This window comes from Anomaloglossus baeobatrachus, chromosome 8 (assembly GCF_048569485.1).
Source record: "Anomaloglossus baeobatrachus isolate aAnoBae1 chromosome 8, aAnoBae1.hap1, whole genome shotgun sequence".
NCBI lineage: Eukaryota > Metazoa > Chordata > Amphibia > Anura > Aromobatidae > Anomaloglossus > Anomaloglossus baeobatrachus.
The window spans coordinates 95,615,815-95,759,993 of NC_134360.1; the positions used below are offsets into that span (position 1 = coordinate 95,615,815).

The window sequence follows — 144,179 nt, forward strand, 5'->3', positions numbered from 1 at the left end:
GAGAGAGGCAAAGAAAGAGATAGATAGACAGACAGAAACAGACAGGGAAAGAGACAGACAGAGAGAGAGAGAGAGAGAGACAGACAGAGAGAGACAGAGAGTGACAGAGAGGGAGACAGAAAGAGACTGGGAGGGAGACAGAAAGAGACTGGGAGAGAGACAGTTACTATCTCGGGCAACATTGGGTACTACAGCTAGCTTATTATAAAAAGCAAAACCGCTGTTTACCCACTGTCCCCTGGTCCAGTGCAGAGTCTCTGGAGCTGCTCCTGTTGTGCGGCATCAGCTGCGGAGCTAACGTCACGTGTACAGATGAGCAAACCCAAGGTTCGGTGTTTGTACAAAACAGACTTTACACAAAACAGTTCGGAGTTCAGGTACTTTTTTGTATGCAAACCACTCATGCGAGCATAGGGACATGCTAACATGCTATTCAATGCAGTGTGTCGCCCTGGGCAAGCCAGGGGACACAGGTCACACACCACTACACCCCACACTCCAGGTAGCCACATCACAGCTAACCACAAATCCTTGTTGCCTTCCTCCAGAGGTTGATGATGCACACCAGGGGGTGGGCCAGGCGGTTGGCTCCGCCCACCAAGGAGCTCACAACACTGGAGGCAGGAAGAGACCAGGCAGTCTAGTCAGGGAGGAGGAAGTGGAAGGAGTGGAGGAGTAGTCTAGACAGGGCAAAAGTAAACAACTAAGTGAAAGTGAAGGAAGGAAAGTAGTAAAGGAGGAAAAGCAAGCAAAGTAACAGAAGAGAAAGAAAGCCTGAGAGCCCAGCTTTGTGTAGGGCCAGAACAGCAAGGTCAGCGACGGTGGTGACTGTTTGGAGGGGGACCGTTTGGAAGTTCCTGGAAGGACCCCGTTGGCTGTGTGCCCGGTGGTCTGGAGCAGTGTTCCGAAGGACAGTCAGCACCAGGGCAGGGGCCTCTCGGACCCCGGCAAGGCTAGGAGTCGCCAAATTTGCCAAATCCGTCAGTGACGGGGACGCAGATCCCCCAGCAACCAAGTCCCGATTGACGGCAACAGCCCGACCATTACCGGGGAGACACCGCCACCGCCAGGGCACCAGTTTCCCCAGGGCCAGCGCCTGCGGGCAAAGTGTAGAGCTCCTCCGGCCCAGATTGCAGTCGGGGAGCGGGTAACCGGAGGGAATCCACCGCTACCATCAGACAACATAGGTGCAAGGAAGAGAAACGTCACCGTCACCTACCGGGAGTGCAGGTGCAGCCGTCTGTGGGACCGTCCTACCAGCCGTTGGTTTACCGTACAAACTGTGTCCGTGTGTCAGACTGAGTGAGTACCATAGTGCCGCAAGGCACAGCGCTGCCCCCGCGTCCCTGCGCCCTCCAGGCCCTACACTTCACATCTCATCACCGGGCCCCGGGATCACCAACCCCTACCCACGGAGGGGCAACACAACACCTGGCTGCTCCGCATCACCATCCCCGGGACCCCCACACTGAGCAGCGGTGGTGCAATCACCACAACCGTGGGTGGCGTCACGAACTATAACAATCCCCACACCCAACAAACACCCCCTTTCACTCACGGGCGAGGAGTGTCGCTCGAGACACCCCGGGATCCGGCCCACGGCTCGAGCCACCAGGAGCAGCTGCCGGACCCGAGCAGAAGGGGTGAGCGCGGTGTGCTGACACCCTCCTCCCCGCCCGCGACAACTTGGCGTCACGAACAGGATCTTACCGCTCTGCCGTCAGGTAGAGGTGCGCCTTGTTATCGCCGGAGGCATCCGGCAGAAAAATTTCAGAAGCCGCCATCTTTGGCGCGAAAAGTTCCCGCTCGAGCGTCTTCTCGAGCAGTAGAGGCGCGAAGGCCAAAACCCCGCCCCGAGAGAGGAGGGGCCGGAAAGAGCTAAGGGGGACGCGATGGCGGCCGGCCGCATGTAGCTGCGGCTATAGAAGCAGGGACGCCAGGACTCTGCAAACATCCCGTTCCTGGAAGCAAACGAACCAGCCGTCATGTGGATGCCGTCCCGCGACACCGTACCCCCCGCGCCTGGAACCGTGGCGTGGGTGGAGATCCGGACCGCGCAGCTCTACCAACGGCTGCAGGTGAAGATGCAGCTCCTCATGGAGGAGTGGGAGGCCGACATGGCGGACGTTGTAGCCACCGTGCGGAGACGCGAGGAGGAAGCGGAGAAAGGGAGGGTGAGTGACCCACGTCCCGATGCCCTTGAGGGGCCGGTCATCGCGGCTGTGGGGCCCGGTCCAAGCCCTCTCCCTTCGCTGCCTCCCTCGCCACCTGTCCCGGAGGCCGTGACCTCGCCACTAGGCCTGCTACCACCGCAACCGGTAGCAGTACCCAGCGTCCCCGCCCAAGCGGGCCAACCTGTAGCCGGAGCCCGCAGCCAGTCAGCGGTGTTGCCGTGGAAGACTCCGAAGACCGAACCGGAGGCATCCCCTGAGAAACTCCCCGAGCCGGAGCCGAAGACCCGTTCCGAGCCGAAGGCCCGGCAGCGGAAAGCCCCTATGCCCATCCCCTACACCTCGGCTGAGGTAGCGCCGGGTTGCTGCTGCAAGGCAGCGCCCAAGGCCATGACACCGCGGGATACGCTGCCCACCTTCCTGACAGTGGGTAACGTGCTGGATGTCCCGCGGGGCTCAACCCGTGCGCCGGCGCTGGCAGCAGCGCCGTACTGGGATAGGGAGCCGGTACCGCTGGGCCTGGAGATCGCCGAAAGGGAAAGGAAGAAGGCCGAGCTGGTGGCCAGAGCGATCCGGGAGAAGGAGAATCTCCGGCAAGCGACATTCCGTGACCGGGGACCGCTGCACGAGGGACAGGTGAGGCGGTTTGATGTCCGCCGGGGCTACGGGTTCATCTACGAGCCAGGCCTGGAGGCTGAGGTGTTTGTAGCCCGGCGGGATGTGCATGCTCACCTGCCCGAAGAACATCCCGGCCGTAACCTGATACCGGGAGATATTGTGCACTATACCCGGCACTTTGGGGAGCGAGGGTGGTTTGCGCTGGACGTTAACCTCAGGAGGGGCCCGGAGGCCCGAGCGAGCGCAGACCTCTACCCCTTGCCAGCAGCCCCAGCGCTTGAAAGACCGGAGTAGGGCAATGGATGCCCGCAGCACCGTCCCCATTGGGACCACCACTGAAGTTGTTGTGTGTCTGTTTGAAAAGTTTAAAAAGTTTTGAAAAATGATGAAAATGAAAATGCCTGAAGTTTTACCTGATTTGTTTGTTGATTGGCCTTGTGATTGAACCGGCTGGAGCCGGCACCGTTGTCCCCGTGGGGACCGTTTAAAATGCATGGGAACTATCCATGGACAAGCCCGTGAACTTTGCAGGGCAACCACAAACGTTAGTGGCTTGTAAATATGTTGGGTACCGTTACCGTTTCCGCAATGCCGCCTCCGGAGAGGCAGGTTGGAGGGAGGGCCCTGAGCAGAGCAGGCCAGGGCCCAGCCACCAAAGGAACCGGTGGCCACCCTCTGGAGGGGAAGGACAGATCCCGCTCGGGTAACTTGTGCTGGACTGTGGGTCAAGGGGTGCTGCCTGGGTTTTAGGGGCAGCATCAGGGCCAGGTTGCTTGGGTGGGAGAGAGCGGAAACCGTGACCGTAAACCGTTGCAACGTTTAAGTAAATGTGCCTCCCGTCTTGGGAAGAGTTTTTGATTAAAAATGTGTTTATGTTTGCTTAACCCTGTTATCCCCTTTTTACAGAAAAATAAAACCGATGTAGGACGGCAGCCCGCGGACGGTCTGCATTTTGCTAAGGGGGAATGTGTCGCCCTGGGCAAGCCAGGGGACACAGGTCACACACCACTACACCCCACACTCCAGGTAGGCACATCACAGCTAACCACAAATCCTTGTTGCCTTCCTCCAGAGGTTGATGATGCACACCAGGGGGTGGGCCAGGCGGTTGGCTCCGCCCACCAAGGAGCTCACAACACTGGAGGCAGGAAGAGACCAGGCAGTCTAGTCAGGGAGGAGGAAGTGGAAGGAGTGGAGGAGTAGTCTAGACAGGGCAAAAGTAAACAACTAAGTGAAAGTGAAGGAAGGAAAGTAGTAAAGGAGGAAAAGCAAGCAAAGTAACAGAAGAGAAAGAAAGCCTGAGAGCCCAGCTTTGTGTAGGGCCAGAACAGCAAGGTCAGCGACGGCGGTGACTGTTTGGAGGGGGACCGTTTGGAAGTTCCTGGAAGGACCCCGTTGGCTGTGTGCCCGGTGGTCTGGAGCAGTGTTCCGAAGGACAGTCAGCACCAGGGCAGGGGCCTCTCGGACCCCGGCAAGGCTAGGAGTCGCCAAATTTGCCAAATCCGTCAGTGACGGGGACGCAGATCCCCCAGCAACCAAGTCCCGATTGACGGCAACAGCCCGACCATTACCGGGGAGACACCGCCACCGCCAGGGCACCAGTTTCCCCAGGGCCAGCGCCTGCGGGCAAAGTGTAGAGCTCCTCCGGCCCAGATTGCAGTCGGGGAGCGGGTAACCGGAGGGAATCCACCGCTACCATCAGACAACATAGGTGCAAGGAAGAGAAACGTCACCGTCACCTACCGGGAGTGCAGGTGCAGCCGTCTGTGGGACCGTCCTACCAGCCGTTGGTTTACCGTACAAACTGTGTCCGTGTGTCAGGCTGAGTGAGTACCATAGTGCCGCAAGGCACAGCGCTGCCCCCGCGTCCCTGCGCCCTCCAGGCCCTACACTTCACATCTCATCACCGGGCCCCGGGATCACCAACCCCTACCCACGGAGGGGCAACACAACACCTGGCTGCTCCGCATCACCATCCCCGGGACCCCCCACTGAGCAGCGGTGGTGCAATCACCACAACCGTGGGTGGCGTCACGAACTATAGCAATCCCCACACCCAACAAACACCCCCTTTCACTCACGGGCGAGGAGTGTCGCTCGAGACACCCCGGGATCCGGCCCACGGCTCGAGCCACCAGGAGCAGCTGCCGGACCCAAGCAGAAGGGGTGAGCGCGGTGTGCTGACACCCTCCTCCCCGCCCGCGACAGCAGCATCATCAGCAATGAGGTACGTACCTGTGTCCGCTGTCACCGTTGATCAAAAGTCCCCAACACTTCCGGTTATGCGCAGTCCTGGCTTCAAAGAGGTCTAGTGTATCAGGACTTCTGATCAGCGATAACAGCAGAGACAAGTACCCGCCTCACCACTGATGATGCTAAATTGAATAGCATGGTAGCACATCCCTGTGTGTGTCATAACATGCTAAGAGAGCAGAATGAGCACAGGAACTAACGCCCTTGGGACTAGTCCTTACACTCATTAGCAGATCATAAAAGAATTTTAGAAATATTTTATCTAAAGATCTCTTTATCTATGCTACTAGATACGGAGGCAGTTTAGGCTGCTTTCACACATCAGTTTTTTATTATCAGGCACAATCCGGCGCTTTTCAGAAAAATCGCATCCATTTTTTTTTTCCGCTGGGTGCGGTTTTTCCTCATAGACTTTTATTAGCGCCGGATTGTGCCGCATGTACTCACATTTGATCCGGTTTTTGCCAGTTGTGGCAAAAATCGTCTCTCCGGCGGCCGCACAAGACGCAGAGAGGAACGTTTTTGCCAGCGGCAAAAAACTGCATAGCGCCGCATGCGGAGCTGTGCGGCATGGTGCATAATGAAAGTCTATGCGTGCCGAATCCGGTGGCATGCATCAAACGCCGGAAGCATGTACCGGATTCGGTTTTTACTTCTGAGCATGCTCAGAAGTGATATAAATTCATTGCTTGTCAGAAAATCAATCACTCTCTCTCTTTCTCACTCACTCTCTTTCACTCTCTCTCTCACTCTCACTCACTCACCGATCACCGATGCGGCGCTGCACGGCTGTCACACTGCTGGCGGCTTCTCCTGATTTGAAAATGCCGGCCGCCCATTATTCAATCTTGAATTCACTGCTTCCCCCGCCCACCGGCGCCTATGATTGGTTGCAGGCAGACACGCCCCCATGCTGAGTGACAGCTGTCTCACTGCAACCAATCACAGCCACCGGTGGGCGGGTCTATTTCTTGCAGTAAAATAAATAAATAATTTAAAAAAACGGTGTGCAGTTCCCCCCAATTTTGATACCAGCCAAGATAAAGCCCCACGGCTGAAGGCTGGTATTCTCAGATTGGGGAGCCCCGCGTTATGGGGAGCCCCCCAGCCTAAAAATATCAGCCAGCAGCCGCCCGGAAATGCCGCATCCATTAGATGTGACAGTCCCGGGACTCTACCCGGCTCATCCCGAATTGCCCTGGTGTGGTGGCAATTGGGGTAATAAGGGGTTAATCATGGCAGGCGTCTATGAGACCCCCCAATGATTAACCTGTAAGTGAAAGTAAATAAACCCATACACCCAAAAAAATACTTTATTTGGAATAAAAGACAAAAAAACACCACTTTCACCGTTTTATTAAAATCCTCAAATACCCCTCGAGGTCCGACGTAATCCACAGAGGTCCCACGACGCTTTCAGCTCTGCTACATGAAGCTGACAGGAGCTGCAGTAGAACACCGCCGCTCTCTATCAGCTCCACGCAGCAACTGAAGGGAGTCGCGCTGTCAGCGGTGACATCTCTGAGGTAGTGCCGGGGTGTGTGCGGTGATGATGCGTGCGTTAGTGCCTGCGTGTGCGGTGATGATGAGTGCGGTAGTGCCTGGGTGTGTGGTGATGATGAGTGCGGTAGTGCAGGGGTGTGCGGTGATGATGCGTGCGATAGTGCCTGCGTGTGCGGTGATGATGTGTGCGGTAGTGCCTGCGTGTGCGGTGATGATGCGTGCGGTAGTGCCTGCGTGTGCGGTGATGATGCATGCGGTAGTGAAGGGTTGTGCGGAGATGATGCGTGCGGTAGTGCCTGCATGTGCGGTGATGATAGAGGCAATAGTGCCAGTGTTTGTGCGGGGATGATGGGGGCGATAGTGCCGGTGTTTGCGCGGAGATGATGGGGGCGATAGTGCCGGTGTTTGTGCGGGGATGATGGGAGCGATAGTGCCAGTGTTTGTGCGGAGATGATGGGGGCGATAGTGCCGGTGTTTGTGCGGAGATGATGGGGGCGATAGTGCCGATGTTTGGGCGGAGATGATGGGGTCTCTCTCTCTCAGCATTAAAAAAAAAAAAAAAAAAAAACAGATCCGTTTTTTTACCGGATCCGTCGCATCAGTTTTTACACAATTGGAGACGGATCCGTTGCATCAGGCACAAACCGGATTGTGCCTGATTGCCAAAAACTGATGTGTGAAAGCAGCCATAGGCAGAGATCCAGAACTGCTTGTGGTTCTGGGTGCATATTGCACCTGACAGGTTTCTGAAACGCCCACGCCGGGGCTTGTAGGGCTCACACGGTCACCGGGCCGGTGGTATTCGGGGTCAGGCTGTGAGTGGCCCGACCCGGCTTCCGTGCCCCCCGGCGGGTTTCAATAAAAAGGAAAGTCTGACCGTCAGTCCAATGTTACAAGGGGGACGGAAGGAGGGTAACGGGGTCCCTGGGGGGGGGGGCTTTCCATCGCTCTCCCCCAGGAAACGGGGGGCCACCCGTGGTTTGCGGCCAGGTGTTCAGCCGCCGCTGCGCGGTCTCTCTCCGGGGCAGGTGTTACGGGCAGCCGGATGGAATCGCTCCCCACGGGTGGAGCGGGGGAGCCCCGGGAGGTTAATGAGACCCAAGGCAACAGTCCTTAGGGACACCGGGGGCACAGGGCGGCGGCATTACTCACAGCAGTCACGGTGTGCGGTTCCAGTTGTTCTTTATTTAAAGTCCGTTTCACATCGCACCTGGGTGCTGGTCCTCGCCGCCGGTAGCCTTTGGTCGGTCCCGGGCAGGTAGGAGGAAGGGGTGTCCGGTGAGGTGTTCTGGGGGTCTCTCCCTTTCGGTGTGTTAGTGCCGTCCCCGTGGCATAGAGCATCTTGGGAACTCGCCGCCTCTCTGTCTCTCTCTCATCCCCGGTAGCGGACCTACACAACCGCCACCGGGTACAACTTTCCCCAGGGAACCCCAGTCCTCAACTCCATTCCCCTCCTCTAGGTGTTATCAGCCCTGGTCTCGTGGCATCTCCTCAACAGGAGCTGTTCTCTGGACGTCTGCACTCCCTTGCAGCCCCTGACGTTCTGCTTAAAACTTCTTTGTGCTCTGCACTAAACTGACTCCTTCAGGCCCCCCTCCCCTTGGTTGTCATAGGGACCTGCCTGTGTCCAGCCACCTGCTCATTAACGAGACAGGATGAGTCATGGACTCAGTACAAACTTCATGCTGCAAATGCTGTTAACTCCTTCCTGCCAGTGTGATGTTAGTGTGTGTTGTGGGGACCCTTCTTCCTCCTGCCCGGGAAAAATGGGGTAACATTTAATACCCTGTAACGACCCGTTTACAGGGGCGTTACACTTCCTTTAAAGCCTCATTCAGACATCCGTGTTTCATCTTTATGTGCTGTTTTATTTTTTTACAAGTAGAACATATCCCCTTTATAGTCTATGCTGCTGTTCATATGTATGTTTGCTTTTCTTTGCAGTCTGTTTTTACTTTGCAAACAGTCTTGCAAAAAAATCCATGTACAACATGTCTGTTTATGATCCAAGTCATGGAATGAAAATTCCCCATAGAAGTCTATGCCATCCTTGTGCAATCTGTGTCCTTGTGCAAACTGTTTGCTTTTAACATTGTAATATGTAGAAGAAGATTTACAATTTTTGTTTTTGCATACAAGAAAATTATGATTTGGTAAAATCTGTTGAAAACAATGGATGTCTGAATGAGGTAAAGGAGATGGATGATGTTTATCTCTAGTAGTCATTTATCAGTATTCCTGAATCATGTACATAGTGTGGCAGGTGCCTATATGGGCTGTTGCAAGACACATAAAACGTTATGAGAGGCACAAAATTTCATCCCCACTGCTGCTCCCTCTTGGAGCAATGCACGGGTACAGTGAGTGCTCAGCCCATGACTAGTGAACTAGATAATTAAAGCAGTCAGGGGCTGTTTTGAAGTCAAGGTCAGCTATGCAGAGCACAGTTGAGATGAGTTTGTAACTGTGACTGCTCTGCTCTGCATAAGCAGCGACTGAGAAAACAAAGCTCTCAGTATAATGAAATGAGCTTTGTCATATAGATTATGCAGAATGCAGCAGCCGATAACAAATTGATCTTGACTGCTGAGCTCTGCAAAGATAACTGAACTACCCAAGCTCTGAAGTGAGCTTTGTCATCTTAGTGACTGTCAATGAAGAGAGCAGCAACTGATAAGCTTTTTTGACTGCTCACTCTACATATGAAGCGCCCCTGAACCCATCAGGGTACTACCAGGTACTGCATCCCACCAAAGATGCAGGGCCTACCCCCAGGAACCTGGAAGACCAGGGCCGGTAACAGCAAAACACACTAAAATCCCAGTTTTTCCACATCCACAGACTGGTGACAGACTAGAGTGGACCTAATGGATTTCCACCCAGGGGTGGAGCCGATCCAGTCCACTAGATGACAACCAGGTGGGAGGGGACGGACAGTAAGACAGTTAGTAAGTGGAAGTGAGAGGAGATGGACATAACTGCTCTAACAGGAGAGTGTAACAGAGACCTGAGGGCCCAGGTGTGTGGCTTCCAGTGGAGTACGGTGAAGTACTCCCGGAACCATAGCACCGACGGGGTACAGAGCCCTAGGTCAGGCAAACAGTCCAGACAGACCTGATAAAATCTGCACAGTGAGGGGACTATCCAGGACCTCACTGACCCTAGAAGTCTGGGGGCACCAGCAGTAACGGGAGAACCAGGGACCGGAACAGAACACCGACCCTTCAGGGTTCACACTGCCCGCCGTACGGACCAGAGATGGAGAGACAATCAAGACGGGGCCCTCAGATGCTCCAAGCCACGGGGACCCACCAACTTGAGAAAGGTGCAGGGGAAAATAGCTACCAGGTTACCAACCGGCACTGGGACTAAGGGAATCAGAGGTGAACACCAGCCTTCCTCCGGGTACCAGTTACCAGCCACTGTGAGTAAAGAGAATCAGTTACACTGCATCCCCCCTGTGTGGCCTACCTTATTTCCGTGCCTAACTCCATCACCTACCCCCTAGGGCTCCAACCCTACTTGCGGAGGGCCCAAAATCCAGGCTGCCGTCAACATCAGCTCCAGCGGAGAGACTGTGCAGTGGTGGTTCTATCTCCATAACCGCAACCCGCAAGTGGCGTCATGACATAAACTTTATTAAATATTCCCCTGTACATAACCCCTTTTAAAGCGACCCCCAGGGTCACAGAACCGGGCAACGACCACCCAATGACACATCCCAGTAGTACACCGCCCGGGACTGAGTACCCCATAGCCCTGGGGCGAGTCACATACACTACAGTTCAAAAGTTTAGGGTCACTTAGATATTTCCTTATTTTTGAAAGGAAAGCACTTTTTTTTAATGAAGCTAACATTAAATTAAACAGAAATACACTCTATACATTGTTAATGTGGTCAATGACTATTCTAGCTGCAAATGTCTGAGTTTGAATGCAATATATACATAGCGGTATAGAGGCCTATTTCCAACAACCTCCACTCCAGTGTTCTAATGGTACATTGTGTTTGCTAACTGTGTTAGAAGGCTAATGGATGTTTAGAAATCCCTTGAAAACCCCTTGAAAACCCTTGTGCAAGTATGTTAGCACAGATGAAAACAGTTTTTCTGAAGATTTCCTACAACGGTGTGTACTAATCCCTTCAGAGGAGAGCGCAAACAAGCTCTAACCAGAGTAGAAAAAGAAGTGGGAGGCCCCGCTGCACAACTGAGCAACAAGACAAGTACATTAAAGTCTCTAGTTTGGGAAATCGATGCGTCACACACAGGTCCTCAACTGGCAGCTTCAGTAAATAGTACACGCAAAATGCCAGTGTCAACGTCTACAGTGAAGAGGCGACTCAGGGATGCTGGCCTTCAGGGCAGAGTGGCAAAGAAAAAGCCATATCTGAGACTGGCTAATAAAAGGAAAAGATTAATATGGGCAAAAGAACATAGACATTGGACAGAAGAAAATTGGAAAAAAGTGTTATGGACAGACGAATCGAAGTTTGAGGTGTTTGGATCACACAGAAGAACATTTGTGAGACGCAGAACTACTGAAAAGATGCTGGAAGAGTGTCTGACGCCATCTGTCAAGCATGGTGGAGGTAACGTGACGGTCTGGGGTTGCTTTGGTGTTGGTAAAGTGGGAGATTTGCACAAGGTAAAAGGGATTTTGAATAAGGAAGGCTATCACTCCATTTTGCAACGCCATGCCATTCCCTGTGGATAGCGCTTGATTGGAGCCAATTTCATCCCACAACAGGACAATGACCCAAAGCACACCTCCAAATTATGCATTAACTATTTAGGGAAGCAGGTAGCTGGTATTCTATCTGTAATGGAGTGGCCAGCCCAGTCACCAGATCTCAAACCTATTGAGCTGTTGTGGGAGCAGCTTGACCGTATGGTACGCAAAAACTGCCCATCAAACCAATCCAACTTGTGGGAGGGGCTTCTGGAAGCATGGGGTGAAATATCTCCAGATTACCTCAGCAAATTATCAGCTAGAATGCCAAAGGGCTGCAAAGCTGCAAAGAGCATTCTGTGACGAAAGTAAAGTTTGAAGGAGAACATTATTTCAAGTAAAAATCATTATTTCTAATCTAGTCAATGTATGGACTATATTTTCTATTCATTATGTAACTCATTTGATAAATAAAAGTATGATTTTTCATGGAAAAGGCAATTGTCTGGGTGACCCCAAACTTTTGAACTGTAGTGTAGACTGTAAAGCCTCGATGTGGATAAGGCTGCACTGTGCTCTCCACCTCTCCTCTTATTTGTAATTGTAGGTCAGGTAAAGAGAAAACCGGTTTAAATGCCGTGCTAAAAACCACTGATGTTGTAGATGAAAAAGATTTCCTTTATTTCATAATTCTACGCGTTTCAGAGACATCTCCGTCTCCTTCCTCAGGAAAATAAATCATATTACAAAAAAGGGGCAACAGAGCCTATATAAAGGAAGACCAGTAGCCACATATGCATTTGAAAAGTGAACAGCCCATATGACTCAGAGCCGATGACTCAGCGCCGCATGGAGAAGAGAAAAAAAAAAAAAGGGGAAAGCACACATTAAATCAGCACAAATGAACCGAAGGAATTACCGTGAAATAACATGAACATCTCAAGGAGAAAATTAGTGGATCAGTGAAGGATCAATAAAAAACATAAAAATAATAATTATTGCGTGTTATTTAATAAAAGAGTATAAAAAGAAAAAAGTGGGGACGAGGGTAAAAGAAAAGCAGATGGTGTGCGAACCCAGAAAGTGTAGGTGATAGCACGGGGGCCAAACCTCTACACTAAACAGGAATATGGTTACTGTGGATTTGTACTTGGGGAAAGTGAACATAAATAATATGTGGAACAGGCACAAGGTGGTGGAATTAAAATACATAGAAAGTGCATATTTGCTAAAATAAATCTCTCTTATGTGTCTTTTGAATATATAAAAACGGCATATTTACATGTGAGAGGGACAGGAAGAGAAAAAAAAAAAAAAAAAAAACTTTTTTATTATTAAACTTGAGTTGCAAGAAAAAATTATATACATATATATACATATATACACACTTATATATATATATACATACATACACACAAAAAAATAGTGGTGTATAGGGAATCGCTAGATTAAAAGTAATTGATATTTAAGGGCAAAGAATCCACTCCACTATGGAGCGGTTCTATAGAAAGGGAAAATTGTTAAAGCGTATGCGTGGGGAAGGTGACAAGAGTTTAATAGACTGAAAGGTAATGAAAAATCATAACCGTGGGAAAAAAAGCTCAATACACCTGTGCTCAGCAGGTAGAGAAGAGGAGCGGTTCCCTGTGAAAGAGAGAGGACTGCTAGAGCGTGTGCATGATGGGGTGATGTGAGTTCGAAACAGTAAGAAGTGCAGGAGTTCATACCCGTGAAAAATAAACTTACTGCACCTACGTTAAACAATCGAAGAAAAATAATTGCTTCCTTATAGTGCACGAAAGCACACAAAGGAGTATGAAAAAAGGGAAAAAAAACAAACCACAAAACATGGAATACTATAGAGTAAAATCTACAGTGATTCAAATGAAGGTGTTGGGGATGTGTAGACAATAAGCTGGAGGAAAGAGAAAGGAATAGATAAAAACGCAATAGAAGCATATGATAAAAACATGAATAAATACAGGGCTGTCATGATATTAAAATTATATATAATATTATAGGTTGATATAAAATGGTATAAAAGACAATGAGTGTTAATGAAACAACACATAAATGAAGAGGGGGGTATTAAAAAGGGAAAAATATATACATATGTATATATATATATATATATATATATATATATATATATGAATAAATAAACATATGTATACATAAAAACATTCATGAAGATGCATACATATATACGTATAAAAACATTTTTGCAGTGGTCGAAACACCATTATAGGAACCTAAAAACAAGAAAGGGCAGCAGGAGAAGAAACCAGTTCAATAAAACAAATCAGTGACCTCATTTAGGCCCAGGGGTTTCAAAGTGTTTAATTTATGGATCCAGAAAGTTTCCTTTCTGCTTAAGGTTTCCATTCTATTGAGAGCATCGGGGGCTACCTGTTCTATCGGTGTAATATTAAAAGCCATCTCTTTATTTTGCTTCAAGGCACAATGTTTTGAAAGACCGTGTAGCATATAGCCCTTCTTCACATTGTGCCTGTGCGAGTTCAGCCTGTTATGAAGAGATTGGATAGTCCTCCCTACATATTGTTTGCCACACACACAGTCCACTAAATAGATCACAAAATCTGACTGGCATGTAAGTCGGCTTTTAATGGGGAAGTTCTCTGAACCCCCTTGAGAGCAAAAAGTGGTCCTTTTATGACAAATACTCTTACAGCACAAACAGTTCCTTGATCCACATTTGTAAGAGCCAATTGCATCACCCATGTAATTTTTCTTAACAAGGGGTGCCCTCAATCTGCTGGGCGCTACAATATTTTTAATGGTCGGTGCCCTCCTGAAGGTAACCCTAGGGCCACTAGGTAACATACCTTTGAGAATGGGGTCACTTAATAATATCCCCCAATGCCTAGAGAGGATGTTCCTGATGGTATTGTTATCACTACTATATGTGGTGATGAAGTTAATAGAGAAATCTTTTTTTACAACAGCAATATCAGTCCCTTCAGTGTCTAAAAGGGGTGAAGCTATTTTGGGTTTTAACAAATCTGTCTGCTTCAATTTAACCGTTTCCTGAAATGCTTTCTTAATCAGTGATTTAGGATAATCCTTCTCTACAAAACGATCCCTCAATAATCCAACCTGTTCTCTGAAATCAGCATCCAGGGAGCAGTTTCTCCGGATGCGCTTATACTGATTTATGGGGATATTGTTTAGCCACTTAACGTAATGCTCACTCTGGTTGTGGATATAACTGTTGGCGTCAACCCTCTTAAAATACGTTTTTGTTAGGATTTTCTGATCTTGGTGAAAAATAGTGAGATCTAGAAAGTGTATCTCATTCTTATGAATAGTGGGTGCAAATTTTAGACCCCAATCATTGTTATTCAGATTGTCAAGGAAGGATTCTAAATCAGCATGATCACTGTCCCAAATGAGGAACAGGTCATCTATAAACCTTTTATAAATTATGATTCCACTACCGAAGATCCCATACTGGGGATGGGATCTTCGGTAGTGGAATCATAATTTATAAAAGGTTTATAGATGACCTGTTCCTCATTTGGGACAGTGATCATGCTGATTTAGAATCCTTCCTTGACAATCTGAATAACAATGATTGGGGTCTAAAATTTGCACCCACTATTCATAAGAATGAGATACACTTTCTAGATCTCACTATTTTTCACCAAGATCAGAAAATCCTAACAAAAACGTATTTTAAGAGGGTTGACGCCAACAGTTATATCCACAACCAGAGTGAGCATTACGTTAAGTGGCTAAACAATATCCCCATAAATCAGTATAAGCGCATCCGGAGAAACTGCTCCCTGGATGCTGATTTCAGAGAACAGGTTGGATTATTGAGGGATCGTTTTGTAGAGAAGGATTATCCTAAATCACTGATTAAGAAAGCATTTCAGGAAACGGTTAAATTGAAGCAGACAGATTTGTTAAAACCCAAAATAGCTTCACCCCTTTTAGACACTGAAGGGACTGATATTGCTGTTGTAAAAAAAGATTTCTCTATTAACTTCATCACCAAATATAGTAGTGATAACAATACCATCAGGAACATCCTCTCTAGGCATTGGGGGATATTATTAAGTGACCCCATTCTCAAAGGTATGTTACCTAGTGGCCCTAGGGTTACCTTCAGGAGGGCACCGACCATTAAAAATATTGTAGCGCCCAGCAGATTGAGGGCACCCCTTGTTAAGAAAAATTACATGGGTGATGCAATTGGCTCTTACAAATGTGGATCAAGGAACTGTTTGTGCTGTAAGAGTATTTGTCATAAAAGGACCACTTTTTGCTCTTTGTTCAGAGAACTTCCCCATTAAAAGCCGACTTACATGCCAGTCAGATTTTGTGATCTATTTAGTGGACTGTGTGTGTGGCAAACAATATGTAGGGAGGACTATCCAATCTCTTCATAACAGGCTGAACTCGCACAGGCACAATGTGAAGAAGGGCTATATGCTACACGGTCTTTCAAAACATTGTGCCTTGAAGCACAATAAAGAGATGGCTTTTAATATTACACCGATAGAACAGGTAGCCCCCGATGCTCTCAATAGAATGGAAACCTTAAGCAGAAAGGAAACTTTCTGGATCCATAAATTAAACACTTTGAAACCCCTGGGCCTAAATGAGGTCACTGATTTGTTTTATTGAACTGGTTTCTTCTCCTGCTGCCCTTTCTTGTTTTTAGGTCCCTATAATGGTGTTTCGACCACTGCAAAAATGTTTTTATACGTATATATGTATGCATCTTCATGAATGTTTTTATGTATACATATGTTTATTTATTCATATATATATATATATATATATATATATATATATACATATGTATATATTTTTCCCTTTTTAATACCCCCCTCTTCATTTATGTGTTGTTTCATTAACACTCATTGTCTTTTATACCATTTTATATCAACCTATAATATTATATATAATTTTAATATCATGACAGCCCTGTATTTATTCATGTTTTTATCATATGCTTCTATTGCGTTTTTATCTATTCCTTTCTCTTTCCTCCAGCTTATTGTCTACACATCCCCAACACCTTCATTTGAATCACTGTAGATTTTACTCTATAGTATTCCATGTTTTGTGTTTTTTTTTTTTTCCCTTTTTTCATACTCATTTGTGTGCTTTCGTGCACTATAAGGAAGCAATTATTTTTCTTCGATTGTTTAACGTAGGTGCAGTAAGTTTATTTTTCACGGGTATGAACTCCTGCACTTCTTACTGTTTCGAACTCACATCACCCCATCATGCACACGCTCTAGCAGTCCTCTCTCTTTCACAGGGAACCGCTCCTCTTCTCTACCTGCTGAGCACAGGTGTATTGAGCTTTTTTTCCCACGGTTATGATTTTTCATTACCTTTCAGTCTATTAAACTCTTGTCACCTTCCCCACGCATACGCTTTAACAATTTTCCCTTTCTATAGAACCGCTCCATAGTGGAGTGGATTCTTTGCCCTTAAATATCAATTACTTTTAATCTAGCGATTCCCTATACACCACTAATATTTTTTTGTGTGTATGTATGTATGTATGTATGTATATATATATATATATATATATATATATATATAAAAGTGTGTATATATGTATATATATGTATATAATTTTTTCTTGCAACTCAAGTTTAATAATAAAAAAGTGTTTTTTTTTTTTCTCTTCCTGTCCCTCTCACATGTAAATATGCCGTTTTTATATATTCAAAAGACACATAAGAGAGATTTATTTTAGCAAATATGCACTTTCTATGTATTTTAATTCCACCACCTTGTGCCTGTTCCACATATTATTTATGTTCACTTTCCCCAAGTACAAATCCACAGTAACCATATTCCTGTTTAGTGTAGAGGTTTGGCCCCCGTGCTATCACCTACACTTTCTGGGTTCGCACACCATCTGCTTTTCTTTTACCCTCGTCCCCACTTTTTTCTTTTTATACTCTTTTATTAAATAACACGCAATAATTATTATTTTTATGTTTTTTATTGATCCTTCACTGATCCACTAATTTTCTCCTTGAGATGTTCATGTTATTTCACGGTAATTCCTTCGGTTCATTTGTGCTGATTTAATGTGTGCTTTCCCCTTTTTTTTTTTTTTTTTTTTCTCTCTTCTCCATGCGGCGCTGAGTCATCGGCTCTGAGTCATATGGGCTGTTCACTTTTCAAATGCATATGTGGCTACTGGTCTTCCTTTATATAGGCTCTGTTGCCCCTTTTTTGTAATATGATTTATTTTCCTGAGGAAGGAGACGGAGATGTCTCTGAAACGCGTAGAATTATGAAATAAAGGAAATCTTTTTCATCTACAACATCAGTGGTTTTTAGCGCGGCATTTAAACCGGTTTTCTCTTTACCTGACCTATATTTTATATACTGCATTCCGGGGCCGCTGCTAAACCACAAAAAGGCACTCACATGCGATCATAAGGAGTTGTGACTTGCACAACCCTACCAGGTGAGTGTACCTCTTTCTGTCTCTCTACCCTCATACCGGGTAAGACCCTATTGCGCTTTTTCCCCCTACAGCTCTACAAGTTCTTATTTGTAATTGTGTGAGAGGATAGATAGAGATCTGCTGGTGGAGTTGTGTCAAATTCTGAAAAGTTTTCCCTAAAAAAAAAAGACAACAAAAAATAATATTTTACTAAATTGAGTTTTTATATATTTTCCTAACTCAAACTAAGATAACAGTTAGCACAGGGTTAATATTCACACTAGGGTTATGGTTAGGATTTGAGTTAGGAGTAGGGTCAGGGATAGTGCTTGTAGTAAGGGTAAGGTTAGGTATAAGGCTAGATAAATAAAATAGTTGCATAAAAAAATTCTAATGAAAATATATAGCAATGTATAACTGTATTTTTAACATTTTATGTCTAAATTGTATGTGCCCACCATGAGGAATAGCAGCGTTTTGGACACAGCATGTTTTCACTACACTACCAGAATGTAGCGCACTTCACTTGTTCACTACTTCCAAAACACTGGGTTGTACATTAGAAGCACAGTGGATGGGATTTATAGAATTCTCATGCCCACTGCGTTTCTTTTCTCCCCATTGTAACCTGACATGACTTTTTGAGCTGCAGAATGTCAATTTATGCTTTCAGAGATGCAAGTGACTCGCCCACCCCAGGGCTATGGGACACTCGGTGCCGGGCCGGACTAGTCCGGTGGTAGTCAGTGGTGGCTGGGCCCGGCTCCGTGGCCCTGGTGGGTGTCAGTAGAATAAGTGGCTTAAGTTAAAGTTTGTGTTCGTGACGCCACCTGTGGTATGCGGCTATTAAGCCGCCGCTGCTGTGTGAGGCCACCGGGATGATGTTATGGCAGCAGTGTTGGTACTGCTCCCCACAGGTGGAGCAATGCCCGGGGCACAGTTGGTGCTTGTAGGTGTCTATGTAGGTGGAATAACAGAGACGAGTCCAAGGTGCAGTTCCAGTTCTTTTACTCACTGTTTCTGTCACACTTGCAAGGACCCTCAGACTGCTGGGACCACTGTCATGGACCTCCGCCTTCTGGGTGATTCCGAGCGTGAAATCCGGTTCCCTCTCTTTAGTGTCCCTTTTTCTGCTGACTTCACTAGCCTTGCCTTAGGTAGATGGACTTGGCCTCCATTACAGCCTCCAGGCTGGGGGGTCACCTGTCGGCTGATTTCCCCTTTTCTGAAGATCTGCTCTGGGTTCTGGCCCTGGGAGCTTGCAATTCCCTGGGCCTCGGTTTTTACTGTCTGGAGACTGTCTTTTCACTCCTTCAGTGTCTAGGGACCGTCCCCCTGTCGCAGCTAGTCGCTCCACCGATGGCACTGTGGAACGGGCCACCGCAGCCTGCAGCTACCCGTAGCGCCTCTGAGCCCTCGGCAGCGGTACCCAACAAGGACTGCTCGTGGCACCTTACAGGACTACCCGTGGCCCTGCGACTCCTTCTTCTCTTCTCGTCCTACATGCTCACTCCTCACTCTCCCACTCCCTGAGCGAACTGAAACTAACTTCACTTTCCTTTCTCTATCTGCTCTCAGTGGCTCCTCCCACCTCCCCAGTTGCTAAGCTACCACCCTATGGGAGCAGGGATAGGTCTTACAGCCCCTCTCAGCATGCAGCATGGGAGGGTTGCCTGCCACTTTCCCTGGTCCTGTGTGTCCCTAGCAATGGGTGCAGTGTGGATTTACCAGGGGACCGGAGTTCACTCTCTTCCTCTCCCAGAATGGGGCATCACACCGCTGGTGGGGTGCAATGACCTGTGGCGACGGAAGCCTCAGGGGCGCCACACTCCCCCACAGCAAATCCCAGCACGTCCTCGGGCTGAAAAACAACAAAAACATGTGGAGACACTGCAAAAACATTTTTGTATGCAATAACATAAAACAGTAAAACATTTCTTCCCTTTATGGGAGGCACATGAAAGTAACGTTGCAAACTTCTTATAAAGAAAAATTCTAAGTGTGCACTTCCAGTCCATTGCACGGTTCAGGCACATCCCCCATAATTCTGGTAGGGGGCACAACGGGTGCAACTAATTACATTTTTGGCTACTACAAGTCCAGTAGCCCGTCAGTTCGTTTCAAACAAACAAAGTAACATCTTCGACCAGCCATTAAGTCCAATGGCCTGGTTGCATCAGACAGATCAACAACATACCAGCCATTAAGTCCAATGGCCTGGTAGGACATAAAACACATACACCACACACCAGCCACTAAGTCCAGTGGCCTGGTATGACATGACACCTAAACATTCACCGGGGCCCACATTCCAGTTCAGTGGCCCGGTAGCACATAACATGGGGGGTGACGTCTTCAAAAAGAATCAGGGGCAGTACAGCAGGAAAGGGTGTCGTCTTCGAAAAGAATAAGGGGCAAAACACAGCAGGAAAGGGTGTCGTCTTCGAAAAGAATGAGGGGCAGACAGGGGCTATCTACAGTTCAGCATCTCTTCATCTTTACTTGTAGGGATTCTTCTCCGGCTCCCCACCTGGCATAGCTGCGGCCCGGATCGGCGTCGCCGTGTCGGGCGTCTCTCCAGGGACCGCGGGCATGGCAGCGGGGGTTGGGGCTCTCGCGCCGGCAGGGTCATTAAATGACTCACCCCTCAGTTGCATCTCCGGTGTTCTGGTGGTCGCTGTCTTGCTGCAGGGTGCTGGGATCGGAGCTGCGGTCGTGGCACGCGCGCCTGCAGGAGGACCGGGCAGGAACCCCACCGGGCAATCCGGGCTCCGCCGGCTGGGGGTGTCACTCTCTTTACCCGGCTCTGCAGCGGCGGCTGGATCTTCTCCGCTCTCCAGGACGCAGGACACAACCCGGTTCTGAGGTGCGTGTCCCGGCTCGGCCACTCCTCCTCTGGCCGCTCGTTGCTCGGCGTCCATCCTTTTAGCTTCTTCACGTGCCATCTTTTCTTCCTCCGCCTTCTATGGCGGGCACCGCTTCGCGCGCTTTTCTTGGACAAGGGGGCGGGGCTTCTCTTCGCGCCCTTTCTTCTTGCACGCCCCCCTTCTTCCCGCTCTCAGCAGCGCTAATGGCGGTGGTTTCTCAGTAAAGTACACAGTCTGTCACACGGTTCTTCAGGCGCACAGTACCCGGTTAGACCGGGCACGAAATCCTGTTCGTGACGCCAAAAGTTGACTCGCCCACCCCAGGGCTATGGGACACTCGGTGCCGGGCCGGACTAGTCCGGTGGTAGTCAGTGGTGGCTGGGCCCGGCTCCGTGGCCCTGGTGGGTGTCAGTAGAATAAGTGGCTTAAGTTAAAGTTTGTGTTCGTGACGCCACCTGTGGTATGCGGCTATTAAGCCGCCGCTGCTGTGTGAGGCCACCGGGATGATGTTATGGCAGCAGTGTTGGTACTGCTCCCCACAGGTGGAGCAATGCCCGGGGCACAGTTGGTGCTTGTAGGTGTCTATGTAGGTGGAATAACAGAGACGAGTCCAAGGTGCAGTTCCAGTTCTTTTACTCACTGTTTCTGTCACACTTGCAAGGACCCTCAGACTGCTGGGACCACTGTCATGGACCTCCGCCTTCTGGGTGATTCCGAGCGTGAAATCCGGTTCCCTCTCTTTAGTGTCCCTTTTTCTGCTGACTTCACTAGCCTTGCCTTAGGTAGATGGACTTGGCCTCCATTACAGCCTCCAGGCTGGGGGGTCACCTGTCGGCTGATTTCCCCTTTTCTGAAGATCTGCTCTGGGTTCTGGCCCTGGGAGCTTGCAATTCCCTGGGCCTCGGTTTTTACTGTCTGGAGACTGTCTTTTCACTCCTTCAGTGTCTAGGGACCGTCCCCCTGTCGCAGCTAGTCGCTCCACCGATGGCACTGTGGAACGGGCCACCGCAGCCTGCAGCTACCCGTAGCGCCTCTGAGCCCTCGGCAGCGGTACCCAACAAGGACTGCTCGTGGCACCTTACAGGACTACCCGTGGCCCTGCGACTCCTTCTTCTCTTCTCGTCCTACATGCTCACTCCTCACTCTCCCACTCCCTGAGCGAACTGAAACTAACTTCACTTTCCTTTCTCTATCTGCTCTCAGTGGCTCCTCCCACCTCCCCAGTTGCTAAGCTACCACCCTATGGGAGCAGGGATAGGTCTTACAGCCCCTCTCAGCATGCAGCATGGGAGGGTTGCCTGCCACTTTCCCTGGTCCTGTGTGTCCCTAGCAATGGGTGCAGTGTGGATTTACCAGGGGACCGGAGTTCACTCTCTTCCTCTCCCAGAATGGGGCATCACACCGCTGGTGGGGTGCAATGACCTGTGGCGACGGAAGCCTCAGGGGCGCCACACTAGTGTTCTCGAGAAGCAGAACACAGCAAAAATATGCTGCACCTAGTACTCTGATCGTAGGCATGGACAGCTGTGGTCTCCTGCGGACAACACTTGCGTCTCCAGAAGACAAGACGCTGCATCTACAACACTGCATGCCCGCCGGATCATGGGAACATATGCTAATGGATTACAGGGGGCAAAGTACTTGCCTTACCTCAGGCGGTAGTAACCCACACTTTGCCTCTGTGTGCTCTACAAGCTGTAATGCTCTTCTACAGTTTTAGCTAATATACAGTATAGTTTACAGTCAGAAACAAAATATACATGTCAATTATGCGGAGTAGCTTAAGTGGCGTTGCTGTAAATATGCAGCCGAGCAAAGTACTTTGACAACCAGGTAGGTATAATCAGTAACCTCAGCTTTTCCACTCTGCTCCATCAGCTTATTGTCTCACGCAAGTTTTAGTAAACCCATATAGTTGGTGGCGTGGATACTAATGAATGACAACACTTATCCATGTGAGCATACATTGGAAAGTGAGCTAAAGGTCCAGTCACACTAAGCAACTTACCAGCGATCCCAACAACGATAGGGATCGCTGGTAAGTTGCTAGGAGGTTGCTGGTGAGATGTCACACTGCGACGCTCCAGCGATCCCACCAGCAACCTGACCTGGCAGGGATCGCTGGAGCGTCGCTACACAAGTTGCTGGTGAGCTCACCAGCAACCAGTGACAAGCCCCCAGCGCCGCATGGAAGATGCTGTGCTTGGTAACTAAGGTAAATATCGGGTAACCAACCCGATATTTACCTTGGTTACCACCGCACGGAGCTACACGTGCAGAGAGCAGGGAGCAGCGCACACTGAGCGCTGGCTCCTTGCTCTCCTAGTTACAGCACACATCGGGTTAATTACCCGATGTGTGCTGCAGCTAAATGTGCACAGAGCAGGGAGCAGCGCACACCGCTTAGCGCTGGCTCCCTGCTCTCCTAGCTACAGCACACATCGGGTTAATTACCCGATGTGTGCTGCAGCTAAATGTGCACAGAGCAGGGAGCAGCGCACAATGCTTAGCGCTGGCTCCCTGCTCTCCTAGTTACAGCACACATCGGGTTAATTACCCGATGTGTGCTGCAGCTAAATGTGCACAGAGCAGGGAGCAGCGCACAATGCTTAGCGCTGGCTCCCTGCTCTCCTAGTTACAGCACACATCGGGTTAATTAACCCGATGTGTGCTGCAGCTAAATGTGCACAGAGCAGGGAGCAGCGCACAATGCTTAGCGCTGGCTCCTTGCTCTCCTAGTTACAGCACACATCGGGTTAATTAACCCGATGTGTGCTGCAGCTACATGTGCATAGAGCAGGAGCCGGCACTGACAGTGAGAGCGGAGGAGGCTGGTAACAAAGGTAAATATCGGGTAACCAAGGACAGGGCTTCTTGGTTACCCGATGTTTACATTGGTTACCAGCCTCCGCAGAAGCCGGCTCCTGCTGCCTGCACATTTAGTTGTTGCTGTCTCGCTGTCACACACAGCGATCTGTGCTTCACAGCGGGACAGCAACAACTAAAAAATGGCCCAGGACATTCAGCAACAACCAACGACCTCACAGCAGGGGCCAGGTTGTTGCTGGATGTCACACACAGCAACATCGCTAGCAACGTCACAAAAGTTGTTCGTTAGCAGCGATGTTGCTAGCGATGTTGCTTGGTGTGACGGGGCCTTAAGCCAGTGCAGCAAGCAGTAAAGTGACAGCCATTTATCTCACAACCTCTACTGGAATGATATGAAAACATTGAGCAATAGCAATTGTTCACATGACTGTAAATCACCAGTTCTACTCTCCATAGAGAGAGTTTTCAGATAAAACCTGGAGTGGTTTAAAGCAAAGTACTGAAATATAAAGGCAGGAAGACATTAGGTCCCAAAAAGTAAAGTATTCACTAGAAAAATTGGACTTATTGCCCACAACAGCAAATCACAGTGTAGCTTGTATTGTCCCCGAGGAGTTTTTGGAAATAGAAGTTCACTGTTGGTGTCTTGCCAAACATCTCATTATCAAATGCTATCTTGTGATCTGTACTCCCCAGAATACAGAATAGGGTGCTAGTAATTTATTTGCTCTGTACACCCTCGACAATACTGAAGGCATACAAGTAGCTATACTGTTCCACAGAGGAGCATGGAGAATCAGAGGTCACCTTTGGCAACTTACCTTGTTGCTGATGACTGAATTAATGTTGGTGAAAAAAAGAGCTTGTAAAAGGTCTTCTTTAGGAAGTCTGAAAAATGGGAAAATGTGTGAATTATTATGCAAAACAATCACTGATCTTGGGGATACCAGCCAGAGAAAACACTGCGAAGGTGCTCAACACAGTGAACGGTGCATTGCCCCCTGGGAAGTATGCAAATCAAAAAGGTCCATGGAGCCTCTGTTAGGAGTCTCGACGTGGAAAATAATCAGATATCTCTCCGGGAAGGACCTAGCCAAAGGGTGGCTCTTTTTAGGAGACCACCATAACCACCATATTAAGTGGCCCTTTTATTTCCCTTGTCATATCTTTAAACTCATCAAGAACTGGATATTGACTAAAAGGGCCACTTAATATGGTGGTTATAGTGATCTCCTAAAAAGAGCCACTCCTTAGCTAGGTCATTCACGGAGGGATATCTGGCTATTTTCTGTGACAAGACTCCTAACAGACCACGGACCTTTTTGATTTGAATTATTTGTATAATTAGCATCAAGTATCAATATTTGAATCCAAGTTTATAGTATTTGTGTTAATGAAAAGAAATATGGTATTAAATTGTTTCATGATTTACACCTAAATGTTTCTTATCTTAGATATAATACAGGAAACAAAGGATTGGTCAGTTCATCCACATATTTTTTTTATGCAACATTGAAGCAATGTGATGAAACTCTTGGATAAATTGTTGTAGCTTATTGTGCACAGTTTTATTTCTTTATACCACTCAAGATTCAGTAATACCTTGACTTACAAGTTTAAGTCATTCTGTGACCGAGCTCTTAACTCAGTTTGCTCTTATTTCAAATTAAAATTCCCCATTAAAATTAATTGAAATGCTATTAATCCATTCCAGACTCCAATTATGATCCCCCACTCTGGTATATGGCCCCCATGTCACACTAGATACTGTCAGGGCCGGGAAGGCTGGTAGGCCCAGGAGGTGGATCCACTGGACCTTGCACCCCACCGGAGGGCAGGGTACATGGCAGCCGGAGCACTGGCGTGGCAGGGACAAGTATAAGCAGGTCACCAGAGTCACAGAGTTCTTTAGGACAGTAAAGTAAACAGGCACAGGTACCAGGGAGCAAGGACAATAAGTCAGCAGGACACGGCACCAGGGGACCTGAGCACCTAGCTCATAAGACTATGCTACAAGACACGTTGATCAGGCCCCGCCCACATGGAAAGGCAAGCCTTATATACCCAGCACAGCCCTATGTCATTTCCTGCTTCAGGTGTGCTGGGCCTATAAGACCAGGAGAGTGGGCACGGCCTGGTCCTATACAGAACCATGTGGCTAAGACTCAGAGTCTGACTCCTGAGACCAGGAACAGGACTCAGGGGAGCAAGAGCGGGAGCGGCAGCCATGACTGGTGGACACATGGACTGGATCAGTGGGTAAGGAGTGGTGCTGGGACACGGGGAGCGTGACAGTACCCCCCCCCCCCCTCTATGCCCCCCCCTCCGTGCACAGTACCCCAGGGGCACCCCGGATCGAGTCACCGGACCAGGACCCAACGCAAAGGCGGGGAAGGACCGCTGACCCCGTACCGCCTTCTTGGCCGCACGACGCTTAGCCGATCTACCAGCAGTGGCAACGGGGGCAACGGGAAGCGCGGGGAAGACAGAAGCAGGACTGGGGTCGTGGACGACCGGACCTGGCGTCTCGGACCGGGTACAGGACAGTGTCTCATCCTCGGTAGCCGGTGGCATCAAAGTCTCAATTGTCAGGGACGGTGGAACGACGCTGGAGTGCGTCGTCTCCTCTGGTTCCGGTGGCACCACAGGCACAAGTGACAGCAGTTGTGGTACGGCACTGGACTGCGTCGTCACCTCTTCAGGGGTCGGTGGTTCCAACGGTTCAGGTGACAGGGACTGAGGAACAGGCTGTAGGCAGTGGTCATGACACAAGGGTCCCCAGCGGGAAATAGTGCCAGAGCGCCAACTAATGGCAGGGTCATGGAGTTGAAGCCAGGGCAGACCCAGCAGGAGCTCAGGAGCCATTCTTGGGATAACATAGAAGGCTATAGTCTCGGTATGCGAAACGCCAACCTGGAGGTTCACGGGTTCGGTGGTAAACCGGACAGGTTTGTAGAGCGGTTTTCCGTCCACTGAGGCGAACCAGAGAGGCTTCTTCAGCGGGGTGACAGGGACCTGGTATTTGTCTACCGTGGCCTGGTGAATAAAGTTGCCTGCTGCCCCGGAATCGATGTGGGCCTCAGCTGAAAACCGGGTCCCCTCTGTCGTCACCCGGACAGTCTGTTTAACTGGAACCAAAGGGATGTCGGTGGCAAGGGTGGCAGTTCCCACCATCCCTTGGACCTGGGGTCTACCTGGTTTCTGAGGGCAAGAACGGATCATATGTGAACCGTCTCCGCAATAGAAGCACAGGCCCCGGGCGAGCCGTTCTGCACGGCGTTGCTTGGCTTGGGTCAGACGGTCTACTTGCATGGGTTCTGGCGATAAGTCACGGAAAGGCAGGGACCCTGCCGGTAGGTCGGACCCTGCCGGAGCGGTAGGTCTCTGCGGGGGCAAGGCATGGCAAGGTGGTCGCTTCTCCCGGACTCTCTCTTTGGTACGCTCCTGAAAGCGGAGGTCAATCCGAGTGGTCAGGGAAATCAAAGCGTCCAAGGTTCGTGGAACGTCACGGCCAGCTAGTTCGTCTTTGATGCGGCCAGATAGACCCTCCCAAAAGGCCGCCGTTAAGGCCTCATTGTTCCAGCCCAGCTCCGAAGCGAGCGTGCGGAACTGTATGGCATACTGGCCGACTGTTTGTGTCCCTTGGCGTAGCCGGAGGAGCGTAGAGGTCACTGCGGTAGTTCGTCCGGGTTCGTCGAAGGTGCCCCTGAAGGCTTGCAGGAACTCATGGATGTCGGTGATCATCGGGTCCTCGTTCTCCCACAGGGGGTTAATCCAAGCCAGGGCTTCACCTTCCAGGTGTGACATCAGGAACGTCACCTTGGCCTGGTCTGAGGCAAACAAGTGCGGGAGCAACTGGAAGTTCAGGGAGCACTGGTTCAGGAAACCGCGGCAGGACTTGGGATCCCCTGCATAGCGAGGCGGAGCAGCGAGGCGGAGCAGCGAGGCGAAGTTGCGAGGCCGTGGAGGAAACTGGTTTAGACCTGGAGACTGGTTGCTGCGTGGACTCAGACGAGGCGGCGGTCTGCAGCGTATATAACCGGTGGTCCACGGACGCCAGGAATTTCAGCATCCGCTTCAGGGTTTCACGCTGTTGTGCCAGCTCCTGGCGCAGCTCAGCCAGCTCGGATGTTTGCGCTCCAGCGGGATCCATGGCCTGATCAAACTGTCAGGGCCGGGAAGGCTGGTAGGCCCAGGAGGTGGATCCACTGGACCTTGCACCCCACCGGAGGGCAGGGTACACGGCAGCCGGAGCACTGGCGTGGCAGGGACAAGTATAAGCAGGTCACCAGAGTCACAGAGTTCTTTAGGACAGTAAAGTAAACAGGCACAGGTACCAGGGAGCAAGGACAATAAGTCAGCAGGACACGGCACCAGGGGACCTGAGCACCTAGCTCATAAGACTATGCTACAAGACACGTTGATCAGGCCCCGCCCACATGGAAAGGCAAGTCTTATATACCCAGCACAGCCCTATGTCATTTCCTGCTTCAGGTGTGCTGGGCCTATAAGACCAGGAGAGTGGGCGCGGCCTGGTCCTATACAGAACCATGTGGCTAAGACTCAGAGTCAGACTCCTGAGACCAGGAACAGGACTCAGGGGAGCAAGAGCGGGAGCGGCAGCCATGACTGGTGGACACATGGACTGGATCAGTGGGTAAGGAGTGGTGCTGGGACACGGGGAGCGTGACAGATACGGGGAAGTACCAAGCAAATGGAGAAAGGGAAGGGAAACCCTGTGTTACGGTTGCTCTGGCACTGGAGTCTATGTCTAGATTTCTTGCTATTGCACATGTGCAAGCGCTGGAGACTAAGTCCTATCTTGGAGCCATTGCACATGTGCGGGTGCCATCATCGCTGACACGAGGTCACATGTCTCTGACACCTTCTATGCCGATTGGCCGCTGGTCATGTGCTTGTGACACGTGGTCACATGTCTCTGACACCTTCTATGCCGATTGGTCGCTGGTCATGTGCTTGTGACGCTTTGCTCGGTGATAGGCCAGCGTGACATCATTCCTGTCATTCTGGCAGCGGATTGGCTCTGGTGTCCTCCATCTTGGATGAGGCACAGAGTCTATATAAGACCCTGACGCACGCCGCATGGCGCTCAGTCCTCTTGGTTCATGCATGAGAGTAGACGCTCTGTGCACGTTCCTCTAGGCATCTCTGTCTATGCTAGGTGAGCGCTACCGGTAGGGTAGCGTTCTTATACCTTACAGCTTCGGCTGCAGTCCTTATCCTTACCTCTTAGGGGAGCGGACATAGGCAGGTGCCTGAGGCACATGGTCCGGCTGGGCCTTGTGATTCTACTCGTAGGTGGACGTTGCCGCTAGAGTAACGTTCCTTATACTGCGTCTGGCAGTTGTTCGTATCCTCGCACACTAGGGGAGCGAACAGAGGTAGGAGCTTTGTGCGGCTTATGCTGCTGTCCGTCTCTTTTGCACCACTAGAAGAGCGGACCTAGGCAGGTGCCATATCTAGTGGTTTGTGTCCTCGCACACTAGTGGAGCGAACGCAGGTAGGAGCTTTGTGCGGCTTACGCTGCTGTCCGTCTCCTGGCACCACTAGAGGAACGGACCTAGGTAGGTGCCATTTCACACTCACTGCCTTTGTCTCTGTGATTATTAACAGAGACCATTCCACACACCCTCCAAGTAAGGGAGGAATTGCCTTATTTACTAATTATATTCCTCTGTGAGTTTAACAGAGGTATTGCACTCTGCCATAGTCTGCAGCAGAGTCTTTGCACGGTGGACCCTGACTGTCTGATACTCCTTTAGGTTTTATTATCAGACAGCCCCCTGTAACATTAGGACTGAGCCAAGGGTCTGGTAGTTATGGCAGAATATCAGCAGTTACACCATTACATACAAGTACTTGAGTCACGGCTCAAGAGTATAGAGGATAAACCTCAGACCATGGTGACATCTGCACATGATCCTCGACTTGCTCTGCCAAACAGATATTCTGCGATGCCAGATCATGTTGTGGTTTCATTAGTCAGTGTCAGATACACCTAGAGGTCAACTCTTCTCGCTTCTCTACGGAGAGGTCCAGAGTAGGCTTTATTATCTCCTTACTTCAGGACAAAGACTTAGAATGGGCGACTCCCCTATGGGAGCGCTCTGATGTGGTTACTCTGAGACATCAAGACTTTCTTGATGCTCTTAAGGCGGTATTCATGGGTCCGCAGGTTACCCATGATGTGGCCCTGAGACTGTTAGATCTATCTCAGGGTTCGTTATCCACTAGTTCTTATGCCATTGCTTTTAGAACTCTGGTGGCAGAACTAGATTGGCCAGAGAAGGTGTTGATTCCTATCTTCTGGAGAGGGTTGGCAGGCTATGTCAAGGATGCTCTTGCTACTCGTGAGGTCCCTGCTTCTCTGGAAGACTTGATCACAGTAGCAACGAGGATCGACGTACGCCATAGGGAACGTAGACTCGAGGTCTCTTCCTCACGCCCTAAGCATCGGGCTATTCCAGTTGTTGAGGGTCCACTACCATCTTCCTCAGCATCTGAAACATCTCCCACTCCTATGGAGTTAGGTCATACGTCCTACAGACTACGCAAGTCTGGTCCTCCTATATGTTACGTATGTCGTCAAGCTGGGCACTATGCCAACAAGTGTCCTAGTCGTCAGGGGAACTCCCAGGCCTAGTAACCATTAGAGGGGGGGTTACTAGAGATGTCTTCTGCACCCTCTAAGTGTAGTATCCCAGGTCAGCTCTCATTCTCTGAGAATACATGGCCTATTAGGGCTTTTGTGGATTCCGGAGCTGACGGGACTTTTGTGTCCTCAGGATTTGTAAAGAGACACAATATTCCCTCTATCATGTTAGAGGCGCCTATTCCTGTCCGTGTTGTTAATGGAACTATGTTGTCTGACTCCATTACATTGAGGACAGTTCCCTTGCGCCTTTCCCTGTCTCAGGGTCACATAGAGGAGATTTTTTTTCTTGTTTTGCCTGAAGGTATAGACGACGTCCTTCTGGGTCTCCCATGGCTTCGGACTCATGCTCCTCACATTGACTGGGAGTCCGACAGCATTATTAGTTGGGGTTCAAAATGTCAGTCCCGATGTCTTCCCTTACCACCTAAGGTCGTTGCGGTTGCATCAACTAATCTCTCTCCCATACCTACACCCTATTTGGATTTCGCTGACGTGTTCTCTAAACAGGGTGCTGAGGTTCTTCCACCCCATAGGCCGTATGACTGTGCCATAGACCTTATCCCAGGTTCGATTCCACCTAAGGGCAGGGTTTACCCCTTGTCGATACCTGAGTCGGAGGCCATGTCGACCTATATAAGAGAGAGTTTAGAGAAGGGGCTCATTCGTAAGTCTGTCTCTCCCGCGGGAGCTGGGTTTTTCTTTGTTCGGAAGAAAGAGGGTGATTTGTGTCCCTGCATAGATTACAGGGGTCTCAACGCAATCACAATAAAGAACAAATACCCGTTACCTTTAATTTCGGAGCTCTTTGACAGACTGAGGGGAGCTCAAGTTTTTACGAAGTTGGATCTGCGGGGTGCATATAACTTGGTACGAATTCGAGAGGGTGACAAATGGAAGACCGCTTTTAACACCCGAGACGGTCACTATGAATACCTCGTCATGCCTTTTGGTTTATGTAATGCACCCGCAGTATTTCAGGAATTCGTAAACGATGTGTTCAGGGATTTACTGTTATCCTCTGTAGTGGTGTATCTGGACGACATCCTGATTTTTTCTCCTGATCTGGAGACTCATCGTCAGGATGTCATTCGTGTCCTTTCCCGTTTAAGTGAGCACTCATTGTTTGCTAAACTCAAAAAATGTGTATTCGAGCAGTCCTCCTTGCCTTTTTTGGGCTACATTATCTCACAAGAGGGTCTGGCTATGGATCCTGCGAAGCTCTCTGCTGTCCTGGAATGGTCCGAACCTCATTCCTTGAAGGCGGTGCAACGCTTCTTAGGATTCATAAATTATTACAGGCAGTTCATACCCCATTTTTCTACTTTGGTGGCCTTGACTAAGAAAGGTGCTAATCCCAAAGTCTGGTCTACTGAGACATCTCAGGCTTTTGAGGCAGTAAAAAGACACTTTTCAACTGCTCCCGTTCTTCAAAGACCCGATGAGAATAAGCCCTTCCTCTTGGAGGTTGATGCCTCTTCAGTGGGTGCTGGTGCGGTCTTGTATCAAAAGAACGGTGCAGGTAGAAAAAGGCCGTGTTTCTTCTTTGCTAAAACCTTTTCACCGGCAGAGAGAAACTATACCATTGGGGATAGGGAACTGCTCGCCCTGAGATTAGCCTTGGAGGAGTGGCGTCACTTGCTGGAAGGAGCGAAACATCCTTTCCAGGTCTATACAGACCATAAGAATCTGACGTACTTACAAACCGCTCAGCGTCTGAATCCTCGCCAAGCCCGCTGGTCCTTGTTTTTCTCCCGCTTTCACTTCTCCATCAACTATCTGTCTGGGAGTAAGAATAACAAGGCAGATGCCCTGTCTCGCTCTATGGTTTCTACCCAGGAAGAGATTGACGAACCTCGTCTTATCCTTCCCTCCAGGGTTTTTCATACGCTCTCCCCTGTGAACTTAGACCAAATCCCACCGGGCAAGACCTTTGTTCCGCCTGATCGACAGAATGATATACTGTCGTGGGCCCACACCTCAAAGGTGGGTGGGCATTTTGGTATTAGGCGGACACGAGAGTTACTGGAGAGGTGGTATTGGTGGCCACACTTAGCCAGCCACGTCAAGAGATATGAAGAAAAAACAAAAAGCCAGCAGCAAATGTGCACTGCGGCACTAAACATTCCAAACTGTACTTATTTTAAAAATTTTGAGATTTTTGGCAAAAAATTGCAATTTCTTGAGCTGCTTCGCCACGTCACGGCAAATCTCATTTGAAGCAGTCCTACACTAAAATATTTTTATAAAATGTGCCATACGGCCTCACATATGAATAGTAGAACTGCTCTTAGCAGCACTCACCTGGTCTATTTCAATCCCGTACCCATGACTGAGTCATGGCTGTGGGCGGGACAGGTCCAAGCAAATGCTGCATGAAGTGAATAGCCTGTGGACAAAGCCTGATGACTTAATGTGAACAGTCACCAACCGCCAAAATCCAGACAGATGGAATACATCTCAAATTGGGGTGCATAGCAAGGTGGAGGTCAACCACCGACCAATTCAATGAAGAAAAAACAAAAAGCCAGCACCAAATGTGCACTGCGGCACTAAACATTCCAAACTGTACTTATTTTAAAAATTTTGAGATTTTTGGCAAAAAATTGCAATTTCTTGAGCTGCTTCGCCACGTCACGGCAAATCTCATTTGAAGCAGTCCTACACTAAAATATTTTTATAAAATGTGCCATACGGCCTCACATATGAATAGTAGAACTGCTCTTAGCAGCACTCACCTGGTCTATTTCAATCCCGTACCCATGACTGAGTCATGGCTGTGGGCGGGACAGGTCCAAGCAAATGCTGCATGAAGTGAATAGCCTGTGGACAAAGCCTGATGACTTAATGTGAACAGTCACCAACCGCCAAAATCCAGACAGATGGAATACATCCCAAATTGGGGTGCATAGCAAGGTGGAGGTCAACCACCGACCAATTCAATGAAGAAAAAACAAAAAGCCAGCACCAAATGTGCACTGCGGCACTAAACATTCCAAACTGTACTTATTTTAAAAATTTTGAGATTTTTGGCAAAAAATTGCAATTTCTTGAGCTGCTTCGCCACGTCACGGCAAATCTCATTTGAAGCAGTCCTACACTAAAATATTTTTATAAAATGTGCCATACGGCCTCACATATGAATAGTAGAACTGCTCTTAGCAGCACTCACCTGGTCTATTTCAATCCCGTACCCATGACTGAGTCATGGCTGTGGGCGGGACAGGTCCAAGCAAATGCTGCATGAAGTGAATAGCCTGTGGACAAAGCCTGATGACTTAATGTGAACAGTCACCAACCGCCAAAATCCAGACAGATGGAATACATCCCAAATTGGGGTGCATAGCAAGGTGGAGGTCAACCACCGACCAATTCAATGAAGAAAAAACAAAAAGCCAGCACCAAATGTGCACTGCGGCACTAAACATTCCAAACTGTACTTATTTTAAAAAATTTTTTGAGATTTTTGGCAAAAAATTGCAATTTCTTGAGCTGCTTCGCCACGTCACGGCAAATCTCATTTGAAGCAGTCCTACACTAAAATATTTTTATAAAATGTGCCATACGGCCTCACATATGAATAGTAGAACTGCTCTTAGCAGCACTCACCTGGTCTATTTCAATCCCGTACCCATGACTGAGTCATGGCTGTGGGCGGGACAGGTCCAAGCAAATGCTGCATGAAGTGAATAGCCTGTGGACAAAGCCTGATGACTTAATGTGAACAGTCACCAACCGCCAAAATCCAGACAGATGGAATACATCCCAAATTGGGGTGCATAGCAAGGTGGAGGTCAACCACCGACCAATTCAATGAAGAAAAAACAAAAAGCCAGCACCAAATGTGCACTGCGGCACTAAACATTCCAAACTGTACTTATTTTAAAAATTTTGAGATTTTTGGCAAAAAATTGCAATTTCTTGAGCTGCTTCGCCACGTCACGGCAAATCTCATTTGAAGCAGTCCTACACTAAAATATTTTTATAAAATGTGCCATACGGCCTCACATATGAATAGTAGAACTGCTCTTAGCAGCACTCACCTGGTCTATTTCAATCCCGTACCCATGACTGAGTCATGGCTGTGGGCGGGACAGGTCCAAGCAAATGCTGCATGAAGTGAATAGCCTGTGGACAAAGCCTGATGACTTAATGTGAACAGTCACCAACCGCCAAAATCCAGACAGATGGAATACATCCCAAATTGGGGTGCATAGCAAGGTGGAGGTCAACCACCGACCAATTCAATGAAGAAAAAACAAAAAGCCAGCACCAAATGTGCACTGCGGCACTAAACATTCCAAACTGTACTTATTTTAAAAATTTTGAGATTTTTGGCAAAAAATTGCAATTTCTTGAGCTGCTTCGCCACGTCACGGCAAATCTCATTTGAAGCAGTCCTACACTAAAATATTTTTATAAAATGTGCCATACGGCCTCACATATGAATAGTAGAACTGCTCTTAGCAGCACTCACCTGGTCTATTTCAATCCCGTACCCATGACTGAGTCATGGCTGTGGGCGGGACAGGTCCAAGCAAATGCTGCATGAAGTGTGAGGCCGTATGGCACATTTTATAAAAATATTTTAGTGTAGGACTGCCTCTAATGAGATTTGCCGTGACGTGGCGAGGCAGCTCAAGAAATTGCAATTTTTTGCCAAAAATCTCAAAATTTTTATAATAAGTACAGTTTGGAATGTTTTAGTGCTGAAGTGCACATTTGGTGCTGGCTTTTTGTTTTTTCTTCATTGAATTGGTCGGTGGTTGACCTCCACCTTGCCATGCACCCCAATTTGGGATGTATTCCATCTGTCTAGATTTTGGCGGTTGGTGACTGTTCACATTGAGTCATCAGGCTTTGTCCACAGGCTATTTACTTCATGCAGCATTTGCTTGGACCTGTCCCGCCCACAGCCATGACTCAGTCATGGGTACGGGATTGAAATAGACCAGGTGAGTGCTGCTGAGAGCAGTTCTACTATTCATATGTGAGGCCATATGGCACATTTTATAAAAATATTTTAGTGTAGGACTGCCTCTAATGAGATTTGCCGTGACGTGGCGAGGCAGCTCAAGAAATTGCAATTTTTTGCCAAAAATCTCAAAATTTTTATAATAAGTACAGTTTGGAATGTTTTAGTGCTGAAGTGCACATTTGGTGCTGGCTTTTTGTTTTTTCTTCATTGAATTGGTCGGTGGTTGACCTCCACCTTGCTATGCACCCCAATTTGGGATGTATTCCATCTGTCTAGATTTTGGCGGTTGGTGACTGTTCACATTGAGTCATCAGGCTTTGTCCACAGGCTATTTACTTCATGCAGCATTTGCTTGGACCTGTCCCGCCCACAGCCATGACTCAGTCATGGGTACGGGATTGAAATAGACCAGGTGAGTGCTGCTGAGAGCAGTTCTACTATTCATATGTGAGGCCGTATGGCACATTTTATAAAAATATTTTAGTGTAGGACTGCCTCTAATGAGATTTGCCGTGACGTGGCGAGGCAGCTCAAGAAATTGCAATTTTTTGCCAAAAATCTCAAAATTTTTATAATAAGTACAGTTTGGAATGTTTTAGTGCTGAAGTGCACATTTGGTGCTGGCTTTTTGTTTTTTCTTCATTGAATTGGTCGGTGGTTGACCTCCACCTTGCTATGCACCCCAATTTGGGATGTATTCCATCTGTCTAGATTTTGGCGGTTGGTGACTGTTCACATTGAGTCATCAGGCTTTGTCCACAGGCTATTTACTTCATGCAGCATTTGCTTGGACCTGTCCCGCCCACAGCCATGACTCAGTCATGGGTACGGGATTGAAATAGACCAGGTGAGTGCTGCTGAGAGCAGTTCTACTATTCATATGTGAGGCCGTATGGCACATTTTATAAAAATATTTTAGTGTAGGACTGCCTCTAATGAGATTTGCCGTGACGTGGCGAGGCAGCTCAAGAAATTGCAATTTTTTGCCAAAAATCTCAAAATTTTTATAATAAGTACAGTTTGGAATGTTTTAGTGCTGAAGTGCACATTTGGTGCTGGCTTTTTGTTTTTTCTTCATTGAATTGGTCGGTGGTTGACCTCCACCTTGCTATGCACCCCAATTTGGGATGTATTCCATCTGTCTAGATTTTGGCGGTTGGTGACTGTTCACATTGAGTCATCAGGCTTTGTCCACAGGCTATTTACTTCATGCAGCATTTGCTTGGACCTGTCCCGCCCACAGCCATGACTCAGTCATGGGTACGGGATTGAAATAGACCAGGTGAGTGCTGCTGAGAGCAGTTCTACTATTCATATGTGAGGCCGTATGGCACATTTTATAAAAATATTTTAGTGTAGGACTGCCTCTAATGAGATTTGCCGTGACGTGGCGAGGCAGCTCAAGAAATTGCAATTTTTTGCCAAAAATCTCAAAATTTTTATAATAAGTACAGTTTGGAATGTTTTAGTGCTGAAGTGCACATTTGGTGCTGGCTTTTTGTTTTTTCTTCATTGAATTGGTCGGTGGTTGACCTCCACCTTGCTATGCACCCCAATTTGGGATGTATTCCATCTGTCTAGATTTTGGCGGTTGGTGACTGTTCACATTGAGTCATCAGGCTTTGTCCACAGGCTATTTACTTCATGCAGCATTTGCTTGGACCTGTCCCGCCCACAGCCATGACTCAGTCATGGGTACGGGATTGAAATAGACCAGGTGAGTGCTGCTGAGAGCAGTTCTACTATTCATATGTGAGGCTGTATGGCACATTTTATAAAAATATTTTAGTGTAGGACTGCCTCTAATGAGATTTGCCGTGACGTGGCGAGGCAGCTCAAGAAATTGCAATTTTTTGCCAAAAATCTCAAAATTTTTATAATAAGTACAGTTTGGAATGTTTTAGTGCTGAAGTGCACATTTGGTGCTGGCTTTTTGTTTTTTCTTCATTGAATTGGTCAGTGGTTGACCTCCACCTTGCTATGCACCCCAATTTGGGATGTATTCCATCTGTCTAGATTTTGGCGGTTGGTGACTGTTCACATTGAGTCATCAGGCTTTGTCCACAGGCTATTTACTTCATGCAGCATTTGCTTGGACCTGTCCCGCCCACAGCCATGACTCAGTCATGGGTACGGGATTGAAATAGACCAGGTGAGTGCTGCTGAGAGCAGTTCTACTATTCATATGTGAGGCCGTATGGCACATTTTATAAAAATATTTTAGTGTAGGACTGCCTCTAATGAGATTTGCCGTGACGTGGCGAGGCAGCTCAAGAAATTGCAATTTTTTGCCAAAAATCTCAATTTTTATAATAAGTACAGTTTGGAATGTTTTAGTGCTGAAGTGCACATTTGGTGCTGGCTTTTTGTTTTTTCTTCATTTTACGTCAAGAGATATGTCTGTTCCTGCTACTCGTGTTCTCGCAACCGTCCATTACGGCAGAGACCGGCTGGGCTCTTGCATCCTTTACCAGTGCCAGATAGACCATGGGAGGTGGTAGGCATGGACTTTGTGGGTGATCTTCCGTGTTCACAGGGACATAAATTTGTGTGGGTCATTACGGACCATTTCTCCCGGATGGTTCATCTCGTACCGTTATCGAGAATCCCATCTTCCAGGGTACTAGCCAAACTATTCCTCAAGCATGTCTTTAGGCTTCACGGGATGCCAGATCGTATCATTTGTGATAGAGGCCCGCAATTTGCTTCCCGTTTCTGGCGAGATCTTTGTAGCCTTCTGCAAATTGAGTTGAATCTCTCTTCGGCATACCATCCGGAGACCAATGGTTTGGTTGAGCGTACCAATCAATCCATGATTATATACCTTCGACACTTTGTTGCTGAGAACCACGATAACTGGTCCTCCCTCCTACCCTGGGCAGAATTTGCCCTTAACAATTCGCTGGCTGAGGCCACTGGGCAGACACCATTCGTACTCAATAATGGGCAACACCCTAGGGTACCGGTGCCGTTTCCCGCTGCTGCACCTCCTCCTCTTGTGGCCGACTGGGCAACTAATGCCAGAGAGGTTTGGGATCGGACTCAAGAGTCGATCCAAGCAGCTAAGGACCGTATGAAGACGGTGTCCAATCGGTTTCGTCGCCCGGCTCCTGTTTTTTCTCCGGGGGACTTTGTGTGGCTCTCTGCAAAACACATGAGACTTAGAGTGAGCTCTATCAAATTTGATCCTCGCTTCCTGGGTCCTTATGAGGTTCTTCGACAGGTAAATTCTGTAGTCTACCAATTGAAGTTACCCGTCCATCTTAGGATCCATGACAAATTCCATGTCTCACTGCTAAAGCCGGCTATTTTACCTCACGCTCGTGAAGTGCACTCTCCTGCCTCTGATTCCTCTCGCTCTAGCTATGAGATACGAGCCATAGTTGGTTCTAAGATGGTTAGAGGGCGCAGGTTCTTCTTGATAGATTGGGAGGGCTACGGCCCGGAACATCGCTCTTGGGAGCCTGAGGAGGCTGTCCATGCTCCCGACTTAGTTGCCGATTACCTGCGTCACCGGGAGGGGGGCCCTTGAGGGGGAGGTATTGTTACGGTTGCTGTCGCACTGGAGTCTATGTCCAGATTTCTTGCTACTGCACATGTGCAAGCGCTGGAGACTAAGTCCTATCTTGGAGCCATTGCACATGTGCGGGTGACATCATCGCTGACACGAGGTCACATGTCTCTGACACCTTCTATGCCGATTGGCCACTGGTCATGTGCTTGTGACACGTGGTCACATGTCTCTGACACCTTCTATGCCGATTGGTCGCTGGTCATGTGCTTGTGACGCTTTGCTCGGTGATAGGCCAGCGTGACGTCATTCCTGTCGTTCTGGCAGCGGATTGGCTCTGGTGTCCTCCATCTTGGATGAGGCACAGAGTCTATATAAGACCCTGACGCACGCCGCATGGCGCTCAGTCCTCTTTGTTCATGCATGAGAGTAGACGCTCTGTGCACGTTCCTCTAGGCATCTCTCTGTCTATGCTAGGTGAGCGCTACCGGCAGGGTAGCGTTCTTATACCTTACAGCTTCGGCTGCAGTCCGTATCCTTAACTCTTAGGGGAGCGGACATAGGCAGGTGCCTGAGGCACATGGTCCGGCTGGGCCTTGTGATTCTACTCATAGGTGGACGTTGCCGCTAGGGTAACGTTTTTTTACTGCGTCTGGCAGTTGTTCGTATCCTCGCACACTAGGGGAGCGAACAGAGGTAGGAGCTTTGTGCGGCTTATGCTGCTGTCCGTCTCTTTTGCACCACTAGAAGAGCGGACCTAGGCAGGTGCCATATCTAGTGGTTCGTGTCCTCGCACACTAGTGGAGCGAACGCAGGTAGGAGCTTTGTGCGGCTTACGCTGCTGTCCGTCTCCTGGCACCACTAGAGGAACAGACCTAGGTAGGTGCCATTTCACACTCACTGCCTTTGTCTCTGTGATTATTAACAGAGACCATTCCACACACCCTCCAAGTAAGGGAGGAATTGCCTTATTTACTAATTATATTCCTCTGTGAGTTTAACAGAGGTATTGCACTCTGCCATAGTCTGCAGCAGAGTCTTTGCACGGTGGACCCTGACTGTCTGATACTGCTTTAGGTTTTATTATCAGACAGCCCCCTGTAACACCCTGTGTCTAGGGAAGGGGGAGATTGTGAACCCTGAGCAAACCTACCGCTGGCCCCTGACTTCCCTCACCACCCTAAATAGGTTTCGCACCTATGCGCCAAGCCGCATACCTGACCCTGACTGACCCTGAAATAGGTGGGGAAGAGATGGGATGAGCTCTTAGTCAACCCCAATAAGCTATAAAGGACACACAGGGAGCATAAACAGGGGAGAAGTAAACAAATAACATCTCCAGATGACTCAGGGAGAGGAACTGCAACAACAACAAAGTTTCTCCAGATGAATACCAGAAGTCAACTTCTTGCACTGAAGACTTGTTAAGTGTATTAGACCTATTATCAGCACAGAGTAAGGGGGGGATGATTGTATTTAGAGACACAAAAGGACATGCTGAAGATTAACAACTGAAAAGGTGAGTAAATCTACAGTCCTAAAGAGAAAGGGATAAACCCCAAGCAGGCAAAAAGGGAAAGTCAGAGAGCAGCTTGTATACCGAAATGCTGCGTTCTTCTACATCCGAAAACTATAGGACTCTCTGTCAAGCGTCACATCCATCACAGTACCTCCCCTTCTACGAGTGGTCCATGGGCACTCAGTACCAGGTTTACCTGGATGGGAAGCATTAAATGAATGAACCAACCTTGTGGCGTTCATATCCAATCCTGGAACCCACATAATTTCTTCTGGACCATAACCCCACTGGTGAACCAAATAATGAAGGGAACGACGTAAAAAACAAGAATCAACAATCTTAGCTATTTGAAACTCTAAATTACCAGCAACCATGATTGGGGCTAGCGACAAGGGGGATAGGTGCAAAGGTACCACATACTTTTTGAGCAAAGACCTGTGGAACATATTGTGGATCCTAAGAGCCTGAGGTAACTCCAGATGAAATGCTACTGGATTAATGACAGTGGTTACTTTATATGGACCAATAAACCTAGGTCCCAGTTTCAAGGAATAAAAAAAGTTTGTTTAAAAGAACTAAGGGTCCTCAGTAGTTGATACCTTTTAATGGCTAACTGAAAAGATAGTAATAATAGCAAGCTTTCGAGACTACTCAGGTCTCTTTATCAGGCATGGTATAACACAAAATCTGAAGAGTCACATATTTATACACAACAGGACATAGAATAGTGCAGTTAAAAAAAACAAGTTATGTGAAGCAGAACTATCACTATGGCAAGGGGGAAAACTTCAAGGAAGGAATCTTCAACCTAGTATTCCTGGTAGACAATCACACAGAGGCATTCACACTTAGGACCTAAGAAGCTTTTTTTGTCAGTCATACCTTTTTATCAGCCTCAAATTACTCTGAACCCCTTGCCATACAAAAGAAAGTGAGGAGGCAAAACTCTCCTCCTCAGGGACTCCCGGGGCCCCCTCAACCAATAAAGGTACCAAATTGCAGATGAAAACCATATGCACCAAAGTATGGTGACTAGAGTTGAGCGCGGTTCGCGGTTCGAGGTTCTCCAGTTCGCGGCTCGAGTGATTTTGGGGGCTGTTCTAGATAGAACTAGAATTCGAGCTTTTTGCTAAAGCTCGATAATTCTAGATACGTTCGAGAACGGTTCTAGCAGCAAAAAGACCAGCTAATTACTAGCTGGCTTTCCGCTGTAATAGTGTAAGTCACTCTGTGACTCACACTATTATGAAATTTCAGTGTATAGTGTGCGGGAACAGCGCATTCAGATCACTGCTGTATGGATAATGGCGATCGACATTTTTTTTTTTTTTCCTAGTCTTCCTTCCCTAAGCGTGCGCGTGTAGTGGGGCGGGCCAGCATGTCAGCCAATCCCAGACACACACACAGCTAAGTGGACTTTTAGCCAGAGAAGCAACGGCATGTGTGATAGGATGTCCATGTCACATGTCCCTGCATTATAAAAATGGACATTTTCCTCCAGCACGCCATTATCTGCCTTCTGCGTCCTTGGTGTCAGTCATCACTGGCGCAGCTCCTATCTCCGATACTGCTGTGTACGCTCCATACACAGCGCTGTACAGAATAGGGATAGAAGTTTCTATCAGTTCTTTTAAGGGCTAATACCGGCAGGGTCAGAGTCATAGGTGACAGGTCCGTGAAAACAGAGTTTAACAGCTACACAAGATGACAGCGTCTGTGTAGCTAAGGTCAGGGATTTCCTCGCTGCATTTCCCCATTAGGAGGGATAGAAAGGCAGGCTTCCTTTCCTCTACCCAGAGACCCACAACCCTGCCACTGTACCCTCCTGCCCTTTGCACACTCAAACTCATTGTTACTAAGCCATTATACTAGCAAACACTGAGTGAACTTAGTGGCATCCTAAAAGTGGCTGTTGGACTTCTGTATTGTCCCACTAGTGCAAAGATATTTGAAGCACGTCTGCCTGCATTGCACACTTAAACTCATTGTTACTAAGCCATTATACTAGCAAACACTGAGTGAACTTAGTGGCATCCTAAACGTGGCTGCCAGTTTAAGGGCCGTAGTTGCATTGTCAGGGATAATTATTGTTGTTTATTCTGCTGTTAATAAAGCTAGACCACCACTGCAATCTACACCACCTCTCAAATTTTACTACCACATTTTAAGTGCACAATCTTGTCGCAATCAAAATGAGTGGCAAAATGACAGATGCTTGTGGAAAGGGGAAGAGGCGTGTTGGAAAAGGAAAAAAAGGGTTTGTCCGTGGGGAAGGTGGCAAAGCTCCATTAACATCTGCTGAAGATAGATCATCTTCCAGCAAAAGTAAGATGTCTACTACTTACCGTGGACAATCCGATGTGCTCCCTTTTTTACGGACATAAACAACTGGAACAAAGGTAGATGATGGCCAAAAAAGGAAAATGCTTGAATGGATCTCAAGTGGTCCAACAAGTGCCCTCTCCGCCACCTCAACTACCGCATCCAAAAAACACCAGTCCTCTGAGTTGTCAGCCCAATCACACTTGCATTCTCACAGCTCTGAAGTCTCCATCTGCTCTGCACAGTATGGTGGAACTGAGATGGCTGAGTCTGCAGAGCTGTTCAGTCACACTATGGTCTGCTCCCAAGCTACAGTGAGTACAGACCAGGAAATGGTCTGAAGTGATGCCCAGAATCTTTGTGACTCAGATTCAGGCCGTGATGACCAAGTTTCTGAGCATAATGTTGACCCTTATTCACAAACTGAAACACCTGTGGTAATAGACAATGAGGAACATACTGATGACGATGAGATGCAGATACCAGATTGGGATGACAACTTAAATATTTGGTCAGGGCAAGAAGAGGCTCGGTCTGAGGGTGAGGGGAGTGCAAACACAACAATTGATGAGGAAGTTCTAGATCCCACCTACTGTCAACCCACAGTCAGGCCCTCGAGGAGATCAACAGAGACGGTGGAGGAGGATGCAACTGACGACAACGTTACCTTGCGCCTTCCTGGACAGAGTCGGAGTACTGGTAGCACGTCTACAACTGCATCCTCAGCCACCACTGTGCCTCTGAGCACTAGTCGGGGTGGATCAGCAGGTCGCATGCCCTCTAAGCCTTGCCTAGCCTGGTCCTTTTTTGACATAGCAAAAGATCGCCCAAATTATGTGATCTGTAAAATTTGTCATGATTCTGTTAGTAGAGGGCAAACCCTCAGCAGTTTGACAACTTCTTCCATGAATCGTCACATGAATAAATATCATATGTCCCGGTGGGAAGCTCACCGTGCTGCAATCCGGCCTAGCGGAGCGAACCATCCACCGCCTGCCCCTTCCAGTGCATCCGAGTGCTCCTCATCTTCTAGGACTGTGGGGACAGCTGTCACACCTGGTTTTCCACGCACAACTTCCACCACTGTAACCGCAACAGGCAGTTTGCTTGGTAGGTCGTCAGTTGGTTTGGAAGGGGAAACAAGTACATGTGTAGAGCTCTCTCAGACATCGATAGCACCAACGTTGGATGAAGGCGACATCATGTCTACGCCTGCACTTTCCTCACAAAGCTGCATTTTTCCAGGGACACCCTACTCAACACCATCTACACACAGCAGCCAGATCTCTGTCCCTCAGATGTGGACAAATAAAAGGCCATTTCCTGCGACCCATGACAAAGCTAAGAGATTGACTTTATCCCTCTGTAAGCTCTTGGCTACCGAAATGCTGCCTTTCCGCCTGGTGGACACACAGGATTTTAGAGACCTTATGTCTGTTGCTGTGCCCCAGTACCAGATGCCCAGTCGCCACTACTTCTCTAAGAAAGGTGTGCCCGCGCTACACCAGCATGTCGCACACAACATCACCGCTTCCTTGAGAAACTCTGTGTGTCAACGGGTGCATTTCATCACCGATACTTGGACCAGTAAGCATGGACAGGGACATTACATGTCGCTGACTGGGCACTGGGTAACTATGGTGATAGATGGTGAAGGGTCTGCTGCACAAGTCTTGCCGTCCCCACGACTTGTGTGTCAATCCTCTGTCTGTCCAAGTTCCGCCACTGCTTCTGCCTCCTCCACCTCATCTGGGTCCTCCACCTCCGCCCCAAGCCTGCCTGGTCAGGCCACCAGCGTTCGCACTGCGCAGAAGGAATCACGCACCCCTCATTACTATGCTGGCAGCAGAGCGCAACGGCATCAGGCAGTCTTTAGCTTGACATGTCTTGGAAATAGGAGTCACACAGCGGCTGAGTTGTGGGCAGCTCTGCAGAATTATTTTAATAAATGGTTGTCTCCACTCAACCTGCAGCCTGGTAAGGCCGTGTGCGACAATGCTGCAAACCTGGGTGTGGCCCTTCGCCTGGGCAAGGTGACACACGTGCCTTGTATGGCTCACGTGTTGAACCTTGTTGTTCAGCAATTTTTAACACACTATCCCGGCCTAGATGGCCTTCTGACCAGGGCACGAAAACTGTCTGCTCACTTCCGCCGTTCAACCGCCACAGCTGAGCGACTTGCATCGCTCCAGAAGTCTTTCGGCCTGCCGGTTCATCGCCTGAAATGCGATGTGGCGACACGCTGGAATTCGACTCTCCACATGTTACAGCAACTGTGGCAGCACCGCCGAGCCCTGGTACAATACGTCATGACGTATAGCCTGGGCCAATGAGATGCAGAGGTGGGGCAGATCACCCTGATGGAGTGGTCTCAGATCAAGGACCTATGCACCCTTCTGCACAGTTTCGACATGGCGACGAATATGTTTAGCGCTGACAATGCCATTATCAGCATGACAATTCCATTTACATGCTGGAGCAGACGCTAAACTACAGGAGGATTCATATGCGCAAGACACAACAACATCACCAAGGTCCAGACGTTCATCATCACCAATGCGGCAGGCATGGGACCATGGGGGACAGGGATCAACAAGGGCACATGGTAGCAGGCGAAATGTTGAGGAAGGTGCAGGAGAACATGAAAAAATGGAGGACGAACTTTCCATGGACATGGAAGACTCAGCGGATGAGGGAGACCTTGGTCAAATTTCAGTTGAAAGAGGTTGGGGGGAGATGTCAGAGGAAGAAAGAACGGTTAGCACCTCTATGCCACAAAAACAGCGTGGACTTGGTCCACATGGCTGCGCAAGACACATGAGCGCCTTCTTGCTGCACTACCTCCAACATGACCCTCGTATTGTCAAAATTAGAAGTGATGATGACTATTGGCTTGCCACACTATTAGATCCCCGGTACAAGCCAAATTTTGTGACACAATTCCAGCCATAGAAAGGGACGCACGTACAGTGCCTACAAGTAGTATTCAACCCCCTGCAGATTTAGCAGGTTTACACATTCGGAATTAACTTGGCATTGTGACATTTGGATTGTAGATCAGCCTGGAAGTGTGAAATGCACTGCAGCAAAAAAGAATGTTATTTCTTTTTTTCATTTTTTTTTAAATTGTGAAAAGTTTATTCAGAGGGTCATTTATTATTCAACCCCTCAAACCACCAGAATTCTGTTTGGTTCCCCTAAAGTATTAAGAAGTATTTCAGGCACAAAGAACAATGAGCTTCACATGTTTGGATTAATTATCTCTTTTTCCAGCCTTTTCTGACTAATTAAGACCCTCCCCAAACTTGTGAACAGCACTCATACTTGGTCAACAAGGGAAAGACAAAAGGAGCATTCCAAGGCCATCAGAGACAAGATCGTGGAGGGTCACAAGGCTGGCAAGGGGTACAAAACCCTTTCCAAGGAGTTGGGCCTACCTGTCTCCACTGTTGGGAGCATCATCCAGAAGTGGAAGGCTTATGGAACTACTGTTAGCCTTCCACGGCCTGGACAGCCTTTGAAAGTTTCCACCCGTGCCGAGGCCAGGCTTGTCCGAAGAGTCAAGGCTAACCCAAGGACAACAAAGAAGGAGCTCCGGGAAGATCTCATGGCAGTGGGGACATTGGTTTCAGTCAATACCATAAGTAACGTACTCCACCGCAATGGTCTCCGTTCCAGACGAGCCCATAAGGTACCTTTACTTTCAAAGCGTCATGTCAAGGCTCGTCTACAGTTTGCTCATGATCATTTGGAGGACTCTGAGACAGACTGGTTCAAGGTTCTCTGGTCTGATGAGACCAAGATCGAGATCTTTGGTGCCAACCACACACGTGACGTTTGGAGACTGGATGGCACTGTATACGACCCCAAGAATACCATCCCTACAGTCAAGCATGGTGGTGGCAGCATCATGCTGTGGGGCTGTTTCTCAGCCAAGGGGCCTGGCCATCTGGTCCGCATCCATGGGAAGATGGATAGCACGGCCTACCTGGAGATTTTGGCCAAGAACCTCCGCTCCTCCATCAAGGATCTTAAGATGGGTCGTCATTTCATCTTCCAACAAGACAACAACCCAAAGCACACAGCCAAGAAAACCAAGGCCTGGTTCAATAGGGAAAAAATCAAGGTGTTGCAGTGGCCTAGTCAGTCTCCTGACCTTAACCGTATTGAAAACTTGTGGAAGGAGCTCAAGATTAAAGTCCACATGAGACACCCAAAGAACCTAGATAACTTGGAGAAGATCTGCGTGGAGGAGTGGGCCAAGATAACTCCAGAGACCTGTGCCGGCCTGATCAGGTCTTATAAAAGACGATTATTAGCTGTAATTGCAAACAAGGGTTATTCCACAAAATATTAAACCTAGGGGTTGAATAATAATTGACCCACACTTTTATGTTGAAAATTTATTAAAATTTAACTGAGCAACATAACTTGTTGGTTTGTAAGATTTATGCATCTGTTAATAAATCCTGCTCTTGTTTGAAGTTTGCAGGCTCTAACTTATTTGCATCTTATCAAACCTGCTAAATCTGCAGGGGGTTGAATACTACTTGTAGGCACTGTATGCAGGAGTATCAGCAGAAGCTGTTACTCGATCTTAGCTCGGCTTTTCCACCAAAGGTGCAAGGAGTGAATCTCCCAGTTGTAACTTGACAAACATGGGACGGTCTCGTCATCTTCAACAGTCTACCCGTACCAGTAGCACCGTATCTGGTGCTGGTAACAGCAATTTTATGGAATCTTTTCATAATTTTTTTAGACCGTCCTTTGCAAGGCCACCAGAGACAACAAGTCTGACACATAGTCAATGGCTGGAGAGGATGATACAGGAGTATCTCCAAATGAACATCGATGCCATGACTTTGCAAATGGAGCCTTGCTCATTTTGGGCTTCAAATCTTGAAATATGGCCAGAGCTCTCCACTTACGCCTTGGAGATTTTGTCGTGTCCAGCTGCCAGCGTTGTCTCTGAACGTGTCTTCAGTGCTGCTGGTGTATGCTGACAGATAAGCGCACGCGTCTGTCCAGTGACAATGTGGACAGACTAACGTTCATCAAAATAAACAAGTCATGGATCCACAAGGAATTTACTACCCCTGTGTCATCCTGGGGAGAGTAAATGCTTGTGGATTTGGAATGTGCTTGATGCAAATCAAAACATCCTGTTTGCAACTGGGGCACAAGTGCTGCCACTGATGGGGTGTCTGTGTGGCCCAATTTTTAGAAAAAAGGGAGACTCCGCTTGGAGTAACCTTTGCTTACATTGTTTTTAAAAATGATCCAAGATGAACAGAGCTGGGATCAGGAAAGACTTAGCTACATACCCCGGTGTCATCCTGGGGACGGTTAAGAATGGCGTATTTTTGAATGTGCTTGATGCAAATCTACCTGTGAAGTGTACAACTGGGGCACAACTGCTGCCACTGAAGGGGTGGGTGTGTGTGGGGCCCAATTTTTGGAAAAAAGGGAGACTCCGCTTGGAGTAACCCTTGCTTGCCGTGTTTTTAAAAAGGAGCCAAGATGAACAAGTCATGGTTCAGCAAAGACTTTGCTACCTACCCCGGTGTCATCCTGGGGACGGTTAAGAATGGCGTATTTTTGAATGTGCTTGATGCAAATCTACCTGTGAAGTGTACAACTGGGGCACAAGTGCTGCCACTGATGGGGTGTCTGTGTGGCCCAATTTTTGGAAAAAAGGGAGACTCCGCTTGGAGTAACCCTTGCTTACATTGTTTTTAAAAATGATCCAAGATGAACAGAGCTGGGATCAGGAAAGACTTCGCTACCTACCCCGGTGTCATCCTTGGGACGGTTAAGAATGGCGTATTTTTGAATGTGCTTGATGCAAATCTACCTGTGAAGTGTACAACTGGGGCACAAGTGCTGCCACTGATGGGGTGTCTGTGTGGCCCAATTTTTGGAAAAAAGGGAGACTCCGCTTGGAGTAACCCTTGCTTACATTGTTTTTAAAAATGATCCAAGATGAACAGAGCTGGGATCAGGAAAGACTTAGCTACTTACCCCGGTGTCATCCTGGGGACGGTTAAGGATGGCGTGTTTTTGAATGTGCTTGATGCAAATCTATCTGTAAAGTGTACAACTGGGGCACTAGTGCTGCCACTGATGGGGTGTCTGTGTGGCCCAATTTTTGGAAAAAAGGGAGACTCCGCTTGGAGTAACCCTTGCGGTGTTTTACATGATTTTAGAAGGGCGTGCTATGCCTATATCTGTGTCTCCTCCTCTTTTTCCTTGTCCTGCTCTTTTGTTTTCGCCATGATTATATGTCCTTGTCACTTTCCCATTTGTTTGTGTTGTGTTGTGAGTTGTTTGTCACCTTTTGGACACCTTTGAGGGTGTTTTCTAGGTGTTTTTATGTGTTTGTGATTGCCTGCCATTGTTTCCTATGCGGTTCGAGTTCGGTTCGTCGAACGTTCGCCGAACTGAACTCTAACGAGACCTCCGTTCGACGAATCGAACTCGAGCCGAACCACGACCGGTTCGCTCATCTCTAGTCCTGATGAAGAGAGCTGTGACTCCTGAAATGCATTGACCTGTGCATGAAAGAATAAAGACATAAATTAATACATTCTGATGTGGTGATAGCGTGGCTGAGCTCCCGGTGTGCTAAACAAGAGTGACTGACCACTTGCGGGTTCAAGTTGCTCACTACAACTCCAGATAAGTTCCTCAGGGTGTGTTGTTTCCAAAATTAGCTCAATTGTAAAGGCTTTAGGCACATTATTGGCTCTGCAAAAGTGACATGACATCCGCTAGCTATTCCAGCCAATTTTGACCTCCAAATGTCAAATTGTGCTCCTTTCCTTCTGAGCCCAAACCAGAGCCCCTCCCCAACAGTTGTTAATGTTTGTTTTTGCTTGTTTTCTGCCCCCAAACGCTGTCTGCATTTCCAAAAATGCTTTTTTAATAGGATTCTCTACTTTTGGATAGGATTTTGGTGCTGTTTGATGTGGGGATGTGTAAAATCAGTGGTGGAGGCAGGGACTCTGGAACCGGGAGAAGGCAGATGCGCACGGCGCCATTTTTTTTCCATGACTTTATTTGTGGATGTTGCTGCAGCCAATTATGGCTCAGCAAACATCCACAAGGTTCAGACAGAAGAACTTCTGTGATTGGCTGATTAAATCACATGTCTGTGGGTATATAAATTGTGGACATGTTGGCTCGGTGCCATTTTGTAAATGTGAAACATTAGGGAAGCTGCTGCAGCCAGGGCTGCTAGACAGTCAGCTTAGCTTGGGGAAATATGCTAGGTAGTTCAGATAGATAGGAGAGCGATAGTTTATAATATTGCTGTGCAGTGTAGGTGAGCTTAGCTATGGGTTTAATGCTGTGTTGTTCACATAGATAGGAGAGCAATAGTTTACAATAGTGACGTGCAGTGTACGGAAAGATGTGTGTGCCACATATTGGCACATTTCATGATCAAAATAGGGATTGGTACTTGTAGTGCCTTGCTAAAGTGAAGCATGTAAATTAGTAATGCTACGTATTACTGGCTACTGAAAAGTATGCAAACACAGTCATAAGTCTTGTTACTTGATGTGCATAGCCTAAAATAAGTAGCAAGTGAAGTATATAAAAAGTGGTTCTTGGCTATTTTAATTGCCTGGTGAATAATCTGCAAACACAATTATAGGTATTGTTACTTGAAAGTGTGAGGCCTAAAAAAAATCCTAGGTAAGTATCTAAAAAGTGGTTGTGGACAATTTTAATTGCCTGCTGAAAATAACTCAAACACATTTATAGGTATTGGAAGTTAGCCGTACACAGCTGAAAAAGTGGCTAGGGAACTTTCAAAAATGTAATCTTTAGGGATGGGTGATCCCGATCTGTAAAGATTGGGGATCGTACCGATCACATACTGATCGTGTACATGATCTCGACCACGAGCTTTGCTGGGAAGCTCGTGTTACAGATCGGGTCGAGATCAGGTCATCATGGGCTATAAAAAACCCCACATTATTAACCCTAGAACGCATACCTGGGGCCTCACAGCCTGCTAGGTCACTTGTTTTCTATGGTAGATTTCTATGGTTGTGCATTCTAGGGTTAAAAACCATTGTCATTATACTTACAGGTCCCGCAACGCATTCTGCAGAATCCCGGTAGCTCCTGCTTCTGAGTCTGATTATTGCTGTGCCACCGGTAACCAGCAGTGACTTACAGGACCTTCAATGACATCATAGCATATGACCGTCTGGTGTGAATGTTGATTGGCTACTGACTAGTCACATGATTATGACTTCATCGCAGGTCATGGTAACTGAACTTTCATTGTCACTGTGCAAGTGTTGCATCACGGCGTACCATCTCCCCACAGGAGCGGTCAGCTGCATATATTTCCATGCATCTGAAGCGCTCCTGTCCTGAGATTGTCAGACCGTGCGGGGTGATGCAATGCAAGACGCAAGTGCAATCATCACCTCACTGTCAGCCTGCATCTCGCTCTGTAGAGAGCGATGTAGCAGAGCTGACTTGGCTCTGTGCTTCTCACTGTGTATAGACTGTGATGAAGCTGATATTGCTCTACCTGTGGCTTATGTCAGAGTAAGGATTGTTTTTATATTAAAGATGGAGTCTCTAAGTGTTTTTTTTGTTTTATTTCAAATAAAAAAAAAATTTCTTTGTTTTTTTTTTTACTGTTTCTTAGAAATTCATGGTGGCCATGTCTAATTTGGCGTGACACCATGAATTTCAGGCTTAGTACCATCTGAGAATACAAAGCTGGTATTAACCCCTTTATTACCCAGCGACCCATCGCCATCAGAGTCGCTGGAAGAGTCAGGTATAGCGCCTGGAAATGAAATGGCAGTAAGAAACAATGCACGATTTCTGAGTGGCGATCAAAAGAATTAATTCTAATTTAATTCTATAAACTAGCATTTTCAGACAATAAATACAAAAAATGTATTGCTTGGAAATTGGGAGACATGTTGTCAGTAGTTAATAGAATAAAATAACAATTTACATTTTACTCAAAAATATAAAGAGAAAAATCAGAAAAACTGACAATTTTGCAGTGGTCTCTTAATTTTTTACAGAGCTATATATATATATATATATATACACATATATATATACATATATATTCACACACAATATATAGTTGCATAAAAATAAATAAATAATTTAAAAAAATGACCTAGCGCTGTGCGGTATTTTTGATTCTCAGCGCACATAAAGCGGATGGCTACGGGCTGCCACCCCCATCTGCCTGGCTTTACCTTGGCTGGCAATCAAAATACAGGGAAGCACATTTTTTTTAAGTTATTTAAAAAAATAATTAAAAAAAAAAATCCTTGGGCTCCCGCTGCATTTTCTATTGCTAAGGGTAATCCAAGCAGCTACTGGCTGCTAACCCCCAGTGCTTGCTGTTACCTTCACTTGCAATGGAAAATCCAGGGAAGCTTTTTTTCTTATTTTTTTTGCCCAAAAACGAAAAAAAAAAGGATGTGGCCTTTGCCATATTTTTTTATGCTAGCCATGTGCAGCCTCCAACCCCTAGCTGCATATTTGTACCCGGCTGGGAACCAAAAATATAGGGAAGCCCTTTTTTTAATTATTACATGACGTTCATGAAATAATTAAGAAAAAAAAACATGTGGGCTTTGCCCAATTTTTGTATCCAGCCAGGTACAACTAGGCAGCTGGGGATTGGAATCCGTAGCGCAGGGTGGCCCAAGCTTTCTGGGCCCTCCGCGCTGCAAATTGCAGTCTGCAGCCACCATAGAAAATGACGCTTTCATAGAAGCACCATCTTCTGGCGCTGTATCCAACCCCTCCAGTGGCCCTGGTGCCGGGTGGCACGCTGGGTAATAAGGGGTTAATACCAGCTCTGTTTTACCAACTAGTATTAAGCCCGAGATTCTTAATGTCAGGCCAAATTTGACCAGGCCATTAAGAATCTCCAATAAAGGGTTAAAAAAAGACATCACACAGAGAAAATATACTTTATTAGAAATAAATACACAGACACACTTAGTGACTCCATGTTTATTACTCCCTCTCACCCACCACGATCCTGGTCTTCTGTCTTCTTGAACGAATCTAGCTCTGCTATATCAGACAGCACAGGGGAGGAAGAACGCTGCTGCTCCCTTGTGCTGTGTAATCACTCTATAAGTGAGCAGAGGCTGTGGGTTGGTAAGCGGTGACATCACCGCTGCCACAGTAACCTGACAGGTGGGTTACTATAGCAACGGTGATCTCCGATCACCTGATTCCTGGCGCCGCGATTCACTGGCTGTGGCGGCTAATCCCTGCATGTGGGCTGACTCTGAAAAGAGCGCCGACATGCAGGGACGGGGAGCCGAGCATGTGCTTGAGCATCTCGCCGGTACATGGCGCTCGCCGAGTACCATTATCAGTCATTTACGTCAACATTGGATTATTCAGAGATCCTCAATGAACTTCTGGAGTGAGATTGCTGCACTAAAAGTAAAGGGGCCGAATAATATTGCACGCCCCAATTTTCAGTTTATTCTTTTTTACAAAAGTTTAAAATAAGTAATAAATTTCATTCAACTTCACAATTGTGTCCCATTTTTTGTTGATTCTTCACCATAACATTAAAATTTTTATCTTTATGTTTGAAGCCTGAAATGTAGGAAAAGGTTGAAAAATTCAAAGGGGCTAAATACTTTTGCAAGGCACTGTAAATGAGGAAACACTATACAGTGTATATATAATATATATATCACAGAATAAGCTCTTTTACGGTTTACCCAATAGGAGACATGTTACGTATTCTTGGCTCCTAGCCAACTGATTTCTTTCAATGTATCTTAACTTCCGCGATAAAGTCAGTCATATCTTCTACCGCGATCAGTGTACCATTTATTACTGGTCCAGTGTGGATGAATAGCATGCTAATGAAAAATGACTCATGATTTGGATGCAGATGGGATTAAGGTAGATGCATAACTTGGATTGCATCACTGTAATTTGTGGGCCCCCTTAACACCACTATCCTGGCCGAGTTTGATCAAGGGCTGTCTCCACTGAACCTGGAGCCAGGGAAGGCCATGTGCGACAATGGTGCAAATCTGTTAGCGGCTCTACACCTGGGCGACATCTCACATGTGTCTTGCATGGCTCACGTCCTGAACCTGGTTGTCCAGAAATTTGTAGCCCACTATCCTGAGCTAGATGCGCTGCTGCACAAGGCACGGGTGGTATGTGTTCAATTCCGTCGTTTTCAACCTGCAGCTAATCGACTTGCAAAAGACTTTCGACCTACTGGCTAACTGGTTGATATGTGATGCGCCGACACGATGGAATTCCACTTGGCAGATGTTGCAGTGACTGTGGCAGCAGCAGCAAGCCTTGGTGCACTATGCCATGATGCATAACCTTGGACAACGCAGTACGAATGTGGGGAAAATCACGATTGCAGATTGGGCACAGATGAAGGACCTCTACACCCTCCTGCACAGTTTTGTAATGGCTACAAAGATGGTTCGCCCTGACGATGCCATCATCAGCATCACTATTCTGCTCATCTTCATGTTGGACTGCACTTTGAATAGTCTGAGGGGGGAGATGGGGGACCCAGAGGAAGAGAATGAAGCAGAGGAGCATGAGGAAGGTATACCATTTCCTGCTAAGTCCAGACAGTCATCGCACAGGCGGGTGTCACAGGAGGGTAGAGTCAATGAACCGAGGTGGTACCAAAGTGGTAGTGAAAGTGCAGGAGCCAAGGACAAATGGAGGAGCGAAGTGGTGATGGGCGCAGAAAACTCCAAAGATGGAAAAGATATTGATCCGTGTCTTTTGTCTATGGTTGATGGGAGGGGACAGAGGAGGCAAACTTCAGCGTTACCCTGCCACCAACACAACATGGACTTGGACTGCATAGAAGCGTCCGACACTTGAGCACCTTTTTGCTTCACTATTTGCAACATGATGTCCGTATTGTTACTATTAGAAATAGTGCTGACTACTGGGTTGCCACTCTGTTAGATCCACAGTACAAGAATCAATTTAGCAAGATGCTTCCACCCCTGGAAATGGATAAGCAGATGTTGGAGTATCGAATCAAGCTTGTAGACCATCTTAACAGTACTTTTCCACAAGACAGCAGTGAGGCACACAGAATGAATCGCAATTCTAGAATTCCAACTACAGGAACATGGCGTCATCAACACAGAAGCATTAGCAGCAACAGTTCAATTGCCAGAACCAATTTCTATGATTTGCGGCACACATTTTTTACACCATTGCATGCATCAGCAAAACAGAGTAGAAGTCTGACACATACTGAACGACTGGAGAGGATGGTGTAGGAGTATCTATCTAGAGCTCAGTATCGATACTAAAAGGGGGGATTGGATCCTTTTTAATTTTGATATTCAAAAATAGAACAGTGGCTAGAGCTTGCCAGTAATGCCTTGAAAGTTTTGGCCTGCCCTGCAGCCAGCATTCTCTCAGACTAGGTGTGACTAGGCAATGGTGTACTGCCAGACTTCTGTGAGCAAGAGGCCTACGCTTGTCTGTCATGCATGTGTTGATTGTTAACATTTAAATGCAAGGCCACATCCAGTGTGTTGCATGGATCGTACCTCCCTACTGTTTTAACACCCTATGGGGAGGGAAGCAATTGATGGTACTGTAAAGCTGTTTGCCTGAAAGGATTTAGAATGTCGAGACTCCAAAATAGGCCTGAAATGTCTTGTGGGTATTGCCAAGCATCTGGGAGCGACAGGCATTTTTAAAATTAAAATTCCGACTCACAGCCTGTGTGTTGCATGGATCGTACCCCCCTTGCTGTAATGCTCTATGGGAAGGGGGGCAATTGATGGTACTGTACAGCTGTCTGCCTGAAAGGATTTAAAATGTTGAGCCTACAAGATGGGTCTGAAACTTATGTTTTGTGGGTAGTGCTAGACTTCTGGGAGGGACAGGCCTACACCGATCACTGTAGCATGTCTTCATTTTTAAAATTAAAATGCTGGCCCACTACCTGTGTGTTGCATGGACCGTTCCTCCCTGCTGTTTTGTCACCCTATGGGGAAGGGGGCAATTGATGCTAGTGTACTGCTGTGTTCCTGGAAGGATTTTTTATGTCGAGACTCCTAAATAGGTGGGAAACTTATGTCTTGTGGGTAGGGCCAGGATTCTGTGACCAAGAGGCCTAAAACGGTCACTGTAGTATGTCTTCCTCTTCGTATTCCTAATGCTGGACCACAGGCCTGTGTGTTGCATAGATCATCTTTCCCTGCTTTTTTAACGCGCTATGGGGAGAACGGCAATTGATGCTAATGCACCGCTGTCTCCCTGGAAGGTTTTTTAATATTGGGACTCAAAAATGGGTGTGAAAATTATGTCTTGTGGGTAGTGCCAGGATTTTGTGACCAAAACCCCTAGACCGGTTACTGTAGCATGTCTTTGTTTTTCTATTTCTAATGCCAGACCACAGGCCTGTGTGTTGCATGGGCCATCTTTCCCTGCTCTTTTAACGCCCTATGTGGAAGGGGGCAATTGATGCTATTGTACCGCTGTGTCCCTGGAAGAATTTGTAATGTCGAGACTCCAAAATGGGGGTGAAACTTGTGTCTTGTGGGTAGCGCCAGGATTCAATAATCTAGGAAGCTCATAGCTATGCCAACACAGTGCTGCTGCACTGTAAAACTTATTTTTTGCTTTTTGGAAGCCTATTGACCACTCAGAAGGTGTTTTCTGTGCCTTATGGTTGGACTCCCATTGAATCCAATGGAGTTCGGAAAGGTTTGATAAAGGTTCAAAGTTCGGTTTGATAACAGTTTGACGAACGTACCCTTTGTTCGGTTCAGTTGGTTCGCTCAAATCTAGTTACAGTCTGTTGAAACCAAGGTTGTAGTGTTTGGCCATAATTTCAAAAGGTATGTTTGCCAAAACCAAAACTGCACAGCACCAAAAGAACACTATTTCCCTGTGAAGAATTGTAGAAGCAGGGTAATTCAACAAAGTAACAATTTAAGGTGTGCATTTTTATGCAACAACATAATTTTATTTCTTCTGAAAAGATTCATTTTATTTTTTAATGAATTTGTACAGATTATTGGTAGAGATGAGCCACCCCCCTAGAGTTCGAGTTCGGTTCGTCGAACGGTGACCCGTTCGACGAATCGTTCGACGAACCGTTCGACGAACCTCTCGAACCCCATTGAAAACAATGGGAGGCAATCACAAACACCTAAAAACACCTGGAAAACACCCTGAAAGTTGTCCAAAAGGTGCCAAACAACTCCCAAGACAACACAAACACATGGGAAAGTGACAAGGACAAATACTCATGCAAAACCTAAACAGCTGGATGAGGAAAAAGAGGAGGAGACACAGATATAGGCATGGCATGCCCTTCTAAAATCATGTAAAACACAGCAAGGGGACTCCAAGCAGACTCTTCCTTTTTTTCCAAAAATTGGGCCCCACAGACACCACTTCAGTGGTAGCACTTGTGCCCTAGTTGCAAACAGGATGTTTTGATTTGCATCAAGCACATTCCAAAATACGCCAGCCTTAACTGTCCCCAGGATGACACCGGGGAAGGTCTAGCAAAGTCTTTGCTGAGCCCAGATCTGTTCATCTTGGATCATTTTTAAAAACAACGCAAGGGTTACTCCAAGCAGTGTCTCCCTTTTTTCCAAAAATTGGGCCACACAGACACCCCTTCAGTGGCAGCACTTGTGCCCCAGTTGCAAACTTGACAGGTACATTTGCATCAAGCACATTCAAAAATACGCAAGCCTTAACTGTCCCCACGATGACACTGGGGTGGGTTGCAAAGTCTTTGCTGAACCATGACTTGTTCATCTTGGCTCATTTTTAAAAACACAGCAAGGGTTACTCCAAGCGGAGTTTCCCATTTTTCCAAATATTAAGCCACAGACACCACTTCAGTGGCAGCACTTGTACCATAGTTGCAAACAGGATGTTTTGATTTGCATTAAGCACATTCCAAAATACGCCAGCCTTACCTGTCGCCCATATGACACCGGGAAAGGTATAGCAAAGTCTTTGCTGATCCCAGATCTATTCATCTTGGATCATTTTTAAAAACAACGCAAGGGTTACTCCAAGAAGAGTCTCCCTTTTTTCCAAAAATTGGGCCACAGACACCACTTCAGTGGCAGCACTTGTGCCCCAGTTGCAAACTTGTCAGGTACATTTGCATCAAGCACATTAAAAAATACGCAAGCCTTAACTGTCCCCACGATGACACCGGGGTGGGTAGCAAAGTCTTTGCTGAACCATGACTTGTTCATCTTGGCTCATTTTTAAAAACGCAGCAAGGGTTACTCCAAGCGGAGTCTCCCTTTTTTCCAAAAATTGGGCCACAGACACCATTTCAGTGACAGCACTTGTTGCTCCAGGTGCAAACTTGACAGGTACATTTGCATCAAGCACATTCAAAAATACGCAAGCCTTAGCTGTCCCCAGGATGACACCGGGGTGGGTAGCAAGGTCTTTGCTGAACCATGACTTGTTCATCTTGGCTCATTTTTAACAATGCAAGGATTACTCCAAGCGGAGTCTCCCTTTTTTCCAAAAATTGGGCCACAGACACCACTTCAGTGACAGCACTTGTTGCCCCAGTTGCAAACTTGACATATAGATTTGCATCAAGCACATTCAAAAATACGCAAGCCTTAACTGTCCCCAGGATGACTCCGGGGTGGGTAGCAAAGTCTTTGCTGAACCATGACTTGTTCATCTTGGCTCATTTTTAAAAATACAGCAAGGGTTACTCCAAGTGGAGACTCTCTTTTTTCCAAATATTAAGCCACAGACACCACTTCAGTGGCAGCACTTGTGCCCCAGTTGCAAACAGGAGTTTTGATTTGCATCAAGCACATTCCAAAATACACCAGCCTTAGCTGTCGCCCATATGGCACCGGGGAAGGTCTAGCAAAGTCTTTGCTGATCCCAGATCTGTTCATCTTGGATCATTTTTAAAAACAACGCAAGGGTTACTACAAGCAGAGTCTTCCTTTTTCCAAAAATTGGGCCACACAGACACCCCTTCAGTGGCAGCACTTGAGCCCCAGTTGCAAACTTGACAGGTACATTTGCATCAAGCACATTCAAAAATACGCAAGCCTGAACTGTCCGAAGGATGATACCGGGTTGGGTAGCAAAGTCTTTGCTGAACCATGACTTGTTCATCTTGGCTCATTTTTAAAAACACAGCAAGGGTTACTCCAAGCGGAGTCTCCCTTTTTTCCAAAAATTGGGCTTCAGACACCACTTCAGTGGCAGCACTTGTTGCCCCAGTTGCAAACAGGATGTTTTGATTTGCATCAAGCACATTCCAAAATACGCCAGCTTTAGCAGTCGCCCATATGATACCGGGGAATGTCTAGCAAAGTCTTTGCTGATCTGAGATCTGTTCATCTTGGATCATTTTTAAAAACAACGCAAGGGTTACTCCAAGCAGAGTCTCCCTTTTTTCCAAAAATTGGGCCACACAGACACCCTTTTAGTGGCAGCACGTGTGCCCCAGTTGCAAAATTGACAGGTACATTTGCATCAAGCACATTCAAAAATACGCAAGCCTGAACTGTCCCCAGGATGACACCGGGGTGGGTAGCAAAGTCTTTGCTGAACCATGACTTGTTCATCTTGGCTCATTTTTAAAAACACAGCAAGGGTTACTCCAAGCGGAGTCTCCCTTTTTTCCAAAAATTGGGCTTCAGACACCACTTCAGTGGCAGCACTTGTTGCCCCAGTTGCAAACAGGATGTTTTGATTTGCATCAAGCACATTCAAAAATACACAAGCCTGAACTGTCCCCAGGATGACACCGGGGTGGGTAGCAAGGTCATTGCTGAACCATGACTTGTTCATCTTGGCTCATTTTTAAAAACACAGCAAGGGTTACTCCAAGCGGAGTCTCCCTTTTTTCCAAATATTAAGCCACAGACACCACTTCAGTGGCAGCACTTGTGCCCCAGTTGCAAACAGGAGTTTTGATTTGCATCAAGCACATTCCAAAATACGCCAGCTTTAGCAGTCGCCCATATGATACCGGGGAATGTCTAGCAAAGTCTTTGCTGATCCGAGATCTGTTCATCTTGGATCATTTTTAAAAACAACGCAAGGGTTACTCCAAGCAGAGTCTCCCTTTTTTCCAAAAATTGGGCCACACAGACACCCTTTTAGTGGCAGCACGTGTGCCCCAGTTGCAAAATTGACAGGTACATTTGCATCAAGCACATTCAAAAATACGCAAGCCTGAACTGTCCCCAGGATGACACCGGGGTGGGTAGCAAGGTCTTTGCTGAACCATGACTTGTTCATCTTGGCTCATTTTTAAAAACACAGCAAGGGTTACTCCAAGCGGAGTCTCCCTTTTTTCCAAATATTAAGCCACAGACACCACTTCAGTGGCAGCACTTGTGCCCCAGTTGCAAACAGGAGTTTTGATTTGCATCAAGCACATTCCAAAATACACCAGCCTTAGCTGTAGCCCATATGACTCCGGGGAAGGTCTAGCAAAGTCTTTGCTGATCCCAGATCTGTTCATCTTGGATCATTTTTAAAAACAACGCAAGGGTTACTACAAGCAGAGTCTTCCTTTTTTCCAAAAATTGGGCCACACAGACACCCCTTCAGTAGCAGCACTTGAGCCCCAGTTGCAAACTTGACAGGTACATTTGCATCAAGCACATTCAAAAATACGCAAGCCTGAACTGTCCCCAGGATGACACCGGGTTGGGTAGCAAAGTCTTTGCTGATCCATAACTTGTTCATCTTGGCTCATTTTTAAAAACACAGCAAGGGTTACTCCAAGCGGAGTCTCCCTTTTTTCCAAAAATTGGGCTTCAGACACCACTTCAGTGGCAGCACTTGTTGCCCCAGTTGCAAACAGGATGTTTTGATTTGCATCAAGCACATTCCAAAATACGCCAGCTTTAGCAGTCGCCCATATGATACCGGGGAATGTCTAGCAAAGTCTTTGCTGATCCGAGATCTGTTCATCTTGGATCATTTTTAAAAACACAGCAAGGGTTACTCCAAGCGGAGTCTCCCTTTTTTCCAAAAATTGGGCCACATACACCACTTCAGTGGCAGCACTTGTTGCCCCAGTTGCAAACTTGACAGGTACATTTGCATCAAGCACATTCAAAAACACGCAAGCCTTAGCTGTCCCCAGGATGACACCAGGGTGGGTAGCAAGGTCTTTGCTGAACCATGACTTGTTCATCTTGGCCCATTTTTAAAAACACAGCAAGGGGACTCCAAGCGGAGTCTCCCTTTTTTCCAAATATTAAGCCACAGACACCACTTCAGTGGCAGCACTTGTGCCCCAGTTGCAAACAGGATGTTTTGATTTGCATCAAGCACATTGGAAAATACGCCAGCCTTAGCTGTCGCCCATATGACACCGGGGAATGTCTAGTAAAGTCTTTGCTGATCCGAGATCTGTTCATCTTGGATCATTTTTAAAAACAACGCAAGGGCTACTTCAAGCAGAGTCTCCCTTTTTTCCAAAAATTTTGCCTCACAGACACCCCTTTAGTGGCAGCACTTGTGCCCCAGTTGCAAACTTGACAGGTACATTTGCATCAAATGCATTCCAAATACACAAGCATTTACTCTCCCTAGGATGACACAGGGGTAGTAAAGTCTTTGCAGATCCACGACTTGTTCATTTTGATGAACGTTAGTCTGTCCACATTGTCACTGGACAGACACGTGCGCTTATCTGTCAGCACACACCCAGCAGCACTGAAGACACGTTCAGAGACAACGCTGGCAGCTGGACATGACAAGATCTCAAAGGCGTAAGTGGCGAGCTCAGGCTATTTTTCAAGATTTGATGCCCAAAATGAGCAAGGCTCCAGTTGCAAAGTCATGGCATCGATGTTCATTTGGAGATAATCCTGTATCATTCTCTGCAGCCTTTGACTATGTGTCAGATTTCTTGTCTCTGTTTGACTTACAAAGGATAGTCTAAAAAAAATATGAAACGATTAAATAAAATTGCTGTTACCAGCACCAGATACGGTGCTGCTGGTACGGTTAGACTGTTGATGACGAGACTGTCCCATGTTTGTCAAGTTACAACTGGGAGATTCACTCCGTGGACCACAGGGGTTTGGTGGAAAAGCCGAGCTAAGATTGCATAACAGCTTCTGCTGATACTCCTGCATACATGCGTCCCTTTCTATGGCTGGAATTATTTCACAAAATTTGGACTTGTAACGGGGATCTAATATTGTGGCAACCCAGTAATCATCATCACTTCTAATTTTGACAATCCAAGGGCCATGTTGTAGGTAGTGCAGTAAGAAGGCGCTCATGTGTCTTGCGCATCCATGCGGACCAAGTCCTTGCTGTGTTTGTGGCATAGAGGTGCTAACCGTTCTTTCTTCCTCCGAAATCCCCCCCCAACCTCTTTCAACTGAAATGTTACCAAGGTCTTCCTCATCTGCTAAGTCTTCCATGTCCATGGACAGTTCATCCTCCATTTCTTCATGTTCTCCTGCACCTTCCTCAACATTTTGCCTGCTACCAATGCGCCCTTGTTAATCCCTCTCCCCCACCGTTTCATACGTGCCGCCTTGGTCATGATGAACATCTGGACCTTGGTGATGTTGTTATCCCTTGCACATATGAATCCTCATGTACTTCCTCCCCTTCCTGTTGAACCACCTTCTGACTCCGAATAGTGTTTAGCGTGTGCTCCAGCATGAAAATGACTGGAATTGTTATGCTGATAATGGCATTGTCAGCGCTAAACATATTCGTCGCCATGTCGAAATTGTGCAGAAGGGTGCATAGGTCCTTGATCTGAGACCACTCCATCAGGGTGATCTGCCCCACCTCTGCATCTCGTTGGCCCAGGCTATACGTCATGACGTATTGCACCAGGGCTCGGCGGTGCTGCAACAGTCGCTGGAACATGTGAAGAGTCGAATTCCAGCTTGTCGGCACATCGCATTTCAGGCGATGAACCGGCAGGCCGAAAGACTTCTGGAGTGATGCAAGTCGCTCAGCTGTGGCGCTTGAATGGCGAAAGTGAGCAGACAGTTTTCGTGCCCTGTTCAGAAGGCCATCTAGGCCGGGATAGTGTGTTAAAAATTGCTGGACAACAAGGTTCAACATGTTCAGCACGTGTGTCACCTTGCCCAGGCAAAGGGCCACACCCAGGTTTGCAGCATTGTCGCAAACGGCCTTACCTGGCTGCAGGTTGAGTGGAGACAATCATTTATGAAACTCAGACAGCAGAGCTGCCCACAACTCAGCCGCTGTGTGACTCTTATTTCCAAGACATTTCAAGACAAAGACCGCCTGATGCCGTTGCGCTCTGCTGCCAGCATAGTAAGGAGGTGTGCGTGATTCCTTGTGCGCAGTTACAATGCTAGTGGCCTGACCAGGCAGGCTTGGGGCGGAGGTGGAGGACCCAGAGGAGGTTGAGGAGGCAGAAGCATTGGAGGAACTTATACATACAGAGGATTGACGCACAAGTCGTGGGGACGGAAAGACTTGTTCAGCAGACCCTTCTCCATCTATCACCATAGTTACCCAGTGCCCAGTCATCGACATGTAACGCCCCTGTCCATACTTACTGGTCCAAGTATCGGTGGTGAAATGCACCCGTTCACACACAGAGTTTCTCAAGTAAGCGGTGATGTTGTGTGCGACATAATGGTGTGGCGCAGGCACACCTTTCTTGGAGAAGTAGTGGCGACTGGGCATCTGGTACTGGGGCACTGCGACGGACATAAGGTCTCGAAAATCCTCTGTGTCCACCAGGAGGAAAGGCAGCATTTCGGTAGCCAAGAGCTTACAGATGGATAAAGTCAACCTCTTAGCTTTGTCATGGGTCGCAGGAAATGGTCTTTATTTGTCCACATCTGAGGGACAGAGATCTGACTGCTGTGTGTAGACGGTGATGAGTAGGGTGTCCCTGGAAAAATGCAGGTTTGTGAGGAAAGTTCAGGCATAGACATGATGTTACCTTCATCCAACGTTGGTGCTATCGATGTCTGAGAGAGCTGTACACCCGCATTTGTTTGCCCTTCCAAACCAACTGACGACCTAACAAGCAAACTGCCTGTTGCGGTTACAGTGGTGAAAGGTGTGCGTGGAAAACCAGGTGTGACAGCTGTCCCCACAGTAATAGAAGATGAAGAGTGCGCGGATGCACAGGAAGTGGCAGGCGGTGGTTGGCCCGCTACGCTAGTCTGCATTGCAGCACAGTGAGCTTCCCACTGGGAATTATGCTTGGTATTCATGTGACGATTCATGGAAGAAGTTGTCAAACTGGTCAGCTTTTTGCCTCTACTTATAGATTCCCGACAAATTTTACAGATCACATGATTTGGGAGATCCTTTGCAAGGTCAAAAAAGGACCAGGCTAGGTAAGGCTTAGAGGACATGCGACCTGCAGAGCCACCCCGACTTGTGCTCAGAGGCAGAGTGGTGGCTGAGGATGCAGTTGTAGACGTGCTACCAGTACTCCGACTCTGTCCAGGAAGGCGCAAGGTAACTTCGTTGTCAGTTGCATCTTCCTCCACCACCTCTGTTGACCTCCTCAAGTGTCTGACTGTGGGTTGACAGTAAGTGGGATCTAGAACTTCATCATCAAGCGTTGTGTTTGCACTTCCCTCGCCTTCAGACCTAGCCTCTTCCTGCCGTGACTGAATATTTAAGTTGTCATCCCAATCTGGTATCTGCGTCTCATCGTCATCAGTATGTTCCTCATTGTCTCCACCAACAGGTGTTACAGTTTGGGAATGAGGGTCTACATTATGATCAGAAAGTTGGTCATCAGCCTGAATCTGAGTCACAAAGGTTCTGGGCATCACTGCAGACCATTTCCTAGTCTGTACTCACTGTAACTTGGGAGCAGACCTCTGATTCACAGGCTATAGTTTGACTGAACAGCTCTGCAGACTCAGCCATCTCTGGTACACCATACTGTGCAGGGCGGGTGGAGACTTAATAGCTGGGAGAAAGCAAGTGTGATTGGGATGACAACTCAGAGGACTGTTTTTTTTTATGTGGTAGTTGAGGTGGAGGAGAGGGCACTTGTTGGAGCACTTGAGATCCATTCAAGCATGTTCTTTTTTTGTGCATCAACTACCTTTCTTACAGTTGTTCGGGTCCGTAAAAAAGGGAGCACATCAAATTGTCCACGGAAAGTAGTAGACATCTTACTTTTGCTGGAAGATGGCTTATCTTCAGCAGATGTTAATGTAGCTTTGCCACCTTCCCCACGGACACAAACTTTTTTTCCTTTTCCAACACGCCTGTTCCCCTTTCCACCAGCATCTGTCCTTTTGCCACTCATTCTGTTAGCTACAAGATTAGTCACTTAAAATGTGGTAGCAAAAATTGAGAGGTGGTGTAGATTGCAGAGGTGGTCTAACTTTGACAGCTGAAGAACCAACACTGACTATCCCTGACAATGCAACTATGGCCCTAAAACTGGCAGCACTGTTTGCTATAAAAATAGCGTAGCAAAATGTGCAGGAGGGTAGAATGCAGAGGTGGTGGGACTTGCTTGGCACAAGTGGGACACAAAATTAGTATAGCAGATATTTTTTGGATGCCACTTATGTTCAGCACTGTTTGCTATAAAAATAGCGTAGCAAAATGTGCATCAGGGTTTAATGGAGAGGTGCTGGAAAATGCTTGACACCAGTGGGACACAAAATTAGTATAGCAGCCACTTTTTGCATGCCACTTATGTTCAGCACTGTTTGCTATAAAAATAGCGTAGCAAAATGTGCATCAGGGTTTAATGCAGAGGTGCTGGAAAATGCATTGCACCAGTGGGACACAAAATTAGTATAGCAGCCACTTTTTCGATGCAACCTATGTTCAGCACTGTTTGCTATAAGAATAGCGTAGCAAAATGTGCATGAGGGTAGAATGCAGAGGTGGTGGGACTTGCTTGGCACAAGTGAGACACAAAATTAATATAGCAGCCACTTTTTGCATGCCACTTATGTCCAGCACTGTTTGCTATAAAAATGGCAAAAGTGGGCAGGTGGGTACAGTGGCCGGGTTCTCTGGGTCAGTGGACATGAAAGGAAGCCTCACTTTCTATCCCTCCTAATGGTGAAATGCAGCAAGGAATTCCCTGCGCTTAGGTACACAGACGCTGTTATCTGAAGCTGTATACAGCATTTCCACGGACCTGACTGTCACCTATGGCTCTGAGCCCGAGAAAATGAGCCCTTTTCAGGGCTGAAATAAACTTCTGTCCCTAATCTGTAGAGCGCTGTGTGTATAGCGTACACAGCCGGAGCGGTGACAGGAGCTGCGTGAGTGGTGACTGTCACCTACACGCAGAAAGCAGACAATGGCACCGTGAGGGAAAATGGTCATATTTATAATGCAAGGAGATGTGACATTCACAGCCTATGACACATGCCCTTGCTTGTCTGTCAAAAAAAGACCACTTAGCTGTGTGTGTGTCTGGGATTGGCTGACATGCTGGCCCATCCCACTGTACGCGCGCTTAGGGGGAAAAAAAAAATGGCGATCGCCATTATCCCAGCAGCACTAATCTAAACGCGCCGCCCCCGCATACTATACGCTGAAATTAGATAATAGTGTGAATCACAGAGTGACTCACACTATTACAGTGAAAAGCCAGCTAGTAACTAGCTAGGTTTTTTGCTGATCGAACCGTTCTCCAACGTAACTCGAGCTATCGAGCTTTTAGCATAAAGCTCGCGTTCGCGTTCGATCTCGAGCCACCCCAAAATCACTCGAACATGAAATTGGCGAACCTTGAACATCGCTCAACTCTAATTATTGGTAACATTAAAAGGTGGAAAAAGTTCTGAAATTATTCTTTAACATGACAAAAACCTGGTATTCTATCATGGGTGTGTTGACTTCATCTATGGATGACTATCCCCTGCATATGCAATCAGCATTAGGAGAGTGGCATAAGGAGATGTAGATTTACGATAATAAAAATTAATAATTTTTATAGGAAAGAATAAAATATATTCTTAATCACCCAGCAAAATCTTTAGCATGTGACCAAGTTTTCATAGATGAAGTACATTTATATTGTTTGATTTCTATAATAATAATAATAATAATAATAATTTTATTTCTTTAGTGTCAACATATTCCGCAGTAATTTACAATATAAAGGGGGACAACTTCACACAGGATAGGACTTTACGGAGTAATATAACATTTAACAATTCAAACTTGAGGAGTGAGGGCCATACTCACAAGGAAATAGGGGGGGATAGAAAAGATAAAAAGTGCTTGTCGCGTGTAGTCCAGCCATCATTATATAAAAAAAAGAAGTATTCAAATAAAACTGCAGGAACCGCTCATCAGCCAGTATCAGTATTATTGCAGTACTATGTGTCATTTTAGTCGTTTATACAACAATTATCATTACCAGTTATAAAATCAGATTAATAAGAATTTCCATTTCTATGATGATCTTTACAAAGACACATGTTGCTGATACATTTTTCAAAATGGGTAGGAAATATGCCTTTCTTTCCTCCCCAGGAGACCACCATTAAGTGTTAAAATTTTTCCATGTATTAATATAGGCATGTGTAAAACTTGTAATATTACAGAGATTATTAACCATATATATAAAGGATGAGCATTGGTGTGCTATGAATCCTGTCGGCTTGTAGCAATCCTTTTTATAGGCTCCTCCTGTGCTGCTTGCTCTGTTCTGTATCTATGGATACCACGGTTATTCACTGGGGTACGGAATAAATCAATTTCAATTCCTATAAATAGAGATTCAATAGAAATGTAGCATAATAGAAAGTGTAGACAGTAGTATATTTAAAATACAAAATATATATATATTATTGTTAATTGTCAAAGTTCCAAAATTATTTCCAGATAATGGCTGGAAACAACAACTTACACAGAAGAACAAAATTGTTTATTTAAAGCATTACAAAGATTCTTATCTACAACATCAGTGCTAATGAGTATTCATGCAATGCATAGCAATTTAACTCTCTATCTGGAGGACAGTGACTTGATATTCCAAACAGTATAATGACTTTACACATAAGTAAGATTTGATATTCCAAGCAATATAATGTCTTTCAAATATATAATTAAAAAACACTTCAGATGGATAAATACTGTAACTGTCCAGAGATCTATGATGATTATCTATTTATGTTTAGGGACCAATAATTCTAGAGAGCTGTAAATAAATAGGGTTTCAGTAAATAACATGAGACAAAGAAGTGTACAAAAAAACATTAACATTTTTTATTTAAACTGGACACAGGATATAATAGTGACTGCAGAGTAGAATAAAACTTTTTTTTTTATTTTGCTCTTCATTGCAGAGATCTTAGCATTAGCTATCATAGTATTTGGCACCTAAGAAGTTAACGTTTGTTAACTATAAGTGGGTGTTATCAGATAGTTTTCACTGGGGGCATGTACTGTTGTTGCCTGCTTATAATTGGTCATCACCGTACAGGGAGAAGTACACGCCCCCAGAGAAAATACTTATAACATCCACTTGGGCTTAACAGTTAACTCAATAGTTGTTAAATACTTTGATTGCTAAGACCTCTGTGATGGAGGGGTAAAACAGTCACTATTACATTCTGTGTCCAGTTCAACATGAAAAAAATTGTGAAATGCCCTATTTAATGAATGACACACTGGTTCAGAAAAAAAAGGTCCCTGCCGCGAGAAGGTACAATCAGCAAGAAAAGAGGAGACAGTAGATAAGGGTATACTGTAAACTCGTATGATAGTTTGGTGGTAAGCTTTTCTGAAGAGGAGAGTTTTCAGGTTTTTTTTTAAGGTTTTGATTGTGGTGCAGTTTGCTATGCTGGGGTAGAAAGTTTTAAGGCCCCGTCACACACAACGAGATCGCTAAATCATTGCTGAGTCACAGTTTCTCACAGTTGTTGCCGAATGGTCCAAACCATTTTCTTCAAAGGCGATATCCTGCTGGGCAGCACACATCACTGTGTTTGACGCCTACCAACGACCTCCTAACATGGTCCCAACGCCCGCCGAGATCGTTATACAGGTCGCTGATCGTTACTGCGTCGTTGGTAAGGTCTAACTGTGTGTCATCTCACCAGCGACCTCCCAGCGACTTACCAGCGATCCTTATCATGTCGTATCATTGTTGGGATCGCTGGTAAGTCGTTGTGTGTGACTTGGCCTTTAGTGTAAGAGTAAATAAAAGAAACACTGGAGAACACTGTGTGAGGAGCAGACAAGAGAAGAACAAAGGGAGATCTTGTAAAGACCTGAGATATATGACAGCAGAAAAGTTGTGGAAAGCCTTGTAAGTCATTGTTATTATTGTGAATTATACAGTCAGGTCCATATATATTTGGACAGAGACAACATTTCTCACATTTTTGTTTTGTACATTATCACAATGGATTTTGAACAAAACAATTCCACTACAGTTGAAGTTCAGACTTTCAATTCAGAGGGTTGAACAAAATGATTGCATAAAAATGTGAGGAACTAAATCATTTTATAAACAAAATCCCTTCATTTCAGGGGCTCAAAAGTAACTGGACAAATTAAATATTTGAAAATAAAATGTTATTTGTAATATTTGGTTGAAAACACTTTGTTGGCAATGACGGCCTGAAATTGAACTCATGGACATCACCAGACACTATGTTTCCTCCTCTTCAATCCTCTCCAGGCCTTTACTGCAGCGTTTTTCAGTTGCTGTTTGTTTCGGGGCCTTTCTGTCTGAAGTCTAGTCTTTTAACAAGTGAAATGCGGCTCTATTGGGTTGGGATCAGGAGATGACTCTGCCATGCAAGAATATTCCACTTCTTTGCTTTAATAAACTCCTGGGTTGCTTTCGCTTTATGTTTTGGGTCCTTGTCCATCTGTATTATAAAATCCCGACCAATATCTTAGGCTGGATTTGAGAACACAGTGGCTCTGAATACCCCAGAATTCATCCAGCTGCTTCTGTCTTCAATCACATCATCAATAAACACTAGGGACCCAGTACAACTGGCAGCCATACATGCCCGGCCATCACACTACCTCCGCCGTGTTTTACAGATGATATGGTATGCTTTGGATAATGAGCTGTCCCATGCCTTCTCCATACTTTTTTCTTTCCATCATTCTGGTAGAGGTTGATTTTATCTGTCCAAAGAATGTTTACAGAACTGTGCTGGTTTTTCAAGTTTTATTTATTTTTATTTTTAGCAAAGTCCAATCTAGCCTTCTTATTCTTCAGGCTTATGAGTGGCTTGCACCATGCAGTGAGCCTCTGTATTTTCTTTCATGCAGTCTTCTTTTTATGGTAGATTTGGATATTAATACGCATACATCCTGGAGAGTGTTTTTCACTTGGCTGGATGTTGTGAAGGAGTTTCTCTTCACCATGGTAATTATTCTGCAATCATCCACCACAGTTGTCTTCCGGGAGCATCCAGGTCTTTATGCATTGTTAAAGTCACCAGTGCTTTCCTTCTTTCTCAGGATGTACCAAACTCCAGATTTAGCCACTCCTAATATTGTAGCAATTTCTTAGATGTTTTTTTTTCTGTTTTCGCAGATGAAGGATGGCTTGTTTCACCTGCATGGAGAGCTCATTTGACTGCATGTTTACTTCTCAGCAAATACTTGAAAATGCAGCACAACACCTCAAATAAACGCCAGACCTTTTATGTACTTAACTGAGAATGAAATAGCTAAGCAATTGCCCACACCTGCCCATGAAACAGCCTGAGAGTCAAATCTCCAATTACTTTTGGGCCCTTTAAAACCAGGTTGGCACATGTAAAGGAGCTGAAACTCGTAAACATTTCATCAAATTTTAATGTGGATCCCCTCAAATGAAAGCTAAAAGTCAGGACTTTATGTCCATATCCATTATATAGCTATAACTTGAATATGTTTCAGTAAACAGGTAAAAAAAATGAAAATTGTGTCAGTGTCCAAATATATATTGACCTAACTATAAATCCACAGGGCAATGCACAGCCAGTTACTGTCAGTGATTGATATAGTGGAGACAGACAGGTTGGTTGTAGGGGCGCCCGAGTATTAGATGAGAGTCCATATAAATATTTTTATGCCCAAAAAAAGACAATAGCATTCTAAAAGTGATGATACTTTTGGCTTTTTTTAGTTATAAAGTATTTAAATCGATTTTTCTGATTAACACAGTAGCACCATATAATTGTTATTGTACATCATCAAATAAGAGTCCACAAAGAAGCATAATCAGGAGGTGGAAGGATAAAGCAGCTTTCCGAAACATCTTGGATCAGATGTTGATCATATAGTTTGAAGGACAGGGTGAAATACCAAGGCAGTGGTTTACAAAGCTGAAAAAAATGTAGTTTGATTAAGGGAGATTAACATAGTAGTTCTGGTGCGCAGATTAAATGATGATGAATTCAGGGTCCGCCAAGTTAGGCAAAAACTGATCAATTCTAATATCTGCACAAATATATAACTGACATGCTTTGTGTGTTTGTGCAAGTATATATATTAAATAATATGTATAGATTATGTAACATTTTTGTGAAAACACTTATATATTAAAAATTTTCTGCTTTTCATGGTTAAATTGTGTTAGTACCATGCCCTAGTACAAATGTCTTTCTGTTTTCATTGGTGAAAAAAACACTCCTTGTATGGACCAGTATTTATAGTCTCCCATCCCCCTTCTTTACTGCTTCTTGCTTCTCAGGTTACACACTGAAATGCTCAGCTGAATGAGAAATGTGCAGTGGTGAACGCTGTAATAACTGGCTGGTGAAACAGGCAGCTGAGGTTATTTGGCACTTATCTCCATTGCACAAGCAATCAGTAAATCGTTCCACCCCTAGATACGGAATAGACTCTGTATTAATGCCATAGAGAATACATCAAGTATAGATTATGCTGTAACCAGCGGAGTCAGGTGATGAACGTTTTTTCTGTGATTAAAAAAAATAGCGCATCATCGTCATCATCGTAATTATTATTATGTGCTCTTAGATCACCCTCATTATGATCTAAACAGAATACCCAAATTAAGCATGCAAATATGCAACAATAGTTGATTTACTTATATTAAATTATGTATCATTTTTTGCTTTTAGAAGTAAACTGGAATAAATGTATAAATATGTATCATAAGATTTCCCTCTCTGCAGGCCCCATTTTTTTTTTTATAATCCTGAGTTTAGATCCAGGAGGGTTAAAGACTATTAACTAACCTGTTTTTCAAAAAATAAGACCTCCCCAAAAATAAGCCCTAGCAGAGATTTTCAGCATTTTGGGAGCAAGGCTAAAATATAAGCACTATCCTGAAAATAAGCCGTAGTCGCGGTTCAATAATGAAGTGTCCGTGCAGCTAAAAAAGTAAAAGATACTGCAGGACACTTCATTATAGACATCGGGCACCCCGTAATCATACTCACCAGACGCCGAGCGGGATGCCCTGCAGTGATCGCACTCCCGCACACATCCGATCTCACACACACACAATCAGGTCACACACAAAAACATTGGATCGCACACACAAACATTGGATCACACACACATCGGATCGCACACATACTCACCACATCCAGCGACACTGATTTCTTCTCGCTGGCAAAATCCTGAGAGGCAGTGCAGTTTGGCGCAAGGACCTGCTGCAATGCTTGCTTACAGGATCTGCGGACACGTGACTTCCTCCCATCATTCCGTAATGCTGGATGTGATGAATGTGAGCGTGAGAGTGAGTGTGTGTGTGAGAGAGATGTGCTGTGCATGAGTGTAGATCAAAAAAATTGGTCTGCACTCTGACAAGTGGGTGGTGGTGCAAGTGAAAAATGGGTCCAATCCAAGATAATAAATAAATTCACTGCACTCATAGATTGTGATGCAAAAAGTTTTCCAAATTTATTGAGGTGACTGTGAAGTCATTCCGACGTTTCGACTCCGCCTGGGTCTTAGTCAAGAGTCGCTTCAAGATGGGTGCCTGGGATATGGAATTTCTAGTGGGTTAATAGCGTTTGGTAGAGAATACCTTGAGGATAAAGGTCCTGGGTTTAGCCAGCGCAGCAGCGCTGTGGCTGGTGATATGTATCAGGATACACCATATCACCAGCCACAGCGCTGCTGCGCTGGCTAAACCCAGGACCTTTATCCTCAAGGTATTCTCTACCAAATGCTATTAACCCACTCAAATTTCCATATCCCAGGCACCCATCTTGAAGCGACTCTTGACTAAGACCCAGGCGGGGTCGTAACGTCGGAATGACTTCACAGTCACCTCAATAAATTTGGAAAACTTTTTGCATCACAATCTGTGTGTCAGTGTGTCAGCCAGAAGCAGGGGAGGACGGCAAGAGCCCTCTTCACCTAAACACAGTTCCCTGGCTCCCACATGGGTAATGGCGAGCAGTGTAATTTTGGATCTTTAATCAGCACTGGTTTGACTTTGTGAGCACGATCGGGGATTATAACAGGAACATTTATGCATATGTATATTGAGACACTGCTCTGCTAAACGACTGCCGATTTGTCCTGTATCTGCGAAGCATGTTTTGTATACAATTTATATTATGTAATTTCCTATGCACGCACTTCATGCACTTTAAATAATTTCTGTGCTCCCATTTAGTATTAGCCTAATAGGAAGTGGCATATGGATACCATATAAAGTTTGAAAGGCTGTGTGTGCACGTTGCATTTTTCATGCGTTTCCGCAGCGCTTTGAGCTGCAGCGTTTTAATGCAAAATTGCATTCGTTCTGATTTCCTGGCAAAGTCTATGGAAAATAGGGATTTATTGTGCGCATGATGCTTTTAAAAACACAGCGTTTTAGTTGCCTAAAATTTGTCAAAATCTCTGCATTTGAAGAAGCAGCATGTCAATTGTTTTTGCCATTTTTGCAGCGTTTTGCTAAGATTGAAGTCATAGAGAATTATCTAAACGCATCCTAAAAGAAATTTCTAGCGTTTTACATGCATTTTTGATGCTAAACGCATGCTTTTTTGACAAAATCAAAGCATGCATTTTTGGCATTATAGTGAGGTCAAGAGGTTTCCATTTGCCCTCACATCCAGCCCGACTTTAAAAATGATTCAAACAATACTTTTACTTTATTTTGAACATAATTATTAAATCACATTAAGCATTTTTGGAAAATTATCATTATAGTGTTTGATGTATAAATTATTATTTTTTTTTTTTGTTTTCATTTTTTTTCCTGCTGTTTGAATGTTCAAACTTTATTTAGTTGTGTATTTGTATTGAAAACGCATCTCAATTTAACCCCTTAAGGACGAAGCCAGTTTTGTGCTTAATGCCCAGGCCATTTTTTGTAATTTTGACCAGTGTCCCTTTATAAGGCTATAACTCTGGAACGCTTCAATGGATCCCGGTGATTATAAGACCCTTTTTTCGTGACATATTGGGCTTCATATTAGAGGTAAACTTAGGATGATATTTTTTTATTTTATTTGTGAAAAAATCTGAAATTTGACAAAACAATTTAAAATTTTGCAAATTTTCAAACCACTACTTTTTATGCCCATAAACCAGAGTGTTATGTCACACAAAATAGTTAATAAATAACATTTCCCACTTGTCTACTTTACATCAGCGCAATTTTTGAAACAACTTTTTTGGGGTTAGGAAGTTAGAAGGGTTCAAAGTTCATCAGCAATTTCTCATTTTTTCAACAAAATTTACAAAACCATTTTTTTTAGGGACCACATCACATTTGAAGTGACTTTGAGAGGCCGAAGTGACAGAAAATACCCAAAAGTGACCCCACTCTAAAATCTTCACCCCTCAAGGTACTCAAAGTCACATCAAAGAAGTTTATTAACCCTTCAGGTGCTTCACAGGAACTAAAATAATGTGGAATGAAAAAAAATAAAAATTAACATTTTACCTAAAAATGTTGCTTTAGCACTAATTTTCTTACTTTTTCAAGAGATAACACCAAAAATTGGACCTCATACTTTGTAACCCACTTTCTTATGAACGCGCCAATACCCCACAAGTGGTCAGAAACCTTTGTTTGGGCAAATGGGAAGGCTTGGAACGAAAGGAGCAATATTTGAATTTTGGAAAGCAAATTTGGCTGAAATAGATTGCGGGCACCATGTTGCATTTACAGATCCCCTAAGGTACCTAAACAGCAGAAACTCCCCTCAAGTGACCCCATTTTGGAAACTAGACCCCTTAAGGCTTCTATCTAGGGGTATAGTGAGCATTTTGGACCCTCAGGTACTTCACAGATTTTGTTAACGTTACGTTGTCATATTGAAAATTGACATTTTTTTCTCAAAAATGTTGCTTTAGCATCAATTTTCTCCCTTTTTCAAGAGGTAATTCCAAAATTTTGACCCAAACGATTATTACCCACTTTTTTATGAGCGCAGTGATACCTCACATGTGGTCTGAAACCTTTGTTTGGACAAATGGGAGGGCTTGGAACGAAAAGAGTAATATTTGAATTTTGGAAAGGAAATTTGGCTGAAAAAGATTGCGAGCACCATGTCGCATTTGGAGGACCCCTAAGGTACGTAAACAGCCAAAAAAAAACACAAGTGACCCCATATTAGAAACTAGGCCTCTCAAGGAATTTATCTAGATGTTTTGTGAGTACACTGAACCCCCAGGTGATTCACAGACGTTTATAACGTTGAGCCATAAAAATAAAAAAATAAAATTTTACCACAAAATTGTTACTTTAACCAGGTAGCTTTTTTTTTCACAACGGTAACAGGAAAAAAATCACCATGAAATTTAATGTGCAATTTCTCCTGAGTTTGGTGATATTTTATATGTGGTGGAAATCAACTGTCTGGGCACACCGCAGGGCTTGGAAGGGAAGGAGTGCCATTTGACTGCAAAATTGGCTGGAATCAATTGCGGACGCCATGTTGCATTAGGAGAGCCCCTAAGGTGCCTAAACAGTGGAGGTCCCCCACAAGTGACCCCAATCTGTAAAATAGACCTCTCAAGGAATTTATCTAGATGTTTGGTGAGTACCCTGAACCCCAAGGTGCTTCACAGAAGTTTATAATGTTGAGCTGTGAAAATAAAACAAATACATTTTTACCACAAAATTGTTACTTCAACCAGATAGCTTTTTTTTTTTAACAAGAGTAAAAGGAAAAAAATCAGCATAAAATTTATTGTGCAATTTCTCCTGAGTATGCTGATACCTTACATGTGGTGGAAATCAACTGTTTAGGTGCACAGCAGGGCTCGGAGGGGAAAAAGTGCCATTTGACTGAACAATTGGCTGGAATAATTAGCGGACGCTATGTCGCATTTGGAAAGCCCCTAAGGTGCCTAAACAGGGGAGGTCCCCCACAAGTGACCCCATTCTGGAAACAAGGCACCTCAAGGCTTTAATCTAGGTGTATATTGAGCATTTTGAATCCACGAATACTTCACAGAATTTGATAAGCTTAGGTTGCCATATTGAATATTTTCTTTTTTTTCACAAAAATGTTGATTTAGCATCACATTTCTCACTTTTTCAAGAGGCAACAACAAACCGTGGACCTCACAGGTTGTTATCCAATTCCTTGTGCGCACAGGGATACCCCACATGTGGCCAAAAACCTCTGTTTACATAAATGGGAGGGCTTGGAATGAAAGGAGCACCATTTGAATTTTGGAAAAGTTGAAATAAATTGCACGCACCATGTCACATTAGCAAGGCCTCTTGGGTACCTATACATCAGAAACCCCCCACAAGTGACCCCATTTTGGAAACCGGACCCCACAAGGATTTTATTCATGAGTATAGTAAGCATTTTGAATCCCCAGGTACTTCACAAAAATGTTGCTGTAGCAACAATATTCTCACTGTTATGCTATGTGGGCATGATCCAGCGACACGGCGTCTAGTACACAGTGTCAGCCTTCCTGCAGAGATGTGAGTGTTGTCCACGAGAGAACGCAGCTGCCCATGCCCATGATTTGGGTTCAGGCTGCTGTGGACTTTAGCTCTATTCTACGTGCAGAGAACACTCTCGTCTCCACAGCATAAATTGACCTGCTGAGGCTCAGGAAGCTGCACCACAGGTCAGTGTATGCTGCGGAGAAAAGAAGCACAGTGGGCATGGGATTTCTAAAAATCCTTCCACTGTGCTTCTACTGCACAATGCAGCGTTATGGACACAGGGAAAACACTGCGCCCAAAACGCTGCAATCCCTGATCGTGGGCGCATAGCGTAAAATGCTACAATGGATGAATGGATAGATGTCAAACATATATAACGCCCCACCCCCTGCATATTCTAAGCTGGCACCCTTTAGTGCCTTTCATGTGGCACTAAAGGGTGCCGAGCCTTGTATTTAGCCCAAAAAAAAAAAAATAATTAAAATAAATGACGTGAGGCCCCCCGATTTTTGATAGCCAGCTAAGGTGAAGCAGACAGCTGTAGCCTGCAAACCACAGCTGATAGCTTTATCTTGTCTGGTGATCAATTTGGAGGGCTCCCCAAGCTGTTTTTTTTTAAATTTTTTACTTATAAATAATTAACAAACGTGGGGTCCCCCCAAATTAGATTACCAGCCAAGGTGAAGCTGACAGCTGGGGTCTGGTATTCTCAGGGTGGGAAGAGCCATGGTTTTTGGACTCTTCCCAGCCTAAAAATAGCAGGCCGCAGCCGCCCCAGAAGTGGCGCATCCATTAGATGCGCCAATCCTGGCGCTTCGCCCCAACTCATCCCGTTGCCCTGGTGCGGTGGCAAATGGGGTAATAAATGGGGTTGATACCAGATGTGTGATGTCACCTGGCATCAAGCCCAGCAATTAGTTATGTCATGGCGTCTATCAGATACCTGACATAACTAATTGACAGTAATAAAAAAAAAAATTGACTACAAAAAAAAATGTATTTGAAAAAACACTCCCCAAAATATTCCCTCTTTCATCAATTTATTGAAAAGAAAAGAAAAATAAAAGATCTGGTCCCTATAATTCATTTTGGACGTCCCACGTCGACTCTGGACCTTCTAGAATATGGGGGCACGTTCAGGGAACGTATCCCCCATTTTCTAGGAGTGCAGACCCTCCATTTGAGGAAAGTGGGTTCAAAGAATCTGTTCCCACCCTCCCAGGGTCACATCTGCAAAGTGCCGAGCAGCAGCAGCAGCCAGCGCAGCTCTCTGAACACAGGAAGCTGAGCTCAGCTGCTCTGCACATGTGACCGCACTGACCGGCGTCTGCTGTGAAGGAGGGGGGATCGCGGGGGATGAAGGCTTGAAAGGGTACTGGGGACACTGGGGAACACCGGAGGGGGATAGGGGGTGACCTGGCAGGGCCTAGGGAGCAGGTTTCTGTCGCATGTGTTATGGCGCACAGAGGTGCGTCTGCAAGGGTTAATTTATCTCCTTTCTCCCAGTCCAGCAATCATCCTCTGTGATAGGCTATAAAGTGAGTATACACTAGATTCTGCTATCACAGATCAAACACATATGGTAATGGCCCCCCGAAATATACTACTGTCTGACAATCAAAAGGGTCACACACTCTCTGTGAAGGTTATGGATTCTTTAAAGTATACAAGGATCAAACTTATTAAAGTTTTAAGCTTTAATATAAAAAATACAGTGTTTACAATAAAAGGTATAAAAGATGAAGATAAAAACAACACACAAATATGCAGAACAGTTATAAAATAAAAAGAGAGAAATAACAGAAATCCCTAAATATTCCAGTCTAAGTGGCACTTTGCACACTACGACATCGCAGGTGCGATGTCGGTGGGGTCAAATTGAAAGTGACGCACTTCCGGCATCGCAGGTGACATCGTAGTGTGTAAAGCCTAGATGATACGATTAACGAGCGCAAAAGCGTCGTAATCATATCATCGGTATAGCATCGGCGTAATCCATAATTACGCTGACACGACGGTCCGATGTTGTTCCTTGCTCCTGCGGCAGCACACATCGCTGTGTATGAAGCCGCAAGAGCGAGGAACATCTCCTACCGGCGTCACCGCGGCTCCCGTAGGATATGCGGAAGGAAGGAGATGGGATGTTTACATCCCGCTCATCTCCTCCCCTCCGCTCCTATTGGCCGCCTGCCGTGTGACGTCGCAGTGATGCCACACGACCCGCCCCCTTAATAAGGAGGCGGGTCGCCGGCCAGAGCGACGTCGCAGGACAGGTGAGTGCATGTGAAGCTGCCGTAGCGATAATGTTCGCTACGGCAGATATCACAAGGATATTGCAGCTGCGACGGGGGTGGGGACTATCGCGCTCGGCATCGCAGCATCGGCTTGTGATGTCGCAGAGTGCAAAGTACCCCTAAGGCTATGTGCGCATGTTGCGTACTGGCCCTGCAGAAATTTCTGCAGCGATTTGAACAGCACACGTGCGCTTCAAATCGCTGCAGAAACAAAAGCCGATTCCATGCGCTCTGCATGTAGCCCCTCCCAGCCCCTCCCATAGACAGAGCAGGGACTTCAAACAGAGCGCACAAAAGAGTGACATGTCACTTCTTAGAACGCGCGCTTTGGGCAGCAGCCGAAGCACTGCATTCTAATACGCCAGGTGTGCACGTCTCCTGCACAATCTCCATAGATTATGCTGGGGACGCATGCAGTTACGCTGCAGTGCAGATCGCAGCGTAACTGCATGCAATTACGCAACATGCGCACATAGCCTTAAGGTATCTTCTGTTTCCTTGAGAGAAGGAAAAATGAATTATAGAACACAATCGGCATAGGCAGACCCCCACATGTGTACAACTTTCTTTTGTGCCACCCAGCTTTTTATAAGTATTGTTTTGGATTAATTTTCCAGGACAGCCTAGAACAGTGATGGCGAACCTATGGCACGCGTGCCACCAGGGGCACGCAGAGCCCATTCTGCTGGCACGCGTGCTGTCGCCTGATCCTGACGTTTGATCTGCTGGTGCAGTCACGCCGGCAGATCAAAGCTGTGTTGGAGCGAAGGAGTCATTTCTCCTCGCTCTGACACTCCTCCCCCGGCTGCAGGTGTGTTGCCTAGGAGACGGAGGAGCGCCAGTGAGCAGCGCCGGCATAATGAGGTCTTCTGGCCGCGTGGGAATTGAGGACCCAGCGGCGCGCAGCGGGGGAGCGAATGCAGGAAGGTGAGTGGTATGTTATGTTATTTTTTCTTTTTTATAACTCGTGTGCGGCTGTGCCAAGGTGGGGATGGGGGGGCCAGTTCCAGCGCCAGCATGGGGTGGGGGAGAACAAACATGCCAGCATGGGGTGGGGGAGGGGGAACACACATGCCAGCATGGGGGGAGGGAGGGGGAACACACATGCCAGCATGGGGTGAGGGAGGGGGAACACACATGCCAGCATGGGGTGGGGGAGAAACACAAATGCCAGTATGGGGGGGGGGAACACACATGCCAGCATGGGGGGGAAACATGCATGCCAGCATGGGGAACAATACATGCCAGGATGGGGAAAACATACATGCCAAGATGGAAGAAACATGCATGCCAGGATGGGGAAACATGCATGCCAGGATGGGGAAAACATGCATGCCAGGATGGGGGAAACATGCATGCCAGGATGGGGAAAACATGCATGCCAGGATGGGGAAAACATGCATGCCAGGATGGGGAAAACATGCATGCCAGGATGGAGGAAACATGCATGCCAGGATGGGGAAACATGCATGCCAGGATGGGGAAACATACATGCCAGGATGGAGGAAACATACATGCCAGGATGGAGGAAACATACATGCCAGGATGGGGAAACATGCCACGATAGGGTACATTTACCAGGAAGGGGAACATTTACCAGGAAGGGGAACATTTACCAGGAAGGTGAACATTTACCAGGAAGGTGGACATTTACCAGGAAGGGGAACATGCCAGGAAGGGGGACATTTACCAGGATGGTGGTAAATTAACCAGGATTGGGAATATTTACCAGGATGGAGGACATTTACCAGGAATGGGGTACATGACGGGATGGGGGAACATTTACAAGGATGGGCAATATGTCAGGATGGGATACATTTACCAGCATGGGGGAACATGCCAGAATGGGGTACATTTACCAGGATGGAGGACATTTACCAGGATGAGGTATATTTACCAGGATGGGGCCATGATAGGGACAAATATACCAGAATGTAGGAAATACATATCAGGATGGGGGACATGTTTACCAAGAAGTGGCCAGGAAGGGGGACATAACTACATAATGAAGGGGAGGGGAGCCACTCGTACGTCTTTATGGGATTTCAAGACGTTCAGACTTTGAAATGTAGATGTAGATTACAGGGTGAAATCTGATTGCATTCCATGCTAAAATCTCTGTCTAATATGCTGCAATTTTTTCCAGAAAGATCAATCCAACTGCTGTGTCAGGAAAGGGCAGTGGCAGTGGCTCAGCTTCAATGTGTGGTAAGCATACATGAGCAAGATGCCCCCTGCTGAAGAGAAGAGAGGACGGCAAAGGTAAGGTTACAATCAATTATTTACATAATAGGATTGGTTGGCACTTCGGAAAAAAAATTGGGTTTAGGGGCTACAGTTTGGGCACTCGGCCTGTAAAAGGTTCGCCATGACTGGCCTAGAATATAATATTACAATTGCTGATCTGTGACTGGCCCATTTCCTACTTTGGGGCAAGCACCTTGCATTTTAAATAATGTGTGTCTCAAACCTCCCCCCCACATATCAACTAGGCAATTCAGCTACAATGACAAACTGCCCACACGTTGAAGCTCAGACTCATTAGGCCGAGGTGTCATAAATTCACCTGTATATTCTCAGCTAAACCCACTATGGTTCTGGGTTCAGAGACAGTCATGTAGATGCAGACAAACTAATGTTACTTTTCTGATGTTATACATTTCCCTTACAATGTTCCCTGGTATGCACTGTATCTGACCGTACAGGGACATGGTCTGAAGATAGCACTGCTCCTCAGCCAGGGAGAAAGCAAACAAGAGTATCCAGACAGGATAGCATTGGACTGCAGCTTATTATTTCTGTCAAGTAAAACATGTTATTATAAAAACAGGAAAATGTTTTACCTCACAGAAAGCAGCATCTGCGATCCCTTGTGATAATGTCTGCATACTCTTTTGCGTCTTCCCTTGCTCAGGACTGTGCTATGTTCACACCATGTTCTTGCATGGTCAGACACATCCATTACACAGCACTTAGCAGGGGAACATTTATAACATTATCTCAGCACAGAAATATGTGATTAACACATCCAATTGTGGAACTTAATATTACTCCATGATCTATTGATTAAATTGTACTTTGTTTGTGGGACAACCCCTATACACAGTTATTTTCAATCAATCCAGCAAAAGATGTTACAGATCTTTGTCCAAATTTTTGATCTATTATTACCTTTATCAAATATATTTATAGCAAAAAACAATAGTAATACATAAGTATGTGACATATAATACATGTAAGAATGGTGAGGAAAATTACCATGATATATACTGTATAATAGAGATGAGTTGATTCTGTCTAGTCAGTTGTCAGGTTACCTGTCCCATCTGGTCCTGTCCTGTATCCAATCCTGTTCCTGCCCATACCTGGCTACCAGCCTATCCTGCCTGTTGGCACCTGGCAACCCTCCTGAGAATCTGCAGAGATTCTAATTCAGTAGCTGACTTGAATTTAGCAAGAAAATTAAATTTACAGTATAACACAAAAGTGAGTACACCCCTCACATTTTTATAAATCTTTTATTATATCTTTTTATGGGACAACATTGAAGTTATGACACTTTGATACAATATACCGTAAGTCAGTGTGCAGCTTGTATAACAGTGAAAGTATGGTGTGGCCTCTAAATAACTCAACACACAGCCATTAATGACTAATTGCCAATACAAGTGAGTACATTGCTAAGTGAAAATGACCAAATTGTGCTCAAAGTGTCAATATTTTGTGTGGCCACCATTATTTTCTGGCACTGCCTTAACTCTCTTGGGCATGGAGTTCACTAGAGCTTCACAGGAGCCGCTGGAATCCACTTCCATTTCTCCATCACAACATAACAGAGCTGGTGGAAGTTAAGCGGGCTTTACACGCTACGATATCGTTAATGTTTTATCGTCGGGGTCACGTTGTTAGTGACGCACATCCGGTGTCATTAACGACATTATCGATGTTGTTCGTCGCTCCTGCGGCAGCACACATCGCTGTGTGTGACACCGCAGGAGCGAGGAACGTCTCCTTACCTGCCGCCGGCCGCAATGCGGAACGAAGGAGGTGGGTGAGATGTTACGTCCCACTCATCTCCGCCCCTCCGCTTTGATTGGCCGGCTGCTTAGTGACGTCGCGGTGACGATGCTGTGATGCCGAACGTCCCTCCCCCTTGAGGGAGGGATTGTTCGGCAGTCACAGTGACACCACCGACCAGGTAAGTGCATGTGACGCTGCCGCAGCAATAATGTTCGCTGTGGCAGCGATCACACGAAATCGCATGCACGACGGGGGCGGGTGCTTTTGCGTACGATATTGCTAGCATTTGCTAGCAATATCGTAGCGTGTAAAGCCCGCTTTAGTCTGCTTGTTTTTAGCAATCTATTGGTGGGCTTTCTTCTGCATCATCCTAAGAAGAGGCTTTCTTTTCAACACTAACAGGCTGACCACATCCCTTTAACCTCAGCAACAATGCTGGCAGAACTCATACATCTGTTTTGAAAAGACAACCCCATGCACTAAACTTCATTGGTCAGCTCTGGTGAGGCTTATTCTGAGTGGAACCTGTCTTGTTAATCCTCTGTAAGATCTTGGCCACCATGCTACAGCTCAGTTCCAGGGTACTGGTAAGCTTCTCATAGCCTAGTGTCATGACACAGCAAAGAGACACCCAACATGCAGAGCAAAAGAAAAGATGAAACCAGGGAAAAGATAGAAAGGGGGCCCTAATGATATGATAGGGAGATGAAGTAGAAATGACCCCTAAACACTCACCTGAGACTGAGCCCTGCACTCCCTATCCTCCTTAGACAGGTCCTTCCCCCCATGCGTGATCACATACCTAAGCCCTGGCTGCCCTGCTGGGCAGCAAGATGCTAGTCTTACTACTACAAAAATACAACACTGGAAGAGAGTCAAACAAGTGGGAATAAAACAACAAACGGAAATGGACAGCTTCCACAAGGACAACTGCTCCTGGGAGGCCAGCATAGTAGTACTATAACTGGCACATGGAAGAGTAAGGAGTGACACGACCTAGGACATATATATATATATATATATATATATATATATACATATATATATATATGTGTCCAAGGTCACCTGCCCCCGCTTACCGTGGGCTCCGGCTGCAAGCCCATGGTAATCCCCACACATGTCTACTGATCCAATCAGTAGACATGTGCGGCTAACAGGTGCGAGTGAATCAGAAATCTACACGCACCTGCTAGCCACTCAAATCATGCTGTCAAAATGGCCACGGTGGGAACTGCACTAATTCTCGCCACCATCAGTGGACTCGTGATGCGATTACAGGGCGCCATGGTGTTGTCATGGTAGCACGGGGTCAGTTGATGACCCCTGACACTACCATGACTTCCTGGGAATCGAGATAGTGCCAATGCTCACAGGAATTCAGAATTTTTGCTGATCAGAGCGGTGTTGCAGCAGCCCTCTGATCAGCACAAGTGATCCGACACTACAGTCATGGCCAAAAGTTTTGAGAATGACACCAAAATTATATTTTCACATGATATGTTGCCCTCTGGTTTTTAATTGTGTTTGTCTGATGTTTACATCACATACAGAAATATAATTGCAATCATATTATGAGTACCAAAAGGTTATATTAGAATGAGTTAATGCAGCAAGTCAATATTTGCAGTGTTGACCCTTCTTCTTCAGGACCTCTGCAATTCTTCCTGGCATGCTCTCAATCAACTTCTGGACCAAATCCTGACTGATAGCTGTCCATTCTTGCATAAGCAATGCTTGCATTTTGCCAGAATTTGTTGTTTTTTGTTTGTCCACCCGTCTCTTGATGACTGCCCACAAGTTCTCCCTTTCCCTCGTGATCGGCTGCTCGTCCCCTGACCGCCGTGATGTGCGCTCCCTCCCCTGTCACCGCCGTGATGTGCGCTCCCTCTCCTGTCACCGCCGTGATGTGCGCTCCCTCTCCTGTCACCGCCGTGATGTGCGCTCCCTCCCCTGTCACTGCCGTGATGTGCGCTCCCTCCCCTGTCACCCCCGTGATCTGCTGTCCGCTCTCCCTCACCTCTCACCCCCGTGATCTGTGCTCTGCTCACCTGTCTCCTCCGTGATCTGCGCTGCGCTCCCCCCCCACCTCTCACCCTCCCCGATCTGCTGCCTCCTTCATCTCCTGTGATCCAGCTGCCTAGATCCATCCTGTAGGGTAACTATCCCCAATCTTACCTTCCACTCCCCTTCCCACCCATCCCCCCCATCCCCCCCTCCCCCCATCCTCTGCCGTTCCTGCATCCACTGCGCCCTCTCCCATCCGCCCCTACCCTATCCCAGCCGCCGTCTCACAATCACAGATGCTCCCTTTATATGCCGCTGCCCCCCCATCTGCTGCCGCCCCATCTGCTGCCCCCCGCCATCTGCCGCTGTTTTTTTTTTCTATGCCATGGGGGTCTAGTTTCCAAAATGGGGTCACATGTGGGGGAGCTCCACTGTTTTGGCACCTCAGGGGGTCTCCAAACAGCATGGAATACGCTAATTATCCCAGACAATTTTGCGTTTGAAACGTCAAATGACGCTCCTTGCCTTCCGAGCCCTGCTGTGCGCCCAAACATTTGATTTCCACCACATATGAGGTATCTGCGTACTCAGGAGAAATTGCACAATACATTTTATGGTGCAATTTTTCCTGATACCCTTGTGAAAAAAAAAGCTACCTGGTTGAAGTAACAATTTTGTGGTAAAAAAAATTTTTTATTTTCACGGCTCAACTCTATTAACTTTTGTGAAGCCCCCAGAGGCTCAAAGTGCTCAATAAACATCTAGATAAATTCCATGAGGGGTCTAGTTTCCAAAATGGGTTCAAATGTGGGGGAGCTCCACTATTCCGGCACCTCAGGGGGTCTCCAAACGCAACATGGAATACGCTAATTATCCCAGACAATTTTGCGTTTGAAACGTCAAATGACGCTCCTTGCCTTCCGAGCCCTGCTGTGCGCCCAAACATTTGATTTCCACCACATATGAGGTATCTGCGTACTCAGGAGAAATTGCACAATACATTTTATGGTGCAATTTTTCCTGATACCCTTGTGAAAAAAAAAGCTACCTGGTTGAAGTAACAATTTTGTGGTAAAAAATTTTTTTTATTTTCACGGCTCAACTCTATTAACTTTTGTGAAGCCCCCAGAGGCTCAAAGTGCTCAATAAACATCTAGATAAATTCCATGAGGGGTCTAGTTTCCAAAATGGGTTCAAATGTGGGGGAGCTCCACTATTCCGGCACCTCAGGGGGTCTCCAAACGCAACATGGAATACGCTAATTATCCCAGACAATTTTGCGTTTGAAACGTCAAATGACGCTCCTTGCCTTCCGAGCCCTGCTGTGCGCCCAAACATTTGATTTCCACCACATATGAGGTATCTGCGTACTCAGGAGAAATTGCACAATACATTTTATGGTGCAATTTTTCCTGATACCCTTGTGAAAAAAAAAGCTACCTGGTTGAAGTAACAATTTTGTGGTAAAAAAATTTTTTTTTAATTTCACAGCTCAACTCTATTAACTTTTGTGAAGCCCCCAGAGGCTCAGAGTGCTCAATAAACATCTAGATAAATTCCATGAGGGGTCTAGTTTCCAAAATGGGGTCACATGTGGGGGAGCTCCACTGTTTCGGCACCTCAGGGGCTCTCGAAACGCAACATGGTGCAGCTAACGATTCCAGCTAATTTTCTGTTCAAAAAAGTCAAATGGCACTCCTTCCCTTCTGAGTCCTGCTGTGCGCCCAAACAGTGGTTTTTCGCCACATATGAGGTATCTGCGTGTTCAGTAGAAATTGCCCAACAAATTTTGGGGGTTCATTTAATCCTGCTACCTTTGTGAATATGCAATATTTGAGGCTAAATTAACATTTTTGTTGCAAAAAGTAAAATGTTCATTTTTTCCTTCCACATTGCTTTAGTTACTGTGAAGCACCTGAAGGGTTAATAACCTTCTTGAATGTGGTTTTGAGTAGCCTGAGGGGTGCCGTTTTTGGAATGGTGTCACTTTTGGGTGTTCTGTGTCATGTAGATCTTTCAAAATCGCTTCAAATGTGATGTGGTCCCTAAAAAAAGTGGCTTTGTAAATTTTGTTGTAAAAATGAGAAATTGCTCATAAATTTTGAACCCCTATAACTTCCTTAATTTTTTTTTTTTCCCAAAATTGTTCTGATGTAAAGTAGACATGTGGGAAATGTTATTTATTAATTATTTTGTGTCATATGTCTTGTTGGTTTTAGAGCATAAAAATTCAAAGTTTGAAAATTACAAAATTTTCAAAATTTTCGCGAAATTTCCGTTTTTTTCACAAAGAAACGCAAAAAATATCTGCCTAAATTTACCACTAACATGAAGCCCAATATGTCACGAAAAAACAATCTCAGAATCACCGGGATCCGCTGAAGCGTTCCAGAGTTATAACCTCATAAAGTGACACTGGTCAGAATTGCAAAAAATGGCCTGGTCTTTAGGGTCAAAATAGGCTTGGGGCTGAAGGGGTTAACAGTTAGCATGAGACAAGACTGGTGGTAGCGCTCACCTCTTCTTCTCCTAATAAGCGGTTTTCCAGATGTCCAAAACAATCGAAAAGGGGATTCATCTGAGAAAATGACTTTACCCCAGTCAGGGCTGTATTTTGCTTTTGTGCTGCCCTAGGCACTTTAAGTGGTCGCGCCCCTTAGTGACAACGTAAAACTGAGTTTTCGCACTCGACATCTGTTTAAGGCAGATCTACTCTGTAAAACACTTTAAAAAGTATAAATGAGAAATGAAGGGCACTAACCCCCCCCTAATGGGGATCACCACAGGCACATCAAAACATAGCATGAGTATAAAATATTCCCACCACACCGTCCCCACTTATATACTGTGACTGTCACACTGCCCCTAATAAACTACACACTGCCCTCCCTTATAAATTATACCCACCACACCTTCCTCAATTATGAAATATGATCTGTACTGTCCTCACATCATGCTGCCCCATCCTCAGTGTCCCATGCATGCTGCTCCATCCTCACAGTGTCCCATGCATGCTGATCCCTCCTCACAATGTCCCATGCATGCTGATCCCTCCTCACAATGTCCCATGCATGCTGCCCCCTCCTCAGTGTCCCATGCATGCTGCCCCCTCCTCACAGGGTCCCATGCATGCTGCCCCCTCCTCACAGTGTCCCATGCATGCTGCTCCATCCTCACAATGTCCCATGCATGCTGCTCCATCCTCACAGTGTCCCATGCATGCTGCTCCATCCTCACAGTGTCCCATGCATGCTGATGCCTCCTCAGTGTCCCATGCATGCTGCTCCCTCCTCACAGGGTCCCATGCATGCTGCTCCCTCCTCACAAGGTCCCATGCATGCTGCTCCCTCCTCACAGGGTCCCATGCATGCTGCCCCCTCCTCACAGGGTCCCATACATGCTGCCCCCTCCTCACAGTGTCCCATGCATGCTGCCCCCCTCCTCACAGTGTCCCATGCATGCTTCCCCCTCCTCACAGTGTCCCATGCATGCTGCCCCCTCCTCACAGTGTCCCATGCATGCTGCCCCCTCCTCACAGTGTCCCATGCATGCTGCTCCATCCTCACAGTGTCCCATGCATGCTGCTCCATCCTCACAGTGTCCCATGCATGCTGCTCCATCCTCACAATGTCCCATGCATGCTGATCCCTCCTCACAATGTCCCATGCATGCTGCCCCCTCCTCACAGTGTCCCATGCATGCTGCCCCCTCCTCACAGGGTCCCATGCATGCTGCCCCCTCCTCACAGTGTCCCATGCATGCTGCTCCCTCCTCACAATGTCCCATGCATGCTGCTCCATCCTCAGTGTCCTATGCATGCTGCTCCATCCTCACAATGTCCCATGCATGCTGCTCCCTCCTCACAGGTTCCCATGCATGCGCTCCCTCCTCACAGGGTCCCATGCATGCTGCCCCCTCCTCACAGTGTCCCATGCATGCTGCTCCCTCCTCACAATGTCCCATGCATGCTGCTCCATCCTCACAGTGTCCTATGCATGCTGCTCCATCCTCACAATGTCCCATGCATGCTGCTCCCTCCTCACAGGTTCCCATGCATGCGCTCCCTCCTCACAGGGTCCCATGCATGCTGCCCCCTCCTCACAGGGTCCCATGCATGCTGCCCCCTCCTCACAGTGTCCCATGCATGCTGCCCCCTCCTCACAGTGTCCCATGCATGCTGCCCCCCTCCTCACAGTGTCCCATGCATGCTGCCCCCTCCTCACAGTGTCCTATGCATGCTGCTCCATCCTCACAGTGTCACATGCATGCTGCTCCATCCTCACAGTGTCCCATGCATGCTGATCCCTCCTCACAATGTCCTATGCATGCTGCCCCCTCCTCACAGTGTCCCATGCATGCTGCTCCCTCCTCACAGGGTCCCATGCATGCTGCCCCCTCCTCACAGGGTCCCATGCATGCTGCTCCCTCCTCACAGTGTCCCATGCATGCTGCTCCCTCCTCACAATGTCCCATGCATGCTGCCCCCTCCTCACAGGGTCCCATGCATGCTGCCCCCTCCTCACAGTGTCCCATGCATGCTGCCCCCTCCTCACAGTGTCCCATGCATGCTGCACCCTCCTCACAGTGTCCCATGCATGCTGCCCCTCCTCACAGTGTCCCATGCATGCTGCCCCCTCCTCACAGTGTCCCATGCATGCTGCCCCTCCTTACAGTGTCCCATGCATGCTGCCCCTCCTCACAGTGTCACATGCATGCTGCCCCTCCTCACAGTGTCACATGCATGCTGCCCCTCCTCACAATGTCCTATGCATGCTGCCCCCTCCTCACAATGTCCCATGCATGCTGCCCCCTCCTCAGTGTCCCATGCATGCTGCCCCCTCCTCACAGTGTCACATGCATGCTGCCCCTCCTCACAATGTCCCATGCATGCTGCCCCCTCCTCACAATGTCCCATGCATGCTGCCCCCCCCTCACAGTGTCCCATGCATGCTGCCCCTCTCCATGAGCTCCTAATGCTGCCTTACTCTTTTCCATAATGACACCTCCATGCTGCCCCATTCATCATACTAAGACCACCACACTAGCGCTTATGCTGCGACCCCCTCCCCCACACACACACTACCCCACTCTTGATATTGACTCCCCTACATTGCTCCACTCCATACTGAGCCCACACATGCTGCCCCTTCCCCATAATAAGCTCCCAATGCTGCCCCCCTCTTATTCTGAGTCCTTACACTCCCCCCATCGATTTTGTCATTGCACTATCCCTCAACCCTTGTCCTCTGTCTCTAGCATTGGCCCCTCTCTCCCATTCCCCCAGCAGCAGCCTCTCTCCCCCGCCTTCAGCAGCAGCCTCTCCCCCAGTATCAGCCTCTCTCACCCCAGCTTCCCCCAGCATCAGCCTCTCTCTCCCCCAGCATCAGCCTCTCTCTCCCCCAGCCTCCCCCAGCATCAGCCTCTCTCTCCCCCAGCCTCCCCCAGCATCAGCCTCTCTCCCCCAGCCTCCCCCAGCATCAGCCTCTCTCTCACCCAGCCTCCCCCAGCATGAGCCTCTCTCCCCCCAGCATCAGCCTCTCTCTCCCCCAGCATCAGCCTCTCTCTCCACCAGCCTCCCCCAGCATCAGCCTCTCTCTCCCCAGCATCAGCCTCTCTCTCCCCCAGCATCAGCCTCTCTCTCCCCCAGCCTCCCCCAGCATCATCCTGTCTCCCCCCAGCCTCCCCCAGCCTCAGCCTCTCTCCCCCCAGCCTGCCTCAGCCTCTCTCCCCCCAGCCTCCCCCCCAGCCTCAGCCTCTCTCTCCCCCCAGCCTCCCCCCCAGCCTCAGCCTCTCTCTCCACCCAGCCTCCCCCCAGCCTCAGCCTCTCTCTCCCCCCAGCCTCAGCCTCTCTCTCCCCCCAGCCTCCCCCCCAGCCTCAGCCTCTCTCTCCCCCAGCCTCCCCCCCAGCCTCAGCCTCTCTCTCCCCCCAGCCTCCCCCCAGCCTCAGCCTCTCTCTCCCCCCAGCCTCCCCCCCAGCCTCAGCCTCTCTCTCCCCCCAGCCTCAGCCTCTCTCTCCCCCAGCCTCCCCCAGCATCAGCCTCTCTCTCCCCCAGCCTACGCCAGCCTCCCCCTCTCTCTCCCCCAGCATCAGCCTCTCTCTCCCCCAGCCTCCCCCAGCATCAGCCTCTCTCTCCCCCAGCCTCCCCCGCATCAGCCTCTCTCTCCCCCAGCCTCCCCCAGCATCAGCCTCTCTCTCCCCTAGCCTCCCCCAGCATCAGCCTCTCTCTCTCCTAGCCTCCCCCAGCATCAGCCTCTCTCTCCCCCAGCCTCCCCCAGCCTCCCCCAGCATCAGCCTCTCTCTCCCCCATCCTCCCCCAGCATCAGCCTCTCTCCCCCCCAGCCTCCCTCCAGCCTCAGCCTCTCTCTCTTCCCAGCCTCCCCCCAGCCTCAGCCTCTCTCCCCCCAGCCTCCCCCCAGCCTCAGCCTCTCTCTCCCCCCAGCCTCCCCCCGCCTCAGCCTCTCTCTCCCCCCAGCCTCCCCCCCAGCCTCAGCCTCTCTCTCCCCCAGCCTCCCCCCCAGCCTCAGCCTCTCTCTCCCCCCAGCCTCCCCCCCAGCCTCAGCCTCTCTCTCCCCCCAGCCTCCCCCCCAGCCTCAGCCTCTCTCTCCCCCCAGCCTCAGCCTCTCTCTCCCCCCAGCCTCCCCCCAGCCTCAGCCTCTCTCTCCCCCCAGCCTCCCCCCCAGCCTCTCTCTCCCCCCAGCCTCAGCCTCTCTCTCCTCCCAGCCTCAGCCTCTCTCTCCTCCCAGCCTCCCCCTCTCTCTCCCCCCAGCCTCCCCCCCCAGCCTCAGCCTCTCTCTCGCCCCAGCCTCAGCCTCTCTCTCTTCCCAGCCTCCCCCCCAGCCTCAGCCTCTCTCTCTTCCCAGCCTCCCCCCCAGCCTCTCTCTTTTCCCAGCCTCCCCCCACCCTCTCTCTTTTCCCAGCCTCCCCCCAGCCAAAAAGAGGCATCGCAACGATCATCAACTAACCTATAAGGTGCCCATACATTCTAGGCTCTGCCTTACGCATACCTGCTCCGGTGCCTGCTGCCCTGCTCTGCTGATTATCCTCTTCTGGCTGGCTCCAGCTCCAGTCGCGTCCTCCTCCGTGGCGTGTGTCGTCTGCAGCATTTGACGCTGCAGCACGGGGCAGTGAGCTGATTGGCGCGCCCGCGCGCCTCTGACCCGGAAGTGCAGGCGCTGGAACTTCCGGGGTTAATCAGCTCACTATGCCTGGCGCCCTCCGTGTATTTAAAGAGACAGAAGTGCGCCTTTCCTCCCTATCACCCCCCCCCCGAGAACACAGCAAAGTGCAACGGAGGGAGGGGAGGGGCGGGGATGTAAAAAAAAAAAAAAAAAATTATATATTTTTTTTTGCTGCCATAAAGTGCCGCCCCCCCACAACGTGCCGCCCTAGGCACGTGACCACGGGTGCCTAGTGGCAAATACGGCCCTGACCCCAGTCCTCAGCAGTCCACTCCCTGTACCTTTTGCAGAATATCAGTCGGTCCCTGATGTTTTTTCTGGAGAGAAGTGGCTTCTTTGCTGCCCTCCTTGAAACCAGGCCTTGCTCAAAGAGTATCCGCCTCACAGTGCGTGCAGAAGCACTCACACCAGCCTGCTGCCATTGCTGAGCTAGCTCGGCACTGCTGGTAGTCCGATCCCGCAGCTAAAACAGTTTTAAGATACGGTCCTGGCGTTTGCTGGTTCTTCTTGGGCGCCCTGGAGCCTTTTTGGCAACAATGGAAGCTCTCTCCTTGAAGTTCTTGATGATGCGATAGATTGTTGACTGAGGTGCAATCTTTGTAGCTGCGATACTCTTCCCTGTTAGGCCATTTTTGTGCAGAGCAATGATGGCTGCACATGTTTCTTTAGAGATATCCATGGTTAACTGAAGAGAAACAATGATACCAAGCACCAGCCTCCTTTTAAAGTGTCCAGTGGTGTTATTCTTACTTAATCATGACTGATTGATCGCCAGCCCTGTCCTCATCAACACCCACACCTGTGTTAATGGAACAATCACTAAAACAATGTTAGCTGCTCCTTTTAAGGCAGGAATGCAATGATGTTGAAATGTGTTTTGGGGTTAAAGTTAATTTTCTTAGCCAATATTGACTTTGCAAGTAATTGCTGTTAAGCTGATCACTCTTTATGACATTCTGGAGTATATGCAAATTGCCATTAGAAAAACTTAAGCAGTAGACTGTTACGGTGGCTGTCTGATTATAAAAACCAAAGAGATATCAGACAGTCAGGGTCTACCGTGCAAAGTCTCTGCTGCAGACTATGGCAGAGGATAAGGGGTATCTTGTACCACGAAAGCAGTACTGACACTGATACGTCTCAGTGACACTAGAGCCAATCACGGCATGTACTGTTAAAGTCACAGCGACTACCGTATTTAGCATTAAAGTAAAAGGGATAGGTTAATGAGTGAGGAAGAGTATATAAGTGTGCCGCTGTAAATAGTAGTAGCACAAGTGCAGAGTGCAATACCTCTGTTAAACTCACAGAGGCATATAGTTAGGAAATAAAGCAATTCCTCCCTTACTCGGAGGGTGTGTGGTATGGTCTCTGTTAATGATCACAGAGACAAAAGCAGTGAGTGTGAAATGGCACCTACCTAGGTTCGTTCCTCTAGCGGTGCCAGGAGACGGACAGCAGCGTAAGCCACGCAAAGCTCCTACCTGCATTCGCTCCACTAGTGTGCGAGGACACGAACCACTATATATGGCACCTGCCTAGGTCCGCTCCACTAGTGGTGCAAAAGAGATGGACAGCAGCACAAGCCGCACAAAGCTCCTACCTATGTTCGCTCCCCTAGTGTGCGAGGATACGAACAACTGCCAGACGCAGTATAAGGAACGTTACCCTAGCGGCAACGTCCACCTACGAGTAGAATCACAAGGCCCAGCCTGACCATGTGCCTCAGGCACCTGCCTATGTCCACTCCACTAAGATGTAAGGATACGGACTGCAGCCGAAGCTGTAAGGTACAAGTACGCTACCCTGCAGGTAGCACTCACCTAGCATAGACAGAGAGATGCCTAGAGGGATGTGCACAGAGCGTCTACTCTCATGCATGAACCAAGAGGACTGAGCGTCGAGCAGCGTGCGTCAGGGTCTTATATAGACTTATATAGACTCTGTGCCTCATCCAAGATGGAGGACACCAGAGCCAATCCGCTGTCAGAACGACAGCAATGACGTCACGCTGGCCTATCACCGAGCAAGGCGTCACAAGCACATGACCAGCGACCAATCGGCTTAGAAGGTGTCAGAGACATGTGACCTCGTGTCAGTGATGATGTCACTCGCACATGTGCAATGGCTCCAAGATAGGACTTAGTCTCCAGCGCTCGCACATGTGCAGTAGCAAGAAATCCGAACATGGTCTCCAGCGCTCTCACATGTGCAGTAGCAAGAAATCCAAACATAGTCTCCAGTGCTCGCACATGTGCAGTAGCAAGAAATCCAAACATAGTCTCCAGTGCTCGCACATGTGCAGTAGCAAGAAATCCGAACATAGTCTCCAGTGCCACAGCAACCGTAACAGTACCTCCCCCTCAAGGGCCCCCCTCCCAGTGACGCAGGTAATCGGCAACTAAGTCGGGAGCATGGACAGCCTCCTCAGGCTCCCAAGAGCGATGTTCCGGGCAATAGCCCTCCCAATCTATCAAGAAGAACCTGCGCCCTCGAACCATCTTAGAACCAACTATGGCTCGTACCTCATAGCTAGAGCGAGAGGAATGCACTTCACGAGCGTGAGGTAAAATAGCCGGCTTTAATAGTGAAACATGGAATTTGTCATGGGTCCTAAGATGGACGGGTAACTTCAATTGGTAGATTACAGGATTTACCTGTCGAAAGAACCTCATAAGGACCCAGGAAGCGAGGAGTAAATTTGCCAGAGCTCACTCTAAGTCTCACGTGTTTTGCAGAGAGCCACACAAAGTCCCCAGGAAAAAAGACAGGAGCCGGGCGACGAAACCGATCGGACACCGTCTTCATACGGTCCTTAGCTGCTTGGATCGACTCTTGAGTCCGATCCCAAACCTCTCTGGCATTAGTTGCCCAGTTGGCCACAAGAGGAGGAGGTGCAGCAGCGGGAAACGGTACCGGTACCCTGAGTACGAACGGTGTCTGCCCAGTGGCCTCAGCCAGAGAATTATTAAGGGCAAATTCTGACCAGGGTAGGAGGGAGGACCAGTTATCGTGGTTCTCAGCAACAAAGTGTCGAAGGTATATGATCATGGATTGATTGGTACGCTCAACCAAACCATTGGTCTCCGGATGGTATGCTGAAGAGAGATTCAACTCAATTTGCAGAAGGCTACAAAGATCTCACCAGAAACGGGAAGCAAATTGCGGACCTCTATCACAAATGATACGATCTGGCATCCCGTGAAGCCTAAAGACATGCTTGAGGAATAGTTTAGCTAGTACCCTGGAAGATGGGATTCTTGATAACGGTACGAGATGAACCATCAGAGAGAAATGGTCTGTAATGACCCACACAAATCGATGTCCCTGTGAACACGGAAGATCACCCACAAAGTCCATGCCTACCACCTCCCATGGTCTAGGATGCAAGAGCCCAGCCGGTCTCTGCCATAACAGACGGTTGCGAGCACACGAGTAGCAGGATCTGACATATCTCTTGACGTGGCTGGTTAAGTGTGGCCACCAATACCACCTCTCGAGTAACTCTCGTGTCCGTCTAATACCAAAATGCCCACCCACCTTTGAGGTGTGGGCCCACGACAGTATATCATTCAGTCGATTCGGCGGAACAAAGGTCTTGCCCGGTGGGATTTGGTCTATAGTCACAGAGGAGAGCGTATGCAAAACCCTGGAGGGAAGGATAAAACCCTGGAGGGAAGGATAAGACGAGGCTCGTCAATCTCCTCCTGGGTAGAAACCATTGAGCAAGACAGGGCGTCTGCCTTGTTATTCTTACTCCCAGACAGATAGTGAAAGCGGGAGAAAAACAAGGACCAGCGGGCTTGGCGAGAATTCAGACGCTGAGCGGTTTGTAAGTACGTCAGATTTTTGTGGTCTGTATAGACCTGGAAAGGATGTTTCGCTCCTTCTAGCAAGTGACGCCACTCCTCCAAGGCTAATCTCAGGGCGAGCAGTTCCCTATCCCCAATGGTATAGTTTCTCTCTGCCAGTGAAAAGGTTTTAGCAAAGAAGAAACACGGCCTTTTTCTACCTACACCGTTCTTTTGATACAAGACTGAACCAGCACCCACTGAGGATGCATGAACTTCCAAGAGGAAGGGCTTAATCTCATCGGGTCTTTGAAGAACGGGAGCAGCTGAAAAGTGTCTTTTTACTGCCTCAAAAGCCTGGGATGTCTCAATAGACCAGACTTTTGGATTAGCACCTTTCTTAGTCAAGGCCACCAAAGGAGCCACCAAAGTGGAGAAATGGGGTATGAACTGCCGGTACTAATTTATGAATCCTAAGAAGCGTTGCACAGCCTTCAAGGAATGAGGTTCGGACCATTCCAGGACAGCAGAGAGCTTCGCAGGATCCATAGCCAGACCCTCTTGTGAGATAATGTAACCCAAAAAAGGCAATGACGACTGCTCGAATACACACTTTTCGAGTTTAGCAAACAAGGAGTGCTCCCTTAAACGGGAAAGGACACGAACGACATCCTGACGATGAGTCTCCAGATCCGGAGAAAAAATCAGGATGTCATCCAGATACACCACGACGGAGGATAACAGTAAATCCCTGAACACATCGTTTACGAAGTCCTGAAATACTGCGGGTGCATTACATAAACCAAAAGGCATGACGAGATATTCATAGTGACCGTCTCGAGTGTTAAAAGCGGTCTTCCATTCGTCACCCTCTCAAATTCGTACCAAGTTATATGCACCCCGCAGATCCAGCTTCGTAAAAACTTGAGCTCCCCTCAGTCTGTCAAAGAGCTCCAAAATTAAAGGTAACGGGTATTTGTTCTTTATTGTGATTGCGTTGAGACCCCTGTAATCTATGCAGGGACGCAAATCACCCTCTTTCTTCCGAACAAAGAAAAACCCAGCTCCCGTGGGAGAGACAGACTTACGAATGAACCCCTTCTCTAAACTCTCTCTTATATAGGTCGACATGGCCTCCGAATCAGGTATTGACAGAGAGTAAACCCTGCCCTTAGGTGGAACCGAACCTGGGATAAGGTCTATGGCGCAGTCATGGGGTGGAAGAACCTCAGCACCCTGTTTGGAGAACACGTCAGCGAAATCCAAATAGGGTGTAGGTATGTGAGAGAGATCAGTTGATGCAACCGCAACGACCTTAGGTGGTAAGAGAAGACATCGGGATTGACATTCCGAACCCCAACTAATAATGCTGTCGGACTCCCAGTCAATTAGAGAAGCATGAGTCCGAAGCCATGGGAGACCCAGAAGTACGTTGTCTATACCCTCAGGCAAAACAAGAAAAGAAATCTCCTCTATGTGACCCTGAGACAGGGAAAGGCGCAAGGGAACTGTCCTCAATGTAATGGAGTCAGACAACATAGTCTAGTCCCATTAACAACACTGACAGGAATAGGCGCCTCTAACATGATAGAGGGAATATTGTGTCTCTTTACAAATTCTGAGGACACAAAAGTTCCGTCAGCTCCGGAATCCACAAAAGCCATAATAGGCCATGTATTCTTTGAGAATGAGAGCTGACCTGGGATACTACACTTAGAGGGTGCAGAAGACGTCTCAAGTAACCCCCCTCTAATAGTTACTAGGCCTGGGAGTTTCCCTGACGGCTAGGACACTTGTTGGCATAGTGCCCAGCCTGACGACATACGTAACATATAGGAGGACCAGACTTGCATAGTCTGGAGGACGTATGACCTAACTCCATAGGAGTGGGAGATGTTTCAGATGCTGAGGAAGATGGTAGTGGACCCTCAACAACTGGAATAGCCCGATGCTTAGGGCGTGAGGAAGAGACCTCGAGTCTACGTTCCCTATGGCGTATGTCGATCCTCGTTGCGACTGTGATCAAGTCCTCCAGAGAAGCAGGGACCTCACGAGTAGCAAGGGCATCCTTGACATAGCCTGCCAACCCTCTCCAGAAGATAGGAATCAACACCTTCTCTGGCCAATCTAGTTCTGCCACCAGAGTTCTAAAAGCAATGGCATAAGAACTAGTGGATAAAGAACCCTGATATAGATCTAACAGTCTCAGGGCCGCATCATGGGTAACCTGCGGACCCATGAATACCGCTTTAAGAGCATCAAGAAAGTCTTGATGTCTCAGAGTAACCACATCAGAGCGCTCCCATAGGGGAATCGCCCATTCTAAGGCTTTGTCCTGAAGTAAGGAGATGATAATGCCTACTCTGGAGCTCTCCGTAGAGAAGCGAGAAGAGTTGACCTCTAGGTGTATCTGACACTGACTAATGAAACCACGACATGATCTGGCATCGCCAGAATATGTGTTTGGCAGAGCAAGTCGAGGATCATGTGCAGATGTCACCATGGTCTGAGGTTTATCCTCTATACTCTTGAGCCGTGACTCAAGTACTTGTATGTAACAGTCTAACTGCTGATATTCTGCCATAACTGCCAGACCCTTGGCTCAGTCCTAATGTTACGGGGGCTGTCTGATTATAAAAACCAAAGAGATATCAGACAGTCAGGGTCCACCGTGCAAAGTCTCTGCTGCAGACTATGGCAGAGGATAAGGGGTATCTTGTTCTACGGAAGCAGTACTGACACTGATACGTCTCAGTGACACTAGAGCCAATCACGGCGTGTACTGTTAAAGTCACAGCGACTACCGTATTGAGCATTAACGTAAAAGGGATAGGTTAATGAGTGAGGAAGAGTATATAAGTGTGCCGCTGTAAATAGTAGTAGCACAGGTGCAGAGTGCAATAACTCTGTTAAACTCACAGAGGCATATAGTTAGGAAATAAAGCAATTCCTCCCTTACTCGGAGGGTGTGTGGTATGGTCTCTGTTAATGATCACAGAGACAAAAGCAGTGAGTGTGAAATGGCACCTACCTAGGTTCGTTCCTGTAGCGGTGCCAGAAGACGGACAGCAGCGTAAGCCGCACAATGCTCCTACCTGCATTTGCTCCACTAGTGTGCGAGGACACGAACCACTATATATGGCACCTGCCTAGGTCTGCTCCACTAGTGGTGCAAAAGAGACGGACAGCAGCACAAGCTGCACAAAGCTCTTACCTATGTTCGCTTCCCTAGTGTGCGAGGATACGAACAACTGTCAGACGCAGTATAAGGAACGTTACCCTAGCGGCAACGTCCACCTACGAGTAGAATCACAAGGCCCAGCCTGACCATGTGCCTCAGGCACCTGCCTATGTCCGCTCCACTAAGATGTAAGGCTATGTGCGCACGTTGCGTAAAAACATGCAGTTACGCTGCGCTTTGTAGCGCAGCGTAACTGCATGCGTCCTGCGGCCCCTGCACAGTCTATGGAGATTGTGCAGGGGCCGTGCGCACGTGGCGTCTAAGAGCGCAGTGCTTCGGCTACTGCCGAAGCGCTGCGCAAAAAGAAGTGACATGTCACTTCTTTCCTGCGCTTTGCCGGCAGCTCCTGCTCTGTCTATGGGAGGAGCTGCAGGCAGAGCGCATGGAATCGGCGCTCACTACGGACATTTCTGCAGCGATTTAAAGCGCACATGTGCTCTTCAGATCGCTGCAGAAATTTCTGCAGGGCTAGTACGCAACGTGCGCACATAGCCTAAGGATACGGACCGCAGCCGAAGCTGTAAGGTACAAGAACGCTACCCTGCCGGTAGCGCTCACCTAGCATAGACAGAGAGATGCCTAGATGGACGTGCACAGAGCGTCTACTCTCATGCATGAACCAAGAGGACTGAGCGCCGAGCAGCGTGCGTCAGAGTCTTCTATAGACTCTGTGCCTCATCCAAGATGGAGGACACCAGAGCCAATCCGCTGTCAGAACGACAGCAATGACGTAACGCTGGCCTATCACCGAGCAAGGCGTCACAAGCACATGACCAGCAACCAATCGGCTTAGAAGGTGTCAGAGACATGTGACCTCGTGTCAGTGATGATGTCACTCGCACATGTGCAATGGCCCCAAGATAGGACTTAGTCTCCAGCGCTCGCACATGTGCAGTAGCAAGAAATCCGAACATAGTCTCCAGTGCTCGCACATGTGCAGTAGCAAGAAATCCGAACATAGTCTCCAGTGCCACAGCAACCGTAACATAGACTTTGTAAAAATTAATATTTGTAGCATTCTCAAAACTTTTGGCCATGACTGTACAGTCATAACGTCCCCCAAGAGGACTAGTAAAAAAACTAAAAAAAAGTTTTAAAAATATGAAAAAATTAAAAAAAACCTGAAAGTTCCAATCACCCCCTTTCACCCCATTGAAAATAAAAAATAAAAAAAATACACCTTTAATATCACCGCTTTCAGAAATATCCGATCTATCAAAATATAAAATCAATTAATCTGATCGCTACACGATGTAGCGAGAAAAAAAATTTCACTCCAAAATAGTTTTTTTTGATCACCGCAAGATTGCATTAAAATGGAATAACAGGCGATCAAAATGTTGCATGTACACAAAAATATGATTAAAAATGCCAGGTCAAGATTAGAGTTGAGCGATGTTCGAGGTTCGCCAATTTCATGTTCAAGTGATTTTTGGGGGTACTCGAGTTACGTTCAAGAACGGTTCGATCAGCAAAAAGCCTAGCTAGTTACTAGCTGGCTTTTCACTGTAATAGTGTGAGTCACTGTGATTCACACTATTATCAAATTTCAGCGTATAGTGTGCGGGGGGGACGCGGTTTAGATCTGTGGTGCACTGCTGAGAGAATGACGATCGCCTTTTTTTTTTTTCCTTTTTTTCCTAAGCGTGCGTGCAGTGGGGCGGGCCAGGATGTCAGCCAATCACAAACACACACACACAGCTAAGTGCATTTTTGCCAGACAAGCAAGGGCATGTGTCTTAGGCTGTGAATGTCACATGTCCTTGCCTTATAAAATACGGCCATTTTCCCTGTCGCCGCCATTATCTCCTTTGTGCGTGTGGGTGACAGTCACCATTCACGTTGCTGCCGCCGATCCTGCTGTGTGCGCTATAGACATAGTGCAAGCTACACAGTGCTGTAGGGATTAGGGACTGATGGTTATTTCAGCCCTTTTCAGGGCTGATTTCCAGGCATTTATAGCCATAGCTGCTAGGCAGGTCCGTGCAAATGCTGTGTACAGCTTTAGATAACAGCATCTGTGTACCTCAGCTCAGGGAATTCCTTGCTGCATTTCAACATTAGGAGGGATAGAAAGTGAGGCTTCCTTGCCTGTCCTGGTACCCACAGAACCCGGGAACTGTACCCACCTGCCCACTTTTGCCACGCTATTTTATTTGCCCAAAGAGCTAACACTTTTTATGCCAATCTAAAAGTGTCTGGAATACTAAGTTAGTGTTGCTTTCCTGTCTTGGAACCCACAGAACACGGGCACTGTACCCACCTGCCCACTTTTGCCACCCTATTTTATTTGCCCAAAGAGCTGACACTTTTTCTGCCATCCTAAAAGTGTCTGGAATACTAAGTTACTGTTCCTTTCCTGTCCTGCTACCGACAGAACCTGGGCACTGTACCCACCTGCACACGTTTGCCACGCTATTTTATTTGCCCAAAGAGCTGACACTTTTCTGCCATCCTAAAAGTGTCTGGAATACTAAGTTACTGTTCCTTTCCTGTCCTGGTACCCACAGAACCCGGGCACTGTACCCACCTGCCCAGTTTTGCCACGCAATTTTATTTGCCCAAAGAGGTGACACTTTTTCTGCCATCCTAAAAGTGTCTGGAATACTAAGTTAGTGTTCCTTTCCTGTCCACTGACCCACAGAACCCAGGCACTGTACCCACCTGCCCACTTTTTCCACGCTATTTTATTTGCCCAAAGAACTGACACTTTTTCTGCCATCCTAAAAGTGTCTGGAATACTAAGTTACTGTTCCTTTCCTGTCCTGGTACCCACAGAACCCAGGCACTCTACACACCTGCCCAGTTTTGCCATGCAATTTTATTTGCCCAAAGAGCAGACACTTTTTATGCCATCCTAAAAGGGTCTGGAATACTAAGTTAGTGTTCCTTTCCTGTCCACTGACCCACAGAACCCGGGCACTGTACCCACCTGCCCACTTTTGCCACACAATTATATTTGCCCAAAGAGCTGACACTATCCCTTGCATGCAGCATGTGTTATGCTGTTCCTTTTTAGCTTCTGTCCTAATGAAAAAGGTGGAGATGTCTTTTTTTTTTTTTTATCATAAAGGTTTTTATTGAGTTTTCAGAAAAATACAAACTTCTCATACAACAACATCAAGAACAGGAGCATTGAGTAGCAAGAGGTGGAATAGCCTCGAGCCATTATCAGAATATCAATCTGGGACATTAAATACCCCTTACAACAACAACCTGAACATAGGCGCAGGGAGGGAGGGGGGAAAGAGAGGGGGTGGGGGAAGCAGCTCTACAAGACATTCTTAGGCATAATCAATTTATTTATGGTGTAGGTGTCGGTATCTGGGGGAGGGCCGTTGCATAAAGGGAAGTGGCCCACGGGTGCCATTGTTTAAGTCTCACCGTTCTCTTCTCTAGGTTGGGGGCCAAGTTGGTTTCGTATAGCCTGTGTAGGTTGATCCTCTCAATTAGATCTCTTTTTGTAGGGGGGCTCACCGACCTCCACTTGTATGCCACACAGTACCTGCCAGCTATGAGAATGTGAGAAATGATGTTTTTTAAAAGATCCGGGATCCCATCTAAGCCAATGTGTAGCACCGCTAAGGTTGGGTTTGGAGAAAGGCGGAGACTAGTAACCTCATGGATTAGATTGAACACCTCCTGCCAGAAGTTAGATAACTTAGGGCAAAACCACCACATATGACATAAGGTGCCCCTGTGGTTGCAGCCCCTCCAGCACAGTGGTGACACATGTGGGGAAAAAGAAGCCAGTTTAGTAGGGGAGTTGTACCACCTCAGATGAACCTTTTTTAATTGCTCTATATGATTGAGACAAGAAGAGAACTTGTGGATCCATTTTGAGGCCGCGAACCATTCTTGCGGCGGAAGCGGAGAAGCTAGATCTTTTTCCCATTTGAGCATATACGGCAATTGTTTGTCCGGTTGTGGGGAGTTTAGCATATTATGGATATATGAAAGGCCTTTGATTTTGCTATTTTGAAAGAATTTTTTAATTGAGGCGTGGTCAGCTGTCGTGGGAGCCGGGAGATGAGGAGCGGACTGAAGAAAGTGACGTATTTGAAAAAACTGGAATAGACTGTGTCGGGGAAGGTTAAATTTATCACACATTTCTGAGTACGGGAGTAGGACGCCTTCTCTATAGAGATCTGCTAGGGTGATTGGACCTCCACGTGTCCAGGCGGCAAGATTCAAGTTCGGAATGAAGGCTTCTAGCGATCTAAGGGGAATGCTGGGACCTAAAGCATGTGACACTGGCTTGCTCCACAAGGACCAAGCTTTCTTTAGAGCTGCTGTGGTGGGTAGAAGATCGCCGGGGGGCGAAGGGGTTAGGAGCAGGGAGTCTATGAATTGTTTAGGGGAGTGGACCTGTGCCCAGGTGTACTCAATCTGTAACCATCTTAAGTCTGAATCATTCCTCCACCAATCTCGAGCCGGTTCCAGGATAGCGGCTTTGTGGTATGTTAGAATATTAGGAATACCCATTCCTCCACCACTTAACGGGGCATGCATGCATCTCAGGGCTATTCTAGTTTTTTTCCCAGCCCATATAAATTTACTCATTAGCGAATGAATTTTGGTGAGATACCGTTGCGGAATTGTTAGGGGCAGGCACCGAAGTAAGTAGATAATTTTTGGGAGGCAGATCATTTTAAAGGTCTGCATTCTCGCCACCCAAGAGAGCGGGAGACGAGAAAGGCGAGTAAGTTCTCTATCCAGTGAGGTGTGCAGGGTCAGCAGATTTTTCCGGATCACGGAGTGTAGCGGGGCCAGTATAATACCCAGGTAGGGGATACCCTCGTCTTCCCATTTGAAAGGGTAAAGATGAGAAAGAGTGGCTCTAGTTGAGGCGGGCAGGAAGAGCGGAAAAATTAAGGACTTGGTAATATTAAGCTTGTAATACGAGACTTGAGCGAAGGAGGACAGGATCTCCATTACGTGTTTTAGGGACACCTCTACATTAGTGCAGGATAAAATCACATCATCCGCATATAGACTAATCACATGGTTTGTACTCCCCACTCGAATCCCCGAGATCCGAGGGCATTCACGGATAGTCTGCGCCAGAGGCTCTATAGCAAGGGCATAGATGATAGGGGAGAGCGGACACCCCTGGCGTGTCCCATTGGATAATTCAAAACTCCGAGATATAAATCCGGATGCCAGAACTTTGGCGTTAGGGTTAGAGTATAGTGCCATTATGGCGGTAAGTATGGGGCCTTCAAATCCAAACTTGGCCAGTACAGATTTCAGATATCCCCAGTGCACCCTGTCAAACGCCTTCTCTGCGTCCAAGGACAGGAATACACTGGGGATTTTCCTCCCCTCAGCCACCGCAATCAGGTCCAGCATACGTCTCGTCCCATCTTTCGCCTGCCTCCCCGCCACAAACCCCACTTGATCCGGGGAAATCAGTGATGGAAGGACTTTATGTATTCTAGCTGAGATTATTTTGGCGTACAATTTTAAGTCGTAGTTTAGGAGGGATATTGGCCTGAAGTTTCCTGGTGATGTAGGGGGTTTTCCTGGCTTTGGCAGGGTAGTTATAATGGCCTCTAGATTATTTGGTGAAATATCTGCTGTGGTTCGCCAAGAGGAGAAAAGTCTCAGGAGGAAAGGAGACAGGGTTTCAGTGAATTGCCTATAATAGGAGTTAGTGAGGCCGTCTGGGCCTGGAGCTGAATTTCTTTTGGCTGTGATCACCGCCTGGCGAACCTCTTCCAGGGAGAAAGGGGAATTTAGTTGCTCTAGATGTACTGTAGATAACCGAGGAAGATTAATATTGTTTAAGAAGGAATTAATTGCCGATTGGGTAGGCTTTGGGACATTGGGGTCATTTTTAAGGTTGTAGAGAGACTGATAAAAATCAGCGAATGCATTGGCTATTTCCGTTGGGTTGCGTATTGTGGCATTAGAACCCGTCACGAGGTATTCAATTTTGTTTTGCATTTCTCGTTTTTTAACCCTCCTGGCTAGTAAGGCACCCGCCCTGTCACCCATCATATAGTACCGCTGTTTGAGGGATCTTAAATTTTTTTCATAGTCTACCATCAGCAATTGGCGGAGCTGTGTTCTTAGTTTCCTGAGTTCGTCAGATGTTGACATGTTTGGGGCAGATTTATTGTGGGCTTCTAAAAGCGCTATGTGGGACAGTAGAGCTTTGGAAGTTGCCTGACGCCTCCTTTTCTCCCTAGTGGCAATTTTGATGAATGACCCCCTAATAAAGGCCTTGTGTGCAGACCATAGCGTTTCCTCTGTCACCTCCTTGTTGTCATTAAATTTAAAAAACTCTGCGAGGTCGGCCTGCAACTCCTCAGAGATTTGTCTACAGGCCAGGAGGGAGTCATTCATGCGCCACCGGGTAAAAACGGGCGTGCGGCTTTGCTCCTGGACTGTCAGGTATATGGGGGCATGGTCCGACCAAGCTATAAGTCCAATTTTTGAATCTGAGCAATCCAAAATAAGTGAGCTTTCAACCAGAAAGTAGTCCAATCTGCTGTATGAGGTGAACCGAGGTGAGAAGAATGTGTAGTCCCTCTCATTTGCATGTTGGTATCTCCATATATCATGGAGATGCCTTTCTGAAATTATTGTGCTCATTTCCTTCCTTTTTACAGCAGTATTGGAGCAATCCAGAGTGCTGGACATTAACATGTTAAAATCCCCGCAGATTATTTGCTTACCCTCTGTAATGGATGAAAGCTTGGAAAGAAACCTCCGCAGAAAGCTGATCTGACCAGAGTTGGGGGCGTAAAGGGTTGCAATAGTATACTTAGATCCATTTATGGAGCAATTAATAATGGCGTATCTACCTTCAGGGTCTAAATGTTGGGAATGTAGTGTGAACGCAACAGTATTTTTTACACAAATGAATACTCCAGCCTTTTTTTTTTCCCACAAGCCAGCAGTATGAAAGGAAATTTAGCATTATTTAACCTGTGCGAGTCCCCCTGGAGGAGATGAGACTCTTGACCACAAATCACGTCACATTTGGATTTAACCACTTCCCGCCAAAACATGGATCTCTTGGCCGGCGAGTTCAGGCCCCTAACATTTATAGACATACAGTTCAGTACCATTGTACATGAAAAAAAGTCTCTTGCCTAGAGCTGCGGGGGGAGAAAGGAAGGTTAGGCAGGAAAGAGATAACACTGACAACATTAACATCACTAACATTACTGATGTAGGGAGCATCAGTCCACATAGAAAAAAGCCCAAAAAGGGGGCCTGCGGTATGGTGGAAATGTACCGCCATGGGGGCTCAGGGTCCTGGTTGAACAGAACCAGCGGACCTTAAAAGTAGCAACTAAGTCTCAGCCGCGACTCAGACATATCACATAACTCACGCGACGGACCAATCTTCATTCACTTTATCCCTTTGGGATGATCCTGTGGCTCTTGGAGATCTGGCCGGGAGATTTGCCATGTTCCATGAGGATACGAGCTTTGCCAACTGTTGTGGGGAATGGCAGACGTGGGTGTTTCCTGCACGGAAAAGCAGGATCTTTACAGGGAAACCCCATCTATAGGATATAGCTTCATCCCTGAGAATTTTGGTATAAGGGGCAAATTCCCTCCTTTTTGCCAGGGTTCCTGCAGACAGATCCGGAAAAATGGACAGGTGCTGGAATTGCTCAGACAGAGGCGGCCTCCTTCTCAGGGCTTGCAGCAGGGCTTCTTTGGTCGTGTAAAAGTGCAGGCGAGCCAAAGTGTCCCGGGGGGCATCAGCACTGAGGGATTTAGGCTTAGGGACTCTGTGTATTCTGTCCACCAGGAAATCAGTTGCAGACAGGTCTGGGAGCAGCTCCTGCAGCAAGGAGCCTAGAAAGCTCTGCAGCCCCTTGTCTGGTATGGCCTCTGGAATTCCTCTGATTCTTATGTTGTTTCTGCGGGACCTGTCCTCTAAATCCAAGACCTTGGTATGGAGCTTTTGCACTTGTTCCTCCAGTGCTGCATTGGCATCAATGAGGCTATTGTGTGACTTTGTCAGCTCCTGCATTTTAGTTTCAATGTGTGCTGTGCGACTGCCTATGGCAGTGATATCTCCCCTCAGCTCAGCCACCATATCTTTCCAATCCTGCTGCAGTGATGAGCGGAGGGCACTGAGCAGTTTCTGCATGGTACCTTTGGTAAGCGGTATATCTGCAGCGTCTGTGTCCAAGTCTGGGCCTGCTGTGGATCCCCTCCTGGATGAGCGTGAGGAAGCTGTGGAGGAGGATGCTGCTGCCATTTTCCCTCTTCCCGTGCTGGAGAAGAAGTCTGTAACTTTCGCCGGGGACGGCTTCTTCTTGGACTTTCCCCTTGGCATGCCACGTTCCTGGGTACCTCCGCAGCACTTTCCCCCCGTGTGCAGAGAGATTGGTGCCACTGGTGAGCCGCAGTGAGCCGGTTAGGAGTCGAGGTGGCTGGAGCTCAGCAGCTAGGTGACCGGTGCCATTAGCAAGCAGGCCACGCCCCCCCGTGGAGATGTCTTTGAAACGCGTTGACCTGTGAAAATAAAGAAAAAGGAATTCATGATACACTTTGGATTTGTGGTTTTTAGCGCAGCATTTAACCCGATTTCTTTATAAACTATTTTTACCTTCACTGCACCATTGGGGCTGCGGCTGACCACCTCTGCATTCATTGATTTCATGCCTATAAGGAGTTGTGCCTGTCACAACTCAAGCAGGTGAGTACCTGACCTATTCCCAGCACTCAATTTATATCGGATAAAACCTTATGTGCGCTTCCTTTACACAGTGTTGCTGGAATAGTAACTTAGTATTCCTTTCCTATCCTGGTACCCACAGAACCCGGGCACTGTACCCACCTGCTCAGTTTTGCCACACAATTTTATTTGTCCAAAGAGCTGACACTTTTTCAGCCATCCTAAAAGTGTCTGGAACACTCAGTTAGTGTTCCTTTGCTGCCAAGCAAGGTACAGCACCTGTGCATTCTACACTCCTCCATTTCTGCTACGCAATTTTAATTTACAAAAGTGCTGACACTTTTAGGGGCATACTACAATTGTCTGGGATACTACCTTAGTGTTCCTTTGCTGCCAAGCAAGGTACAACACATGTGCATTCAACACTCCTCTCCATTTCTGCTATGCAATTATTAACTGCAGGTAGTCCAGCCACTCTGTGACGAAAGTGCAGGCGTGGATATAATGTTTCCTTCATCTAATGGTGGTTCTCTCGATGTCTGACAGAGCTCAACAATACCATCTGTTTCCACTTCCAAAACAACTGACGACCTGCCAATCACTCTCCCTGTTGCGGGTAAAGGGGTGGAAGTTAAGCGTTAAAAAACATGTGTGACTGCTGTCCCCACAGTCACAGAGGATGAAGAGCACACAGATGCACTTGATGGGGCAGGCGGTGGTTGCACAGCCCCGCTAGGCCGCATTGTAGCACGTTGACATTCCCATTGCCACTTATGCTTCATTTAAAGTCGTGTACAGGGTAGGCTCCCCAAGAAACAAGAAAAGTTGTGTTCCAGCTCACCTGTGTAGGAGACACCATGGACTTTTTAATTATACTTCAATAAAAAATATAATTTTTCAAAATTCTTGGATCAAGCTGCTGGATTTCCTTATGATTCCTTGACAGGGTAGGCTCCCCAGTATGCAGCAAAACCACACAACAGGAAAAGGACTCTAGGCAGTTGTGTTGATAAATGATTGTTTAACTTTCCCAAAACAAACAATAAGAACCATGCATAAAAGTGAAAGAATAGAACAATATATTCAGTTGCCTACTACCTGGTAATCCCTCAGCGTAGCAGGAGTAAGTGTGTGTTTGTGTGTGTGTGTGTGTGTGTGTGTGCGAACACGACTTACCAGTGGCGCATCACAAGAGCTTACAACTTATCTACGTAAACATAGACAAAACCCATTCCCCCCCCCTTGAATACCCTTGTTAGCTGAAGCCTCACAGATAAGGCAGATGATAGCAGTGTAAATGCAAACCACACAGCTCAGCAACACAGTCCTGGAAATCTTGTAAAGCAACAGTCAATGCAAACATGTGTTGCTGCCCCCCTATGATTTTAACTGTAAGTGACAATTTGACAGTGCAGAGGCAGCAAGTCTTGTTGTCTATATAGTCGGCCTAACCAGAACAGATATGTGTTTTGCTAATAAAACAAAGTGTTGCGTGCACGCATTACTGTCTGAAATCAGCCTACCGTACCTGGGTACTGTGGTGTCCATTTGCCATAAATACAGACTTTACGCTCCTCTCACGGTAAACAGTATAGACAGCACCGGAAGAATGTCGGTCTGTGGCACAGGATGCTGCTCACAGGCGTTACGGTCCTCCTCACCAAACTCCAACACGACTCCCCTCACAATTGACTGAAGTGTTTCCGCGGTGGCTCCCTTTAGCTTTTCCTTCTGCTCATAGACAGCATCTCCAAGGCCACAGCCGAAGACCGTTTTGCTATTGCTATACTGACCAAACAGACAAAGGCAGATGCAATAAAACAGTAGCCCCTTGTGTGTAGTCTGCAACTATGCATGCAATGAACGGCAAATAAGCATGTTGCATTGACAGTGGATAAAGCTGATCAATACACCCTCACGCTATCAATTCATGTGACACTTCTGACACATGTGACACTTCATGGACGAAGTACTCTAAGTAGTGAGTTTTTGGCCTCTACTTAGAGATTGGTGACAAATCTTATAGATTTCATGACTTGGGTAATCTTTTGCGATGTTAAAAAAGCCCCAGGCTAGGAAAGGATTAGAGCCCATGAGACCTGCAGTGCCACCACGACTTCTGCTCAGAGACAGAGTTGTGGCTGAGGATTCAGTTGTTGACGTACTTCCAGTACTTTGTCTCTGAACAGGAAGATGCAACATAACCTTGTCAGTAGCATCCTCCTCCACCTCTTCTGCTGACCTCATCGACTGGGTGACTTTGGTTTGACAGTAAGTGGGGTCTCCAAACTCATCATCACCCTGTGTGTTTTCATTCCCCTCGTCCTGAGTCCTCTTCCTGCCCTGACCGAATAGTAAAGTTGTCTTTCCAAACAGGTATCTGAGTCTCCTCATCATGTTCCCCATTGTCTCCACCAGGAGGATTTACTGTTTGGTAATGAGGGTGTACATTATGCTCAGCACCTTCTTCATCGGGGCCTGGATCCGACTCACAAAGCTTCTGGGCATCTGTGCAGATCATTTCCCCTGTCTCCTGGAACTCGCTGCCTCAACATGTTAGATTATCTGTTACACCCGCAAGCTTCAAACGGAAACTGAAAACTCATCTGTTCAGAAATGACTATAACCTTCAATGACCCCACCACCGTGCGCAGCTGCCGCCCATCCTCCACCCCACCTACTGTCTCCTCCCCAAAATCATTTAGAATGTAATCCCGCAAGGGCAGGGCCCTCTTCCCTCTGTACCAGTCTGTCTATTGTTACTTGTATATGTATTCTGTATGTAACCCCCTTCTCATGTACAGCACCATGGAATCAATGGTGCTCTATAAATAAATAATAATAATAATAAATATAATAACTTCCTTGTCTGTACTCACTGCAGCTTTGGAGCAGTTCTCTGATTCCCAGGCTATAGTGTGACTGAACACCTCTGCAGACTCAACCATCTCTGTTACCCAATACTCAGCAGGGCTGTTGGAAACTTGAGAGCTGTTAGGAAGCAAGTGCGATTGGATTGACACCACAGAGGAATGTAGTATTTGGGATATTGAACTTGAGGTGGAGGAGAGGACACTTTATGGAGCACTTGAGATCCATTGAAGCAGATGCTGTTTTGGTGCCTCATCTACATTTGTTAGCGATGGTCGTGTCCATGAAAAAAGGGATCATATCAGATTATCCACTGGAAGAGGTACACGTTATTTTGGTTGGTATTTGTTGTTACGAATCGGTGCCGCCGTAAACGCAAGCAGCCTGCTGCGGTTCCAGTTGCGCCCATGCGTCAGCTGCCATTTTGGGCTGTGCCTCGGGTTGCCCAGCTGGATGCTTTCTCCTCCACGTCAAGTGGAGGAGAGGTGGCTACTGCACATGCGTGTGCCGATTTACCCCAGCCGCAGCCTAAGTTCAGTGTTTCGCCTAGTGAGTATGCTCAGCCTGACTGTGCCATTCCTGAGGCTAAGTCCTCAGTTCAGGCTACAGCGCATGCTCACACACTTAGTGCGAAAAGCCTCTTTGCACAGTTACTTGTACTCCGTGCCGTGTCTAAGTCCTGTGTTGTGCCTAGACAGCATGCTGAACCTGACAGTCTTTTTTCTGAGACTGTTGTTCATGCTACTGAGTATGCTCAGGCACTTAGTGCATCAGAGGCTAGGTCCGGTAATGAACTCTTTGGCCCTGCCCCTGACGTGGCAGGCCCATATAGACCACAGGGCATCAGGTGTCCTGATGATGTGGCCAGGCCACTCCGGACTGGCTTGCAGAGGCCCGCCCCTATGACTTGTCACCTCATTATTGTTGGTCAGAAGATGACTGGTGAGGTGTTTGTGTCGTGGCTGCCATGAGGTCATCATTGAAGTTGAGGTTCCGAATAGGCCGCTGGTTATGCCACTGATGACGTGTCACTCTGCTTTTGTCTCCAGGAGGTGCATTGTGGTCCACCCTGGATTGTGGCGGACCCAGGTTATAAAAGGGGCTGGAGCCAACAAGGAGGTGCGCAGTTTTCTATTATGCTCAGAAAGAGCACACCTCCATGTGTTGAACACATTGCGGCTTTAGGCCAGAGGTAGGCAGGGATAGGGCGTCGGTGCAGGCCGCTACCACAGTTGGTAACGCAGAACGGGTAAGACCAGCTCCTGTCCTACCAGTCCTGCTAGTGCAGCCCAGTGGCATTAACTGGGCTGCTGCTGCTGCGCCTGCTGTCAACAGGTGTGGCCCCTACGCACACGGACAGAGTACCCAATGGCCCCTGTGTTGTTAAGGCCTCCAACACAGATCCGTTAAACACGTGCGTGTTTGGTCCATTTCCGTATGTACCGGAGACACGGACAAACATGCTCCAATGTTATGCTATGTTTGCGGTCACACGTGCGTTATTCCATAATGTCCATGTGACCGTGTACGTGATCCGTATGTGTATCCGTTTTGCACGGAAGCATGTCCGTTTTCTGCACGAAACACGCAGACACGGACCCAAGTCTATGGGTCCGTGACAAAACGTACGTGACACGGATACATGTCCGAATGGTCCGTGTTCGTTTTTTTTACATATATGGCCATGATTGTTATTTTTTTGCCTAGTATAAGTATAGTGCAGGTGCTTAAATTAATTTGCTGCCTCAACACAGTGGGGGGTAGTAGTGTTTGCAATTTCTGCTGCTGGTTTAAAGTCTTTTTGTGCTTTATAATCCTTCAAATTAATGGCTCCCAGAGTGGATACCGAGAGAATTATAGCTGTTGTTGAACAACATCCGGACTTATGGGACACGAGGATGGAGGGATACAAGGATAGAGCAACAGTTGAGAGGGCATGGGAGGCCGTTGCTCAAGAAATGTACCCGAACAATGGATGGTCCCGATGTTCACCTGTGAGACGTTCTAGATTTGTTATGGCTTTTTTTATAAATTGTTTAAATTTGTTTTTTTGTTTTTTTTTAAATTTAATTTTGACCTTGTGAATTTTTTATATTTTTGTTAATATTTTGTTAAGTTAATTAATATCTGTTATTTTACAGTTTTTTAACAAATACAATCTGTATTTGTGTTTAGCAATGATAGTGTTAAGGTTGTTTGACACGCTGTCACATCGCATGTGAAATAGTTAGTGATGTGACACGCTAGATGTACATCGCACATTGGTTTTTGGACTAGCGCTGGTAGCATTTGCGCTCTATACAGATCGCTGTAGCGATCTGGCATATAATATCACTAATGAATTCATTCATGATGTATTGTGTGAAGTCCTCTTTTATGTGATCAAATGCGAGACTTGTAAGGCAATATAGGAGGTTTTATAATGGCTGAACGCAGATGCGTCATGTTTTTCTCAGGATTTGGTTAAGGTTTTTTTTTATTTTTTAAAAATTGTTTTTTAAATTTTCACATAATTTGTCTGTTGTAAAATAAATTTTAAAAAATTTATATTTTGTAAATAATTTATATTTTTAAAAATAGCATCTCATTTTTTTAAAATTGTTCCTTTTAAAAAAAAAAACAAATAAATGAAATATATTAAATTTTATGTAAAACAAAATTTATTTCCATTACCAGTTGATACGATCAGACGTAGATGGCGATCAGCAAGGGACCAGTACAGGAGGGAATTTAATCCCATACCATCTACATCAACCAATACCCGGAAGCGGAGATATGTATTTTTTGAAAATTTGGAGCTTCTTCGTCCTATGATGGAGGTGACACAGTACGTTTTTTAATAATTTGTTATTTTTTTGATTTTTAAATTTTATTTTTTTAAACTTTTTTTTAACATGTTTTTAATGTTTATATTTTAAAAACAAAAAATTAAAAACCAATTTGCTTCCACCAATACAGAAACGAAGACAACTTTGAAGAATCAGAGGAACAACCATCTGCTACCCAATCTCCATCAGCAACCTCAGCATCAGAGGTGCGCCCATCTCTACCAAATAGACAGGCAGTTCAAACTCAAGAAAATCAACAATTGGAACAAGACTCTACAGAGGCAGATGTGGAGTCCACAATGCCTCCAAATCAAAGCACAACTCTGCCTATAGCATCTACTGTGACCCCTTCCACCATTTCAACCAGTGTCCATCGCTACAACCCAAGCACATTAAGGGTTCAAAGACGTAGACGGTCTGAAGACATAAGGTCACTGCCAGAAATCATTGACACACAAATAATGAACATAATGAATTCTTTGATCCCTGAGACTGATGCTGAACGTTTTTGTCCTTCTTTAGCTCCCAGTCTGGCAAAAGTACCATGCGAACATCAAGATCGGGTTCGAGCAGCCATTTTGACCCTTATTTCTGCTTGCCAAACTACACCATTGCCCAACCATGTACTTTTATCAATTGAGCAATGGCAAACACAATTTCATTCTTCAAATCAGGATGTGACATTACCACATTTAAGCCAAAATATCACCAACCCACAACCATCAACTACTGGAACACAATTGCCAAATCCTAACATCCCATCTTTCGAAAGCCAACATATTCTTACTTTACCACAACCCTCTATGACATCTTTGTTTGCTGGCCAAACTTCAAACTTGATGACCCAAATGACACAACCAACAAGGCAAACTGGTCCATCCAATATACTAACACACCAACATCCACAACCACAATCTTACATAACTCCCACAACTCTTCAAACTAGATCATCTTTCAACCCAATAGCAGGAATCCCTCAGTCATTTTACCTTGGCCAAACATCAACACAACCATTCTTTCATGGTCCACAGATTCAAACCCCATACTCATACCCTACTCATACACAAATTCCACCTACAATAATATATGGCCATCAAATAAGTCAACCAATGTTGGCAACATCCTCTCAGGTGTTACTACCAACATCTGTTGCAGATGTTAGTTTAGTCACATGTGTAACTAATTCACACACAACTTCATGTGTGACTCAAACAATATCTGAAGCTGATGGGAATATTTGTGTGACTCAAGAGTCTGGTCTGACTCATGATGACTTCATGGATTAATTTTTTTTTTATTTAAATTTTTTAATGCCATTAAAAATAAAGATACATTTGTGCGTATGCCATTGATGTGAAATTTAAACATTCTTTGATGTATAACCAAAAAAAAAAACATGTTTTTTACGGTAATGTCATTAATTGAAAATTGTTTGTTATAAATATCACGTTTTTTGATAATTTTTTGAAAATATGGACATTATTGTAATGTTTACTTTAGAATCCATATTCATAAATTTATTTAAAATGTAAAAAACATAAAATATGTTTTTATGTCCAAAAATATAAAACATGTTGAATATTCTTTATGAGGATTAATAAAGATATTTATTCTAGAAAAAATTTAACTTGTTTGTGTGTTTTTTCTATGTTAATTTTGAAAACAAATTACTTTTTTTTCCTTTCGTTTATTTTTTTTTTGGTTTTGGTTATTACAATTCAACTGGTAGGATTGTTCGCATTTTGTAACATATATTTGGCATGGTTTGAGATGTTAATGTTTTGGAAATATTAGATTAAAAATATTTGTTTTCTTTGTAGATAGTTTTTTATATATTTATAAACATTGCCTAACCACATTTGCAATGGTTTTCTTAATTTAATTAATTTTCTGAATTTTCGTCTTATTATTTTCAAACAATTTAACAAACCAATATTTTATAAAATTATTTTCGAAATATATCATTTTTAATTGTTTAATATTTAAAAAAATAATTACATTGAAATTAAGGGAAAGTAAGCAAATTTAAGTTTAACAGACTAATACTTCAAAATTAATAATGTCAACTATGTGATAAGGCAAACATAAATTGATCTTAAATTACTCAGAATAAACTAAAATAAAAGGAAAGACTATTTTTCGAACCTTTAAAAATTATAGTTAACATGTTTTATTTGTACCATTCAAAAAAAAAAAACTGTCTACAATGTCATCAAATACACAAAAAAAACCCCAACATGATAAATCGCTGGTGCAATCTACAAAGAACGCACAGAGATCAGGTTATTTTGCCATGACGCTATTTCGGAATTAGAAGAATGCAACTATGATCTTGCATGTCATATCGCTAACAATCTCGCAAGCGATGTCGCAGCGAGTTAAACAACCTTATTTCGCTCCGACATCACTTGTGTTCTCGTTAGCGATTTAAGACACCAAAAAACACAGATGTGAATTGTCATGTTTAGCACATTTTTAGTGCAACACTATGTTAAAAACAAAACCAAACATTATGTAATATTGTAAAATTTAACCAAAAAAAAAAAAAATTTAGTTAAACATCAATAACGTGATCGCTAACAATGTCGCTGTGTAAATATCACTGGGATTGTAAGACAATCTCCCTCAGTGCGTCGGACGGTATACCTGTCTATGTCTCTCTGTCTGTCTCTGTCTTGTCAGTCCCTCTCTTATTCAGAAGGTCTGTCTCCACCCTATATCACACTCACCGTTATCCGATCACCAGCACGGCACAGCACAGCTGTTCTTCAAACGCCGTCACCTTACACTATTTATGAACATCCGGGCAATCATCATCCATTCTTGGATTACCTGCTTTCCCCGACCACAGGCGCATATGACTGGTTGTAGTGAGACACGCCCACACGCTGAATGTAAGCTGTCTCTCTGCTAAAAAAACCCAGCTTCTTGTGGGCGTGTCTATACTGTGCAGTAAAATAATTAAAGAAATAAATAAATTAAAACGGCGTGCGGTCCCCCCCAATTTTTATGCCAGCCAAGATAAAGCCAAACGGCTGAAGGCTGGTATTCTCAGGATGGGGAGCCCCACGTTATGGGGAGCCCCCCCAGCCTAACAATATCAGCCAGCAGCCGTCCAGAATTGCCGCATCCATTAGATGTGACAGTTCTGGCACTCTACCTGTCTCTTCCCGATAAGCCCTGGTACGTTGGCATTCGTTGTAATAAGGAATTAATGACAGCAACCCACAGCTGCCACTAAGTCCTAGATTAATCATTGCAGGCGTCTATGAGACACCCCCAATGATTAATCTGTAAGTTAAAGTTAATAAATACACACATTGCAAAAAACCTTTATTTGCAATAATAAACACTATCAAATACCCTCGTTCACCAATTTATTATGCCCCAAAAACCCATCCTTGTCCGGCATAATCCACGGAGGTCCCGCGTCGCTTCCAGCTCTGCTACATGAAGATGACAAGAGCTGCAGAAGAACTCTGCTGCTCCTGCCAGCTTCACGCAGCAACTGAGGTGAGTAGCGCGATCAGCGATGACGTCACTCAGGTCACTTGCGGCAAATGCTGGATCCTCCTACTGTGACTGCAAGTCTACCGAGTGACAGCGATGAAGTCACAGGTGAGTTGCGGTCTCGGGTGGGTGACTCCTGCTAGCCATGGGTAACCTGAGTGACAGCAGCGATAATCGCGCTGCTCACTTCAGTTACTCTGGGGATTAGTGGTCACCGGTGAGTCCTTCACGGGTGACCACTAATCAGGACGCGACACAGACAGAGCCGTGGTATGACAATGAAGGCGGGTACAGTTCACCCGAGTTCATTCGCTACGCGCGACTCTGTCTGCTGTCAGCGGGTATGCATCAATGACATTTTGCATCACACACGTACCATTTCACACGGACAACACACTCACATGTCAGTTACGAATCTCACGCACACACGGACATTCCACACGCACATGCGGTTAGCATACGTCGTTCACACGGATGCCACACGTACCATAAAAACGGACATAAAAACGGATCACGGACCTTAAAAACGGACCATATGACACGTGCGTGCTTTTCACGGATGTGTGTTGAAGGCCTAACAGGGAGTTCCGGGGCTGGGTGTGTGTGTTGACCCTGTGACGCTAACAGGGCTCCCAATCTCCAGATCTGAGTGTCGTCTAACTCGGTTCAGAATACGATTAGTTTCAGAGCCACCCAGCTCTGTATCCTCCGCCTAACCTTCGAGTTGCCAACATTTCCTTTTCCATCTGGTAGCACGGTGGACACTGACTGGTGATTGGGATATATAACTTTCTCTTTATTTTCTTTTTTTTTTTTTTTTTTTTTTTTTTTCCCAATTTAAGATTTTATTAATTTTCCAGGAAATACAAAATTAGAACATACATCCATACTATTGCAAATGAAACAGATCAGAAGTTAATGCTAAACCAAGCCTTCGCCGGCTTCGCAACATTCTATGGATGGTATAAATGTAACATAGATAATCACTTAAAAAAAAAACAAAACAATAAAACGATAAATCAAGGAGAAGATATTCAAACAAGAGGAAGTCACAGAGTCTAGAGAAATAGGGGTAGTGCAGAGAAGGGAGAGAATAGAAAGCAGAGTGAGGCGACCGGGACTGATGCAATGTCCGTTGAGCTGAAAATTTGTCAAAAGTGCGGTGTGAATTATCTGGAAAAGAAAAGGCCAGAGTGCCCCCCATCCGGAGGTTAAAGTAGTTCAAGAAGTGTTTTACTAGACAAGAAGGAGTCCCATTGGAACCACTTGGAGGCCGTTTCCACCGTCTGCCCTCGAGATTGGGCCATCACCATTTCCATGCGGTGAATAACATTTACCTCTGTTATCCACTCATCTACCGTCGGGGGGTTAGGATCTTTCCACCGCCGAGGAATCACGGTCTTGGCGGCCTGGAGAAGGTGGCCTAGGATCGATTTCCTAAAAACCTTTTCTGATACGTCAAAGATATACAGTAAAACTGCCTCCGGGCGACTGGGGACCACAATTCCTGTGGCCCCCCGTATGGCTGCCAGTACCTTGCTCCAAAAGACCGACAGGCTCGGGCAGTGCCACCAGATGTGGGACATGGTGCCTCCCGAGGCTCCACATCGCCAGCAAGAGTCAGGTATTTCGGGGCACCACGCGTGTAGAGACGCCGGAACCCTGTACCACCTGGAAAGTATTTTATAGCTAGTTTCCTGCATCCTAGTGGCAATCACGGACCTGTGGGTCAGGCGATAACAACGTTCCCATTGGCTCCCGGTAATCGGTTGGTTGAGCTCTAACTCCCAAGCTTTACAGAAGCGAGGAGGCGACGCCTCTACTGTACTCGTCAGAAGCTTGTACACCCTTGATATAGCATGGCGCGTATTAGAGGAACCAGTGCATAGATTTTCAAAAGGGGTTTGGGGTGAGGGGTGAGTCATGATAGTATCTTGGGAAGTCAAGAAGTGCTTGAGTTGGGCATATTCAAAATGAAAACGTAGTTTAAAATTACAACTCTCTACTATCTCCTGAAGTGGGATAATGGACCCCCTCAGAATCACTCGATTTAGCCTCAAGGGGTTCAATTTCGTGCTTCCTAGAAAATTGTTGGATGATGCCCCCGGCAGAAACTCCGGGTTGTCCGTCAGTGGCATAAGGGGCCCTCTAGGTTGGATCAGGAGATTACGTGACGGCCCAGAGTGCACCGTTTTCAGAGTCTGCTTGGTGCTATAAGACATCTCAGTCTTATGTTTGGTGAGGAGTGGCCAGGTCCACGGCAGGGTCGGAATTGATAAGGGGCATATTTCTTGTGCCAGGCTAACCCACAGTTTAGAGCTAGAATTATGTAGAAGATCCAAAACCCTGGCATGAGCTGCCGCCAAGTAGTATCGCCTACAATCGGGCAGCCCCGTTCCTCCTGCACCTTTGGTCCTAGTCAAGACGCCACTTCCAATACGAGGGCGTCTTCCAGACCAGACAAATCTACCGAACATGCGCTGCATCTTGGCCCAATAGGTTGCCGGTACATAGACCGGGGCCGTCTGCAGCAAATATAGCAATCTCGGGAGGGCCGTCATCCTGAGTGCACTGATCCTGCCAAACCATGAAAGAGTGCCCCCATGCCACCGAGTCAGATCCCCCTCGAGCCGTGACAGAAAACTCTGGTAGTTTAATTGAAAGAGTCTGGATAGGTCAGATGGAATCTTGATGCCTAAGTATCCGATACTACCATGGGGTGGCCATCTAAAGGGGAAGTTTGGTTTTATAACATTTACAGTCGATTGGGGCAAGGAGATATTTAGGGCCTCTGATTTATCAAAATTAATTTTAAAATTGGACCACTTACTAAACCGGTTTAGTTCCAACATTAAGGACGGGAGGGATGTGGTGGGGCTACTTAAATATATCAGAAGATCGTCGGCGAAAGCAGCGCATTTATGCTCCCGATTGGCAATCCTAATTCCCCGTATGTCTGGGTTAGCCCGGATGGCTGACAACAAGTGTTCCATGACTAATACATATAGTAACGGTGACAAGGGGCAACCCTGTCGTGTCCCGTTTCGGATGGAGAAGGGTTTCGTCAGAGTGCCATTAATCCTAAGGAGAGCAGTCAGGGAGTGATATAACGCCATAATTTTAGACGAGAAAACTGGCCCCAGGCCTATATGGTCTAGGGTCTGTGATAACGACTGCCAGGAGACTCTGTCGAAAGCCTTCTCAGCATCCAAAGACAGTAACATCATGGGCAGCTTTTTATTGTGTGCATGTTGGATTAAATCCAGGGTTTTTATGGTATTGTCCCTTGCCTCTCTACCTGGGACAAATCCAACCTGATCAAGGTGGATCAAGTTAGGGAGCAAGGGGCTAAGTCTGTTTGCCAAAAGCTTGGCATAAATTTTTAAATCTACGTTAAGTAGTGATATTGGTCTATAACTGCTACATGTCATGGGATCTTTTCCGGGCTTTTGAATTAGGGAAATATGAGCTGTGGTGGAGTGGGGCGGAAAGGGGACTGAGTCCGAGATTGAATTGAAGGAAAGGAGCATTAGAGGCGCTAATTGTTCCGAGAAGGATTTATAAAATTTGGCGGGGAACCCGTCAGGGCCAGGACACTTATTGCCCGGGGTATCGCGAATCACTGCCAATAAATCTTCCAGTAAAAATGGACTTTCCAGGTTGTCTATTATAGAACTGTCGGGACATCTAAAAGGTGAGGGCATTGAGGGATTTACATCACTCGGTCTATGGGGCTCGACAGGTAGATTATACAACTTGGAATAATAGTCATGAAAGGTATTTGAGATGTCTGGGGTGGCGTAAAGTAATTCGTCGCGTGAGTTCTTGATGCAGGGAATGAGGGTGTGAGCTCTGCCCTCCCTCAACACGTTTGCTAACAACCTGCCGGGTTTATCCCCAAACTCATAAAACTTCCCCTTCCCTACCTGTATCAAACGCTGATATGAGGAATCAAGCAGTTTCTTAACCTCGAATCTAGCCTGTAGGAGTGCCCGTAAGTTCGTGTCCGATAAAGCTTGCTTGTGGATGAGCTCCAGCTCAGATACCCTATGGAGAGCTTTTACTATGTCTTGGGCTTTCTCTTTCTTGATTCGAGACCCATGCTTAATAAAAATGCCACGTAGGACACATTTCAGTGCCTCCCACTTATACGTGGGGGCTGTGTCATCTACTGAGTGGTCCTCCATGAATCTTGCAATGGAGGTCTGGATATCCGAAACGCAAAGCTCATCCAGTAGCAATGACTCGTTCAGACGCCACGACCCCCTAGGAGCCGTAAGGGAGGGGATCTCAATCGTGCAATATACCGGCGCATGGTCTGACCATAATATATTATCCATTCTCGTGTGTTGGACCCAAGGGAGCGCGCTATGTTGTACCAGTATGTAATCAAGACGGCTATATGAATCCTGGGTGTGGGAATAGAAACTGTAGTCTCTGTCCGATGGGTGTTGTATTCTCCAGGTGTCGAACAGCTGCATGCGTAGTAAAGCTTTTTTAATTCGTTTGATAGTGGTGTATGCAATACTGGATTTCCCTTTTGAGTTGTCTAAAGTAGGGTCCAGGGTGATATTAAGGTCCCCACATAAAATCACCGTACCTTGTATCAGGGGGATCGCGGTACTGATCAGGCGGGAAATAAAACTATCCTGTTTTTGATTTGGGGCGTACGCGTTAATTATCGTGAAGATGTGGGTCCCCACCCTCAGTGAGAGAATAATGTATCTGCCAAGACTATCTGTCGTGCACTTTATGATTTGATGTGGGAGGGATTTATGGATGGCTATTGCCACACTTTTTGAGCGGGAGTCAGGGTTATCCGAGGATACCCATGTCCGGTAATATTTATTTTTAATAATAGGGGCATGTCCTTGTTTAAAGTGTGTCTCCTGTAAACACGCTATTCTCACCTTCTGTTTATGAAGATGATACAATATCTGTGTCCTTTTCTCCGGAACATTGAGGCCCCTGGCATTGAAAGAAGCGATGGTTAAGTCCGCCATCTATAAGAGAATAAGTCATTAGAGATATTTAAGAAAGAGAATCGGACACGTTCAGCCCGGCCGCCGAAGATATGGAGAAGGGGAGACTTGAGGAAAGTAAGAGGTAGTGGGAAAAAAAGGAAGAAAGAGAAAAAAACAAGAACAACAGGCAAAAAAAGCCTATCATAGTTAACTGAATCCGAACAAACGTTCCTAGGGAACATATCCGCCTCATCTAGGCAGGACAGAGGATCCCAACCTATTTGGGGAAAAAGGAAGTCCGACATATCCGAGCAGAGCTCCATATATACTAAGAAAGAAAAAACATTATGGATAACCATAGACACCGGTAAAGGAAATAAATTCTTATGGGATACGGGCTATGAATAGACTGGAGGGTATCATGTGGAAGCCACGTGAGCCTCATTACTGTAAGAGGTATAAGTCATACAGGTGTTGTCAGCCTTTGGTTTCCTCGGGATCAGCTAACGCGGGCGGCCCGCCCTGCGACCCCGTTCTCCTCTCGGAGGCAACCCCCTGCTGGACTCAGTAGGTGGAGGTGGTCTAGAGGAGGTAGGCCGTCCCCTGGGCACCCACGGCTGGAGTAGTGTAGTCGGCCAGGCTGCAATAGACATTGCAGGCAGATTCAGACTCTTGATAAAAGCCGGGAGGTCCTCTGGAGAACGCAGGGTCATCCATCGGGAGTCCTTCTGTACCGATAGGGAAAACGGAAATCCCCACCGGAATGGCAGACCTCTCTCTTTCAAGACATCAAGGAGGGGTTTAAGAGTCGCACGTTGGGCCAGAGTGTGTCGTGAGAGGTCAGGCATTATGCGAAAGGTAGAGCCATTGTATGATAAGTTCTGTTTTCTCCTGGCTGCCTGTAGAATGGCCTCTTTTACAGCAAAAAAGTGTACTCTGCATACGATATCTCTTGGGCGGGAGTCATCCGGATCCGGAGGGCGTAGAGCTCTATGGGCTCTATCAAGTTCAAGGGGAGCTCCTGGTGGCCTCTTTAACAAATTGTTGAAGATGGAACGAAGAGCAGCAGGGATATCAGGGGCGGCAATAGATTCCGGAAGACCTCTAATCCGCAGATTGTTTCGTCTGTTTCTGTTCTCTAGGTCATCCACATGCTGCTGAAGGGCAAATAGTTGCTTAGATTGGTTTTCAGCAGTTTCTTGGATAGATCGGATAGATACCTGAGAATCAGATTGTTGCTCTGTCAGGGTATCTACCCTGTGAGTAAGTGAAGAGAGATCTTGTCGCAGCTGAATAAATTCTTGTTTGCACTCCGCCACTACTTGATTAGCCAGAGCTGCAATGTCACTCTTGGTGGGGATTGCTTGTAACAGGGACCGTAGGTCTGCCAGAGATGCCGGGCGCTCGTCGCCCATTGAGGCGGCCGCGTGAAACATATTTGGGTATGCGTAAAAAGAGTCCTGAAGGGCCGGTCCATATGTCAGCGTCTGCGTGTTCTGGGGATTTTTGATGCCGTCCCATACTTGTGGTGCAGATGTGAGATGTATTGGGGGTGCCCCCAGTATTCTGGGTCCCCCATTCACAGGGATTAATGGGCCCCTATCTAGGTCCCTGATGGTGGCTGTCGGACTCTCAGCCCAAGAGGACCCAGTGGACCAGGTATCTGGTGAATGCGCCTCTCTCTGAGGTGTCCCCCAGGGCTCATTGGTAGCCATCTGAGATGTAGGTGGCCCTCCTCCATTGCCTGCTCCCCCTGAGGATTGTGTAGCTCTTGGTGGGTGACTGGGGGTGTTGTTCCCCCCACTAGAGTGCACTCCGCTCCCCAGGTCTAACTGTGGGCCCTGTACCTGATTCCTGTAGTACAGCCGGCCCGCAGGGTTTACTGCTGCTCCCTCCTCACCTCTGGTCCCTGCGCTTGCTTGTGTGGACACGAGCGGTGGTGTCAGAGCTGCAGCTTCTCCCTGTGTCGTCTGCTTCTTCAGTGCTCGGGCTCGCAGCGGTGAGTCATCTCCTGGGCCCGAGCACCCATGCGTCCCGCTCCTGCACGCCGCACTCCCAGCTTCACGATGTACGGCTGCAGGCATGTCGCCGGAGCCGCCCGGACGCAGCGGAGGCACAATGGAGGGTGATGCAGGTAGGGTCGCTGCCGCGGGAAACCTTTCCTCCAGCCCTAGGCTGCCTGCTAGCGTCCCAGGATCGCGGCCGCCATCTTGGAATGGCGCCGCTGGAGGTAATGCCGTCCCAGTTGCGGGGGGTACATCAGCTCCTGCCGCTGCCGTTGGACTATCGGAGGGTCCTCCCGGGCCACGGGGGATCTCCATCTCCTCACCCCTTCTTTGGGTCCCCTGGATTGCTGCCCTCATTGGCGTTGTGGCAGGGCTTCTTTCAGGCCCTGTAGGCCGCAGCTCTTTCTGTGGCAGTGAGCCGGTCTCAGGCTCCCGGGAGCGTGTTAAATAGGCCCCGATGGTGCCCTGGGGTGCAGGAGGCTTCCCCGAGGTGCTGGGCTTACCGGGCTTGTTCTTTTTTACTGCAGATTTGCCCATTGTGGCTAATAAACCGGTTCTATGGGGGATTATTTAGAGGAGCTCTAGCAAGTAGCGTCCTCACTCAGCCATGTCCGGCTCCGCCCCCCCCTTTCTCTTTATTTTCTTCTTTATTTTTTTATATAGCGCTAACATAGTATATACCACCTTATCCAAATCTGACAGTCCCCCCGTAACAGATGGTGTTTCTTCAGCAAATTTTACTGTTGCTTAACCACCAAACCCACGGACACAAACTTTTTCCCCTTTCCAACACACCTGTTCCCCTTTCCACCAGCATCTGTCCTTTTTCAACTCATTTTGTATATGACCAAATTTGCAACTCTGCAGGGACACCCTACTCAATGCCGTCTCAGCACAGCAGCCAGTCCTCGGTCCCTCAGATGTGGACAAGTAAAAGACCATTTCCTCCTAGCCATGACAAAGCATTGAGATTCACTCTGTGCAGCACTGGTGTATAGTGGAAAAGCAGATCTAAGATTGCGTACCACCTTCTGCTGATACTCCTGCATACGTGTGTCCCTTTCTATGGCAGGACTTATTTCGCCAAATTTTGTCTTGTACTGGGGATCTAACAGTGTGTCAACCCAGTAGTCAGCATTACTTCAAATTCGGACAATCCGAGGGTCATGTTGTAGGTAGTGCAGCAAGAAGGCGCTCATGTGTCTTGCGCATCCAGGAGGACCAAGTCCTTGCTGTGTTGGTGACGGAGAGGTGAGAATCGTGCCTCCTTCCTCTGCCCTCTCCCCCCCAACCTCGCAAAACCGAAATGTGAGCAAGCTCTCCCTCATCTGCTGAGTCTTCCATGCCCATTGCCAGTTCGTCCTCCATTACTTCATGGGCTCCTGCACCTTCCTCAACAGTTTTGCTGATACTATGCGCCCTTGTTAATCCCTCTCCTGCACCGTCCCATGCCTGCCGCCTTGGTGCTGCTGACCATCTGGACCTTGTAGAACTTGTAATCCCTTCCGCATATGACTCCTCCTGTACTTCCTCCCCTTCCTCTTGTCCCACCACCTGACTCCGAATAATGTTTAGAGTGTGCTCCAGCATGTAGATGACCGGAATTGTCATGCTGATAATGGCATCGCCAGTGCTAAACATCTTCGTCGACATTTGTAAACTGCGAAGAAGGGTACATAGGTCCTTGATCTGACACCACTCCAGCAGCGTGATCTGCACCACCTCTGGATCTAGTTAGCCCAGGCTATACGTCATAACGTATTGCAGCAGGGATCAGCGGTGCTGCCACAGACGCTGCAACATGTGCAGATTCAAATTCCTGCATGTCGGTACATCACATTTCAGGTGGTGAACCGCCAGACCGACAAACTTCTGGAGCGGTGCAAGTTGTTGAGCTGCGGGGTGTGAATGGTGGAAGTGAGCCCATAGCGAGCGTGTCCGATGCAGAAGGCTATGTAGGCCGGGATGGTGGTTTCAAAATTGCTGGAGAACCAGGTTCAACACGTGAGCCATACAAGGCACGTGTGTCACATTGCCTTGACGAAGGGCCGCAGCCAGATTTGCATCATTGTCGCACACGGCTGTTAAGTCACCACCGGAGTCCGCTCCATCAGTTTGTACTACGGTCGCCAGGTGACACGGTATTCCTTTCGTGCATAGTGCTGATGATGGGAGAGGAGTCGATGCCAGCGGCGCCAGTGGATGCAGGTTCTGCTCACCCACTGGGATGCGTTACCTTGAGATATGCAAACCCACTGGCTGACTGTAGGTGGTGGGTGTCTCACAGCTGAAGTACCATCATTCAGCTACAACCAATGGGAAGACACCACACCCTTTTTTAGGCCCATCCTGTCTGCTGACCACTGCCAGACATAGCTCTGAACCTCTGGTTCCTATTCCGCCCAGTTCTGTTTTGTGATTTTGTGATCTTGTTTCCTGACTACGTCTCCTGCCTGCTGTTTATGTACCTCGTTGCGCGATCCGCATTTTACCTCTCCTTGTTTTCTGATTAAGTCCTGGCTGTCCCATTCTGTTCCTGTTCCTCAATTCATGGTTTGACCCTGCCTGACTACTACTCTCTTGGACTGCAGCCTTCCACAGGTATTGATCACCTTGGGCCCTGTGTAATTCCAAATTCCTGTATAGGGGTTAAAGGGTTTCAGGGTTCTGGGGGTCCTGCTTGGTGAGTGGCTTCCCTCTAGCCTATCCTTTATAGCCCGTCTGAGTCTGTGGATCCAGGCAGGCGTTACACCGTGCCCTCTGCAGAAGGCCATGTAGGCCGGGATAGTGGTTTAAAAATTGCTGTACAACCAGGTTCAACATGTGAGCCATACAAGGCACGTGTGTCACATTGTCACGGCGAAGGGCCGCACCCAGGTTTGCATCATTGTCGCACCCGGCCTTCCCTGGCTGCTGGTTGAGTGGAGACAACCATTGATGAAACTCGGTCTCACTCTCCAGAGCTTACCTTCCACAACTCCTCAGCGGTGTGACTCACATTTCACAGACATTTCAAAGTAAAGAGTCGACCGCCTGATGCCATTGAGCTCTGCTGCCACCATAGTAAGGAGGTGTGTGGGATTCCTTGTGTGCAGTTACAACGCGGGTGGCCTGACCACACAGGGTTTGGAGGTGGAGGACCCAGACGAGGTTGAGGAGGCAGAAGCAGTGTAGGAACTTCTACATACAGAGGAAGGATTGACACACAACTCGTGGGGACGGCAAGACTTGTAGACTTGTACAGCAGACTCTTCTTTATCTCTCTCCATAGTCAGCGACATGTAATGCCCCTGTCCATGCTTACTGGGCCAAGTATCTGTGGTGAAATGCACCCTGTCACACACAGAGTTTCTCAAAGAAGCGGTGATGTTTTCTGCGACATGCTGGTGTAGCGTTTGCATGCCTTTGTTGGAGACGGAGTGGCGACTGGGCATCAGCTCTTGGGGCACTGCAATGGGCATAAGGTCTCGAAAATCCTTGGTTAAAAAGGTTTGAAAGGCAGCCTTTCGGTACACAACAGTTTGCAGATGCTGAAAGTCAACCTCAAAGCCATGTCATACCCTTCTAAAAGCATGTAAAACACAGTAAGGGGACTTCAACCACAGTCTCCCTCGTTTCCAAAAATTGGGCCACACACACACACACCACTTGACTGGCATCAGTTGTCCCCCAGTTGCAATCTTACAAAGATGCTTTGCATGAAGCACTCTCAAAAATACACCTACCTTTCGCCTCCCCTGGATGACGCAGGGGTAGAAAAGTCCTCTGTGATCCATGACTTCCTCATCTTGATGAATGTTACTCTGTCCACATTGTCAGTGGACAGACTAATGCGCTTATCTGTCAGCACACACCCAGCAGCACTGAGGACAAGTTCCAAGAGAACACTGGCTGCGGGACACGACAAGATCCCCAAGGCATAAGTGGCGAGCTCAGGCAATTTATCCACATTGGAAGCCTAGAATGAGCAAGGCTCAAGTTGCACAGTAATGGCATCGATGTTCACTTGCATATACTCATATATCTGTGTCTTGTCCTCTTTTTCCTCGTCCAGCTGATTTGTTTTCGCATGAGTATATGTCCTTGTCACTTTCCCATGTGTTTGTGGTGTCTTCGGAGTTGTTTGTCACCTTTTGGACACCTTTGAAGGTCTTTTCTAGGTGTTTTTATGTGTTTGTGATTGCCTCCCATTGTTTTCAATGGGGCTCGAGAGGTTCATCGAACGGCTCGCCGAACCGAACTCGAACGCGGCCTCCGTTCGACGAACCGAACCGAACTCGAGCCTTTAGAGGGTGGCTCATCTCTAGTCAAGATGCAAAAATAAGCTGTTACTGCACCCTAGACCCCCAAAAAAAGAGAACGCTACATGTCTCAGAAAATGTTGACAAAAGCGCTATTCCTTTTTTGTACAAACATTTGAATATTTTTATACTCCTTAGATAAGAGTAAACCTATACATGTTTGGGACCTGCAACTCATACTGATAAAAGGCATCATACTGATATGTCATTTTTCCCATATACGGTAGTGAATGTGGTAAATAAAAGACCCCCAAAACTATCAGGCAATTGCACTTTTTTTTTCAATTTCACCACACTTTCTTTCCCATTTTCCAGTACATTACATAGTAAAAATAATGGATTCGTTCAAAAGTACAACTCGTTCCACAAAAAACAAGCCCTCATATGGCTCTATTGATGGAAAAGGAAAAATGTTATGGCTCTTGGAAGAAGTGGAGGAAAAAATTAAAATGAAAAATTGCCAGGGGGTGAAGAAGTTAAATTATGAAAGGCAGTGGAAGCAAGGTGCAGCAGCTGAGATTAGACTTACAGTCATATGAAAAAGTTTGGGCACCCCTATTAATGTTAACTTTTTTTCTTTATAACAATTTGGGTTTTTGCAACAGCTATTTCAGTTTCATTTATCTAATAACTGATGGACAGAGTAATATTTCTGGATTGAAATGAGGTTTATTGTACTAACAGAAAATGTGCAATCTGCATTTAAACAAAATTTGACCGGTGCAAAAGTATGGGCACCCTTATCAATTTTTTAATTTGAACACTCCTAACTACTTTTTACTGAGTTAGTAAAGCACTAAATTGGTTTTGTAACCTCATTGAGCTTTGAACTTTATAGGCAGGTGTATCCAATCATGAGAAAAGGTATTTAAGGTGGCCACTTGCAAGTTGTTCTCCTATTTGAATCTCCTATGAAGAGTGGCATCATGGGCTCCTCAAAACAACTCTCAAATGATCTGAAAACAAAGATTATTCAACATAGTTGTTCAGTTGAAGGATACAAAAGTTGTCTCAGAGATTTAAACTGTCAGTTTCCACTGTGAGGAACATAGTAAGGAAATGGAAGAACACAGGTACAGTTCTTGTTAAGCCCAGAAGTGGCAGGCCAAGAAAAATATCAGAAAGGTAGAGAAAAAGAATGGTGAGAACAGTCAAGGACAATCCACAGACCACCTCCAAAGACCTGCAGCATCATCTTGCTGCAGATGGTGTCAATGTGCATCGGTCAACAATACAGCGCACGTTGCACAAGGAGAAGCTGTATGGGAGAGTGATGCAAAAGAAGCCGTTTCTGCAAGCACGCCACAAACAGAGTCGCCTGAGGTATGCAAAAGCACATTTGGACAAGCCAGTTACATTTTGGAAGAAGGTCCTGTGGACTGATGAAACAAAGATTGAGTTGTTTGGTCATACAAAAAGGCGTTATGCATGGAGGCAAAAAAACACGGCATTCCAAGAAAAGCACTTGCTACCCACAGTAAAATTTGGTGGAGGTTCCATCATGCTTTGGGGTTGTGTGGCTAATGCCGGCACCGGGAATCTTGTTAAAGTTGAGGGTCGCATGGATTCAACTCAGTTTCAGCAGATTCTTGACAATAATGTGCAAGAATCAGAGACGAAGTTGAAGTTACGCAGGGTATGGATATTTCAGCAAGACAATGATCCAAAACACCGCTCCAAATCTACTCAGGCATTCATGCAGAGGAACAATTACAATGTTCTGGAATGGTTTTCCCAGTCCCCAGACCTGAATATCATTGAAAATCTGTGGGATGATTTGAAGCGTGCTGTCCATGCTCGGCGACCATCAAACTTAACTGAACTGGAATTGTTTTGTAAACAGGAATGGTCAAATATAATAAGGAGTTATTGGCAGCCCATAGCTGCCAATAAGTCCTAGATTAATCATGTCATGCGTCTCCCCGAGATACCTTCCATGATTAATCTGTAAATTACAGTAAATAAACACACACACACGAAAAATCCTTTATTAGAAATAAAAAACACAAACCAAATCCCTCGTAACCAATTTAATAAGCCCCAAAAAACCCTCCATGTCCGGTGTAATCCACAGACCTCCAGCGTCGCATCCAGCTCTGCTGCATGGAGGTGACAGGAGCTGCAGAATACACTGCCGCTCCTGTCAGCTTCACACAGCAACTGAGGTGAGTAGCGTGATCAGCTGCTGTCAGTCAGGTAACTCACGGCCACCGCTGGATCCAGTGATGGCCGCGGATAACCTTAGTGACAGCATAGCTGATCGCGCTACTCACCTCAGTTGCTGCGTGGAGGTGACAGGAGCGGCTGTGTATTCTGCAGCTCCTGTCACCTCCATGCAGCAGAGCTGGATGCGACGCTGGAGGTCCGTGGATTACGCCGGACATGGAGGGCTTTTTGGGGCTTATTAAATTGGTTACGAGGGAATTGGTTTGTGTTTTTTATTTCTAATAAAGGATTTTTCGGGTGTGTGTGTTTATTTACTGTAATTTACAGATTAATCATGGAAGGTATCTCGGGGAGACGCATGACATGATTAATCTAGGACTTATTGGCAGCTATGGGCTGCCAATAACTCCTTATTACCCCGATTTGCCAACGCACCAGGACAAATCGGGAAGAGCCGGGTACAGTCCCAGAACTGTCGCATCTAATGCGGCAATTTTGGGCGGCTGCTGACTGATATTGTTAGGCTGGGGGGGCTCCCCATAACGTGGAGCTCCCCATCCTGAGAATACCAGCCTTCAGCCGTCTGGCTTTATCTGGCTGGTATTAAAATTGGGGGGACCGCACGCCGTTTTTTTTAATTATTTAATTATTTTTTTCACTGCACAGTATACACACGCCCACCGGCTGCTGTGATTGGGTGCAGTGAGACAGCTGTCACTCAGCGTGGGGGCGTGTCTCACTGCAACCAATCATAGGAGCCGAAAAGCAGGAAAGCAGGGAATACGAGATTGATTAATGAGCGGCCGGCTTTTTCAAAAGAGGAAAAGCCGCCAGAGTTTAGTGAACAGCTGTGCAGCGCCGCGGCAGTGATCAGGGAACGGTGAGTATGAGAGAGGGGGGAGAATGACCGACAGACTGTGAGAGGGGGACAGACAAGACAGAGAGAGAACGACAGACAGACAAAGAGACCGACTGACGGACTGAGGGAGATAGAATGAAAAAAAAAAATTACCGACATCGCTAGTAAAAAGCACAAAACGTGCGTTTTGGACATCGGAGTGCCACACAATGTTTTTACGTAAAATCTTTCATGTAATAATCTCAAAAAGTAACATACACCAGCTCTATTTCACTATTGGGTATGTGCCCTTAACATTTCCGCCATGAAAATTCATTTTGGTGTCATTTTGGAAGGTTTTCTGGCGAGTCCGTAAAAATGGCGTAAAACTCGGACAAAATTGTTCACAGCTGTGACTTTTGAGTGATAAATGCTTCAAGGGGGTCTTCCCCATGCTGTTGCCATGTCATTTGAGCACTCTTCTGAGACTTTTGTGACATTTTTAGGGTTTCTACATGCTGCCGGGGGTCATTTCATAAAAATACTCGGGTCTCCCATATGATAAAATTGGGCTCAGTGCTCGGGCCAAGTACACGAGTATCTTGGGATGCTCGGCCCGAGCCTCGAGCACCCGAGCTTTTTGGTACTCGCTCATCACTAGTTATGACGCACAGTATGATGTTGTGGCATATGTCATGACAATGCGAAATGCATCACCTAAGGCCTAGTTAGCACCATGGGTGATGCATGTCATAGCGTCAGGTGCTGTGACATCAGAAGTCCATTCGTCATCAATAACCCTGATGCAAAGTGAAGAAGGCAAGTGAAGAAATTCTTTTTTTTACTAATTTCTTATCCTATACAATTCAGGAAAATGGCGGCCAACTGTCTTTCACTTTGCTGAATTTTCTCAAAGCAAATTACAATTAATTTGGATTTAATAGAAAATCAGTTTTTTACTAAATTAATTTTGAACGAATTTGGTAATCTCCTAATAATACGCGAATATTCGTACATATGCAGGTATTTATCAAAGTGACTGCACAACCTAGTAGACAAGTGCTGTAGTAATGAAATCCATTAATGGAATATTCTCAGGCGATAGATAGTGGCAGGAAACTATTTACTATTTAACCAATGAAGATGTATATTCAATTGCATGTACAGTGTAGAGCATTCTAGGGAGAGAAAGCAGGCAAGCATCGGGTCTGGCAAACAACAGGTTTACCTATCTATCAGGATGTTAGTTCTGGGACAAACATGGAAGTAAAGGCCCCTTTACACACTGAAACTTTCTAGCAATCCCACCAGCGATCCCAACCTGGCCGGGATCGCTACAAAGTCTCTGGTGAGCTGTCAAACAGGCAAACCTGGCCAACGACGCAACAGCGATCCGGACCTGCAGAACGACCTAGCTAGTCATTGGGGACGTTGTAAAGCAGCTTTTTGAAAGGGAAGTCGCTAACGAAGTCGCTGTAAAGTCCCCTTTACACACTAAAACTTTGCTGCACAGCGGGAAACAAAGGACCAAAGAATGGTCCTGAACGATTTGTAGCGAGCACAACTTCACAGCAGGGGCCAGGTCGCTGATGTGTTTCACACACTGCAATGTCGCTGGGGAGGTCGCTATAACGTCACAAAACCAGTGACGTTACAGCGATGTCGTTTGCGATGTTGCAGTGTGTAAAGCCACCTTAAGACAAGATACAGAGCATTGTAGTATTAGTATAGTGGAATGGTGTGTCGGCTTGAGACGCACTCTGCGCATGGTCGGAACCGCAGGATTCTTCTGACCATGCGCAAAGCGTGTCTGAAGTCAACAAGCAAGCACCTGGATAACAAGGCTGCAGAAATGGCAAGCGTGTACACGCGGGATCTCAAGGAGCTGACAGTGACGTCGCTCATATAAATCCATGGCATCACACCCAAAGGGACGTGATACCACGGAAAGCATGCAAGCGCACACGGGGCGATGCGATGCCCAGGGGGCTAGACTCTCTGATCATTTACATACTGTAGGGAACATGTAAATAATAAAACATTTTTTTTGTACATTCATATTACACAATATTACAACACAGGGATAGGTAGGAAGGGGTTACTAGGACACACATCACCTTACTAGTAGGTCAGAACGCATATGGAACCTGACAGGTTCCCTTTAAGTGCTTGATTAATTTACTAACACTATCTGACAGGAAGACTGGGCCACAGTCAAGGCTAAAACAGACAAGAGCACCACAAAAATGTAGAACAAATTAGATGCCAAGAAAATAACTAAGTTTGTCTAGGAGACAGAGAACCGATTACATAAGTCTACAAATGGCAGGACACAGGTTACACATAAAGTTGAAGATTTTGAGATTCAACACGCTCCTCCGCAAAACAACCTCAGTCTCCACCAGTCAAATAATTTTTAGTCCAAAAAAAGGGGAGATGGCAAAGAGGCAGATATGAAGGGGTGACAAACGACACAATACAATGAAATGCAGACTCAGTCCAAGTTAGGCCACATCAAAATCCCTTATTTCCTCTAAAACTCTTTCCCCTTCAATCTGAATTGACCATAAAAGCCTGTCCTTCTGCATTGTGATCTTCATTGAATACATTCTCATTGTAGCAGGAGTTGCATAGTTCTACAGAACACGGATACAAAATGTGCATTTCCTGGACTGGTGTTTGTAGATACCACCTCTAGAATATACATTTCTATGGTCAATAGATATACACTGACAAGCAAAAGGGTAACAATGTTTGGAGATTTTCACTTTCAGGCTCCATATCTCAACTTACACTACAGCTTTGTGCATGAGACTACCTTCATTTTATAGACAGTCATCTTGGCTATCTCATACATAAATGTGACCTGCAATTATTTACAGTATTATAATACTGCATTGTTACTGTTATGCTCATAAAAATCTAAATTTCATTTTTTATTATTTTGTTAGTATTTTGTAAATCCACCTTTGAATCCTTCTGGGCATTCTCTTGATCAGATTCAAGCATGTCTTAACCAAAATCTCATCCCAGGTCACTTCTACTGATTCCCAATGTTGGTGCATACTGGTCAACTAACTTGCGTATGTATACAGCTTTTTCTTCATCTCTACCCACAAATGTTCAATTTTTTTGAGATCTTGTGACTATGGGGCTAGTCTAGAACCTGGACTTTATTGTTATTGAACTATTTCTTCGCCAATCTAAATGTATGCTTCTAGTCGTTGTTCTGTTGGAACACTATGTCGTCCTTTTCATACCCATAGTACTCAAGTGTACAAAGTAACTTGTCTTGTAGGATACTCACAACTCAGCATTGAGACCACCATCGGTCTTGATCAAGTATCATATGGCTTTGGATGTACAACCCCAAATCATCATGTTTCCTCCACCAAACTTGTCAACCTTCAATTTTTTTGATCCATTAGCCCCTTTTTCCCTTGTTTCTTCCAGACCCATTTGCATCCATTAGAGCCTAGTCTATTGACTTTCATTGCTCCAAATCACCTGTTTCCAATTTTTTAATGTCCACTTTTCATACCTTTTTGCAAACTTGAGTCGTAGCTTATGATGCAGGCCCCTTTTTTCGGGCCACCATTCCTGACTTCCGTAATGTGTGTTTTACAGTGCTTGCATGGATGTCTGTGATCTTACTATTACAAAGCATACGAGCAGTCGTCAGTCACTGCCTGGTTTGTCGCACCAGAACTGATAAGCCTTGTGATGAAAACATCTACCTCTTGGCTTTTGAATGGACAGACAAACTTCATTTTATATTCTTACAACTGTCATAAGTCCCATACTTTGCACTGACGAGGGGCAATCACTCCGAAACACTGTGTCTGCAAATTGTGGTTCTGATCTGGCATAAATTCTTAGTCATATGAAAAGGCCTGTTAAAGGGTCACTTTTGACTTTTAGGATTGCTACTTCCAATAGGTGGCGCTAGAGTACGTCTCCTTCCTCCCTGGAGAGACAATTCCAATTATTATGGCACTCATAAGATGCAGTTTGGCAATTTTGTTGGCCTAGAGACCACTATTAATGAGCTGGTTAATGCTGTTTCTCTTTTCTTGGGATATCTTCTTCATGTCTGCTCCTCTATTTGAACCAGTGACTTTTTGCTTGGGAATCAACCTAATAACACACTGAGCTATTAAGGAATGTGAGAACAGGTTGTAATTTGTAGTATACAGGAAGAAAAAGGTTTTTCCACCACCAGGAGAAAAACAGTAGCAATGAAGTGACATGATAAGAATCTGCATAACTAATCATATGCTAAATGGTTGGAAGACAAATTTCTGTATGAGATAGCCAAGATGATTGTCTATAAAATGAGGGTGTCTCACTCTTAAAGCTGTAGTGGATGGTGAGATATGGAGCCTGAAAGTCAAAAGTTCAAAACATTGTTACCCTTTTCGCCAGTGTATTTTCGGAAGTCCTCAACCCATCCAAAGAGAAGAGTTTAATCTTCATCGAAATTACTAATCAGAGGAGCAAATAGGATTGAATAAACTGATTAAAAATAATCACTTAGTGATTAAACTTGCTGACAATATTGGGACAATCCTCATCATGGATAGGACAAACTAAGCATAAATCAATAGTGCATATGAAAATAAGCAATTTTGTGATATATCTTATTAGAGGAATGTACTTCTTTCTGTTCATATATTGTTCTTTTGCTATCAATTTACTCAAATTACATGTAAAATATGTATTCAATGAATACAGATATTCATATTACCGAGAAAGGAAAAGACAATTGCTATTCATAAGATTCTATGGAGAAGGGAGGGGAGGAGTATGAAACTAGAGGCAGACCCAGACATGCTTCTGCAAGTTCTCATAAAAAGACAGTAAGGCTATGTGCCCACGGGAGTTTGTACCTGCGGATATATCCGCAGGTATATCTGCAGGTTTCCCGCAGCTGCTCACCGGAATCCACAGCTATTTTTAGCTGCAGTAGTACAGCGAAATAGCTGCGGTAAACCTGCGGGCATTCATGCGACTTACCTGCGGAAGTCCAGGCCCTATCTCCATAGTGGACAACCGGGATTTCCGCAGGTAATTCCGCAGAAGTAATTGACATGCAATTGTGTGCGGCTGCGGGACATCCGCAGTATGTTCCGCAGCCGCACGTATCCGCAGCATGGACACAGACACTCCCCATGGGATAACATGGGGAGTGTCTCTACATGCTGAAATCTGCAGATTTATCTCGAAAATCCAGAAAATCCGCGGATTTTACGCAGATAAATTCACAGGTTTAATTTCCCGTGGGCACATAGCCTTAAGGCCCATTTACACTGACCGATAATCTGTCAGATTCTAACTCTAAAGGCCACTTTACACACAGCGACATCGCTAGCAATGTCGCTGGTGAAAGCACCCGCCCCCGTCGGTTGTGCGTCACGGGCAAATCGCTGCCCTTGGTGCACAACATCGCTAGGAACAGTCACACATACTTAGCTGCCTAGCGACGTCGCTGTGGCCGGCAAACCGCCTCCTTTCTAAGGGGGCGATTCGTGCGGTATCACAGCGACGTCACTAAGCGGCCGCCCAATAGAAGCGGAGGGGCGGAGATGAGCGGGCGTAACATCCCGCCTATCTACTTACTTCCTCATTGCCGGCGGCCGCAGGTACGGTGATGGTCCTCATTCCTGCGGTGTCACACATAGCGATGTTTTCTGCCGCAGGAACGACGAACAACCTGCGTCCTGCAACAGCAATGATAATTGGGATTAGAACGACGTGCCAATGATCAATGATAAGGTAAGTAATTTTCATCGTTAATGGTCGTTTGTGCGTTTCACATGCAACGACGTCGCTAACGAGGCCGGATGTGCGTCACAAATTCCGTGACCCCAACGACATCTCGTTAGCGATGTCGTTGTGTGTAAAGTGCCCTTAACAATCTATTGATCACGATAATTGTGTAATTGACTGAACGATATGTACAAAAACATGTATTCATCGTGCATGAAATTGCTTAGGTGAGTGAAAAAAATTCTCCTTCTAACTTTGACAATTGTATAAAATAACTGGACATTGCTCGTTCAACAATTTGATAGACAAAAAGAAGTGGAAATTATTGTTTTAAATAGGTATCTGTCTGTGTGAACTCAGTGTACGATGTAACAATCACTGTGCAATCATTTCATTCATGATTCTGGTCCTGTAAAAACACTGCTCTGATATTGTTTGCTAGTTCTAAATTCCGATGGCATGGTTCATACCTTAAAACGATTGTGTTCATGTAAATGAAACCTTCACAATTAAAGGAAATACGCTCCCAACACAATGACCATAATACTTACACTCTCATACAAAGGAACCCCACACATGAGGTTAGAAAGAAAATAAGAAACCCCCTTTACTTTTGCCCTATCATGTCTTTAACATCACCCCATTGTTACAGTGTGACTATGGGTATAGCAGGGAACTGGGGCTGTGATAAAACCAACAGAGATAGACAGACAGGGGAAACCAAAACTCTATAACACTGCACCCTCACACAAAGGTATAAGACAATAAGAGGTTAGGGGGAAAATAACACAACAAGAGAATTCCACAACAACTCCAAGCACCACATAATATAATCACCAAAAGGACTGGGACACACCACCACACAGACCCACACAGTAGTAAGCTAAAGTCAGCGTAGGAAGAGACAGATTCCACCATCTTAAAAAGACAGAGAGTAAGGGGTATTTTACACGCTGCGACATCGCTAACGATTTATCGTCGGGGTCACGGTGTTTGTGACGCACATCCGGCGTCGTTAACGACATCGCAGTGTGTGACATGTACGAGCGACCTTCAACAATCGCAAAAGTGGTAAAATCGTTGGTGTTGGAGAGGTCGTTCAAATACCAAATATCCTTGTCTGGTGAGTAGCGATGTTGTTCGTCGTTCCTGCGGCATCACACATCGCTATGTGTGACACCGCAGGAGCGACAAACATCTCCTTACCTCCGTCCACCGGCAATGAGGAAGGAAGGAGGTGGGCGGCATGTTCAAGCCGCTCATCTCCACCCCTCCTCTGCTATTGGACAGCTGCCGTGTGACATCGCTGTGACGCCGCACGAACCGCCCCCTTAGAAAGGAGACGGCTCACAGACCACAGCGACGTCGTTATACAGATAAGTACGTGTGACGTGTGTTAGCGATGTTGTGTGCCATGGGCAGCGATTTGCCCGTGATGCACAACCGACGGGGGCGGGTACGATATCGGTACCGTTATCGCAGCGTGTAAAGTACCCATAAATGTGATATGTTTCCAACAACATGTGATCCTAGAGGTAACCAGCAGGCTAGCAGAGATTAACTCCTGCTGCCCCAACCATTAATGAGCACACAGCTCATCGACGCCTGAGCCAGCCAGTGTACAGTGTAACTCAGAAGCACCAGAGAAACCATAGTGTGGAGTGTCAGAATCTGTGGGTTTCATCATTGTCGGATGCTGCCACCATGACACTCAGCAAGTTTTTAGCAAAACTCCATGTGACAGTACCCCTTCCTCTACGAGGGGCCTCTCGCCCCCAGGACCAGGTCTCTCCAAATGACAGAGATGAAATGCCCTAACCAGACACTCCACATGGACATCAGAGGCTGGTACCCAAGTCCTCTTCTCCAGGACCATAGCCTTGTCAGTGAACCAAGTACTGTAAAAGATGACAAACAACACGATGATCTATAATTTTTGATACCTGAAACTCCAAAGATCCATCAACTAAGACCGGAGGTGAAGGTACTGGAAGAGGGGCTCCTGAACCCACAAATTTCTTTAACAGCGATTTGTGAAAAAACAATATGGATTTTATATAATGCTAGTAATGATTTTTAATGTGGCGCGGGGTAATAGTCATTGGCAAGGTAATTGTCTGCCATACCCCTGCATGCTACATGAAAATGGAGGTCCTGGTTGGGTATGTTATGTTGTGTTGCGTATGCCTTTGCTGGCCGCATGTTGCCAATGAATTTAGCCAGCCAGGACCAGATGGTACACAGTTTATTAAGGGAGACCACAAGATCATAAAAACATAGTTTTAGTTCACATAAACTTCGTTCCTTGTCCTGCTCTATCTTGAACCAGGATCCGTCTTTCTTGGTCACGCGTTTCTTTTGTCAATGCACTAACCCGGCTCCACTAGGTCACTCTGTTTCATGATCACCTCCTTTTTCTCAGTCATTCCCTCTTTTCCTTGGTCACACATATAAAGGAATATTCTATGTATTGGTCTCCCTCTCTTCAGGACACCCATGTCATGCGTCACTGCTGCTACTCAAACCTGAGGTCTATTCCTGTCACAGGCTGGGCCCTAACTGACGTTCCCACAGAACCCATTTCTCTCCCTCAGCGTTAGCTCTTCCCCTATAGGCTAATCCCAATCCTCAACTGTCTGTTGCCGGGCAGATTTAACCTTTCACCTACAGACCTATAACACATAATACCTTATTAAGCATCCTATATTATATCCTACATAACATATGACATTACACCTTATACAAATACATTATATTATCAATACTACTGCATCTCTACATTAGTAACATTCTCAACTCTGCTACATTATATACATTACAATACATTCCAATATACATTCCTACATTAAATTATTCATAACTTATCACATATATATATATATATATATATATATATATATATATATATATACAGTTAGGTCCAGAAATATTTGGACAGTGACACAATTTTCGCGAGTTGGGCTCTGCATGCCACCACATTGGATTTGAAATGAAACCTCTACAACAGAATTCAAGTGCAGATTGTAACGTTTAATTTGAAGGTTTGAACAAAAATATCTGATAGAAATTGTAGGAATTGTACACATTTCTTTACAAACACTCCACATTTTAGGAGGTCAAAAGTAATTGGACAAATAAACCAAACCCAAACAAAATATTTTTAGTTTCAATATTTTGTTGCGAATCCTTTGGAGGCAATCACTGCCTTAAGTCTGGAACCCATGGACATCACCAAACGCTGGGTTTCCTCCTTCTTAATGCTTTGCCAGGCCTTTACAGCCGCAGCCTTCAGGTCTTGCTTGTTTGTGGGTCTTTCCGTCTTAAGTCTGGATTTGAGCAAGTGAAATGCATGCTCAATTGGGTTAAGATTTGGTGATTGACTTGGCCATTGCAGAATGTTCCACTTTTTTGCACTCATGAACTCCTGGGTAGCTTTGGCTGTATGCTTGGGGTCATTGTCCATCTGTACTATGAAGCGCCGTCCGATCAACTTTGCGGCATTTGGCTGAATCTGGGCTGAAAGTATATCCCGGTACACTTCAGAATTCATCCGGCTACTCTTGTCTGCTGTTATGTCATCAATAAACACAAGTGACCCAGTGCCATTGAAAGCCATGCATGCCCATGCCATCACGTTGCCTCCACCATGTTTTACAGAGGATGTGGTGTGCCTTGGATCATGTGCCGTTCCCTTTCTTCTCCAAACTTTTTTCTTCCCATCATTCTGCTACAGGTTGATCTTTGTCTCATCTGTCCATAGAATACTTTTCCAGAACTGAGCTGGCTTCATGAGGTGTTTTTCAGCAAATTTAACTCTGGCCTGTCTATTTTTGGAATTGATGAATGGTTTGCATCTAGATGTGAACCCTTTGTATTTACTTTCATGGAGTCTTCTCTTTACTGTTGACTTAGAGACAGATACACCTACTTCACTGAGGATGTTCTGGACTTCAGTTGATGTTGTGAACAGGTTCTTCTTCACCAAAGAAAGTATGCGGCGATCATCCACCACTGTTGTCATCCGTGGATGCCCAGGCCTTTTTGAGTTCCCAAGCTCACCAGTCAATTCCTTTTTTCTCAGAATGTACCCGACTGTTGATTTTGCTACTCCAAGCATGTCTGCTATCTCTCTGATGGTTTTTTTCTTTTTTTTCAGCCTCAGGATGTTCTGCTTTACCTCAATTGAGAGTTCCTTAGACCGCATGTTGTCTGGTCACAGCAACAGCTTCCAAATGCAAAACCACACACCTGTAATCAACCCCAGACCTTTTAACTACTTCATTGATTACAGGTTAACGAGGGAGACGCCTTCAGAGTTAATTGCAGCCCTTAGAGTCCCTTGTCCAATTACTTTTGGTCCCTTGAAAAAGAGGAGGCTATGCATTACAGAGCTATAATTCCTAAACCCTTTCTCCGATTTGGATGTGAAAACTCTCATATTGCAGCTGGGAGTGTGCACTTTCAGCCCATATTATATATATAATTGTATTTCTGAACATGTTTTTGTAAACAGCTAAAATAACAAAACTTGTGTCACTGTCCAAATATTTCTGGACCTAACTGTATATATATATATATATATATATATATATATATATATATATATATACACCTATATACAGTATATCCAAGAACACACCAGTAACTGTTAACACATTAGATCACGTTGTAAAATACTGACAACGCAATTTAAATTGCCACAGCGGGGATCTCGCTGTTCCCTGCCATCATCGGTGGCCCCGTGTTGTGATTACAGGGTGCCAATGTGTTGCCATGGTAGCATGGGGTCAGCTGATGACCCCTGATGCTACCATATCAAACTTCCTGTGAGAGAGTGTCTGTACACATTGGAAAGCAGCATTTCTGCTGATCAGAGCTATGCTTCTTTGATCAGCAGAAATGAACAAGCGATCAGCTCATGTAGTGATAAAGTCCCCTAGAAAGACAGAAAAATAAATAAAAATGTGAAAAAAGTTTTAAAAATATGAAAAAATAAAAAACTAAAAGTTCATATCGCCTCCCATTTGTCTCATTGAAAATAAACTTGTTAAAAAAATAAAAAATATACACATATTTGGTATTGCCGCATTCAGAAATGCCGGATCTATAATCAAAATATCAAATCAATTAATCTGATCAATACACGGTGTGGCGAGAAAAATATTCCAAAGGCCAAAATTACATTTTTTGGATCGCCTCAAATTTTTTATAAATGTAATAACAGGCAATCATAACATAGCATCTGCACACAAATAGTATCATTAAAACATCAGCTCAAGATGCAAAAAATAAATCATCACTGAGCCCTAGATTCCAAAAAATAAAAACACTACAGGTCTCAGAAAATGGCGACAAAAGTACTACTTTTTTCGGTACAAACTTCTGAAGTTTTTTAACTCCTTAGATAAAAGTAAAAGTATAAATTTTTTGTATCTTTGAACTCACATCGATGTGAGGCATCATACTGACACATCAGTTTTACCATATAGTGAAAACTATGAATAAAATATCTCCAAAACTATCATGCAATTGCACTTTTTTTGCAAATTCACCACAATTTTTTTTTTCGTTTTCCAGTACACTAAATGGTAAAACTAATGATTTCTTTCAAAAGTATAACTCATCCCACAAAAACAAGCCCTCATATGGCAATATTGACGGAAAAATAAAAAAGTTATGACTTTTGGAAGAAGGGGAGGAGAAAATGAAAAACGGAAAATCGCCCGAGGGTGAAGGGGTTAATCCAAGGGGGAAAATGAAGCCAAACTTTCAGCCATCTACCGCTAACAAGAGAGGTCCCAGACTTTTATTCTTACATCCCAGGGTACAATAGGTGCAACATGGACCTCAGCATACTGGCTCCTTCTTTTGTCTGCAGGCTCACTGGCAATGGCAACATCCTGCTCTCTTACAGGTGTTTTCAGTGCTTCTCCGCCAATTGCAGGGCAGAGCCTCTTCTGGATCAGCTACCCATTTTTTCAGATACACTTTTTCAGATACACAATTCTCCATCAGGTTGCGGTGGTGGGCAGGGTCTCCCTTATCATTGCAATGTGATAGGTTTCCAACAACATGTGATCCTAGAGGTAACCAGCAGGCTAGCAGATTTTAACTCCCACCCAAACACCTGCAAAAGCACCTGCCCCTGACCCCACTAAATGATTAATGTGAGGCAATTAGGGCACGAGGCAATTTGAGGCATACATGATCCTCTTTTAAGCATACCTCACTGGCTATCCTTACTGAGCACTTTTTTGCACTTTATTACTATTAGATTTGAGCACCTTTCATACCTACCGTTAGGGTATTCTAGGGCAGGCTAAGGATAGCCGTCGAGGAGTAGGGGCGCCATATCGTTTTCCTTAGGGTGCCAACTAGAGTTGAGCGCGGTTCGTGGTTTGAGGATCGCCAGTTCGCGGTTCGAGTGATTTTGGGGGGTGTTCTGGATAGAACTAGAACTCGAGCTTTTTGCTAAACGTTCGTCAGCTCGAGTTACGTTCGAGAACGGTTCTATCAGCAAAAAGCCTAGCTAATTACTAGCTGGCTTTTCACTGTAATAGTGTGAGTCACTCTGTGATTCACACTATTATCAAATTTCAGCGTATAGTGTACGGGGGGGACGGGTTTTAGATCAGTGCTGCTGGGATAATGGCGATCGCCTTTTTTTTTTCTAAGCGCGCATGTAGTGGGGCGAGCCAGCATGTCAGCCAATCCCAGACACACACACGGCTAAGTGGACTTTTTGCCAGACAAGCAAGGGCATGTGTCATAGGCTGTCCATGTCACATGTCCTTGCATTATACAGTTAGGTCCAGAAATATTTGGACAGTGACACAAGTTTTGTTATTTTAGCTGTTTACAAAAACATGTTCAGAAATGTAATTATATATCTAATATGGGCTGAAAGTGCACACTCCCAGCTGCAATATGAGAGTTTTCACATCCAAATCGGAGAAAGGGTTTAGGAATCATAGCTCTGTAATGCATAGCCTCCTCTTTTTCAAGGGACCAAAAGTAATTGGACAAGGGACTCTAAGGGCTGCAATTAGCTCTGAAGGCGTCTCCCTCGTTAACCTGTAATCAATGAAGTAGTTAAAATGTCTGGGGTTGATTACAGGTGTGTGGTTTTGCATTTGGAAGCTGTTGCTGTGACCAGACAACATGCGGTCTAAGGAACTCTCAATTGAGGTGAAGCAGTACATCCTGAGGCTGAAAAAAAATAAAAAATCCATCAGAGAGATAGCAGACATGCTTGGAGTACCAAAATCAACAGTCGGGTACATTCTGAGAAAAAAGGAATTGACTGCAATAGATGCAAACCATTCATCAATTCCAAAAATAGACAGGCCAGAGTTAAATTTGCTGAAAAACACCTCATGAACCCAGCTCAGTTCTGGAAAAGTATTCTATGGACAGATGAGACAAAGATCAACCTGTACCAGAATGATGGGAAGAAAAAAGTTTGGAGAAGAAAGGGAACGGCACATGATCCAAGGCACACCACATCCTCTGTAAAACATGGTGGAGGCAACGTGATGGCATGGGCATGCAT

The 144,179-nt window shown here is 46.4% G+C and overlaps 1 protein-coding gene across 1 annotated transcript; it reads left to right on the forward strand.

Moving 5' to 3' along the window:
- Positions 1–17,593: 17,593 nt before the first annotated feature.
- On the forward strand, positions 17,594–114,414 carry LOC142249266 (uncharacterized). Its single transcript, XM_075320890.1, has 3 exons — positions 17,594–17,685; positions 112,922–113,072; positions 113,204–114,414. The coding sequence occupies exons 2-3, from the start codon at positions 113,056–113,058 to the stop codon at positions 114,357–114,359; spliced, it is 1,173 nt and encodes a 390-aa protein (XP_075177005.1). The 5' UTR covers positions 17,594–17,685; positions 112,922–113,055; the 3' UTR covers positions 114,360–114,414.
- Positions 114,415–144,179: the final 29,765 nt, after the last annotated feature.